General features: G+C 41.5%; 8 protein-coding genes and 2 long non-coding RNA genes across 21 annotated transcripts; 2 read left to right on the top strand and 8 right to left on the bottom strand.

Moving 5' to 3' along the window:
- Nucleotides 1-5,456: 5,456 nt before the first annotated feature.
- On the top strand, nt 5,457-8,115 carry LOC134869428 (uncharacterized). Its single transcript, XR_010166420.1, has 3 exons — nt 5,457-5,700; nt 6,749-6,977; nt 7,695-8,115. It is a non-coding gene; the product is annotated as an uncharacterized LOC134869428 (long non-coding RNA).
- Nucleotides 8,116-35,914: 27,799 nt separating this feature from the next.
- Nucleotides 35,915-43,379, bottom strand: dhx35 (DEAH-box helicase 35). Its single transcript, XM_063888957.1, has 21 exons — nt 43,311-43,379; nt 42,771-42,898; nt 42,565-42,657; nt 42,148-42,225; nt 41,923-42,027; nt 41,773-41,834; nt 41,569-41,638; nt 41,345-41,404; nt 40,789-40,901; nt 40,600-40,696; nt 40,270-40,428; nt 39,875-40,085; nt 39,552-39,676; nt 39,222-39,276; nt 38,874-39,064; nt 38,697-38,774; nt 38,433-38,562; nt 38,141-38,222; nt 37,956-38,027; nt 37,724-37,835; nt 35,915-37,579 (listed from the first exon to the last, which is right to left on the bottom strand). The coding sequence occupies exons 1-21, from the start codon at nt 43,348-43,350 to the stop codon at nt 37,541-37,543; spliced, it is 2,100 nt and encodes a 699-aa protein (XP_063745027.1). The 5' UTR covers nt 43,351-43,379; the 3' UTR covers nt 35,915-37,540.
- Nucleotides 43,380-44,327: 948 nt separating this feature from the next.
- Nucleotides 44,328-47,989, bottom strand: rab5if (RAB5 interacting factor). Its single transcript, XM_063881728.1, has 4 exons — nt 47,681-47,989; nt 46,790-46,893; nt 46,559-46,688; nt 44,328-45,779 (listed from the first exon to the last, which is right to left on the bottom strand). Exons 1-4 carry the CDS (start codon nt 47,786-47,788, stop codon nt 45,738-45,740), a joined length of 384 nt encoding a protein of 127 aa, XP_063737798.1. The 5' UTR covers nt 47,789-47,989; the 3' UTR covers nt 44,328-45,737.
- A 1,072-nt stretch (nt 47,990-49,061) lies between these two features.
- On the bottom strand, nt 49,062-54,710 carry LOC134863296 (uncharacterized). Its single transcript, XR_010165655.1, has 2 exons — nt 54,647-54,710; nt 49,062-50,479 (listed from the first exon to the last, which is right to left on the bottom strand). It is a non-coding gene; the product is annotated as an uncharacterized LOC134863296 (long non-coding RNA).
- Nucleotides 54,312-67,015, top strand: zhx3b (zinc fingers and homeoboxes 3b). 2 transcript variants are annotated; one of them, XM_063881710.1, is made up of 7 exons: nt 54,312-54,563; nt 60,541-61,423; nt 61,521-61,625; nt 61,710-63,176; nt 63,485-64,213; nt 64,880-65,156; nt 65,851-67,015. In XM_063881710.1, exons 2-7 carry the CDS (start codon nt 60,692-60,694, stop codon nt 65,859-65,861), a joined length of 3,321 nt encoding a protein of 1,106 aa, XP_063737780.1. In that variant the 5' UTR covers nt 54,312-54,563; nt 60,541-60,691; the 3' UTR covers nt 65,862-67,015. The 2 variants fall into 2 exon arrangements, with proteins under 2 accessions (XP_063737780.1, XP_063737789.1); XM_063881719.1 differs by lacking the exon at nt 54,312-54,563 and adding an exon at nt 58,400-58,710.
- A 504-nt stretch (nt 67,016-67,519) lies between these two features.
- On the bottom strand, nt 67,520-94,891 carry plcg1 (phospholipase C, gamma 1). The gene is made up of 33 exons (XM_063882295.1): nt 94,657-94,891; nt 93,086-93,369; nt 86,804-86,956; nt 86,092-86,185; nt 85,962-86,009; nt 85,318-85,402; nt 85,106-85,189; nt 84,709-84,731; nt 84,513-84,582; nt 84,330-84,431; nt 83,224-83,342; nt 82,651-82,736; nt 82,135-82,255; nt 81,728-81,896; nt 81,447-81,569; nt 80,987-81,088; nt 80,213-80,400; nt 78,998-79,198; nt 78,607-78,726; nt 77,873-78,053; nt 77,648-77,725; nt 77,445-77,548; nt 76,721-76,814; nt 76,544-76,613; nt 75,194-75,357; nt 74,766-74,862; nt 74,456-74,680; nt 73,857-74,005; nt 73,267-73,381; nt 71,640-71,801; nt 71,461-71,549; nt 70,784-71,046; nt 67,520-70,688 (listed from the first exon to the last, which is right to left on the bottom strand). Exons 2-33 carry the CDS (start codon nt 93,300-93,302, stop codon nt 70,646-70,648), a joined length of 3,939 nt encoding a protein of 1,312 aa, XP_063738365.1. The 5' UTR covers nt 93,303-93,369; nt 94,657-94,891; the 3' UTR covers nt 67,520-70,645.
- Nucleotides 94,892-96,470: 1,579 nt separating this feature from the next.
- On the bottom strand, nt 96,471-109,506 carry top1b (DNA topoisomerase Ib). Its single transcript, XM_063894777.1, has 21 exons — nt 109,368-109,506; nt 109,036-109,060; nt 107,762-107,858; nt 107,090-107,222; nt 106,801-106,856; nt 106,591-106,695; nt 106,419-106,509; nt 106,233-106,318; nt 105,986-106,101; nt 105,780-105,901; nt 105,565-105,687; nt 105,298-105,485; nt 103,254-103,398; nt 102,965-103,108; nt 102,447-102,632; nt 101,071-101,139; nt 100,802-100,916; nt 100,341-100,468; nt 100,061-100,155; nt 99,668-99,817; nt 96,471-97,555 (listed from the first exon to the last, which is right to left on the bottom strand). Exons 1-21 carry the CDS (start codon nt 109,398-109,400, stop codon nt 97,453-97,455), a joined length of 2,310 nt encoding a protein of 769 aa, XP_063750847.1. The 5' UTR covers nt 109,401-109,506; the 3' UTR covers nt 96,471-97,452.
- A 320-nt stretch (nt 109,507-109,826) lies between these two features.
- Nucleotides 109,827-122,510, bottom strand: ncoa6 (nuclear receptor coactivator 6). 6 transcript variants are annotated; one of them, XM_063885585.1, is made up of 17 exons: nt 122,417-122,510; nt 120,731-121,066; nt 120,027-120,182; nt 119,775-119,897; nt 119,329-119,457; nt 118,365-119,228; nt 118,091-118,222; nt 116,182-117,565; nt 115,971-116,089; nt 115,282-115,832; nt 114,964-115,200; nt 111,842-114,863; nt 111,347-111,403; nt 111,196-111,226; nt 110,701-110,742; nt 110,327-110,460; nt 109,827-110,203 (listed from the first exon to the last, which is right to left on the bottom strand). In XM_063885585.1, the coding sequence occupies exons 2-17, from the start codon at nt 121,023-121,025 to the stop codon at nt 110,157-110,159; spliced, it is 7,323 nt and encodes a 2,440-aa protein (XP_063741655.1). In that variant the 5' UTR covers nt 121,026-121,066; nt 122,417-122,510; the 3' UTR covers nt 109,827-110,156. The 6 variants fall into 6 exon arrangements, with proteins under 6 accessions (XP_063741655.1, XP_063741675.1, XP_063741664.1 ...); XM_063885605.1 differs by having other exon boundaries at nt 119,335-119,457; XM_063885594.1 differs by having other exon boundaries at nt 119,329-119,454.
- Nucleotides 122,511-123,067: 557 nt separating this feature from the next.
- LOC134869720 (glutathione hydrolase 7) lies at nt 123,068-131,999 on the bottom strand. Its single transcript, XM_063891597.1, has 17 exons — nt 131,779-131,999; nt 131,435-131,557; nt 130,469-131,067; nt 129,760-129,986; nt 129,403-129,554; nt 129,190-129,307; nt 128,806-128,873; nt 128,201-128,274; nt 127,903-128,096; nt 127,174-127,261; nt 126,721-126,848; nt 126,524-126,612; nt 126,282-126,434; nt 126,043-126,157; nt 125,795-125,932; nt 125,590-125,689; nt 123,068-124,837 (listed from the first exon to the last, which is right to left on the bottom strand). Exons 3-17 carry the CDS (start codon nt 130,686-130,688, stop codon nt 124,665-124,667), a joined length of 2,037 nt encoding a protein of 678 aa, XP_063747667.1. The 5' UTR covers nt 130,689-131,067; nt 131,435-131,557; nt 131,779-131,999; the 3' UTR covers nt 123,068-124,664.
- A 733-nt stretch (nt 132,000-132,732) lies between these two features.
- On the bottom strand, nt 132,733-142,004 carry LOC134871877 (tumor protein p53-inducible nuclear protein 2). Of its 6 annotated transcripts, none has more exons than XM_063894996.1 (4): nt 141,734-142,004; nt 137,798-138,177; nt 136,489-137,062; nt 132,733-136,379 (listed from the first exon to the last, which is right to left on the bottom strand). In XM_063894996.1, exons 2-4 carry the CDS (start codon nt 137,919-137,921, stop codon nt 136,112-136,114), a joined length of 966 nt encoding a protein of 321 aa, XP_063751066.1. In that variant the 5' UTR covers nt 137,922-138,177; nt 141,734-142,004; the 3' UTR covers nt 132,733-136,111. The 6 variants fall into 6 exon arrangements, with proteins under 6 accessions (XP_063751066.1, XP_063751228.1, XP_063751386.1 ...); XM_063895158.1 differs by having other exon boundaries at nt 136,489-137,059; XM_063895316.1 differs by having other exon boundaries at nt 136,489-136,645.
- Between the last annotated feature and the right edge of the window lie 1,138 nt (nt 142,005-143,142).

Genomic DNA, 143,142 nt, shown 5'->3' with positions numbered 1-143,142 from the left:
TGTAATTTTTGTATATACTTTTGTATCTTGGGTGTAATATTAAACTGTCTTTGGCTCTTTTTGCGCTAACAAATGAACATTTGCCCTCTGTGGAATGAATCAAGATATTTTTTTCTGTATCAGTACATCTCAGTCCCAGCAGCCAGAGTTTTTGCATTGTAAACTTCTGAAACAGTATTGTACTGCAATGTTTCAACAGGCCGCAAAAAAAGATTTTCTCCTCAAAAATGTGCATTTGCATGTAATTGCTAGTTTGCTTTCCCTTTTTTTACTTCATTTGTAGTCGATGTGGAACACACACCCATGTGGGGATGTTTCCTCTGTCTATGATTATGCGATTGCTATAAGGATTCCTTCTCTTACTGTAGGCGCTGCCTCTCATCCCGACTCCCAGCTCCGGCAGATGCTCCCCGGCTCCCCCTGTTGGGAGACAGATGAAGCGTGTGACTCAACAGGGCTGTGAGTGTGTGTGTGTGTGTGTGTGTGTGTGTGTGTGTGTGTGTGTGTGTGTGTGTGTGTGTGTGTGTGTGTGTGTGTGTGTGTGTGTGTGTGTGTGTGTGTCAATGCGTGGGGCTATGGTGATCTGCTGGCGGAAGCGTGGATATGGGTATATCCTGCGCTGGAAGGTGTCCTTGCCAATCTGTGCGTGTGTTTGTGTGTGTCTGTGGGTGAGTGTGTGTGGACGCGAGGCTGTGGGCATGCTGCGCTGGCAGATGGCATTACTGCATCGCCGGGCCACCCTGGCTAACAGGGGGAGGACAGGGAAAAGGTGGGAAAGAAGGGGGGAGATGGGATGCGAGTCAAAAAGAGGATGGTCGAGAGAATAAAAACTAGAAAGGGGGAATAAACAGGAAGCGCATGAGGAGTGAAATGATGATGTGATGGGTGCATGAGGAGGATGATGAAAGGAAAGTGAACACCAACTCTTTGTTGCCCAGCTCACCCTCCCACACACTCTAACACGATGCTACTAACTTTTAAAATACTACACTTGTATCGGCCCATTCTGATATTTGCTCATCCAGGCGTGATTCTGAGCTGGTCAGTGTTGCCAGCTGGGCCGCAGTTTGTGCTCTGTGCATAAAGGCGTGTGAGTGTGTGTTGGCGTGCGCTGCATGCCTGCTGGGCAGCAGGGCTGGGCCAGGTGTGGAGTGGGAGCAGTGGGAAGATTGGGAACAGTGGGCCTGTTAATTAGAGAGAGGTGATTAATGGGACAGCAGAGCAGGAGCACCGAGTTAGGGAGGAGAGATGAAGGGAGGTGGGGGGGTTGAGGGGATGAAGGCAGGTGGGGGTGCAGGGGTAAACTGTTTTGGAAAGGGGGCAATATGTGATCATCTAAAAGGAAAAAAAATTGGAACATTAAAAAAGTCATTCTTTGATCCCGTTTTATCTGTCCGTACTCCGATCTGCTGGTCATAAGTTAAAGCTTTGTGTGTGTGTGTGTGTGTGTGTGTGTGTGTGTGTGTGTGTGTGTGTGTGTGTGTGTGTGTGTATGTGTGTGTGTCTGTGTGTGTCTGTGTGTGTCTGTGTGTGTGTGTGTGTGTCTGTGTTCAGTGACGTCTGCCTTGGGATCCTGCGTGTAATTGAGATGTAAGAAGTGGCGTTGTGACAAACTCTCCTCAGGGGATGTGGCGTGTAAACACCAATCATTTGGCAGATGCGCCGTGAGCAAATTGGCAGTGTATTCCCCGTGGCCGAGCCACACACCATTATCAGGATTGAGACTAATCGTGTGCCGTCTCCCATATGAGGAGCAATTAATTCACACCGAATCAAACTGCGAGAGAACAGAGTGAGGAGTGGAAAAAGAAGAGGAGATTGAGATGAGAAGACTGGTTTGTGAGGAGGGAGAGAGGCAGCAGCGCCTGAGAGAGGAGGAGGTTTGGGGGAGTTTGATACATTCTAACTTGGATCGAAACACACTGAAAAATAAATGCTGCTCTTAGTTTTGCTTTCACAGTTATTCTCAGAACTCTATTTGGTTTGATAAACTTTCACCAAAAGCTCACAGTGAGGAGAGTAAATGACGAATGAGGGAGGCAGGACGGGGATCCGGAGTGAAAAAGACGGAGAAAATGTACTTGAGAGGGCGTCCTGAGAACATTTATACATGTATTCCCACAAAGATTTGACACCCTGATAGTTTTACACTCTCTGTATTTCTAGAAAAATGACACTTACAAGGAATCATTAACGGGAGGCTTCCCTGTCCTCACCTCCATCCAGTCCCGAGGCATTGTGGGGGAGAGTGCGCCCTGCCGGACGCAGAGCCATCCTTTCCAGTGTGATTGCTCTGCGGCCGGTGCGATTAAGGAAGAAGACTAAAAGGTAATTTCTCACTATGATGGACAGACAGAGAGAGGAAAGCAGAGCTGGTCTCAGTTTAATCTCCTGTAGATGGAGGGAGAGAGGGAGGGACACCGGCGAGAGGAGGGAAGCCATCGTTCCCAGGGATACAGTACCTAAATTAATCGTCCGGCCTGATGGCCTTTTGGATAAGATAAGTAGCATTATAATAAGCAAGGCTGTATAAAAGAGGAGAGTGCTGACAGGCCTGGGGACTATTCAAAGGGTTCTCTCTATCCACACACACGGTGGAATTATTGGCCGATTAACCTTCTTTATTATTCCAGGGGAATAACTGCCCCCCATCAGCTGGTGCATGTGGAAAGACAAAAGTGACAAAGAGACGGAGACACAGTGGAAGAGTTATAGAAGACCTGTTGGAGCCAGAGAGACGGGAGAGAGTCGGAGCAGAGGAGATGTTTCTGAAAGCTCCTGTAATTCATCACCCTGTCACAGGAGAGCCAGGTTGTGTGCGTAATTCTAAGTGGTGATCACACTTAGAGGAGGTGCAGAGGGAGATAAAGTAACACTTCACACTGCTCAATAACAGTATGTTTGTCAACTTTGTGGAAGATTTATGTCATATACCATAAACTGCCAGAGCCGATCCGCCCGAGTGAAAAGAATGACGACAGCTCGAGTCGTAAAGCAAGAGAAGGAGAATCAGAAGCTGCTGGTGTGTGAGCAGATATTTACACTATTAAAAAGGTGTTCATAGAAAACATACAGAAGTGAGAAAAATTATGTTGACACGTACATAATGCATACATGCATACTGGACTGTTGTTTTGATAATACTACTGTTGATACATGTTTCCCAATTTACACATTAACTCTGTGCTATATGCAAACAAAATGTCTTGTAGGATATAAAAATATAATTGAATTTTTAGTTGAGCTATAAATTCAAATTCACAGTTATTCCGAAAAATTCTTTATTTATTTTTTAAAATAAACTATTTTTACATATTTTTTTTTATCGGAGTTGCAATAAAATCCTCTATCCCCCTAATCAGTCGACTTTCAGATGGATTTATGATTGATTACAAGCCTAAGCATCAGTGTGTGCTCTGCCCTGCATCATCAGTACTAAATATGCTTGAAATCAACTCTGTTTTGCTCAAACATTAATATCTTTCATCTCCAGCAGATACCAACACCTTTCCTCTCAGTGCTTCCCTGGCAACTTCCCCACAGAAAGAGGTTTATCAGCTTGTTATGTCAATCTCTGCTCCCCCCTGCTTTCAAGTTTTCACCTTCTCTCTCGCTGTGTGTGTGTGTGTGTGTGTGTGTGTGTGTGTGTGTGTGTGTGTGTGTGTGTGTAGTTGTGCCTATCAGCATACTCTTGAGTGGATTTTGTCTCTCCTGCAGTCCCAGCTTCTCTCCCGTTGAGTGATTGTGTGTGTGCGTTTCCCACCGAGCAAACATGTTAGTTCGTCTGTTCTCACAGTGGGACAACAGCGAAGGGGGCTCATGAGTGGTGTTAATGGGGAGAAGAACGAGCAGGGTAAAGGGTAGATCGGGGGGGGGGGCAGCGCAGGAGGGGAGAGAAGGGGAGAGGGCTTCGAATTTAATGTGGAGCAAGATTTACATCGGTACCTAATGCAGGTGTTTAATACTGTTTATGCCAGGCATATACAAGCAAAGGTGGGTATATGTCTGTGTGTGTGTGTGTGTGTGTGTAACGGCCACAGGGCAACCTCAGAGAGAAAATCCACTAATTGCGACCACTGGGTTTTACCAGAGGGTCTTCTCTGGCTAATATCATTAGCTAATCTGCTGTGTGTTGTCCCCCTTGCCCTCTCCTTTAGAGCCCCCCCCCTCTTGAAGCACAACCAGCGGCATCAACCCCCCCCCCCCCCAAAAAAAAGCCCGACTTACACCCCATGCCTCCTTCCCAGAGCCCGACGCAGACTGCTGAGTCCGGGCTTGTGCTGCTGGAAGGGCCCTGCATCTGGGCCCCACTGACAAAGAAGATTAATACCTCAGCCACACACACACACACACACACACACACACACACACACACACACACACACACACACACACACACACACACACACACACACACACACACACACACACACACACACACACACACACACACACACACACACACACACACACACACACACACACACACACACACACACACACACACACACACACACACACACACACACACACACACACACACACACACACACACCATTCAAAACCAAAAACAGAGGGCACCCCCCCTCTCCCACCACCCATACTCCCTCCTTCATCCTGCCTCCGTCTCTCCAGGCTGTGGACCACTCCAAGTCTGCCTCCCGTATTTCCCCTCCATACCCCCATCCCAACCGACTTTAAATAGAATCTCCAGGCCACAGAAAAACAACTTTCTGCTGACGCGACGACTCCCTCATTCCTCCCATCTCTCCCCTCTCACTCCCACTCCCATCACACACCTTTGGTTACAGAGCACGGCAGAATATCAGCCCTCAGCTCTGATGCAGACATTACATCTCAAAGGGTTGAGGCGGGCTCCCTGTGGTGAAAAAGACCAAAAGGCAAGCACACTCTCACAAGTGTGTTCCATTTAAAACCAACTGCATCCGGCTCGTCCACCGGAGAAAAGTAATATCGCTGCACAAGAGTACTACATTTTGAATTAAGGGAATTATTGTCAGCAATAGAAACACACACTAAAAAGCTGATAAAAATGACAATTGAACTAATTGTTGTTAAGTTCCCAAGATAGGAGCACCTAAAATATCTTCAAGAAAGAGGAACCGTGAAGAACTACTTAAGAAAGGAGAGCGAGTTATTTCTATTTCTCACCTCTGTGTGTTCATACTGGAAACTCCCAGGAACTCCCCTGAGGAAGGCCAAATGTGTAGTTTGGCCCTTGAGGGAGAGGTGAGAGAAGCACAACCCTCACTCACCTTTGATACCCGGCATGACTCAAACCACACCTGTCACTGGAGGCCGGGGGCTGGGGGCAGGAGGAGGTGTGTGAATGAAAGAATTTGGGGTAAACAGAGATTGTGCAACAGCGTCAAAAGGAGGAGGAGAAAATAAAAGGATAGGTAGAGTGAAAGGGAAAGAACGGAAAACACATTTGACTGTAGAAAAAAAAAAAAAGGATCAGATAAAAGAATGATCACTTAGGCGGGGATACTCTGGCACATCTCCACATGCCTAAACGCTTCCCGGTGTCAGCACATTGGCTGCTCGTCAAAGAGCAGAAAGAGAGAGCGACTGAGGGAGAAAGATCAGAAAAAAAGACGCAAATGATGGGTGGCAAAGCATCAGTGAGGGTGCTACTGTTTATCCGCACGCTGCGTCTCCAACTGAAGAGGCTGAGAGGTGAGTGGCACTTTACTAAATACGCAGAAACATCCAGCAGACAGGAAGTGCACGTCTTAGAGGAAAAAAGGGACTTTTACATCAATTTAAAATAAGGAAATCCTCTAAAATATTTAAAAAGAAAGAGAGGGAGACGAGCAATTTGAAGGACGCAGTGTGTGAATGTAAAAAAAACACACACTGAAAGATTGACGATGCACTTCCTGTTCTAGCTACTCGAGAACCGGGACAGAGAATGCCAGCACAGGGTTGATACTGAGATAATACTGCTCTGAATATTTTCCTTTTTTTAAAACTGCTTTCTTACTATAATGGAAAGCAAAGAGCAACATCCTCCTCCATTCTTATCATCATCATCTTTATTTTTTATTTAATGTTTCCATCTAATCTAGATTATACATTTACTTCCATTAGAAAATGAGTCGAATCTCAAATAAGAAGAACTGATACTTATTTCCAAATCATATGAAACACATTTATAATAAAGGGATTCAAGTTGTGTTTTTTTGTATCATATTTAATCTCCATTTCCTGTATTGTATTTTTATTAAAGTGTGACTCATACAGCAGAGAGAGTTTCCACAGAAATAGAAACAGAAGTCGTTCAAGTGATTCGATATCCGGCGTTATAACACAGATGAAAATATATCAAACTGTCTTTAGACCGTGTGGTGGGGAGCAGAGAAAATGTAGGTAATATCATTTAAACGAAAATAATAAAACACTTTTACCGTGTAATTTTACCATGAGTCATATTTCAATATCAGAATATAAAGGGAAACATTTGTGAGCATTATCAAAATGAATAACTACAGGGGGAAGTGTCATGATCTAACTTGTAATGTTGTTTGGGGTTTATTGTAGGTGTATTCCTCCTCCGCGCCCTATCGGACCGGCATTCCATGTCCTTATAAATAATTCATTTTTTAATCTGATTTCCCAGAGCGATTCTCAGTGTGTTAGTCACATATTCAATAATGCTGCGCGGTGAATAATCTACCTGTGTGTTTCCGTGATTTTCCCCCCATGTTCTGCATCTGTCGGGAAGTGACTGTGGAGGAGGAGGAAGAGGAGAGTGAGGTGCATCATCACTCAGCATCCCTACAGGTTGACAATGAGCAGATGCATTTCTCCCTCACATCCATGTTCAGGATGTCGCCTTCATCTGGAGCCTGAGCGTCAGCGGCTCTGCAGCGCTCTGCCTCACGACTCGTTCAATGATCTAACACTTTCAATTGATGCTGAGAAGAAGATCTAAGTCCAAGGAAATGTGAAAAGTGTGTCTAAATATTTGTATTACTCAGTATTAAATAAATGGAAATAATTTGTAATATGTTTTCTCATTCTCAAATGTTCACTTGCAAATTATTTAAAGAAAAGCCATTTAATAAATTTTGATAAGAAATCCACACAGCATGTCTTACTCAGGTTCTGGGATTATTTTTCTTCAGAGAACTATAATGAAGAATAAAATGTATGTAGATAGAATGATAGAAATACTTTATTGAAAATAGTAAAAAATATATACCTGTCGTACGTAAAATGTACACAAAGTATAAACAAAATGTAAAGCAGGATATTATATATACATTAAGTGTGTAAGGAATGGAATTTTAATAGAATATAAATGTACAGTGTAAGGATCTTGTCTTTAAGATAAAGGGCCAGATATTCCCTGGGAGAAAAACAAGCTAACTATTTTTTTATTTTCTCAAAGTACCACAAACTGGAGAGTGAAACACAATTATCCTCAGTGTTGATGGAGTGGAAATGCCTCACCACACCATGCCATAGTGTTCTTTTCCCCCACAATGCCCTGGGCCCCGTTTCAACCAGTCACACAGTCTGGCCACAAACACACAGACAGACAAATGCAATTCACCGAGACCTCACAGATCAGTAGACGCCACTCTCAATATGTTGCCATTTTCTAGCTCTTTGTGAAAAATATGCATCCAATTTAAGCTCATCCTGTGATATTTGTTCATCCGCAGGAGGTGAACCCGAAACAACAGAGCTGGGGAGTCAATGAGAGGGTCTGTGCTGTGTCAATAGAAATTAAAGTGAAGGAATCAGATGCCGCAAAGATGGAAAATTCCACAACAAGAAGCGGACGACGTGCCAGAACAGGGAAATGTGCGTATAAACTTCCACATGACTGCTGCGCGTCTACAGCTCAATCACAGTTTCTGCTAAAGGCTGCATGAAGGACTGTAACCTAATCTTCCAAATGAAACCAACGCGGCCGTCTCAGAGGGAATACGTCTGAAACCAGGGTTTTTTTTACAGTGTGGAAACTGAGAAGACGCACCGAAATACCTCCTGATTGTGTGTATGTGTGTGTAGCAGAAAAGGGCAGAAAGTGCATCAATAAAGACAGAATTAGTGCATCCTGCTGATTCTGAAACTGCCTAAGCAAGACTAAAGTGATATCTCTCAAACATCCAATTAGTGCGCTCACTTCTGTCCAGTCAGCATGTTGGTTCATATTCGATGGCATTAAGTAACTAAATATGAAGCATTCCTGAAAAACCTTCATCTATTAACTGTATTATAACGCAATACTTTTGAACTAAGACACTTAACCTCTGCCCACATAGCCGGAGACACAGGGTTAATGATGGAGAGGTCTCGTGGCAGGATGTGGTGTGACTAACGGGAAAAAAAAGGAAGACAGACTCCTGGCTTCAGATGGGATCGCTCTCTGGACAGCAAGTGCACAACATCTGCATGCACACAAACACACCTGGAGCTAAGAGCAGCATGAGGCCTCAACAGTTGGCTGGACAAACCTAGAGCACCCCCTAGTGTTGCTTTTCCATAACACACACACACACACACACACACACACACACACACACACACACACACACACACACACACACACACACACACACACACACACACACACACACACACACACACACACACACACACACACACACACACACACACACACACACACACACACACACACACACACACACACACACACACACACACACACACACACACACACACACACACACACACACACACACACACACACACACACACACACACACACACACACACACACACACACACACACACACACACACACACACACACACACACACACACACACACACACACACACACACACACACACACACACACACACACACACACACACACACACACACACACACACACACACACACACACACACACTAAAATGTCCTTCATGGGAAAACATTCTCAAGGAACACTGATAGTTTTTTCCAACTAAGAAAATGATTATTATAAACCGCAGGTGAAGTTCGTGCTCTGAATGCAGCTTCCCCAAAGAGCATCACTCAAATGTTATTTTGGTTCCATCAGGGAAGAGATCACATTTGGAGGATTTAATATGCACTTAAACTTACATTTTGGGCAATAACATTTCAATACATCAGGAGGTAACAGCTCCCCAGGCGAGGCTGACCTGAGGTTATCCTCCGAGCAGCGGGGCAAAGATCCACTTTGGTTTCCGAGGGTTGCGTGTGATCCAAAGCTCTGCCCGGTGTCCAAAGCAAACCCTCGGCTAAAGCCTAATGTGTGTTTCCATCCAGGCTGGTGTAAATGTTTGTGATTAAAAAGGGAGATATGAGAGCCGAGGTGTTTCTGCAATCTTGCACATCCTAATTTGGTACTGGGGGAGTTAACACACCTGCCAGCGTACTGCTGACGAGGGTGATTTCTCAACTGTTGTTGTTTGTGCCGTCAGTTTAAGGAGAGGCAAAGACAGTGAGAAAGCGAGAGAAGTCCGGGCTGGGCAACACCGAGCAAACACACACACACAGATCGCAGGCTGCTGCCAATAACAGGCCATTGTAACATGTGAAAATGTTGACTGCTTAATGATTGATGGGAGTTATTTGTGGCTTTCGAACCTTCCTCTCTTGCCCCCACTCCCCACCCCCTCTTTTCCTCCTCTTTTTTTGTCCTTCTCCTCTGCTCCATCTCATCTCTGTGCTGTTGCTCCCCTGCTCCCCCCCTCTCAGACAATGTGAACATGATTAACAATGTGTAATGTTGTGTAAGCGGCCTGCTGTCCATCATTCCTGTGAGCCGGACATTTTTCAAAACCCAAACTCAGAGAACAGAGATATTTAAACCACAAATTCTGATTTCTAATGTGGAAAACTCAGGACATAAACCTGATCTAAGTTAATTATATATCACTATCAATATAAAATGTCATAATATATTAAATAAACATACTCAATTTCTCTTTTGGGGATAACCTGCAGTAAAGACAGGAAGGACATTTAGAAAGCAATAACATAAACATATATATGTGTGTATTTTGAGCATTAAAGGGCCTGTGAGTTCAGACAAAAACATTTGATTTTCCCACTTATTGTAAGAACATCTCCTTTTTTTATTAACTACATCTAAATTTAGATGCTGGTTGGGGACAAGACATAAATAAAGATGTGAATACTGAGACAGATGAATAAGTGGCAGAGTAGTTCTGGGTGTCTGCTATTACTGCCACACTGCCAGCTCCCCATCCATCACTCGCTAACACTGTGTGTGTGTGTGTGTGTGTGTGTGTGTGTGTGTGTGTGTGTGTGTGTGTGTGTGTGTGTGTGTGTGTGTGTGTGTGTGTGTGTGTGTGTGTGTGTGTCTGGGGGAGGAAGAGGAGGAGGATAAGGAGAGAGGAAGAAGAGAAGACATCGGAGGCCACAGTGCAAGTTACTCATCCATCATTCTGTAAGACCAAACTTCAGAAGCAGAGGAAAGGCTGAGGGAGATGTTTTCTCAGAAAGGTTCTGTGCTTCCTCTCCCTTTTCCTCAAGTCATCAATGGGGCAAAATGGAGCTGCGTTGTTTCTACAGCACAGCCAGGAAGTCCTCTTTCTTTGACTCACCCTCTTCAGCCAACAATCATTCCCTCTTCAGCACGACCCGGGTTACAGACAGAGGGGGCGAGGGACAGGGCGAAAGAGAGGGAGGCAGGGGAGACAAGACAGGACAGGGCCTTTAGTCTAGAGATCATTACCTTTACATTATTAATGTCTGGCCAAACCACAGAGGACGCTGAGGAAGAGAGCGACCGCTCTGCTCTCTGCAGTGAAACGTATAAGGAAGCTACTTGAATCAACCGATGTGGGGTGCACCCTCACTGACCACACAGGACCCCCTCGCAGAGCCGAGCATTCATTGCCAAATAATTACTTTACAGGAACAAAATGTGCCTGTAAAAACTGTTGTGTACTAAAGGTGACAATTCATGTTTTGACCGAGTTGAGCTGCTATTCTGAGTCTGAAAGCGTCTTACTTCAATCACAATTTTGCTAAAAAAGACAATTTAATTTAGTTACTTTTTGACAAAATGTTCCAGAATTTTTTAACAAAACTTTTAAGAAATGTTGGTCTTCCACAAAAATGTTTATACCTAGCGATCATTGTTTTGGTCTCCATTCCGGTATAGAATATTAGAGCAGATTGATTTGAAATGATAAGCTATTACATGAATTGTTAAGCTCATACTTAACAAAACGTGTTTCATATGTTTATTCATGTATTTATTGAAATATAAATATTGGCTTTAAATAAATCAAGATAAAAGTGAATAAATATAATAAACGTGTGATAAATGTGTGCGTGTGTGTGTGTGTGTGTGTGTGTGTGTGTGTGTGTGTGTGTGGCATACAGCAGGTTTGGCGGACCCCTTGGTGGGGCTGAGAGCAGAATTAAAGAGTGTGTGTTTCATTAAATGCTCAATATATCTTGTGTTTTCTGGATCATTTAAGCCCCATTACAGAACAGTGGCACTGCTTTAATTTCTAAAGTGCCTTTCAAACGGCATCACCTCAGGCGCTTATTTCTGCTCGCTCACACACAGACACACACACATATATACACATTTGCGTTCAGACGTGTGTGAATCATGTACACATTTGCACGCATATACAGTAGATGCATACATTTGTGCTTACCTGCAGGAATCCCAGATGCCCACACACCTGCATTCAGACTCCTGTATACAACACAATAAGGACAAGCAAGGAGCCGAGTCTTCCATTCCCACTCTGTGATGTCACATTTAAACTCTGTATTTCATCTCCTTCTCTAAACTGCGTCTGCTTTTGTCCCTTCATGTGTCCACCAGCGTAACAGATGACAGCAGCCTTGCAGTGGCCGGGGCCGCTGTCTTGGCTGCCGGACCCATTTGACTTGCCAGCTTGGCCGGAGGATGAACCCCGGGACTGACTGGAGCCAAGGTCAGATTCCCTGTGTGGGTGTGTGTGTGTGTGCGTGTGCCCACAATTGTCCAAGATTGCATGCTTGGTTACAGTTTATTCATGGTATTAAACGTTCCAGGAGTTGAGTCCTTGCATGTGAAGGTGTGTGAGGAGTGTGTGCTGAGCCAGCTGCAGACTGAAGGGGAGTGTTGTTCAGAGCAATTGATACGTAGCAAATAGAGTGGGCTTCCTGTCCGGGTTTTGTGGCTAAGGTGCTAAACGCTTCAGGAAACCAGATACACTTGCACATCCTCTGAAGAGATAGAGGGACAGGGCGGGTAGGTGGGGGGAACATGAGGGGCGGTAGGAGGAAGAGATAGGTGGATAAAGAGACAGACACTGTAAGGGAAGTCTGCATTGCACCCTTTAATCAGGCATTACTTAAACTGTTGGCATTTGAGCGGAAGAGATGGCTGTTTGAAATCAAAGAAGGGTTCCTTTCTCTGCGTCGGTCGCTTGTTCTCCTCCGCCTCTCTAATGGGATGGAATGTGGCTAAATTAGCAGCTGAGAGGCAAAGCTTCATTTACAAGACCATCAAATGATCCTTTACAAAACACACTCAATATGCATTAGATGTGGGCTTTGTGAATGTAGCATCCGTATGCACTCAAATGGGGAGGGGTTGTGTTTGGGTGTTGCGCGGTGGTGAAAAATGCCAAACTGAAATCATCCATCACAATGCAATAAAAAGGCCTGCAGCGCTCTGAGTGGGTGAGACGGCCGAGATGTTTGTATTGGCCCACTGGGTTTCCCTCTGAACGGGGGAGTGTGTAAATGAATGTGTAAATGTTAAAAAATGTTCTTTTTATTAGACGAATTGCATCATTAAATCACATTATAAACACAAAAAATGCACCATTAATTTCCTCCCCAAACAGCCGTAAGTACACGTCTCCCTGTCCCTGTGCCCATCTCTGTGCTCCCCCATGGGGCGGCAATTCGAAAGCTATTCTATTCCATCATACAGATCAATCAGGATGGGGGGGGGATCTACGAACGCACGTTAGCTGGGGAAAAAAATGACTTCCTAATTGTCAGTGGGCTTGTTTCTCTGCCAAACAGAGGTCCGAGCAAACAGGTAGTGTCTCCTTTCCATTTCTCTGCCCTTCTTCCTTCATCAGGACAGGAACGGTAGCATGAATAATAGATGAGGGGGGGTGATGAGATCAATCAGAGGCTATCTGTCTGGGAGATAGGAGTGGACGGAGTAGGACGTAAATCTGAGCAGGACGAGAACGGCAGACCAGCTGTCAGAGATTGCAGCAGTGCAGATAAGCACTCTACAGCCGGGGACAGCTCCACCACAGAGGCAAATATATGTACGGAGAAAAATGAGAAGGATAGGGAACTGCTAGAGGCCCAGAAACACACACCGAAACATCTCATCATAAACCTGCTCTCACACCCATCCCTGCATGCATTGACCCCCCCGCACCTCGGCATCACACGTTCTCACATCTGTGACAATGCCACCGCAGCATGACAAATGCAAACAAAAGGTTCCCCTATTCATCACTGCAGCCAAAGGGCGGGGCTAATTATACCACTGTGGAAATTATGACTTCCTGTTGTTGTGTTTGTCCTCTAAGAGATTGCAATGCCGACGGTGGAGTTGTGGAGGGGGAGAAAATAGCCTCGCAGCTCCTCTGTGAGGGGGCACGACAAGGCGCGGGCGCACACACACACAAAACAAACACACACACAGCTTGCGTCCCTGCCGCCTGTACCTGGTCCCCGCCTGCAGGCATGATTAATCCAGTGCAGAGTAGGAAGATTTTGACCCTAAACAGAAAAGTCCTGTTGAGGCTGCGAGAGGCACTGATTTATTTGGGTACCACTCCGTCCACATTAATTATCCCCGCGCAGGTGCAAGCCCAAATTCCTCTTACCCCAGCTGTGACACACACACACACACACACACACACACACACACACACACACACACACACACACACACACACACACACACACACACACACACACACACACACACACACACACACACACACACACACACACACACACACACACACACACACACACACACACACACACACACACACACACACACACACACACACACACACACACACACACACACACTCACACACACTCACACACACTCACACACACACACACACCTTTGCCAGGCCGTACTCAGAGTGCATGGGTGGCACAGAGAACAGCGTCACAGCCGTGAAGGATTGTGCGCCCAGATTTAGCTCAGCATACGCAAGTAACAAACCAAAAGCAAACACAAATGCTATCCATGCACGCAAACAGAGTTTGTCCTGGAGTGTTCCCTTGGGCAGGACTGGTGTTCCTACTTCCAATTTTTCTCTTTCACTTCCTCTCAGCCCACAAACAGAAAGCATAACACTAAAGAAAAACACTCTGCTACAAATAAAAGTCCTGCATTCAATTATAACCTTAGATTTAATGAAATTTAGGACAATAAATCTGCCTTTTAGGAAGAAAAAAAAGAACTGTTCATAAGCTAAATAATCTTAGTGACTTTATATCGTATACACATTTGAATGTTGTCTATTGTTTTAATAATTGTTTGGAAAGTAAAATATGAAGAGCCAGTATTATCTAAAGCTGTTGGAGGATTGTTGTTTGGTAAAATATAGTATTCTCTGTAACTTTGTAGAGGAAAATCCAATATACAAGTTACAGGTCTTATTTACTAGTTCTGCTCCCTTCAACTTCTTCCACAAAACCTTTCCCCCTCCTCCTCCTCTCCTCCTCCTCCTGGTTCTCGTAGTTTACCCGCTGTCCCCAGATGACTCTGGGCTTGGAGTTACACCTGTTTTTTCTGCGTGTGTGTAAGTGGAACAAGCTGCAGCTCCACTGAGCCTTCCCCACACAGAGCTGGTGGTTTGCGATGTGTCACTGAGCGCTGCACTCATTATGGCCTACATTAGCACCCTACGTCGCCCTGATTAGTCCCCCGCTGAGCTCAAATCCACAGTGCAAGTGTGCTTTTGTGTGTCAGAGCCAAGGAGAAAGTCAGAGGGAGTGGAAAAGAAAGAGAGAGAGAGACCTTTCTCTTCTTCAGGATGAACGCTGTCTCTTCATCCCAGTGACAGCTTCCTCATTTCTCTCATACAAATGGCTGCCGCTGCTGGTCGGCATGCATCAGGGGCCTGGGAGTGGGCCCTATCACTGCTCCTCTGTCGCTCTCATTTATTACCCAGTTTGTTTGCACTCTTATCCACGGCCTTGCCCTGCCAGCCCATCCATCAACCGCACACAGACACACTCTGGCTCACATATACACACACGTCTGCCCACTGACAGTCAGCAACTTGCCTTCCTGGTCATTGAGACGCATACATACTTACACACTGCTTCACGTTTGCATGAGCCCTCACACACTCATCTGTACGCCCACAGATGCTGCCCCCACAATACACACACACGTGTAGTTCAAACAGTGAATTCTCCCATGGTTCTTTTTCCTGTCACACCACTCCATCACTGTCAGCCGTTCTTTAGCTCCATTTGCTCCTGTACTCTCGTTCTACGGACACTTTCCTCAAATCCCCACGGGTATAAGTGTGTGTAAGAGTGTGGTATTGATCAAATCTCCACTCGTCAATATCAGCCAATATGCATAATTGTATAGATTCATCAATCAATACTTTCACAAATGCCTGGCTATTCCTCAGAGGGTCGGAGAACACAGCGACAGTGCAGAGGAAAGAAAACAGTGTGTGCAACCAGCGAATCAAAGAGGAAACACGCTTATTTCAAATACTATGATTAGCAGTTGCCATCTTAGTGAATACGTTTAGCATTATTCTATGAATAGATTGCATCCAAACAACTTGAAGCTTTAAAATATGAATCACTTTTGCACTCAAATATGAGAATAGAATATCCAGCACATCCCGAATGACAGGTGCTATACTGTATTTCTGTGCAGCTTTATGTTCCATAGAGTTTAAATAAGTTATCCATCAATGGGACCAAAAACAGCTTTATATAGCAACACATTTTAAAGCCATTCTAAAGCAAAAATGCTTCTTTTTTAAATGACAATCATTGGTGATTTCCTGACTCATCCTATTAAATATGTTCACCTTCCACACAAATATGATGAATCCCAAAGACTCATGGTCCCCCGGATTTAACATCCCAAGGACCACAATAGCAATATTAAAATAAATGTTACAACACAGCTGCCTATTTTCTGATATTTCACAGACAGAGTACTAAATGAAAAAAATAAACTTTAATGTGTAAGGTTCTATGTCATCGTAAAAACACTGATGTATAGTGCAACAAGATTATAAAAACCAACACTAATATCAAATTACTGCAGGCCTACTGGGGATAACCACAGAGCAATAACACAGTTCATTGCGCCTCTCGTGCCAGGCAGCACTAAGACCACAGCATAGATTTTTCACACTGTCTCAAGGTCGCATCGCTGACCAAAACCCATCACCTTCCTGTAAAATGTAACTTCTCTGAAGCCATATTTTTCTATTTCTGGGAGCGGAGATAATCAATACCGTTAATTATGTTTACAGGAGGAGTCACTTATATAGGCACGTCAAGTAAGAAATACTGGAAAGACTTATATTTCTAACCATTGAACTTAAAACAGGGCGGTGTAACTTATCATTTGTTAGTATATTATTTAATAACATGCTTTCTTATGCATATTTAAACCCACTAGAACATTTGGATCCAAAACAGTAATCTGCCGTATTACACGATAGGACACTTTTACAGACCCCCACACACCACAGTACACACACAGTACACAAACACACACACACACACACACACACACACACACACACACTTTGGGGGCCAGCTGCCAGCAAATGAAGGATCTCCCTCCCAATTCACTTGTTATTGTGCTGTCTGGCTGACAAGTATACCTATAGAGTGAGTATTTATTTCCGGAATGTTTTGTTCCGTTTTCCTGCAATGATGAATGTTTCTTTTATAAATCCATCGCCAGGCTTTTTAAACCATAAACAATATTTCTCCAGCCCAGATTCCTTGTGCAGCAGTCTTGGGGAACCTTGAGATTTCCAGGCTCTGATTTAATGGCTCGTAATTCTTGAAAGGCAATCCTTCTTCGCCCTGTGACGCTCAGATGCCCCATCCTTCCGGCAGCCCACTGCGCTCGGCCTCTGCTCCCCGTCTGGATCCCCAGGATGGTCCAAACGCCACTTAAAACTACTCAGCTGGAAACGGCATCATGCCCCCGTTCTGTCACTGGCATTGGATTATCTGCTATGGGCTGACAGGACAGGGCCTCTGGTTACAGTTTAGTTGTAGATGTGAGAGTAAAGCTACTGAGAGCCGGGTCATTCTAGGATCAGAAAAACGAGGATGTTGTTCAAATATGCACGTCTCATTCTACGGATTACTTGTATTCACTTCCGCTTGCAGTATTGACGAAAAATATCATTAAACATCCCTTATAGGTTTGGAGCCTTGTCAATCGAGTGGTGCAGGAACGAGTCCTAAAACCCAGAAGTGAGTTAGCATTTTACCATATCCGGTTCCCTCGTCTCAGAGTCAATGGAACTTCTCTGTAGGATTTTGGAAAATAGCTCGAAATAAGGTCTGTCGTTGACACAAATTTAGGAAACGGATCACGTTTTGTTCTACGACATTAAATCCATCAGCAGTGACCCCCCCGCTGGTGATTTTTGAAGAGTTTACGTGTCTAAAAAACGATGGTCGTTAACAAGTGGCTGAATATAATACAGAAGTTGTCGAGGACGTTGTACGTCATTACGCCGAAGATGTAAACACTCCCGCTAAGTTTGTTTGCTCCCGTTCTGCTTGAAAGCAAGTACCTGTGCTCTTGCAAACTCTTAAAACAAAGTGTGGCTAAAAGGAAAAGCTTTGTTAAAATATGCAAGCGCGCAAGTCAGTTGAAAGGGTCTTAATCAGAATCAGAAATACTTTATTTATCCCAAACTCTGAACATTTTTCATTGTAGCAGCAAAATACAAAAAGCAGCACGAGATAAAAATGAGAAATATACAAATGTACAAATAGTGCAAGGAAAACGTTGGCGTGATGTTGAAGTCCTGCGACCCTGCTGTACTAGCCTGTAGTTTGTTTATAGCATAACTTTACTATTTTGCTTCTTGTGATTAGATTTATGACTCGAAAATGATAAAAGTGGGGTAGACGTGGAGACTATCCGGCTGAACAAAACATGCATTTATCAAACAGGCTCGTTTTCCACTGATCTTATTATTTATCATATTCCTAAATCCTATCGAGAAATTATTTGATGATTATAGGGAGGCCCCTCATGCGGCCCCAATACAGAAGTTACGTAGAGGCAGAAGTTAGAGATTGCTGCTGCATTAATGGACGACCTATATTTAGTCCCACAAAGTTGATACGGATCAAAAGCAATAACAGATTTGTCCTGATAAAAGTTACTTAAAAAGCAAACTTTGACTTATCCACACTTCTGGATGTCTGTCTTTGTGGTGGCACACAGAAAAGGTTAAGCTCATTTTAAAATGGCCAATAAATGTACTCCAGCAAATCAACTAAGTACAAGGGAGAAACAACAGCAAGTTAAAAAAGCAATCATTCGGCCGGTATCTCTAATTGTGTTGCTTCCTCTCCTCATGTTTAATCCCTGGTTCCTCGCCGTGCCTTCATTAACAATGGATGAATTAATTAGAAACCTTCATAGGATTTCTGCACAGTGAACCCGGGAGATAAAAGACATCCTATTCCTCAGACCTGCTCCTTTCCTACTGCTCTCTTCTCCTCCGCTCTCTCCTCCCTCCGCTCTTAATTGTATTGTTTGCTTGTTGTGTCGATAGCAGGATTAATTTCACTATAGATCAGGATTATTGACCTTCTCGTCAATGTTATTTCATTTCTGTAAGGTGCTAATTATAGGGAACAGGGGAAAGCAAATTGCACTGTAACTTGTCTCACTTGCTTTCCAATAAAACCGAAAGAAAACAACATTAATTCCCTCTGTGCTGCCCTCCCTGGTGAGGTAAACTCAAACACTAGCTCACTGTCTATCTCCGGCATCTGGGAAGGACACCGTTAGTGACTGCTGGACTTGATTGGTCGACTTTTTTGTTTAAAACACCGTTGACTATTCAGACCCATTCCCCTCCACCAAATGCCATTGTTGTCACAGTCACTGCTTTCTGTTCCTCTCACTTCATTTGAGAGAGGGGGGGGGAGGGCACAGTTCATAAACAATTAACCGGCTGGATAAGTGATACACTCGAGTGCTAACAGACCTGAAAAACATTGCGTTATAAATTCTGGTAATTGAGTGGAGGGAGGTGTGGAGCGCCGGGCCGCTGGAAGGGAGACACCGTCTAAAAGCAGTTTCTGGAAGATCAGGAGGTCAGCACTTTTGCATCAATGATATCTGGGAGCTGAGAGGGCACACCTTTTAAAGTACATTGTAATAACATGCAAGTCTTTAAATGGACAACACGTCAACAAATACAAGCTTAACAAAGGCTGTCATTTGCCGCTTTTATGACCAGTGTGTGTACTTCCAAAGGTCTACCAAAGTACAGTAAGCCCTTAGACCCTCTCAACCACCCTTTCCTCCCCTTCTCCACCCCTCCCTCCTCCCACAGTCCTCTAATGAACTGAAAGGTCAGAGCACTAATAAAACTATTAGCAGAAATGAATCTCTCAGATGTGTTAATGCACTTTTAATTCCTGTTAGCAAATTTCATCCCCCAGCAGTTTGCTGCCCGCTAATGAGAAATAAAACGCCCCGCTCTAGGGAAGGGGGATGGGGGGGGAATGGGTCGATGCTCCGGCTACTCCACAGTATAGACTCCACACACACAAGTCATATACACTTACATTGCACCTTACACACACCCTGGATGTGCTGGATGTTATTCACGGACCGAGGCCTGTTTTCAGCCCTGTGATTCTGCAGGGTTAATTAAAGAGCACATCTCCATCTGTTCTCATTCAGCCTCAGCTCAGTGTCACACACACACACACACACACACACACACACACACACACACACACACACACACACACACACACACACACACACACACACACACACACACACACACACACACACACACACACACACACACACACACACACACACACACACACACACACACACACACACACACACACACACACACACACACACACACACACACACACACACACACACACACACACACACACAGTGGAAAGGTGAAAAAACTTGACAGTAAGGTTTTCAGGGGGACACTGATAAACATGCTCTGCCTTAAAGGACATGCTCTGCCCCCCACACCCCCCACCCGTCCCGTGACCAGACTAATGAGGGACGGACGGGGCTTGACCCTGATGTCTAGAAGCCACCAGAGAATATCAAGGCATTGTAGGCGAGGCGTTCCTCGTGTTTGTGCAAGTGTGTCTGTCAGCCTTCAGGGAAGTCCAGGTTTAAAAAGTAATCTGGGACGACTTTTTCCACTCACAAGGTGCACATGCCAGTGGAAGAAGGAAAGCAACTCAGTACATTAATAAATAATTAATGAATATTTGTTCTTGCATGTAGTGGGAAATGTAGGGGAGCAGTCACGAAGTCTGACATCCAGAATAATACAAAGTGGGTCAGAAAGATTGTTTGTTTAAATGGTCCATAAAATAATTACAAATGACCCTTTCATATTTCCAGAGCAGTGCCAAATGATGCCAACATAGCTTTCTTTGTCTAAAAAATATTTTTTTACAAGGGTTAGCAGAGGTTTAGTATAGGGCATCAACAAGTTTAATCATTATCTATAAAGTTAGTTATAAAAGAACAAATTATTATTTCACTTCATTTATCAAGTATATATCATTTCAGGAGTAATCAGCGGGCTAAATTCTTTGGCACTAAAAGTTACCTGTCTCATTCTCCTTTTTGTGACAAATTTGAAAAAGGAGAAACACACAACATTTTGTAAAGCAATACAAAAAATGTATTCAATGAGTAATAACTGTGCTTTAACAATAAGTAGGGATAATGACCTCCATCCAAGCTGGCCTTGTTTATCCTGCAGTGACTGCTCGACAGCAAACTGTGAAAAACCACAGTGGCGTTCCAAATGTACAAAACAGTATTCCTGGGAAGCAATACGTGAACTGTATGATTGCATGTTAATATTCCTAATTTCACATTGGTGCACACTTTAGCTGTACAGTTGACTTACTGTACTGACAGTAAAACATTACTTTTTCTATTAAAAGTAAATGCTCTAAGCCTTAAAGGGGAAAATATAAAAGAAAGAAAAAGATAGAAAAAAAAGTCCACAAGGGGGGGCGGGGGGGGCAGAGACATTCTATTACCAAACTATGGCTCTTAATCAATAAAGAGATAAAATATATTTTAATCAAAGACATCTTTCCTTGTTTGTCTAATGCTTCTGCCGCCGCCGTGCATATAATCTTTAAATGCTGAAAAGGATGCATAATGCTCTTCCAGGGAACCACTCATCCATATAAACACAAAACAGGAGCAGTCAGCAGAAACACACACCAGCCCGGCCCAGCGCACAGACACTCCATAGACGCCAAATTACATTAGGATGGGCATATTAAGGGGAAATTGCATCCTGTAAACTAGAATATTATTTTTCTACACACAAACACGCCGCTTGCGCACACACGCACGCAAACCATTCTTCAACATCATATTCCCCAGCCCGGAGCGCGCTGTTCAGTAACAGATCCATAAATGTATTGTTTTGTGCAGGTGCATGAACACACGCATACACAAACCATAAACACAAAGCATTAGTGTTTGTCGGACATGCAGGCATCCGCTGGCCGTGGCTAAAGGATTCCAATGAGATTAGGGGGGTAACCGGAGCCCTTCCAGGCCGCTGAACTGAGCTCACACCGGGCTAACAAGTCCAGAGGTGGTGGGCCGGCTGGATCAGGTTCCAGGAGCTAATGGGTCAAATACCAACTGACACTTAATTGAGTGATAAAGCGTGCACATTTAAGTGGGGGGGAATGCATCTGTTTGTGTGGGGTTGATTCTATTCTAGTATACCTAGGTTTAAAAACCTAGGTGTGTGAGTGTGAGTGTGAGTGTGTGTGTGTGTGTGTGTGTGTGTGTGTGTGTGTGTGTGTGTGTGTGTGTGTGTGTGTGTGTGTGTGTGTGTGTGTGTGTGGTCCAGGCTGGTGCACTACTTAGGGTGCATCAGAGTTTGAACATGTCTGCCGAGCACCGGGGAGCGCAGCAGTAGCTCCAGTAATAGTGATTCATGGTTTCCGTCAGGCCCCCTGACAGCGAGGTTCGATCCCCTGCTCAGCGCGCTGTAGCGGCAGGAACAGCAGCCGAGGCGGCGCAGGACCACCAACATCATCATAACTGCTGAGAGAGTGTTGGGCTGCTGACATATTGATCCTCCCTCAGTTAGGAGATGTGATAGATTGACCTCGGACTCTTGACTTTAAACCGTAAAGGGAGGAGGGTAAATCGAGAAGTCGGGGGGAAAACAATCAAGACAAAAGGCTTAAAGAGAGACACCACTGAAGTATGTTTCATTCCAGAGTGCAGCTAATGATCACTTTCATCATTGATTCATCTTCCCATTTTTTCTACAGATAATCCACTCAATTTCTAGCCTGAAAAATAGTGGGTTAACCGGCATGGCTTTTAAATGGCTAATGCCAATATTTAGAGAGCAGGGCAACTAATAGCTGACAAATATTGCTGTTTTTTAATCAAGTACAAAAGAAGCAGTTAATATACAAAACGTTGAATGATCATTTATATAACATTTTTTTCTGTTTGCACAATCCGTCTGCAGTGCACTTTATTCTTTGATAAAGTGTACCTCTTACAGAGGAAATCAGAGAAACCTCACCTTGTCTAATAAGCCTTGTGAATGGCAGAGCTTTAAACCAAAGAGTATCAGCATACAGCAACCTCTCGTTGTTTTTGAGAGACAACGAAAATGTGAGAACACAAAAAAAAGAGACCAAACCAACACCTTGTTGCCGCAAGCATTGACAAATGCCAAATATCCAAACATAACTTTAATAAAAACTATAATTGAAAACAGAGCTCAAAGAGACATCTTATAATGACTTGTTTTGTCAAACCAACAGTCAAAGACACCATGATACTCAATTCATATTTAACTAAAATATAGAAGTGCGTAAATTACCTACATACCGACTGTAAACAACAGTCAATAGACTCTTCCAACACCTTGAGTCATGTATAATACTGGCTCTTTATACAACCTGCAGCCCTGCTGCCTCAGCCTCAGCCGCATCTCATGACCACAATCTGCATCGAAAGCAAAGAGACAACATACAATATCTATGAGGAAACATTCCTTACTCCCTTCCCCATAGCGACAGTCCAAAGCCCAGCAACTCGTCGGACCATCAGGTTAAGCCTCACCCCAAACCTCCTTTGAGCCCCATGGGGCTCAGGGGCCAGGAAGGACCAGAGAGGGTATGGGCTCACACTAACGATGGAGGAAACCGTGTCCAGTCGGCTGGAGCCTGAGACGGAGCAGAGGACCCTGCACCATTGTTCTGCCAACATGCTGACAGCCGGTGATTTAGGACCGGGGCTGCCCAGGAGCGTGAGGGGAGGGACAGGAGCGAGGGAGGTCAGAGAGAGGCTCCACAGGCACCCTTCAACAATCCTACCCGAATCCCTCCATCCATGAGGAGGCAGAATGAATCATGGCTGACCCAGCGTTGGGCCTGGGCCTGGGCCTGGCCTCTCCCTACCACCCCCTCGACCCCCTCCTCTCCCTGGACAAACATGACAAATCTGGTGTTTATTTACTTAAAAAGACCTGGAGAAAGAGCAAAGGGGGGCAGATAAAAACTGTGTAAAATCAATACAGAGTAGGTAGTTCCTGCCCCAGTGTTGCTCTTTCCTTTCTGTGCGGCTGAAGAAGCCCAAGCTTCGGCCTAATAAGGAACCCAGGTGAAGAGGAACCCATGTGAAGAGGATCCCAGGTGAAAAGGATCCCAGGTAAAGAGGAACCCAGGTGAAGAGGAACCCAGGTGAAGAGGAACCCAGGTGGCGTCAGGAAGAAGCACGTAGCAGGAGCGAAATGCGGAAAAAAGGCTTCTAAGAATGAGGAGATAGTTGAAGTGCAGTACAACAACTTAAATCCATTGACTGTCTATAATCACTTTGTCTATGGATGAGCTACACAGGTTGAGCTTGAATGGGGACATAATGAAGAAAACGGCCGAAGTCTGCGCTGCGGGTGATGTATGTGCATAGTCGGAGACATGTGAGATATAATTGGTCTCCAAGTTAGAGTCCAGACAGCAAAGCATTGAATCTACAGAGCCTCTGCTCTCGCCAAATGACAGGGAGAAAACAGATAAGGCTGGCTCTCAGGGGAGAGGGAGGGTGGCCATCAAGCCGACCCCCTGAAAAGAAATAGCAGCGGCGAGCTGTCAAGGATTCTGTCATATCCTACATCACGCCGGCCGCCCATTTCATCCCATTGCTGGCCAACGATGCACGCTGTTGTGGCCAAGGATGAAAGTGCTGGAAAATGGGAGTCATTGTAAACCATTTTCTGCCCTGGAGCCCCCTCCACCACCACCACCCCCTCCATCTCCACCCCTCTTCTTCCCGACTCCTCTTGAAGACAAATGGGTCCAGGGCAATGACAGAGTGCCTGGTCCACAAATCACCAGCGGCCGGTCTGCTCGTCCACTGCTTCCTCCTCCCCCGCTGCCTCCCCCCTGCACCCAACCTCACCCCTCCCCGTCCGCAGCCCCTCCATTAGTCATGTGCACGCGGGCAGCAGCCAGCAGCCGTAATTAGACAAGGACAAATCGCCAGCCACGGACACGGACGAGTCCGGCCGCTAAATAAGGCCCCGTTTCCATACCGACCGGTGGGCGGCAAATACGGCTAAGGAAAGACCTGGGATGGGAGACAGAAACTGGAAGAGCTGGGTGCTGCCCAATACACCCTGCCTTGCTCCTCACCTGGCAACTCATTTATAACCCTACAGGCCCATGGCCTGAACCCACCTCTCACCCACACACACCCGAAACCAAACCTTACTCACCAGCACACCCCTCAACCCCATTCCCAGTACCAAGCTGGTCTTATTCATACTGGTCTTAGCGTAGCAGCCTATGATACACTTGGTAACTGAGTTTGGAGGCCATAATAAACATGGATATTCATTTCATGAATACCAAACTTCTTTGCTGCCTTCTGCCAAAGTGCTGAAAGTGTAAAATTGAAGATAGTATGGTTTTCAATATCAAATGTTAACAGAGCCAGGCATTCCTCCTTCAACACAAGGGCGAGACAGAAACCTCATACAACCCTCCATCACCGTCCTGTCAATGCAACACCACTACGTCACTTGTTTTTGTGGTGGTCAAACCGACTCTATATAAATAAATGAAGTAAGCAAAGCAAAGCTGGAGCCATAAAGAGCAATAAAGAGGTTTCAGTGTACATTAGGTGAAACGTTAGAAGATGGCATTAGAAAAAATGAGAAGCCATAGAATCAGATTACACATGGACGGAGAAACGGGCAGTCAACAAAATATAAATTACAGCCATGTGAGGCTGGAGTCTGAATCCACAGAGGAGTATCAGTAACAATTGCTTTGGCCAGGTCAGAACTGCAACACACTCCCTGGGCAGAAGGGGGTCTCACACACACAAACACACACACACGCACACACACGCGCACGCACGCACACACACGCGCTCCACCAGAGCAAACCTTATTGATCCGCCTCCTAATTTCCTAATTAGTTTTTATTGGATTTCATAATCGTCATCACGACACATCAAAAGAAACTCAAAACCCCAGCAAGATTTTCTGCCCTCCTCAACATAATTTTTTTTAAACTGTGAAAACGAAGCCATGTATTCAATTCCAAGTCCCCAGCTGTGAGAGCAACCCTTTTTTCCCCCCCTTTAAACTTCCCTACTAAAACTCCATGGACAGCAAACACTGCACAAACACACCATTCCTCCCATGTGCAGTAACTGATGTTTAGCATAGCACATTTTCTGCATGATCTGCTGCTATTTGTCACACTTCTGCTCACTCCTCAGTTGACTCTCACTTGTAGCACTTGTTAAAGATACTGCAGTATGAGCGGCAGAAAAATGTGGAGCTAAAGGAAAAAACACTTGTCCCTTACTGACACTGATTCTGGTCATAGGTCGTTTAGTATTTCAAATCGCTTTTCCTTAGTCTTTCAGAGCCAATGCAACCTTCCTGTCATGGAAAAGCGCTCTGAAACATCACGATTTTTCATCATCCCCTCACTGACACTGCCTTTGTAGCCAGTTGGCATTTTTGTTCAACACAGGAAACGTCTTTTTCAATCCTGTGAGTAGCATAAGAGCTCACACATCAACATGCTGAAAGATTGAAGGTCCAGCAGTGACCAGAACTTTCCAGGAACTACAGCAGCTGGCCAGAGGTTTGTACACGTTTGGATGTTTTCGCAGTGTTATGTATGTGATGTTGAAAGATATACCGAGTACAGAAAGCAGACAAGGCCCATCCAATGTCCTCATTCACACTTGAGGACAGTTAGCCCGCTGACATCTGTTTATGAAAAAGTAAATTAATACAAAAACAATGGAGTTTTTCAGATCACTGGAATCTGGAATGTCCCTTTGGACCACAGGCCTTAACTTCTCTATTAGTACCTCCGCTACCATATCACTTCCAGAGAACCCTTATTGCACCATCTGGTGTGCAATAAAGGAGGGGAAAAGAAGAGGGGAATTAGAGGAGAGTTGGAAAAATGTGGTCTGTATAGAGATATCCTGGCTATATACGCCACTGCTCCAATGCTAAAGCACGAGTTAGAGTCTGGAATGACTTGATGCCCTCGTTAAATGGCGACTGCCAGATGTTAATCAGCCACAACAACTCATTTCCCATTTTTTTTCTCTTTGTTATAGCCCATTTTGAGACAAAACCTCTGGCATGATGACACAAGCACAGCAGCTTTTAAATGAGGGCAGATGAAGATAAAGAGGGAAGGAAATTGAGAGATGTTGCAGGATTCTTATTGTTATTGACAGCAGAGATCCATTAATAGTTGCTGATGCAGGACCCAAAAACTTCCAAAAATCTAGACACTTAGTTCTCTGGTTGATTCTTACTTAAATTCAACTATTTTACTATCTCACAATATCCCATAACCAAACAACAGAAATATATATATGATATTTTTAAATGACATCATTTCTTGTCAGAGGTAAGGATAGATTAGAATGTTACACAGAGCACTAATGGAGGCATAACGTCTAATGAACTTAGCGGAGCTACAACATTGTGTTAAGAACTAATCTCACAACTACTGATGCAAAGGGACATCAAAGTGACACGGTCTCATGCGGTCACATCGCACAGTTCTACACAAACATCACGTGGGATGAAACAAGTTTAAGTCTAGGATACACCATGAACCCTTTCAACCAACAAAACCCTCAAACACCAGGGGAAAAGCACTTATTACTGGTTGTTCATTGAGGGGGGAAATATTAACCACACTGTTTTCTTTCAAAACATCTACAAACTTTGAACAGGGGGTAATTACAAGTCACACACGACTTGCTTTCCCATCTAACCCTTTAAAACCCTTCAACATTAGACTGTGTTAAGAAATAATCTCTTGAATAGACTACTACTGCATCCATTGATCAAATTAGATATATAAATATGCCTTAATGACAACACATGTAACATACGGAGAAATGGCTGTATACGCAGTCAAAATCTAATGCTGTTTACAATGATTTACTCATTTACTCAAGGCAGACAACGTAGTCCAGCAGGATTAGGGAGGCTCCTCTGGATTTAGGGAAAGACAAACTGAACCAAAAACAGAGAAATACCTTGGGAAGAAAACTGCTCAAGAGCACATCTAGCTTTGGAGCTATACGATATACAGCTTTGGTCAAGCAAGCAAAAACCCAGACTTGAACCCAACTGAAAATACAGAAATCCTTGCTATTTAATAACACTTCCCAGTCACTGTGGCAGATTAAGAGAATCTGCGAGGAGTAAAGTGGAGAAACTATCTAAATCCATGTGTGTAAAGCACAGAACTGGCAAATCTAATAAAGACCTGAAGGTGTAGCCTCTACAAAGTAGTGAATAAAGGACTTAAATGCCAGCGTAAACGAGGCAGTTCGTCACTGTGCCAGACACATAAACTTACTGTATAGATTGGAAAAAAGTACTTACATTTCATATAAATCAAAGCATGTGGGAAATAAAGACCACAGTTTCTCAGACACATTCCATCCCTCAAGTTCTCTCATCTAGTTCATGCTTTTAACCCTCTCTATCTTCCACAGATCTATATAGTGCAGGTAAGTCCAATCCGAGGGCCTCCCAGTGAACCCACCAGGTTCATCACACCGAACCCTGCTCATACCGGGGTGTGTGTGGGGGGCACAGGACAGCAGAACTAGCTTAAATCCCAGTGAAGATGTTTTTGGCCTTGATCACTGTGCCCATCGATCCCTGGCTGATTCCCACTCAGATACGTCTTATTTTATTAGTGACTTCGGCCTTCTGCTGCCCCATTCCGCTGTGATCAATACCAACATGTGGATGGCCCATATTTTTCTCACTTTTAGTGCCTTAACGCTGTTTAACCGTGTCACCTGATAAACGACAGGCCCTCCCCAAACACTGATTTCCTATTGATTTCTCCTTCATTCAGCCATCCCTCCCTTCGTCACTCTCCCATTGTTTTTATCTCCAGTTATCTTCTCTCCTCTCCCTCTATACCTTAACCCCCACCAAACTTAAGCAGAGGCTAGATCTGCCAGCCACCTTTTAACTATTCAACCATAGACACCCATTCTGTTAAGACTCAGCTTAGAGCAAGCAAAAAGGATCAGGACTGTAAATGAGAGCAGGACATTTTAAGAAAGACTTTAGCGTGTAAGACAGGCAGTTAGTCGAACCTGGGGAGGTTTTTACTGAAAGGGAGGTTTGTGTTTCTCATTTTCCATCATTAGCCACCAAACGGCCCCAGACAAACAGTGGTGGAGACCTATCTGTGTGCATGCAAGCATTCCCAGAGCAGGATACAGTGAGCGCCATGCAACAGATGCTGTGACAACCTGGAGGGAGACAGCTCCATCCATCACTCGCTGAAGTCCTGATGATCAGAGCAGGGTTTGGACTGCGGAGGAGGATGCACAGCAGGGCAACTCACAATCCACTTAAAGGGTTTCTATTGGCCTATAGCTGTATAAACACATTCGATATGTACCGTGGAAGGCAAATAAAAGTGAACAGCAGTGACGAGGAAATAAGATTAGGACTGAAACCAAATGGGAAAAGAATATGTTGAGGACATTAGAGATAAAAAATAAACTGCATCTCAATATTGGGGAAAACAAATTAGAAAAGGATCGAGCGGATATCTGCCTGCACTACCACCATCTCCTTTTCTCTCCTCAGACTGTACATTATTTATGCAAAATTAAAACTGCTCCTATTCCTGCTTAGTCTGGCTCATCCACTCAGTTACCTCTTAATTGATCTCTCATCTAAGGCACTTGTGTAAATCCAGTCTGCTCCTCCCAGCCATTAATGCCATTAAATATGGCTCCCTTATAACCAGATACTCCAAAGCTGTCTGGATCAGCTGTGGCTGGAGTTCGTTTTCTAATTCACAGGATAATACAATTATCTTATCGCTGTGAAACCCCTGTGTTTGTGTCTTTAAGTTATTGTAATTCCCTGTGTGTTGTTTGCAGTTAACACATTACTTCCAACCTAGCTGCCCGTAATAGATAGAAAAAATGAAATACAAAGACAAACGGTACCTTCTGGACATGTGGGGAATTTCAGGTGTATGCATGAAGTCTGAATAACCGAGATAATAAACTGACACCATGAGCATCTGTTAAGGAATCCGATAACGTGACCTGGCACCTTTTATTAGGCCTCTCACCCTTTAACAATGGGTTAAGTGATAAATTGACATTTACAGCGCAGCCTGCCAAGTAACACCGGGTATAGAGCACACTGAGAAACTGACCGTGAAGTAATAACGAGCGAGTGGGCAAGAGCACAGATTTTCTATTAACACGAGGGGAGAGGAGTCGAAGGGGCTGTGGGCTATGAAAGGACCGGTTTCTTGAACAAAACTCCCCTGCTTTAACAACAGCCCCCCCACACCACCCCTCTATCAGGGCCACAGCCGTGGGAGAGCTTGAGCACCAGCTAGTGGTAGCGGAGCTTCACTGCCAAGCCGCCCCACACCAAACACATTAATCATGACCAGGGGAGTGTAAAATTCAATCGGCTCCTTCCATCCATTTCATGTGAAGCAGACTGAAGGCCGGCCTTGTAGTGCCTGAGAAAGGAAGGATGAAAAAAAAAAGGGGGAAAAAAGAAAGAGGAGCTCCCTACACTTCATCAGAACCCCTACTTCATAACAAATGGAGTGTCTCTCTGGCGGAGGAGTGCCATCAGAAAAACGCGTTCTCTCTATCCATTTAATTCCGGCAGTGGAGGAAGGGTCAGGGAGGGAGCAGTGGGTGCGCGTTCTGCTCCTCGCTCGCCGCTTCCCCAGTCACACAGTAAACTACCTTTTAGGAATTGTTTCTCAATAAGAAATGATCAGTCCATTTATCTGCACCAGGCGGGCCTGTCTCCTCACCCAGACCTCCAATATTTTTCGTTTGACCTGATCAGGGCTATAAACTAGACCGAGACACTTTCAATTTGTCACCCGAGGAGGCCTCTGCGAGTCCCATGCTACTGATTGCATCCTCCCTCCCAAATGTAAAAATTCCTCCCATGCTTGAAATCGCTCAGATTTTTTCTTTCAATGCATACAGCTCCTTGGAAATAGAGCCTCCTGTTGCCATGCTACAATAAAAGGTTGGGAGATATAATCACATCCACACACCATGTACAGAATGCAGTGTTATGTTGTGTTAAAGAATAAAGCCAGGCAAAAAGGCAATTTGTAACATGATTTTAAAAATGTATTGAATTACTAATTATGAATGTGTAACTACACCTTTTTTAAATTGTATTAATACAGTATTCTGAATAAAAGATTGAAAATAATCGTGTTAAAGAAAGCAATGTTCTAATACATCATCATCATCACGAGAGATGAGAATTGGGTTGGTATAAAATAACATTGGAATTTTAGCTTTAGGCTCATACCGATAATTAAACACCTTACAAATCAACTTGCTTCATCGCATCAAAGCAACATAAAAAAATCTATATTTTATATATCTATATTGCCATAAATCAGCTTTTTTCAACATTGCCCAAATCGGTCAAAACAACTACCGATGCAAAGGGACATCAAAGTGACACGGTCTCATGAGTCACGTCGCACAGTTCTACACAAACATCACGTGGGATGAAACAAGTTTAAGTATAAGATACACCATGAACCCTTTTCAACCAACAAAACCCTCAAACACCAGGGGAAAAGCACTTATTACTGGTTGTTCATTGAGGGGGGAAATATTAACCACACTGTTTTCTTTCAAAACATCTACAAACTTTGAACAGGGGGTAATTACAAGTCACACACGACTTGCTTTCCCATCTAACCCTTTAAAACAGTTAAACATTCTTTGAATAGGATGGAACATGTCAATGATTTTTTGACAGCACTGAAATATGGTGAGGAACACTCAACCACGTATATGCAGCCTGTTCAGACGGCTGCCTCTTCCGAGTCACATGCACGCGATTAATCACTGATACCTCCGGCTGTCACTTCGCACGTATGTGGTTACACAACACTAATGGGCAACTGAGTGGAACTGAAAAACACGTGAAGACATCGTCCTTTCTTCTCTTACTTGTTTCCGTTCTCCTTAAAGACATCAGGTGGGGAATGGCCTCCTTCCTCTCTGATGACACAGAAACAGATGCAGCGTTGTTTCATTCCGGATACCTGAAATACAGGACATGAAAGACACATAAGAAAAATACAGATTGGAGGAAATAGCAATAATCAGACTAAGTTTTAGGCCTTTGATAGAGAACATACTTTAGAGAGTTTACATTTTTAAATGTATTTATCTTATGTTTTAAGAGCCTTATCAGTTCTTGTGACACAGTTTGGATTCTTTGCATCACTGACGTGGTCTCACAGTATGAAGTGAAACTTTGGGTTGCTAACAACTTGGTGGTCACGTTTAAAGTAATATTTGGATTTGGATTTGACAGTATTATTTACTGATTTATCAATAACACTGTCCAAATGCACCCCATATAACAATAATAAAAGAATAGTAACCAAATGTTTACAGCACAAATGTCTGTTAGTTCTCTCTCGTCACAAAGAAGACACACAAGTACAACAACTTATTGTCACAAAAGAAATGTGGCTCGGCTTTACGAGTAATGCAAAACTCAAAAATGATACAGTAAGTCTACAGAAAGCTTTCTACTGAACAACATTCAGATTTTGTTAAGATTCTCTCTCCTGTTTATTCATTTCTGAGGCACTGCATTGATTTGTTTCCTTTAACCAGAAAAGATCTTCTCTCACTGGCTTTACTGTAAATACTTGTTTTGCTGAAGTTACTCATTTATAATCGTTTAAGTTTAGCAACCCCAGAAAGACCATGTTCCTGATCTTGAAGGTTATCTGGTTAGGTTTATGGGTTTAGTATGACCTTTTTTATTTTCAAACTCACAAACCATTTAACTTAAAAGATCAACTAAAGGAGACTAAACTCTCATTTACCTTGGCAATTGATCACCATGGACAATATACACAGTTTATAATTAGGGAGGAATAAAAACACCAACAACGGACCACTGACTGTCTGCAGTAATTTAAACCTGGTTAAGTTGTCAAGACAACAGTGTATTAAATGATTTATATTTTGCACATGATGTTCAGTCATAATTGACTAATGTAGGGGCTTTCACTTTGCATTGTTTTTAATTGATGCAGCTAATGCCTAATCACTGAGTTTAATTGGGTAGTAACTAATAACCATTACTGAATAATTGACTCTAGAGGCAAACCATTATTTCCGATGTGACATGTTGAATATTAAAGATATTTGAACCTTTAAGAAGCCATCACTTTAACTGAGTGGTTACTCTTCTGTCAATGTCGGAAACACAACACACCAGTCCATAATCACCTTATGTAACCTAAAGACAACCAACATTCCCAGCACTGTGATGATATGCACTACTCTATACTATTGTCTTTTATTTCCCCAGAGAACAGTGCATCTTCTTTCTACTAACAATAAAACATATCATTGAAGTTTCTACTTAGAGACGCTGGGAATGCATTTACTTTACAAAGGAAAACAACTGGAAGACACACAGAGAACTGAACTGATTCATCAGTGCAGCCATTTCACGTGTTTAGTGTTTAAAAGTATCTGCTTGTGCCACAGGCCACACAGGAAAAAAAAAGCAACCCTGTAATGTTCTTATTACTATCAGCCATATCGTCAGGGACAGTCCTCCCTACATCTTTTTCTGTTTATGTTGACTGTTTAGGGCAGTGAGGTAAGAAGAAACTGTACCACTGAGGCAAACACAAGGGGTAAAAGTGAGTAACCGTAAACTGGGAGAGCAGAGATACACAATGTATTTATATAGAGCTTTTATCCAAAGCGCTTAACATCTCACACACACTAGCTAATAACAGTGCGCTTCCATAAGTTTACACAGCATGTAGAAAAATAAACTCATGGCCAACAACATATTGATTATTAAACTGTATTTGCATAATCCAGTTCCTGAGAATGACAGCAGTTTGGGGAAATTGTGAGGATTTGCACCTGCTCTTATCTCCTTACAACTTCATTCAACTTTATAATCTCTACATTTCTTAATATACCAAGTAATCCACTCTAGTATCTGTCAATAAGCAGCTGCATTTACTAACAATTGAAGTGAAACCCAAAATTGAAATACTCTAAGGAAAGAAGATGGATAAAAAGCCAGTTTTAAAATATAAAGATAGATACAAATTAGCCTAAAGAAATTGCCCATAAAACTCAGCTGGAGAAAAAACAGCCTTTACAGCACTACAAAAACGTTTGTGTTGTTACTGATTGCAACAGCCTCTATATTTGTTTTAAACAGACCGAAACATAACAAGTAACTTTTACTCTTTTGCACTTTCTTTAATGTGGAAGCTATAGAGTTCAGTAGTAACCTATGCTATAGAGTTCAGTAGTAACCTATGCTACAGAGTTCAGAAGTAGCCTATGCTACAGTCTACTAGATTAGCTACAAGCTGCCAACAGGAATAAGTATTGTCATTTAAACTACTCTTTTCTATCATATCTTACATGAAAAATAGTAGCATTATTTGTCTTATTTTCATAAATTAAACATTAGCTAGGTAAATGCAAACAAACAGCAGCTATTTGAATTTAGTTAACCATAACTTTTGACTAGGTATCAAACTGAAGAGCTAGTAGCTAATGGGCGGACTCGTGAACATGGTGAGACAACATGTCAGTTCAATAAATGTTTGCAAACAAACCTTTTGGACTTCCCTTAACACATTTGAGGGTTTAACTTCGGTGAAACACCCTTTCACATATCCAGTAGGTGCAAACTGACTTGACTTGACGTACTGGGAAATTATTTTCACATAAGCAATCAGTTAGTAATCCAACACACGACCCTCTGGTGACCGCAGGGCATCTTGGGTACTCAGGTAAAGTTGGCGCGTTTTCTTATTCTTCAGTTATCTGCTGTTTAGCGGTAATGAGCTCAGTGCTTCCACTCTGGGCGGAAAGGTGAATTACAGCTGCAAACGTGTAGATGAGAGCTTCACCTGCCCTCTAGTGGTTTCTTTGCTAATTTGATATACCATGTTTATTACCCTGTAACCATAATATAGTTTGGAATAATTGAAGTTCGATTGGTTTTCTCTGATGGAATTTAACTTAGAACATTAACTAAAGTAATGTACAGAAGTAAAATGTTTAGGTGGCCTGCCTTTACCTTACTTAAATGTTTTAATTGTATGCTACTTTATACTCGACTACATTTCAGAGAAAATATTTTAGGCTACATTTTATCATGCTACATTAATTTGATAACTCAAGTTATTAATTACTTTGCAGATTCAGATTATTTCCCCAAAAAATAAGTCACATAAGAAATAAGGACACATGATTTTATGTTAAACCACTAAGCATTTTATTTATTAGTTAAAATATGTGTAACCTTTACAAGCCGCAACATCCCAAATTTCAAAGTTGATAAACAAATGAGACCATTATCTGCCGACATTTTTTTTTTTTTACACTCCACCTACTTGACAATGAATGATTCTTAAATATAAGAGATTATCACATTACTAAATCAATAAGGAAAATCCAGTAATATCTAAAAATGAGCCATTCTGCATGATGAGTATTCATATATTTGGTGCTTTAAATGTGCTCATGCCAATACATGTGTAATTGTTACATAAATAAGATGTGCTTTTGGAACATAGTATTTATACACCTGTGTATTGCTACTTTACCACAGTAAAAGATCTGAGTACTTCTTTCACCAATGGTTTTAGAGGTGCATAATGTAATTATCAAAATTGCCACAAAGTAATTGCACCACTTTATCTTTTATGGTAGAATACTACATGCCCCCAGATTTGCTTAGTATAAATTGATTAAATACATTCATTTAGGTCCATATGTTAACCACATTGCACCTCTAAATTGATTAATGGCTCATCAACATAAGTCGAAACAACCATTTTAAATTTACACACTAATCAAAAGGGGAACTAATACATACAGACACTCATAAATGCTCTTTCACTCAATGATAATTTGAATCTTTTGAAGTGGTCACAGTGTGTAATACAACAGTGACATCTCCTGGCAAAATGGTACACTGACTAAAAGCACATTGTATGATTCATAAAAGTAGTTGGGTGACAAACAAAACATTAGCCAACAATGAGTGCATGACAATAAGGCTTTATTTGAGGATGTGAGGAAGAAATGGCAGGTGACAGTTTTTATCTCAGTGGTGAGCAATTACACAGGACTAAAGATTACAGCATACATACTCCGTATCAGCACAAACAAGGATAAACAAGTAAATCATTTTTATTTTCAATAAGTCCTACTAGGTGATCGTCAGTGTATAGTCTATCAGAGTACCATTTAACATGCAAAGGTACTTCATTTGTATGTCCATCTAATTTGAGTTGGCTTACCTATATACGGTACGGTGTGTTCTGTGGTTTGGTTACAGTTGCACTGAATCTACCTACAGTTATAACCTCAAGAACAAGATTCATCAAAAACCATGCAGGCAGAAGTAAACGTTCAGTGACAGTGACCTTATGGATTCATAAGCAAATGACAAACCTTTAACATACTGCTCACTGGTGGTTTCAGGGCCAAGAAATATAAAGTACAAATAAAACGTAAGCAGGAAATGTAGAACAGATGTTGTCAACATGGAATGGAATTCTCAAATAATTGGCCATTTTACTGAACAACTGGAAGATGATTTTGACAGTAACGGGACAAAATTACATTAAGATCTGTCTCGAAACTGAGACAAACTGTAAAAGGAAATGCAATTATTATGACCACAGAGATAGCTTGAATCAAATAAATGCTACCGTTTCATTGAGGCTCTGGATGGATGTCTGAATGCACTTTATGTCATCACAGGAACAAATGGCACTTCATTTTTAGTTTTGATTTCACAGCTTTGCATTAACAATGCTTGGGTATATTTACACATTCCATCTGAAAATGAAAAGTGAAGTAGTCTGAAAAATAAAAATTGGCACAGAGTGGTAACAAGGCCACTATGTATGGAAAACAAGGATCAAAAAGTAAAGCGGTCTTTTCACAGTATCATTAGTAGATGTCAAAGATAAAGAAATGCGTTTCCTTCTGCAGTAAATACCTGAAAGTATATATTACTACATTCTGTATGAAGGTGCAGAAAGTTAAGAAATCAAAAATAAATTGGAGATTAAGTGAACCAGTTAAAAACATAAAGGCACCCAGGCTTGGGGGAAGCAAATTAACCAGAAAAAAACTAAGTCATAAGTCTTTCAAAGGAAATCATCCTCACATACCATTGACTTTCCTCCTTTATCATGCAGCTGGAAAATACAGCGATTAAAAAAATAATGAAGCCAAGAACCAGGTGAGGTGAGCCTGTGTCACACGAGCCGTTTCCTGTACCTGAGCCTGCTCTGACTATGTACAAGTTGGAATTAAGTGAACTACTTGACTATATATGAAACAGTCTGGTCTCATCTTACATTCATCACCATTTACTCTATCACATATACACTACATGACTGCCAAAAAGCAAGGAAGATGCTTCCAAATGAAGTCACATTAATGTCAACTCAAAAACGTATCAACTTCATCCCATTCTAGCATGACCACATAGTGTGGAGGGGTTGTGCAGGTGGACATGGACAATCTGTTTATATTACAATCTTTATATACACAATGACATGGAGAGGGGCACAGTGGCAATTTGAAATTGTGTATCTCCTTTTATATCCATCAGTGTTTCAGTCTTTACATGACGAGAGGATGGTGAGATTCAGAGGACCCGGGACCTCTTGCTAGCCAGTGAACCATGCTAAAAGAGAGAAGGGACAGGTTATACTAACTCACAATAATAATATATCTTGGGCTCTAGACACAGTGCGATGGCTGTTTCAGAAGACGCACTAAAGTCACGTTCACAAATAAATCAAGATGGAAGGGGCTTTCTTTGACCTACCTTGGCCTGCTTGTAAAAGTGAGGGGCCAACTCAACCAACCAGGACGACTCCACAGCAGTCACGTCGCGCATGTAGTATTTTGCCGTCTGCACAACTTCATTGAAAACCACCCTGGAAAAGAAAACAAAGTAAAACACAAGTCTGAATGTGTGCACATTTTCTGCACACCATTAATGTCCAAAAATAAGGGAGCAAAGAAAGACAGTAACATTGCTGCAGAACTGTACTTACCATTTTGGAGGTTTCTCTCCATACAGCACCGAGTTGGGGTGGATGTGAAGCTCACGATCGTCTCGTAAAGTCCTGTGCAAGTGAATATGAGATTGAGTCATGTGATTTGTAAATGGATATAAAGTGAAAATATTCCTTTGCTTGGAAAAGTTGGACATTTTATAGATGGTAAAAGGAGCACTCACCGGTAGGAACCAGAATGGTGAATGCGTGCTGCATTGGAGAAAAACCCGAGAACAATGCACTTCAAGATCACATCGGGGTCACCTGTGCACAAGAAAGAAGCAAGGATTTGTTAAAATGTCCATTTTACTCATTTACGTGTGACAGTGAAGAAAAGGTGCACTTAACTAGCAAACGTTTGTATCATTTAGAAACCCCAGCTACTTTTGTAACATCATTAGAATATGACTTAGTTCTTAATATTTCACTGACACAATCCCACCTTACATAAAAAAATACATAACACAAACAAACCTTCACTTGAAGTCCGCGGCACCTTAAACTTGTTCATGAGACGCCGGAGCTGCTCTCGTACAGTCACAGCCCGCAGCAGACCTTTATAGTTGAGGAAATGTTCCTGACACCACTGGGAGCTCTTCTGGTGCTGCAGTAAAGATGAAAAAGTTTCATAGTTTGATTATAGTCAACCCTCATTCTGCTGAGTTCCCAAGTCCCAAGTGTTGTGAACACTGTCACTGATTGAGCTATACATTGTACATACACTCACACACACTATACCTTAATGAATGCTTCATACACATTCAGCATGGTGAGGTGGTCTCCCTCTGCAACTGCAAATTTTCTGTGCTCTCGAGCCTGCAGGGTGAGATAGCGGAAATTGGGTAATTGTTATGCTGACAAAGCATTTCGGCCAAATATACAACATGCTCATTTCGAAAGCCGGTTTTCACTTACGGCAGCTTTCTTCTGATTTGGCGGCACAACAAATATATTCTGAATCTGCATCATTGCTGCGATGGTAACAATCTCTTTGGAGCAGCCGAAGTTTCCTGACTCTAGGAGCATCTTGGCAAACATGGGGCTGAGAGGAAACTCTGCCATCCGCACACCCATGGGATCAGTCAAACGTCCGTAATGGTCAAGACCTGACAAAAGACACACAACTGGTTAAGATTCTGCATCATGTGCAAGGACACTTCAGCTTGTAGATGCTTGCCGACACAGAATTTTGAACACAAGTCTTGCAGTTGAAGGAAAGTTTCCCTTTATACTATACTGCCCTGCTGACCACTTGTTTCTTACCTCCGAGGGCGTAGAGCAGCTCCAGAGCCTGAACCATGGTCTGAGCTGGAGGAGGCTGCAAAATTATTGTTTGAAAAATGATAAGAATGTTAAGATTTACAATAACAATGTTTACTCTGAAAGACCAAATAAAATTAGAGAATGCCTTTACTTCTTGTCATTACATCTTGTACAGCAGGAACACACAATGACTGCATTCATTTTATGGTTCATATACATTATTCCCTGGAGGCCAGGGGCCATTCTTGCTAATTAAAATGCAAAGTACCATTCCTTTCACAGTGGGTGAACACATCACAGCCACCCTGTGGATGCAGAGAAGATACTCACAGAAAGGAAGCTGAACCGCAGCACGTTGTCAATGCCTAGCGCTTTCAGCTGCAGGATGACAGGGGCCAAATTTGTGCGCTGCATCTCTGGCACAGTAGAGGCAGGCAGTTTTTCAAAGTCCTCCTCTGAAGGAAGGAACGCAGGCAATAAGAAACACAGGGAGGGAAATGAAAAGTGACAGAAAAAAACAGGCAGAGAGGGCAGAAGGAGGGGAATGAAACTACAACACATTGCCTCAAATGCTAAATATGCATGATTCCTCGCACAGACGATATTCTACACCACTTTTTATCCTTCTTCTATTCCTGCAAACTCAAATATACCTGTGTAGAGCCTGAAGCACTTCCCGGGACGGTTTCGTCCGGCTCTCCCAGCCCTCTGGCTGGCGGAAGCCTTAGAGATTGGAGTTACCACCAAAGATTCAATGGCAGTGCTCGGGTTATACGCTCGCAGCTTGACAAAAGCACAGTCAATGACGAATACAACTCCATTTATGGTGATGGATGTCTCCGCTATGTTAGTGGCCACCACAACCTGGAAGAAACAAGAAAAGGAATAAATAAGTATTTTGCATGACACTATTACTTCAGCTATCGTCTCCTATGTCGACACCTATACTGTAAATGTAAATCAATGTGGCTGCTATTTCATAATTATAATGTAATTTTGGGGATTTTTTCTCTCTATTCAACACTTGAGAACAATTGCAAAAGTTCACCTTGCGAACAGTGGGCGGTGTCCTCTCAAAGACCTTCATCTGATCAGCGTAAGGTAAACCGGAGTACATGGGCAAAATCCTCAGGTGTTTCTTCATGCCGTATCGTGACAGAGACCTGGCCTGGTCCTGCAGAAGGGACACTACTTTCTCCACCTCTTCCTAAGGTGAAATATACAAATGGACAATAAAAAGAAGATAACTAAGACAAAGTAAAAAGACCGACAATACCAAAATATAGTAATAAAATAACAAATGGAATGCTTGTGTAATTATATGCCATCTTTACCTTTCTGTCAAATTAAGATTAAGCAGTTTTAAATTGCCACTTACCTGTCCGGTAAGAAAAGCTAGGACATCTCCGTCCTCCTCTGTCTCATGGATCTTCAGCACCGTCTCTACTGTGGCTTTCACGTAGTCTGGGACAGGACTAAGAACAGACAACAATCCCTTGAGAGTTAGAGGAATGAAATATACTAATGATAGATTTTTTCCTCTCATTGGTTTATGTGCGTTGACTACCTGACAGTGTAGAAGACGTCCACTGGAAAGGTGCGTCCCTCCACTGTCAGAATTCCACACGTGTCCTTGCTGGGATCCCCGGACTCGTTCAAATTGAAGAAGTCATGGAATTTCTTTAGAAAACAGTGATAACTACAGTTAGTAAAGGAAGCACTAATGAGGCATTTGTAGATCATGTTTGCAGTAAACATGTTTATATATTAAGTGAAAGTAAACATACTTTTAAATCAACTGATATTTTCCAAATGTTTTGCAGCAAAAATAAAATCAATGTACATCTTAGAAAAGTATGCAACTTACTACTGCAGTATAACTAAATAATGTGCATGTAGAGATCAAAGTCTTTTCAACCAGACAGTAGATGTCTGATATGGCAGTTTAGCTTTTTTTTTTTTAATGCTGAGCGCAGCCGTGGCCTGATTGTGTCAGTTCTTTCATCAGTGTATCGCAGATGTCAGTACAATGTGATCCGACCTGACATCAACTTTTCCCCGGTCTGTCTATGTTTCTGTTCTCGCTTATCATGCATATCTGCTCATCTTAATGATGCTGTCACCTTGGCATCCAGAGTGGCAGAGGCCACAATCACCCTCAGGTCTCGGCGCTTTTTCTGAATCTATAGAAGAATCAGGAGTGCACAAAACAGTGGGAACAGAAAAGTAGAATCAGGGTTAACATGTAAAACAACTTACAACCTTGTAGGATTATTTGTATGGTTACAAAGGTATACATGAAGTTCAATATTAAAGTTGGATTTTAGTAAGAATCAGCAGGAATTACCTTCTTTAGTAGACCAATGGCTATGTCTGTGTACAAAGTTCTCTCATGTGCTTCATCCAGCATCAACACACTAAAGATAACAGCACAATAAAAAAAGTTAGACACTTCAATAGAACGGTGCACCAGTGCCTTTTCTTCTATGACAAGATAAACTATGCGATTTGAAAAAAAAATTAACATAATATCTTATTTACAATCAATTACCTGTATTTCTTCAAAAGAGGATCAGTCATCATCTCTCGCACCAGCATGCCATCTGTAAGGAACTGAAAACAAACGCACAATTAAGTACTGAAATGAACCCAACAAGGGGACAGCTTGGGATGAAAGCTTCAAACATCTGGCAGGAATTACCTTAATCCTTGTGGCGTGGGGATCAGAGCAGTCATCAAAACGGATGGTGTATCCCACCTCATGTCCCACCAGGGCCCCTCGCTCCTCTGCCACACGATTAGCTACCTATCAGCAGGAAAGAGGGGGAAGTACAGTATTTGGCAAGTGTCTTTCAGTGGGAACTACATTTCTTGAAATGAAATGACATTGGCAAACAGCAACAGAGGACATCAGTAGAGGCTTTACAGAGATAGCAGCCACACGACGAGGCTGTGTCACTCCGATCACCTTCCCCTCCGTTGCCCAGCCAGCCTCCAGAAGGTACTGAAAGGGATCAGATGAAAAGAAAAGTTAGATAAAAAATGACGGAGGAAGCGAAAGAGAGAGACTGACGTTGCAAAGGAGCAGACTTTGCATACAATGGCTGATGTGGTCCAAAGCCTGCTAAAAAAAAGAGCCAACTAAGCATCAAGGTCATGTAATAACAGGGTGGGAGTAAAGCCACATGAAGTGTATCAATCCACTGCGGCAATTGTGTGCCTTTAGATATGTGACTTAAAAAGGGAATTGTGTTTTAGCTTAGGCTAATAAACAAAAGCTGGTGTAGTGGTGTCCAGCATTTCCACTGTTTAAATTAAACTCTGTTCATACTACTGCACTAACCTGGGGTAACTGCGTTGTTTTCCCACATCCTGTCTCACCAACTATGATGACAGTCTGGAAGCTCTCCACCAAGTATAAGATGTTGTTTCTGTGCTGAATAGGATACAATTAACACAGAGTTTATCACTGAAAGACACAATACACACAGTTCAACACATTTCACACACTAATGTTACATTCATGGATGTTCAGAGGAGATTTAAAACCTTGAAAACGGGGAGTTTCTGTCGTTGTTTCTCTATGGAGAGGGCTGTGTGCGGGTTGAAGATGATGGGGGAGCCTGTGGTCTCTGTGTTGAGCTCCCGCTCCTCCGAGATCCCCGGAGCCTCAGCCCCTGGGGCAGAGCAGATGGTGGAGGTAAAGATAAGATGTTTTATTTAAATGTGAGCAGAATGAGGCTTTCAGATGATGGCAGGGTTTAGTGCAAAGCCAATACTTAAACAAAATGACCTATTGGTGTTGAAAACCCCTTTTTTAATACCACGTCTGCAAGTAGCTATCGTTTATTTCTACTTTCCGCTCCATAGCCTGTGCGTTTTATTTTGGCAGGTTACATGGTTACTTTGATTCCGCAGAGCTATCGTTACCCGGGCTGAACTGAACTGACTGCAGAGATCACGCAGCTGCTGTGAAACGGCTAAAGACAAACCGAGACTCAATTAACTTTACAAGCCGCTATGCGACACTGAATACCAACCCGGGAAAATAAGAATAAATGCCAGATTAATTCTTTTTTGCGTACTTACCCGGCTTCCAAAATTTCATCGTGGAAAGGGGAGACGCCATCTTGGCTTTTACGTCACATGCTTTTTTCCCTTCTGCGTTGATGACGTCAGGACTCGGGCTTTCTGGTTAGATTTTATGAATGATGTATAAATGATGTCAATGCAGTTTAGTTCAAGTTAGACGAACAGCTTAGTTTATTCCAGCAGGTGCGAACAAAATGCAAATGCTGTTTGTACTAAGTAATAGGACATACATTTTAAACTGTTTTAATCAACTCAATTTAATCAAATGGGGAAACAAAAAAACTCAGCCTTAACAAAACATGGACAAAACTAAATCAAGCGGAAGAATCTTAATAATCTTAATTGGAATGGGCCTGCATTTTATGCATTTCTTGCCAACAGCTAGGAACAACAACTAAACTGGGCATATAGGACTAAAGAACGCAGGCCTATTATGGCTTTTATTCTCTGATGAATTGACTCATGTTTTTCTACTTCTCTTAAGCAGTGATGGAAAGTAGGCTACTATTAATTAAACATCATTATTTAGAGGTATATAGCCAACGTTTTATGCTACTTTTTTAATACTTTTTACTCCACTAAATTCATCTTGTTCACAGCTATAGTTTCTTCAAAGAACAGGGGTTTACCCACAAATCAAGTGGCCCGCTTACCAAATATGAAGCAACTGATGCAAGGTAAAAGTTGCTGCTTACCTTAATGCAACATTAAAAATGCATACACAAGTGATGAGCCAAAACTTTTGCTGTGACCAACTGTCAGCCAGTGAGTACTTTTTACTTTTGATACTTCACAATTGGTTGTTGCATTGTTTGTACTTCTGCAGTTTAGCTGTTTTAATTTGATTGTATAGTATTGCTACTAATATTCATGTAACATTTCTATTTGTTTTTTCAATTCTGCTAGAAATGGATTTCCAAAATACTGCAAAGCAGTAAACTGAAATAATCTTAAAATAAAACGTACACACTAAACCTGCTTATAGATTTCAATTTCAAAAAACACAAAACCATGTCTTTGAAAATGGAGGCCAAATAAAGCCCATGTTTAATGATTCCCAAAAGATTTGATCAGAAAATACAATCCTTTCAAACACCAGATGCGTATCTAATATAACATTATAATTTTAATAACTTTGCAAGAACTGTTTTTAAAAGTTCTTCACTATAAAATACTGAGAAATATGTTACATTAAACAAGATATAACATAAGTACAAATAAATCTGTTTAATACAAGGTGGATTTGACAAAACGGACATTGTACAGAATTTACAGACAAATTTAAATTAATTTCAAACAGGTAAGACTTTGATCTGGAAGCTACAAGTGAGAACAATAAAATGTAAATTAAGTTTACTCTCCTAACTAATGCCATTAATAAATGACATCTAGATATAAGAACAGTTAGTCATGGCAGTGCACAGACCAGTTTTTAGCTTAAATCTGTGAACATTTGCATCTGAAAACAGCATGCATGTTTCCTCTTTGCTTTGAGGAAATCATTTGGATGGACAGATTAGTTTTTAGTTCCTGACCTTAGCAACAGCATATTGATACTACTGGCAGATACAGTCATCGAGATTGAATATCAGATGTGTATCTTACCAGCCGGCATATGGTTTTGATGTTATAATTAGAACGAGTGAGATTTCAGCTGTGTGGTTGGCTAAGACCTTTCACATTTGTTGGACACCAGACCTTTTAGAGAAAATGACTATTGACAGATTTTATTCAAAAATGCTACGTTTATATCGAGTGAGCAAAAAAAAAAGACAAAACATAATTTTGGAGTGAAATTTAAGAGATGGTATTTAACAGTGAAACCACTAGAACAATTCTTTACTGGTAGTTACATCCAATATGATGTGTTTTGTCCCTAAATTTAACAAAAGTTAACAATTCACACTGTTGGATTGACTGATCCTTAATAAATATATGACAACAATTTTTGTCAGCAACTGGGATGAAACACATACTGCTTATACTGTATAGTCTAAAATATGCGTTCATGTCTTCTAAAGCAGGAGACAGGCCTATAGTAAACCTAGAAAGGAATTGCTATTCTGATTCACATCAAGGCAATCTTCCATCGCACATTGAATTGCAACCGATCTCAGCTGACCTTTTCGGTAGTGTGTTGAAAGAGATGATGACATGAAATTAAGAAGGAAATATAAACATGTGGGAAGTGTGATAAAGGCTGCCTTGAAAAGGAACCCCTGAATTAGACAGATGTACATGTTTTGTTCATCAAGCTGTTCTTTCAGGATCCTGTTAATCAAACTAGGATTCCCATGATGCACTGCACACTGAAAAAGTCATATTGTATGTAGGAGCATTGAGGACCCTCAAGCCATGGGGTTCCTCTCTCTTGGCAATTTACTTCAACAGAAATGTTCATATTTAGTGTCTTGTGGATCCGTCTCATTCAAAATGTAGTGCTGTGTAAAAGATTATCCACACCACCTGGTAAAGAAAAAGGAGGAACAAATTAGAGACAAACTGTCAAATTAAACTTAAGATTGAGACAGGTCATATCAGTTAGCACAGGGTACTCATTACAAGCTGACTAGTTATAACTGACTAAGGCAAAAACAAACTGACTGAGCAGAACTCCTAAAAAATAAATATAAGAATTTGGTGTTAAAATGAGAATTAAGATCTAATGTCAGAGATCATTTAAGGCATTGCATAAACAGCATCTGTTTTATTATGCTGTATATCCTAAATAATATTTGTTTTAATTTATACTATTTTTTATTCAACATACTTTATTGTAGATCACTTTTTTTAATAATTTATCATTATTATTACAACTGTTGTTAAGGGGCCTATTGAGATTTCGTTTATTTTAACATATTTTCTCAGTGGTGTTCTCTGCATGTTACAGAAGAAGTAAATCACAGAGCATTAAGCGTCACTAATTACACTTTGTTATTTTCAAACCATACATTAAAGAACCTAAAAATATACAAAAATGAAACCAGAATAAGTGATTTATTAAATTATAAAACAAAAATAACTAAAGCATAATATGCCAATGCACTTTGTTAACCCTCTCCGCCCAGTGCTGAAATGCTACACAACTGAATCTGACATAAAACATGAATGAACTGTTACTACATAGTATATTTGCCTTTACACCATTTACTCTGTGAACACAGAGGAACTATTGGCCCATATTTTGAACCTTTTATTCTAAAGAAAGCCATAAAGCCAACAAGTCTTTCAATATGCATACCCACCAGAAACAAAGCAAAAGATGTCATGAAACCTTCTTTGGTAAGTTCCCACGTGCCCCCATACTCTTCCTCATCAACCTGCTGAAAGCTGCTGAAGTATACATACAGGACGCCAGCGTTGATGATGCAGAATCTGACAAGACAAACACATGAACATGTTAACTTTTCTATGTTTTCTTTGGTTCAATGAGATATGGTGAAGCAACTACAATGCTCAGGTAAAGATACACTTACATGGCTATTCCCAGGAATCCTTTCAACGGTGCGACACCCCATATCACACCAAGGATTATTGCAATAATTTGACGTAGCCAGTAAATCACGTCTAAAAATTCATCCTGTAAAACAAAAATAAAGAAACTTAATTTAGAGAACAAATAAACCATACAAACTTTATAAAAAACATTGCATAATGTATTGCTTTGGCTAAAACAGCAAAATGCATCAGCAATCTTTTGCCAAAGTCTGTTTCTCCATCAATAAGTGTCACCCATTGGCTTAGGACTTCATTACGGTTAACTGAGGTTATGGTTGGATGGTTATACGATGACTGTTGGGGTTTGAGTTAAAGGTAGGTCTAGGTAACATTTAGGGAGACAAACACTGACACAAAAAACGTGTGATATTCAATATTAATAATTTAATTAATGAGCCAATAAACCAAATAGCAATTGACTAGAAGCAATTGTGTTATTGAGTTATCCAGAGCTGCAGCTGCTACAATTTAGTATAACTAATTACATGTTTTGTTAGATGCAACACTAGGCTATTTTAAAGCAAATTTATGAGTGAGAGGATATAATGAAAAATAAGTTAAAATTATTATGTTGATACCATCAAAGCAAACGTGTATGAAGTAATACATCTCAGTGGTTTTTTTCGACTTCAAGACAAGTAGTTTTATTATGAACAAAGCCCACAACCCTTAAGAAAATTAACGTCAGGCCTAGCATTATTTATTTTCCAAGTGACAGCCAAACCACATAATCCATAAAGCTAGCATGCTGGCTAGCTCCAGATAGCCGTCTTTATGAACACCTGACAAGAAATCAGGTACATTTGATAACTTTATTGCAACTAATAGCGACAACATAACAACTGAGCCACATTTTAAAGCTGTCTGACCTTCTCCTCCCAGACGGCAGTACTGTTGAAGGCTTTGCTCCATGTGGGCTGCTTTACACCCCCATTCTGCAGATGACTTTCTTCTTTCCGCTTTAAATTGCTCGTCATTCTTTGCTGTTTCCTTCGGCTGTAAACGTCAAAATGTTAGAATCCAAATCCGAGGACACTTCAGGCTAGATAAAAGTCTCCAGCCCAGACTAGGGGAAGAAAGTACTGTGAAATATTAGAAGGTATTAAGGCAATGTACGCTACGCTGATCTGACAGATTTCGGTCTGGAACTAAAAAAGGCCATCTGAGCATGCGCAAAGTAGTTTGACCTCGGCCTACAACAGCCAATGAGAGAGTGCGACGTTTCTGCACTGTTCGTGGCAAACACTGCTTACAATCTGCAGCGACACTGAGTGGTCAAGATGTGTAAATGCGTTCAATTTCCACTGATCCATTTCAGTACTGTCAACGCAGGTTGTGTAAGGTAATACTTTTATGTCCCCCCCCTTCATGACTCTTTTCGTCATTTATTTGATGTCTGTACCCATTCAAACAACTATTGGACTTACATTGGCTACTGCACTGCTACTTCTTAGTTAGACCACCTATTACTGTAACAACAATCTGTAAATACATTTTTGCAATATATAATTTAAAAACCGTTATCTAACACTACATGTTACACGTATTTTATTTTATAAATACTGCAGCTACTTACTGAATGTGTACTTGTGTAAACTAATGTTTATTTGAAATATTATGTGCATGCCTTTTGTCTAATTGTGTCTTAATTCTTTCATCTCTATCTATACTTTGCAGTAACAATGCAATGTCCCCTCTGTGGGATGACTAAAATAATTCTGATTGAGACGTTACATTATCTCATCAACTTGGGTGACTCATAAGGTTTTGGGTTATATCACAGAGATTTGTATCTATAAATGTAGTGTCTTAACAGTGAAGTTGGTCACTTATTATCACATTCACAAGGCCTCATTTTTTCTCATGTTGTTCTTCAGACATTCAAGTACTTAAAAACTTAAAAATGTAAAGACATTTCATCTTTCCTGAGAAACATTTAAGTAGTCTACTATACTGCTCACTTTATTGTTAGTAAAGTATGGCACAAATGTTCATAATATGTTCATTAATTAGTGTGTTAGGCAAAATAAAAGCATATTGTTTTCACATTACATCATCTGATTTAGGATAAAAGAAACACAAAGTGTGTATGCTGTATTTTTTTAATATTTTTTTTTACTGTAAGTCACATTTTAACACATAAATAAAAGAATATATACAAAAATAAATAATTCAAACTAATGGTGCCAAATCGAGAGATGATGCATTGATAGTCAAAGAGACAAAGAAAAAAAGACAGAAGGGACAAAATCATTTTAGCATTTATGTCTTTTTATTTAACAAATCAATCTTCTATTGAGTAATTGTTGAATTTTATAATCAATGCAGCTTATGTAAATTTCTCAAAATAATTATAATAAGGAAGGGCTTTAAAATCAATTGGCTACAACCCAAAGCAACTTTATATTCATATTTAGAGAACATTGACGTAAACATCAACCACCCGTGAACAACTATAGTGGTTTCACTGTCAGTAGTAAAAATGGCTTGCTTTTCTTTCAGTAATTCTCTCTACTGTCCAGCAGAGGGCTTCCTTCATGAAGGTGATCTTCACTGCAGTTGGTGAAAGCCATATCTAGCCACAGTACATCCTCTCCTGATCAACACTCTGATTTGAGATAACCATGATTGTTATACTACCTGATAAACTGGTATGAATGTAGAAATGTGGCCAATAATGTTCTAATAATGCTTCACTAAGTGGTTCTAACATAGCCCTGGTCCTAAAATCATTGGGACAAATACATCATAACTGAACTCAGAGTGATAAGATATGATGGTAGGAGGACATGCCACGAAGAATTGTATTTTAAACACAGATAATTAGAAACAATTATACAAGGATGGAAACAAATAGGCTTTTGCCTTTTACGATCAGTGTTCTCTTACTCCCAAATGTTCTCTGATGATATTTTAATATATATTTCTCATGGATTTATCTGTATTGATGACTGATGGAATATGCTAAAAATCTGTGTAGTTATGAATACATTTTTGAATCCTCCACATATGAGAACCATTCGGGGAATTTCAGTTTCTGTTTTAAGTCTTAAAATTGACCTACGAAGCATCTTTACTAAATGAGTCATTCAGGAAGATGTGGGGGATGTGTGAACATCTTAATTTGAGTCTCATTGCATGGCTGCATAATAAACACAGCATAATGGAAATTCAATAAAGAAAAATGATATGATAAGTGAAAAGCTCTATCTGTTGTACTAGTTCCTTTGAGAATCAGTGGAAGGTAACCACATGTGCTCTTACTAACTGAATACCTTTTTTTTTTAGATCTACTTGTAGACCCACAGTTGAAGGTCTTTAACTATCTCCAACTATATTTTATGTGAATGCAGACAGTAAATATTTTTGAACAAGTTTACATCTCCATGACCCAGTAGGAGAAGACACGTTTATTGTGAAAAGCTTATCTTACTGTAAACCCAGGTGTTAGTTTGTTAGGTTTTTTTGTGTGCATGTACTTCAACAGATTACTTGTAATATTAAGTCAAGTAACAGTGGTGAATATTTTGTTTACTGGCATGAATAGGGAGACCGGGGCTTGTTGTCACACGGGTAAGTTGTCACACTGCAATCATCTTCTTCACCAAAGGGGGAAGCTAAAAAGTGGAATACTAGTTGTCTTCCTCTACATGGTCAGGTCTCATGTCCTGTGTGAGAAGACACCAACACATTGTAAGTTGAGATGAGCACCAATTAACCATTTTCCACAACCTGAAGTAAAACATATTAACTTTGTGTATTTAAAATTAAGCTTCCTTCAGATAAAAATCCTAGCAGTGATACATGTGGACTTGTTAGAGAAGAGATTAAGGTATCCTGTCATACCTCAGTCATTGCTCTGTGTTAAGCTAACTTTGAGCTAGAGCTAGCATCAGCAAACAGGGTAGTTTGGGGCAACTTGTCTCAGTCATCTGGGGGTTAGTTGTCACATGTGACAAGTTACCCCAGACTAACAACTTTCAAAAATGATTTGAATAAACAAAGACAGTCTGCTTATCAGCAGTTGTCATCATGACATTTTGACTTTATTTTTACAGAAAAAAAAGAGTGACTTAAAGTTGAGGAGAAAGTGAGAAGACATGGTCAGGAATTACAAAAGAAAAACAACATGGCAGTGCAGCGCCTGACGTGATGCTGAGGGCAGTCAGACAGGTGACCCTAGCTAAAAAGTCAATCAGGAGTACAGCAAAGGATTTTAATGTCAACTACCGTACCTTGGCTCGGTACTGCAAGACGTTCACCGCAGCTGAAATACAGAGTCAGACAGCTGTCCCAACTACGGTGGTTGGGTACAAATCACCACGGCAGGTTTTTAGTACAGAGATGGAACTACAGCTTGACAAATATATTAAGAGATCATCTGACATCTATTTTGGTTTGTCCCCATCTGAGGTGAGAAAGCTGGCATATGAATTTGCAGTGGCATAGGGCCTGAAATTTCCTCAAGCTTGGTCTGACAAAGAAAAAGCCAGCGCTGAATGGTTTACAGGCTTCCTAAAGCGGCACCCTTCACTCTCACTCAGAAAACCAGAAGCAACTAGCCTTGCCAGAGCAAGTGCCTTTAACAAGGAGAATGTTAAGTCTTTTTTTTGACAATCTGGGGAAAGTGTTAATCAGAGATTCCCTGGGACCAGGAGATATCTGGAACATGGATGAAACTGGCGTGACAACGGTACAGAAACCAGACCGATTGGTAACCAGGCGTGGGTTCAAGCAGGTGGGGTCACTGACATCTGGGGAAAGGGGTACCCTGGTGACCCTTGCCTGCGCAGTCTCAGCCACAGGGAACACTATCCCCGCCTACTTTATATTTCCTCGGGTGCACATTCGTGATCGCTTCATCAACAATGGGCCACCTCGCAGCAAAGGTGGAGCAAATCCGACAGGGTGGATGAAAGAGCAACAGTTTGTCAATTTCTTCCATCATTTTGTGGAGCATGCCAAGTGTTCAAAGGAGAAGCCCTGCTTGCTCATCCTTGACAACCACTGCTCACACCTCTCCATTGATGGGCTGAATTTTGCCAAAGAAAATGGCATAATCATGTTGTCCTTCCCACCCCACTGCTCGCACAGGCTGCAGCCTTTGGACAGAAGTGTTTATGTGCCGCTTAAAAAGCATGTGAACTCTGTTTCAGATTCCTGGATGAGGAACAACCCAGGTAAAACACCCAGCATCTATGACATCCCTGGGATTATAGCCACTGCTTATCCTCTGGCTGCAACCCCTCTTAATATCCAGGCTGGCTTTCGGGCGACAGGGATTCAGCCTTACAACAGAGATGTGTTCTTGGAGACAGAATTAGCTCCTTCCTATGTCTGAGATCGCCATCTACCAAGCCCAAGCACTAACCCAGCCATTACACGCTCCGAAACTGAGCCATCTTTTCCAGGCCCCAGTACTAACCCATCCAGCACCAACCCAACCATTTCAGGACCCAGCACTGACCAAGCTGCTCCAGGCCCAAGCAAGCCAGCCACCTCCACCACCACATTAACTCCAGAGGATATTAGGCCTTGCCCAAAAGCTGGTCCAAGAAAACAAGTTAACCAGCAGAGAAAAAAGAGAGAAACTGCTATTCTCACCGACACACCCGTGAAGGAGGCACTTGAAGCTGAAAGGCAGGTACAAAGGAAAAAAAGACTATTCGAAAATAAAGGCAAGGCAACCAAATCCAAAATACCAAAGAAGCAAAGCACAGGGAAGAATCAGAGGGCAGGTAAAAAAAGAAAAACTCCAGATGACTCCTCATCGGAAGAAGATGAGAACCTGTGTCTGGTCTGTGTAGAGCCATTTGGAAACAGCTGCCCAGGAGAAACCTGGGTGCAGTGCATAATATGCAAAGGATGGACCCACGAAGAATGCACCCCTGGCAAATCAGTGTACGTATGTCAGAACTGCGACCCAGATGAGGAGTCTGACTAGTGAGGTCAGGTTTTGTTTGAGATTTTATGACTGGATGTTCCAGGACTGACTGAGGTCAGGTTTTGTTTTAGTTTTTTGAATAGATCTTCCAGGATTAGTTTGGGACTAGTTTAATGTTGCATAATGTTTTATGTCAAGGTTTATTCACATTCAAGTAAAAAAATAACAAGAATAATGTTGTCCTTGTTTTATTAATTGCAAAATCCAGTGTAAAAATCTTACCCCATATAGTGTGGCAACGTACCAGTTGGCGGGGCAACTTGTCACATGTTCACAATCTCTATTTGATTGCTTATAACTCTGCACTGACACAAGATATGAACATGATATGGATACAAAATATATACCTGAGACTTTGGTCTTTAAGATAAGATACTCTGCATAACTTTAGTGTAACTGAATTATACACTATAGTGTGGCCCTATTTTTGAGGGGCCCAGTGTCAACATCAGGTTGTAGCACCTTTATCAATTTAGTTGATATGGTCGTGGATTTTTCAAAACATTAAGTTTTGTTTCATCACAGAAAAGCTAACACAGAATGACTGCAGAAATAGGAGGCTGCCATAGCCTAAAGATGAAGATGGAAACTTGCAGATGTGTAAAGTTACTTAGTACATTTACTCAAGTACTGTACTTACAGTAAGTACAATTTTGAGATACTTGTACTTAACTTGAGTATTTGCATTTTTTGCTACTCTGTACTTCTACTCCACGACAATTCATAGGTAAATTGTGTACTATATACTCCACTAAATTTATTTAATCCCTTTAGTTAGTTATGATTATTGATGCAAAATGTAATCATAAATGAAAACACTTAAATAAGACTTCAGTTACACCTTGAGTAAATTCACAATCTACCTTGCAGTATACAAAGTAGTTCAAATTAGCTGCACCTTTAGCAGCTTTGATAAAGACAATAATACATCAATAATTATAATCAAAACATATATTATTCTGAAATGGACCAATGTACATAATGAGTACTTTTACTATGGTACTTTGAGTATGTTTTGAGGCTAAAACATTTGTACTTTTATTTGAGTAACATTTTGATTGCAGGACTTTTACCTGTAACAGAGTATTCCTACACTCTGGGCACTTGTACTTTTACTCAAGTACAATATCTGAATACTTCTCCCACCTTTCCTAAAGATGATAATGGCAACTTGTATACTGAACATAAGGATGGGCAGTCATTTATATTTAGATACATGTTATTATTTTGTATGTTTTTCTATATGATTTACTGCAGTTTTTTAGAATAGTTGAGGTGTGATGAATTAACTTTTGAGACACTGTAGCCATTATATCTCTTTAAGAGCGGTCACCTGGAGAGGGACAGGTGTGAGTTTTTGTAACATGACGTCTCACCGGGACAGGGGAATCTTTTGTCGCTTTGTAAAACTTGACCAGGACCCCCACGTATTGTTGGGTCAAAGTCAGGCGAGAGGTTTGACTCACTTCTGCTCACTGCACAGTGGAGCTCGAGCTCTCACGCCAACTCCACCGTCAGTGACGTCTGCGTCACGTGTGCGTCTCTTCCCTCCGTACGTCCGTCGTATTTTCCTCCCCTCCACTGCCTGCTTTAACACTGAGAGCCACTCGAAATAAACAAGCGTTGTAGGGACCGGCCTGGCTCCAGTGTCACGTTTATCACCAGCCTATGGACAGAGGGGCTTATACCTCTAAGTTGCCATCAGTGAAGCCCAAACCTCCCGTCAGTTTCTGCCTCCACTGAGCCCATATCATTGTAAACTTTTTTCTAAAACCTGCGCTGCATACACTGAGCTCCGACAAAGCGAGGTGAGTGTGGTTTTAATATACACATTTACGCAAGTGTTTCACCTTTCCCAAAACTTGTGCGGGCTATAATAGTGCAGCCTTACCTTTGCGGGCTGCGCTTTGCCTCAGCATTGCTGGCCAGCTGCATGTCGCCTGCTTAAAATGGCGACAGCGGGGGGAGAGAGAGTAGTTTTTTGGGCTGGGGGCTTGCCTTTTCCTCAACTGTGAATTGGTTACAATGTTTAAAACCTATAACGCAGACAAGCCTGTTAAGTTGTGCGCTCACTCCGCCTAACTTGAGCGAGAGATGAACACGCATCATTTTCGCTAATGTTTGACGCCGCTGCGCTCTGGGACTAGCGTTACATTACAGACACTATGCCATTTAACACAATTCCGCTATTTCCTCATGTTTTGAAAACATGTATTGTTTATATGAGAAACTGTTAGATGTTTTCGCTTTACATTAAATTCAGACATTTCATATTTTCGGGTTAAATTCCCTTTTTTTCAGTCTGTGCCATTTGTGAAGTTTGAAATCATGTCATCAGTTATGACTTGAGATGTATTTGTTCAGAGTTGCTTTATAAAAATTGTGCAAGTGATTAACTATGATTTACCCACGAGCTTATTATAAAACCTCTATGTTTCTGTTTTTATCATTTAAAAGTGTAATTTTAACAGCAAGGATACACACTTTTCATTAAGTATAATAACTTAATGCTTGTTGCCTACCAGTCTGCAAGTTGTTGCCTTGGATATGTATCATGTCCGTGTTGTCATGAGTGTGTGACTCCAGGGATTAGAGCAAAGCTTTTCCAGACAGCTCGTTTATGTCTGATGTCCACGTGAGTCCCCAGCATAGACAGGCAGCTTAATCCACCTATATATTTATCACTCAGTGGTACACCTCTCAGCGTTAGAAGGTCAGCTCTCACACTATGGCTGATTAAATAGTTAATTTGGCTTTGTAGGTGTTTTATGTCAATAAGTAGAAAAGTCAGCTATTTATGTTGTCAATATTATTGTTATTACCAAGCTCCTTCTTGCTGTGGGGATGCTTGAGCTGTACATCTAAATCCCCCCCCCCCCTTCTCTTTCTCCCATTCTGTCCCTCAGTTTGGGAAAGGGTGAGCTGCTTTCTATGAATGGATTAATCATTCCAACGTTTATGGAAATTGTATTTTGGCCTTGCACTTTTGTTCATCATGAGAATCTTTCATGTCTGTTCAAATTTGCTTTTTAAACATCTTACAACAATTTAAAAATAAATAGTTATTCTGTATGCTTGTCCTTGACTTTTAATCAGAGAATTTCTTCTCCTCTCTGTGTTAACCCACAATTTACTTCCAGATCTCTACCAACTTTGACAAGAAAAATATATTGTCAGATGCGACTCTAGAGCCTTTTCTCTTTGTGGGGGAGCAGTATGATCCACTCACACGTCCAGACACAGCAAGCAGGTTTGGGTCAGCAGCAGCAGTAGCAGCCTCTTGCTCTGCTTGGCTGGTTAACAGCTTGGGATGTCAGCCATTTTAGGTTGGACAGCACAGAGCATGTTGCTCCGCCATTTTTCTCTCCCTCCCCTCTCAGCAACCCAGTTTAAAGCCTGCACTGGCAGTGGCCACAGTATTGCAAGCGTTTGCAACCCACACAGCCATCCGCTCCCTGACCTGAGAGCAGCCCAAGTGGGACTCAGGAGCAGATGGAATGACACCATAGGACACGGTCATTGAGGTTTCCTTACCGTTGCCACTATTGTATTGAGGATGAAATGGTAGTGGTAATAAGTTCAGACCTACAAAACATGTACACGTTGAAGGTTGTGAGCGTGATCCAGCGTCAGCAGATTCACAAGTGTGTGTGAAAACCCTGTTGATTGATAAGAGGAGTAATATTGGATCCATGTCTTTTTAAGGTGGGAGTTTAATCAGTAGCTGTCAAAATATGTGTGTTTTGGGAGTGAAGAAAACATGGCGAATGATTTCTCTTCTGGTATAAGGGAGAAAAAGCAACGGTTTAGGAGCATAGACTCGTAGATGGCAAAGGGTTTTGGTGTATACTTTATAATTAGCCTGGTGGCTCACACTTGAGGATAGAGGTGGTGCCTCAGTCGTCTCTGAAAGAGATTCCAGCCCTGTTTATGTATCCATGCCTCTGTTGCCTACAGTGAATACAGAAGCCCTGCATGCCTCAGGCCGTGGAGGCCAAACACGGGAGCCACAGAGAGCAAGGGCAGTATGTCTGGACAGGGACTTAGATTTAAACAGGAAGAGACGCCATTAGCTCAGGCCAATAGCATGCCCAGGCGACGGCGACCACACCTAGCAGGGAGACATCAACACCGCCTGAGGTAGGCACTGAAATAGGAGCAGGGCAGGGACTCGCCAAATACCACTCACAGGGGTGTTTGGAACAAACACGTTGGGGACTGGATGCATAAGAAATGTGTGTGCGCCTAGGTTTGAGTAACCATGTGTGTGTGTGTGTTTACTCACACGCATGTGCTTTACAGAAATGAGCTGGTGGGAGAGAGAGGGGGGGTAGGAGGTGGTTGCCATGGGGACAGTAACACACCAGTGGCGCTGCCGACCTGTCTCCCTGGGCCAAACTTGCTAAGAGAGGGAGGAGAAGAAGAAACCGAGGGAGGGAGGGAAGGGGTGCAGAGATGGTTGGAGAGGGAGGGGGAGTTAGGGTAAAGAGACAGGGGAAGAGGGAGAAAAAAAGACAAGTGTGAGCAAACAAGGAAAAGACTGCCTGTGTTGTACACCTAGAGAGCATTGGTTACACGTGTAAACACATCAACATTACACCTGTGTTCTCAGCTAGGTGAGGGGTTAGCTTACTGCTACGCTAAGCAGCCAAGCTGTAGGATTTCTAGAGTGTGCTATCATTGGCCTGAGCCCAGGCCTAGACGAGAGTCAGTAAGTCAAGAACATCGCTTTTGTGTGTCACCGGGAGATCTCTGACTCTCAAACGCAGAAAAAATGGCAGCCTCACTACCTCGGTAAACAAGCCTCAAACACAGGCATGCATGCAGCCACCCCCGCACGCCACATACACACAAACGCGAGTACACTTGCTCCACCCGCCCACCCCCACCTCCCCTTCTCTCCACACTCAATCTCACAGGAAACCCACACATGCAAATGCTGACATGCATAACAGACACAAACCCGCCTTCACCACATGGTCAGTGTATGTGTAGCTTTCAAATGAAAGTGTCTGGCCGATGTGCTCATGCTTGTGAGTCAACAGCGTCTGTCTGAGCCCGGCATTGCTGAGACATGAGCTGCCCATGTCGACTCGCCGATAATAGCTCAGCCTGCATTGTCCATTGTTTCTGTCTTCACCTGTGAGGCCTGAGGGTCTGCGCTGGTAACTCGCCTTGTGAGACTCAAGTTTTATCTGCAAATGTGTTCACATGGTTTCATTTCATAATCGGTTGCGTTTGTAGCGCTGTCTTTCCGAGTAACCGCCTCATGATTTAATACTTTGGGATACCTTTTTATGTCTTTACTTTTAGATTGAGTAATTGTTGAGCGTGACCCACTGAAACGCATGTGTGTGCACATACACACACTCAAGCTGAACTTCAGGTTGTGTCCACTGGCTGAAGAGCTCGGGTTGGAACATTCCAGGCTTTGCAGTGCAGCGAGGAGGGAGGAAGGGAGGGAGGGAGGGAAGGACTGTGTGATTGTAGTTTGGAGCAAGAAGGGGGCGTTGAAGATCGGGGGTTAGCAGGGCGGGGTGGTGTTGGCTGGTTGGAGGGGGGTATCAGGAAGGAGAAATTCCTCGCTGAAACACCTCAGTGCTTCCTCCAGGACAGTTAACACCCCTCCTTCCCTTGCCTCCTCACCCCAAAACTGGCTGCCCATCCCCCACCGTCCTCTCCTCTCGCTTGCCCCCCCACACCCAACAGAACCACGTGATGGATGGCTGAGACTGCCCTCCCATAAGCCTTTGTGTCGGTCATGTGACCGGCCTGCCTTGGCAGAGCGGTGCCCCCTGATGCAGAACTGAATGGCAGGGCAGCAGGAGGGGTTACTCTCTCTGAGGCATGCTTGGGGAACAAGGGGCATCACGTTCCCCCCACAGTAGCACACCCTCTCTACCCCTCACTTTCAGATCCATAAAGTCAAACTGAGATAAAGATAACAAACCGCATGTAAGTCCAATTTAAGTTTTCCTCACATGCTTGATACAGCACCTCGGTATTGATTAATTATTTGTGGTATTGAGTACAAAACATTTGAAAGGTAGACTGTTAATAAACTGCACATGAAGTTGGTAAAAGTCGTCGACTTTAACTGAGGTTGGCTTTGGACTGCAGGAAAGTATACCTTCGCTCTGTAAGTGTGTGAAAGGGCATCCGTCACACCCCAGGCCTGTGACGGTTAACTGGGCTCTGAGCTAATGTACCATGTCCTTTATGTAAAGCTGTGTGTGTGTGTGTGTGTGTGTGTGTGTGTGTGTGTGTGTGTGTGTGTGTGTGTGTGTGTGTGTGTGTGTGTGTGTGTGTGTGTGTGTGTGTGTGTGTGTGTGTGTGTGTGTGTGTGTGTGTGTGTGTGTGTGTGTGTGTGTGTGTGTGTGTGTGTGTGTGTGTGTGTGTGTGTGTGTGTGTGTGTGTGTGTGTGTGTGTGTGTGTGTGTGTGTGTGTGTGTGTGTGTGTGTGTGTGTGTGTGTGTGTGTGTGTGTGTGTGTGTGTGTGTGTGTGTGTGTGTGTGTGTGTGTGTGTGTGTGTGTGTGTGTGTGTGTGTGTGTGTGTGTGTGTGTGTGTGTGTGTGTGTGTGATAAAAAGAGAACCTGAACCTTTGATTGGTTGTGTTGTTAATTGTATGATGACACTAACGTGTAGTGTGCTGCTCACCTGAACGCGACATGGTGCTGCTGCAGCCTTACTGTGCATCAACAGGTTAGTCTGAAACAAGTCCCTCTCAAGTTTAAACAATCTTTCATAGGACTACTCTATTTCGGAAGAGCAGGATTATTTTAAATTTGGGCGGCCTAACAGAAAAGCTGCATTTGGTTTGGATCTGTTGGTGAAGTGCATAGGCAAAGGGAGGGGCTGGACTTTGAAAGGTTTTAGGGTTTTCCTGTTCAACGTCTTGTAGCTGCTGAACTTTTGTGAGCTTTTGCTGCTCTGTGCGTGAGGTGTCATGTCAGAGCAGAGTGATTGAGAGAGTAATTGCCCTAGAGCTGTCCTCCAATTCTGCATCACTACCTCTCTGTCAGAGGGAGGGGAAGACTCCTCTACAGGAAGCTTCACCATTTTCTAAAGGGGGACAAAGGATCAAGGGGTGATGTGAGAATTTGAAGATTCCCATTCACACTTACGCCGGTCTATGGTTTGAATCTGTGCTAGTGTTGGACGAGAACACCATTTCCTTGAGGAACATCTGTTGATGCACCCACTGACACAATCATCAAGTAGACTCTCTATCGTAAGCAACTCATTCACATTCAAGTGACAGTGTCTGTGGAAGTCTTTATAAAAGGTGACCAGTGAAGTTACAGAGGCTTTGGATAAAAAAAAAATACAGACTGCTCTCTCTGTGGGGGTGTGTCTGAACGAGGGGAAGTGAGGCAGAGTTGTGTGGGGGAGGGGAAAGAAGGGTAGGACAGGAGCTATCCTAAAAAAGCCTTCAGTGAAGGAGCAGACTGAGGTTGTTTGAATGCCCTCATAGAAGAGATAGCCTTGAGTTTCATGGGAGTTGAGGACAGGACTAGATTTTTTTTTTATTTGAAGACCTTGAATTAACACCCTAGTTTTTAAAAGGCTTCGGCTGAATCTTAACACCAGCGCTTATTATTACCTGTTTTGCTGATGTTTTACCTGGAAAAATCCAGAGGTTCATGATTTTCTTCCTGCTGAGGAACCTGAGTGGCGTAAGATATCCCATCTAATGTCATCTCCTCTCCGTCATTTGTAATTTTATGCCACAAACCAAACCATTACTCGTTCTAAAACGTGTTATTCTCTCTCTTTTATTTCAAGGTTCCCTCATTGAAGTTGCAGTGGGAACCACAAGTGGACCTATGGACATGTCCCGCTGTCCTCTTTCCCCCATGCCTGGTCTATAGTCAGCCCGTATTCTCACTCTCATCCTGCTCGCAGCCATTTGAAGAGCCCCCCCTGTGGTCGCACAATGGCCAGCAAGAGGAAGTCTACTATCCCCTGTATGATCCCCAGCAAGATCATACGCCCGACAGATGAGGTTGACCGTGACTCTCCAGACTTTCACCGTCAATCCAGGATTTCTGGAGGTGGCAGACATAGCCCTCCCGACTCAGGAGAGTCTTTCAAACCAGAGGCGGGGGACACCATCACGGACAGTGCTGGCACTTACACCTGTAAACCTTGTAACTTTGAAACCCATGACCTTAACTTGTTCTTGGATCACGTGTACTCTGGGCACCCAGACTTCCGTGCGGACCCCAGCTTTTTTTGTGTGAGCTGCAGGGTCTCAGCTCCCAAGTTTGAGGGGCTGGCCCTGCATAATGCCAGGGTTCACCCTAGCACATTGAACACAACTCTGCAGCTGAGGAAGAAGGACAGGAGGGTTGTGGTGGAGCAGACTCTGCTAACTGGGGCAGAAACAGGGAAAGATAGCGAGATCTCCATCACCAAAACCCCGATGATTAGGATGCTGAAGGGCAAATCGGAGTCCAAACGGATAGTGGTGTCTCACCCTATCTCTGATGAGCCTTCCTCAGACTCCTCTTCTAGAGAGACTGAGAGAAAAGATCCTCCTGCAGTCACAGTCACCCATGTTCCCACCATCGTCCACAACGGGACCACCAAAGTCACTCTGCCTTCAGCAATCCAGATAGTCAACGGCTCAGGAGCTTTACCAATGCTCAAGACTCCCATCACACAGGTAGGGGGTCATTTGGCTGTTATGGAAAATTTGGATTATAATTGACTTGTATTCGATAATAAAAACATGAAATACATTTAAAATATTTTCCCTACAGGTGGTCTCAGTGGTTCAAAACAGAAGCTACCATCAATCTGCACCAATCACAGCCTTCTCAAATATTTCCTCGGCTTCGTATGCAACCTCCAAAAATCTCCCCAAGGTAACTGTTTTGATGACTTTTTTGTGTCCCAGTTGGATGAATTTAATGAAATACTGAATAACACTTTAATCTTCCTCCTCCCAGGTGATGATTCCTTTGAGCAGCATCCCTACCTACAGTGCCTCCATGGACTCCTCTTCCTTCTTAAAGACCTCCTTCAGTAAGTTTCCCTACCCCACAAAGGCAGAGCTCTGCTACCTGACTGTGGTCACAAAGTTCCCCGAAGAGCAGATCAAGATCTGGTTCACGGCCCAGAGACTCAAACAAGGTATCAGCTGGTCTCCTGAGGAGATAGAGGAGGCCAGGAGGAAGATGTTCAACACCATCATACAGACTGCACCGGCCAGCTCGCAGAACCACACCCAGAGTCACCAAACCTCAGCACAACACACATTCACAGTCCTGCCTGCCTCGCTGGGGGCCACAGGGATCCCTCACATCCTGCATGGCTCTCTTGTCAGCCAAGGAGGGGTCATCGTCACACAGCCTGTCATGGCAAATGGTATCCAGGTTAGCAGCACTCCGCTGGCCCTGGCTGTCACACCGAAGCCCCAGGCAGCAGCTCGCCCCATGATGCAGGCCCGTCCTGCTGCCGCTCTGGTGGCAGACAAGGGCGTCAGCATGGTGGTGGGGACGGTGGGCAGCAGTAACACTGGGAGCAACATCATTAGCAGCAGTAATAGCAGTAGGAGTGGCAGAGGGGGCACAAGCAGTGTGATTACTAGCAGTCAGGCGAGTGTCATCAACCTTAGTATAGGGGGCAGCAATGCTAGGGCTAGCAGTGTCAATGGTAAACAAAGCAGTGCAAACAACAATAACAAGAGCACTAGTAATGTCCCCAGCTATGTTAATGCTAAGAACACTGATTTCAGTAAAGCAAACAAGACCAACGCTGTGAAGAGTGACAACAAAGGGTCCACAGAAAGCAGCAGAACGGGCAGTGAGGGACAAAAGAGCAACGACAGCAGCTTTAAAAAGGACACGCATGAGGTCGACCCCACCACCAGCGACTCCCCAACCATCAAAATGGAGGAGGCGTCTTCCCCCGTCTCAAAGTCTCCCTCCCCCACACCTGCATCTCGGCTGTCTGTGAACCCGTTCCTGGACCCCAGCTTCTACAAGGGCAAAAAGTCTCAGGAGCAGCTCAACCATCTGAAGGACAGTTTCCAGGTCTGCCAGTTTCCCGACCAGGAGGAGGTCGACCGGCTCATCGCTCTGACCGGGCTCACAGTACGAGAAGTCCGCAAGTGGTTCAGTGACCGGCGCTACCACTTCCGCAACCTCAAAGGCTCCCGCTCCAGCACAGGGGGGCAGAGTAAGGCTGGCACTGGGGCGGCAGCGGGGAGCGCTTCAAGTACGGCAGCCCAACCTATGGATCTGTCTGAGAGTAGCAGCAACTCCGGCTCAAAGACTCCCCAGCACAGCTCGGCACCCCTGAGCCCGACTGCATCACAGACTCCAACCTCTCCCACCACACCTTCCCGTAGACTCCCCAGACCTCCTTCTCCAGATTTCACTGCTATCCGCTACAAGGAGAGAGAACCTCATCAGGTGAGGCTATTGGTGTGTAATAAACCATAGGGATTAAATGCTGGGAGGCTGACCATGGCTTTTAATGGGACCAATCAGTAATGCTGAAACTGACTTTTAATTTAAAAATGAAATGCTTTCTTTTATTATAATAAAGGGAAATTCAACTTATTTCAAAATGTCAAAGTCTGTTACAGGTTTTTTTTCAGGAGTGCTATCGCATAAAGTTTTAAAACGTATAAACGTCTCTAGACAAGTGCCTTGTGAATAATCTAAAATTATGCTGATTATCCTTCTTGCTAAACCTTTTCCATTCCTGTCTTGTTCAGTTAAAAGCTCTAGAGGCCAGTTTTTGCCAGGACTCAGACCCGACCGGCGAGGAAGTGGACAGATTGCGATCTGAGACAAAGATGACCAGGAGGGAGATCCATGGCTGGTTCTCTGACAGGAGGAAGAGGATGGCAGCCGAGAAAAAGAAAGAGGAGGCTGAGCGGGTGATGAGAGAGGAGGAGGGGGAAGTGGAAGTTGATGGGGAGGAGAGACAGAAAGAGGACAGCTCAGGAGAATTGAAAGTGAACCCTATTAAAATCAATCTGAAGATGCTAAAGGTGACCGAGGCCAATGGCAAGGCAGAGGGTGAAGGGTTGGATAGCCCGCTTCACTCCAGCAGCACACCTGCATCCTCCCCAGGACTCACTCCATCCTCCACCCCCAAACCATCCCAACCCTCCACCCCAACACACAAACCATCCAACTCCCCAAAACCCACAGCCCTACGAGGTAAGAAGACCGCCGAGCAGCTGCAACTGCTCAAACAAGTGTACGCCCGCACCCAGTGGCCCAGTGCCACGCAGTACGATGAACTGATCTCCAGCACCGGGCTGCCCCGACCAGAGGTGGTGCGCTGGTTTGGGGACTGCCGCTACGTGCAGAAAAACGGCCAGCTGAAGTGGCTGGAGGCTTACCAGACCATGGCTCTGGAAGAGGACCTCCAGAAAGGGAACATAGAGATCCTGGAGGCCCACCGCGAAACCTACGGCAGCCTGGAGGAGTCACAGGTAAGGAGACAACAAATAGTGTTAACACATTTAGAATGGAACAGCAAGAATGATACTGCTTTGATAAAAGATACGACAGAACATTTTACAGTCTTCACACATCTTACCTTTAGCTAACGGCTCTGTGGGACAACATTTACTTCTTATTAGGAAACTAGTTGCTCCGGAAGATGTCTCCTGTTGACACTGTTCTTTTGCACATTAACTGCTTCAAAACCAGTTCGGGTATTCTGCGAGAGATATTTTAGGCTTAATGCAAATGATAGTGATAATGATAATGATAATTCACAGTGAATTTAGTGAATACTCCCTAATTGTATTTCTGTGTATCTCTGTAGGCGGCGTCATCTTCCGATAATGGAAAAATCTTTTTTTTCCCATCTTTTTTTTAATGGGATTTGATTTCACATGATTATTTGCTTTCTGAAAATAAACCAAATCATAAAAAATGTAATTAAAAGATAACTTTTGATTATAGGCAACGTTTTTAGCGCCTTGTTTAATTGTCTTATTATGCTTTTGGATGCAGTTTTTTAGCATTTACTGTCAAACTGTAAAGGTCACTTGTGGTCACGGTGGTCACTACGTTAAAAATGACAAGCGTTAATGTTGTTTTTAAAAATGTATCCCCCCAGTCTTTTAACACAGACTATTATTTCTGCACAGTTGCAGGAACTAGCTCAGGCTAGTGGTTTAACAGCAGACTTGGTACGACATTGGTTTTCCACCACGACGTCTTTGCCTCTGGTGGAACAGACGGCTGCTGCTCATGAGACGGAACCAAAAGCAGTTGAAGCAGACGCTGAGCCACGAACAACAGGATCCTCCCCCCCGGAGCCGCAGCCAGGAGGAGGGACGGAGGAGAAAATGGAGCAGTCGGTGTGTGGTGTCGCAACAGAAACAGAGGAGGCCAGCACGGACGAGACTGTGAATCCCACTAAAGGTAGTCTTCGTGTCCGCAGCAATCTTTAGTGTGATACATACAGTCATAGAGTCCTTACGATTCAACAAGCAGAGTATAACACTTTTTACATTTAATAGATTCATCTGGAAAAAATAAAAGTAGTTTCACAAATGGCATTCACAAGCCAACCTTTCAAAATCTTTACATATTTAATTTGCTGTCAAATCCTACAAAGAAAGCAACAAACCAAACTGGACAATAGTTAATAACTGAAACGATTGTCAGAAAAGCTGCAGATTATTTGTTGTTTCGATGGACCATCTGTGATTAATCGACTGTTTAGCCACCATGGAGAATTAATATTGACTCGACAAGCCTCCTCTATTCATTACCGCACAGACTATCTTTTCTACATTTCCAACCTCTTTCCTTCAAGACATACTACGGGTAACTATTTAGGCTTTATTACGAGTTAATAATAAATGAGGTTGTCCAATTGTGATGTGAAAATCTGATAGAGCTAGGTAGACAAGTTATAAAAAGGTAGATGAATCATAACCATAACATGGATAATTGTCTAAGGTGAAACATGGAAACACACAATGTTCATAATTAATACCGAGGCATGTGGTTTCTGCCAGCAGTACACTGTGTATGAATACGAAACATTTATTCTCGTCCTAGAGCATGTTGTCAGGGCGATGGATTTCTAATTTCTTTTTTGTTACTACAGGAACAGATTGAAGAGGCTTTTTTTTCTGAGGATGGAGTTCACAGCGCAGGTGGTCTTTGTGTCGGTAGTCTGAGGAAAAGACGGCAGATGTGCTTGTAACGGGATCACTGGACAGAAATGGACCCTGGAGCCATCCCCACCCATCCCTCTCTCACACCCCTAGAGGTAGGCATGACCTCCCCCACTACATGAGATGGACACTAAAGCCACTAACCCCACCCCCCTCCCTTTATCCACCCACTCCCTGCCCTCCTCCTGCTGAATCCACCCCTCCGCTAGACAGACCTTCTCCAATATCCTCCCGTCCGCCATTTTCCCCTCTGAAGGAAGTTCCAGTAGAGACTGAAGTGCAGGAGTGGAAGGAGGGGCCAACGATTTTCTACCATTTTTGTTCCGCCTGCCTGCTGTGACGGGAGAAAGGAAGGGGAAAAAATGTGGTTTTAGAGGGAGAGAAGGGAGAAGTGTGGTGGGACCTCAGCAGATGTTGATAAGGAGCATGGGGCGGGTTAAGTTTTGGACAGTCATTGACCAAATGAACCCTCAGACATGGATCAAAAGAGTGTTAACAGCCTGTTCATAGTTTGTTTGGGGGTACGAAAAAAACTGCTCAGCTCTTAGCCACAGGGTGCTTGCCTTTAAAGGCCTCAAAGTAGATCAAATGACTGTTTCCATTGTGCCATCTTCATACTTCCTTTCCCCAACAACCTGCACTCATACACTTTGTCTTCAGGCTTGCAGCTTACTTTAAATGTGCTAGCTAGGCTGTTCATAGTGTAAATGTGGAACTCGGCATTGACTCTCATTTCATCTTTTTTAGACATTTTTTTTGTTTTACTTTTCATATCTAGAACATTAAATTGTCCAGTTTGGTGAAAAGAACATTTTTTGAATTCCGTTATCCTAAGAGGGCAAGCACCCTGTTATGTTTGAACAAAAATGCGACACATTAGTAGACTATATGGAAACTGGTTTGTGCTGTAGCATCGAGTGCTTCTTTACGTCACTCACGTGAACGTACATTTGTTTTTAATGGGGCTTTCCTATGAAATAAAATTGACTGTAAAATAACTGAACACTCACCAGAGTTCCACACTTAGGCTTGATGTATAATTTTTACAGATGTTATTTGCAAAATAAACAGAATGTAATAAATGCGTCTTCAAGACTCTTCCTCATAGTGTACAATAACTAATAATGCTTTCGTTATGAGGGGGCCAACAAAATGCCTTTTGTCTAAGGCTGGTACTAACAGTAATATCTGTCTTGATAACTTGTGAAACATCAGAAACTTGGCCTGAGGAATTAAAATGCATTGAGGATGATTTGTAGCAAGTGTGGCTCCTTGACCTTGAAGCTCAAGGTGACATCTATAAAGTTGCTCGATTTGTCCAACATTGAAACACATAGTAAAACCACAAGAAAATAACAAATCCTTAAAATCAAGCAGCTGCAACTAAGGATCAGTCACAAAAAAAGCAATAAATGAAATCTAAATTATAGTTTCTTCTAATCTGTTTACACGCTTCCAGTACTCTTCCTGTGGTGCAGTATCTGAGGTTGATGAGGCAAATTCTCACTGATGCAATTACAGTGACCATTTAACTGGGATAAAATGCACCAGATTTAACATTACATTTCATTTAAATGCAATGAAAATGAGACAACGGCATAAAGTAGTAAGTATTTTATTTACTTTTCAGGATTTAATATGTTTCATATGAAAGGCAAAATTAAAATGAATACTTTTCCTCTCCATAGTTTAGGCACATTACAGAAAGGCGATTGTAAATGAGACAGTTGGTAACAAAACAGACATCATTTGAGAAAACAAATTAGGCTAATGGGCCCTGCACACCCACAAAGATGCTTTTACTTAGTCTGGTTGATCTAGACTGTTTTACGGGTTGATGGGAGTTCACGATGTCCCGCTATAACCGCTACGACAAACTGAGCAGTAGTCACATGCTCACACAGTGCTGACAGGAGGCCGATCAGACCAAATAAGAGAGCGTGGGTGTACCGTGTGCACATGAGGTGAATGATGTGGCTGTTATGATGTGTACACAGACAGAGGCACACAGACACGAGAAGACGGCAATAAGAGCAATGCAGCATTGGTGGGAGAGCTCTCCACAAAGTCCACAGAAAGAAAGAAGAACTGTAATATGGAGTATTCTTGGAATCAATATTCGGATGCAAACATAAGATGCTAACAGAATGTAGTTGAGACTTTAAGTATTCACCTCTGTCCCTGTTTTTACCGTAGCATAAATCATACCATATGGCTTAGGTGTGTCTCAGTGGTCAAACACTGACTGAGAATACTGAGTTTACATCATATAGTCATCACATAAAAGCAGAAGAAATACTGTTTCTGATACGAACCAGGAAAGATAACACCATTGGTTATATACGAGCCTCGTCTGGGCTCACTAAAAGCCCAGGCACTGTTGTCCTCCGCCAGCCACAGAAACACAGCTACTACTAAATCTGAAGCTTACACTCTGCTCCTCCCAAAGAGGCTGTAACTCTACAAACGCAGGACATGAAAACCCCCCTGCACTTTTAAAACCCGCCAACACTTTGCTCAAGAGAAGTCTGAATTAGTTAGACAAACATTTATGAACACAAGCCAGAATGGGAATTTAAAGTTGGGAATGAATAGCAACACGTAGCATTTGACATTCATTTTCGAGCCGCCATCCATTAACTTACACACTGCATTTTGCACATTTCATCTGAGATAAATTCAGGGGCAGTTGCAATTTAAATGTTTAATGTGGCAGTGCGACTTAAAAATCCTCATAGCTTTGTGCGGTGACAAAACTTCCCCAGGCCCAGAACACCGAGGCAGCACAAACCCAAAAGGTCCCTTATGTTTTTGTGCTGCATCAAAATGTTCTCGTAAGGAGTATATGGCATGTTTTCTTTAGTCCTTACAACGGGAATGCAAACCCTCTCACTTGGTCAACACAACGTTCCTTTCAAACACAGGGAACTCCTAACTCACAAATGCTGGCAAATAAAAACAAATAAGCCGGTTGCAGGAAAACGCATTTGGACCTCGAAACCTCTTCTTAGAGACATCCGTTTAAACTAAAACTCAAAAATGAAACCCATCACTGTATTAGGTATGGGAATAGTAATGCTCAACAAATAAAAAACACAGAATAAAAAGAAATTCTATTAAGCCTGAAATGTCAGTAAAAATATCCACATTTCTGAAATATTCAATCATAAATCACATAAACAAAAGGCTGCAATGTTAATCGCGTCACTGTATTTACAGTATGGTACATTGATGAAAGTGACATTTCTGTCAATGAAAATGAAGTCAAATGAGAGGTTAGAACGGTGTTCCTCAAACCAGTAGTTTTAAAAGGATAAAATGATCAAACAGTTTTCAGTATTGTCAATTTAGCCGTGACCTCGCAGCCCAATAAACAATCATTTGAGAAACAACATGACTGTGCTGCAGAGAACAAGGCCCATTTACATTTTGGTAGAGGATGCAAGCTAAAAATCTTAAGGAAAACAATTTGGTCCCGCTAAAATATGGTTGTGTCTAGATTTGAACTACCAATTTGCAAAACTCTAGCAAGATGGTTTAGGTAAGGATAGGTTGTCAGGGAGCACGTCCTGTGGGAGTGTTCACTAACTTATCAAGGGTAGCCATTCAGACACTACTCTGATCATTATAAACTAAAATATCACTTGGACTTCAACCTTGTGTAGGACAACATGTATCCCCGGTCCGGCTTCATCACACAGTGTGATGATGACATGATAGATGATTGGAGTATCACAGGAGTGTGGATGTGTCAGACTGGCTTGTAAAGGCGCCTGCGAAGCAATAATATGGAATGGTGTGCAGATACTTGGAATGTAAATTAGAAATAATAATGTATGCATGTGTGTTTGTGTGTGCAGATAATATGCTCTCACTCCCTCCAACACAAACAGGCTATGACTTCTTCCTGATGCCTTGAAAAAAAAATAAAGGGTGAAATATTCCTCCAGGGTTATGTTGCGAGTTTGACTGTAGGCGGAAATCTCCTCTATGAAGCAGAGAAGAGACATTAAAATAGCCGTAGAGAGCCCTCGTGTTTTACACATATACATTTAAAAAATGAAAAGTCACATTATGAATGTTTTAAAGGCTTAAATAATTATAATAATTAAAAACGTGGATACAGAAGCTCTTTGAGAGCAGGTCAGCTGCTGCTGTTCTCCGGCCAACAGCACAACAGGAATAAATACATATATTCATATAGAGAGAAGAGCAAAGAAACTTAACTGGGGAACAGTTTCAAACTGATACCTTTTATAACTCTCTATTTCCCTCCTCTTAGCCTCCAAACTAGGCAGATGTTGTGCACTCCTAAAACACAAGAGAGGGCAGCCCGTCCTGCTCAGCACTAGCCCAGAGCCGGACACTACTCCAGCCTTGTTTTTGTTCTCCCATGAATGTCAATTTCTTCTTCCTGTCCCAACGGTCAGCTTCCTCTCAGCGGTCCTCCCTCTCCTCTTGTGTCCGAGTCCCTCCTTCTCATCAGACGAGTGGGGAGAAGGCTGGGCGGCAGGGAGGGGGGAGAGAGAGAGGAGTTGGTTTGGAGAATGGAGGGTGAGAGAGCTGCCTGAAATGTAGGCCAAAGCGGTGGTGGGCGTTTCCATGGAAACGGTGTTCACAGCAGTCAGTGACATCATCAGTACGGGGAGAGGCGACTGGGTACAGGGGGCGGAGGGGGAGACGGGTGGGGGGGTGCAACAGAAATGCGTCCTGATTGGCTTGGACTTAAACACGGTTCTCTCCGCCCACTCTGGTCCTCCGCAACATCCTGAGGTAAAAACAAAGACAGGAGGATGTCTGGAATGTTCTACTGAAACAAACTCACTGCAGAGGCGTGGAAAATCGAAAGCACCTCACATTTACCTTGTTTGTCTGTTCTGGGGATCCAAGTGGTCCAACAGTGCCTCCTGGGACACCCTGAAGTCCTCCAGAGGGGACTGGTAGCGGGACTCAAAAGAGCCCTCCCTGTAGGCCTGGGCCTGGGCCGGAGACTGGGGCACAGGGGACACGTTGGAGGAAGTCGAAGACACGGACTCCCCCAAACGTTCCCGCCCTGCTGGGGAGGATGCTGTCACTGACGCGGCCCCGACCGCGAGGAACGGGCTCAGAACCTCTCCGTTTTCGTCCTGAGAGAAGCAGGAGGGGAGAGGAAATAAAGCGTCAACTCCACAGGCCTCGACAGAGTTCAGGGGACTGTAGTTATCTGCACAACTCAGATTGTGTCCTATAGAATTAACATACAGGCTCATTTCGAAGGAATAGGTAGATATTTTGAGAAATAGGTTTATTCTTTTTTTGGATGACTTGGATGACTGGACACAGGGGGAAACCGTTTTTCACCAGAATCAAAGCCAGTTAGTGCTCTGTCAAATGAGTAATACTTTTGTCTCCTCTTATTTGTCACCACAAATAATAATAGCACTGAAGAGGACCACAAACATGTGTAATGTGTCAGCTAGCTTTGCTTAAGTTTGGGGTGCCTGTTGTTTTTTTTTGAGAAAGCATCATGGAGCAGGATTGGGCAAAGAACCGTCACTCACCCTGCCACTGATGATGTCCATATGGACTAACAGGGAAGCCAGCTCCAGGTCCTCATTGTAGCTGTTCTTCAGAGGTACTGACCGGTAACCTGGTGTAACAGAAAGACACTTATTTTACAGCACTGACTCCCAAGAGGATTTTAGGGTCATTTCTGAGAGCACATTAGATCTGTGAGTACCCGTCTTGAGGCTGTGAATGGGGAACGTTGCCTGAGCCAGGAAGTTTTGGTCATTGAACATGTCAATCTCATAAACCACGAAGCGCAGGAAGGCGAAGGCAGCGTTGCATATTGTGAACTCAAATGGCTTTCGGGGCCACGTGGGGTTCAGCCCGTTATCAGCTGGAGGGGACAAAAAGAAGATGGACAGAGAAGATTGAGAAATGTTAAATATGCATCATCACTGGTGTCTGTAATAACAATACTCCCCCCCGCCCGGCAACAGCAGTGAAAAAAAGATTCAGCAATAACGTAAAATTGAACTTTTCTAGTCAATTGCAACAAGATGTCAAAATTCAGTATAATAAAACTAAAATACACTGAAAGAAACCGAGGGCTGCAGGGATGACGTATTATTGATTCCTGATTCCTTCAAGAAAAAGCCATCACATTTCTAAATACTGCACAAAATAAGCATGAAAATTACATGTTTTTTCAGCAAGATGCTCTTCACAAATTAAACACACTTTAAATGCAGGCCCAACAACCACATCCACTCCACTGTCCCATGAGTTGATGTCCCCACCACCAAGCTAAAGCAGACTAGTTTGTTGTGTTGACGTCTAATGTCCCCGATGACGGCATCAGTCAATTTGTGCTGCGGGGAATTTACTGACATATTCCATGTCGTAAACAAAAGGTGGATATCTCTTTAGTACTGTTAACCACAGACCTTATTTTAACAAATCTGAATTTAAACCTATTTGAAAACAAACATCTACTTGAAGATAAAAGGAGCTGCAAGTGCGAACACACAAATTTAAGGATTTGTGAGTTTGCACTCTCCTTCAGGGAGTTTATTTTTCCTTGGCTCTTTGGCATCTTCTGCGGGAACCACCACAATGCAGATAGATGACCATAAATAAAAGAACAAACAGCTGAGAATAAAAGCATAACCATTATTTAGAATTTATAAATCTGACGGTATCAAAATCTGTCAGCCATAGCAGTGTGAAAGAAAGCCTTATCCCAATATAAAACATGGTGACAATGCTGCTTCCACTTGAGAGGCTGAAACTAATTTACCTGAATGTACTGCTACTTGAAACCTCAATATTCTACTGGTGTGCAAATTAAAAACAAAGATTTGGCAAAGTGACAGAAATTGTGTCAATGTCTCTGATGCAAACATTATTATTTTTTTAACAAAGGAAGGGACACGTACACATTTTAGAAAGTAGATTAAAGCATTGAGGAAAGCACCTACATTAAATATTTACATTACATATGTACATATATACATATTTACAGCAACATCGTAAATGATTTAGACTAAAAATGCAAATATAACTAGAGTACTGTAAGTGGCTAGGTACATCTATATCATAAAGCCACAAAATAATTATGTAAAATTCTAACAATGGTATCTTATCTGGCTAAGATCTGGTGAGAGCTGTTTGAACTAGGTCCGATGTTTTCTCTTTGTATCCCCACACATGGCTAAGATGTTTGTACAACTTCCTGTTTTTCTTGGGGCAGGAAATTCCACGACGGTAATGTATCCAGTAAACAGCAACTACTCCTTCCTTCAGTTTTGGGAGAGGATCGCTTTACAGGCAGACACACCCATGGGTAGAGCAGCACTCACCTTCTGAGTCAGTTTTTTGCTTGGCACTGTCGTAATCCGCCCCGCACACCTCGATCTCGATCAAAGGACAGACTATGCCACGTCCGTGTTTGGGCAAGTGCCGGGCGCCCAAAACCTTCAGAAGAGTGGAAGAGGGAAACAGGTTGCTCCTTTAGATATTTACACTTGTTTCAGCACATGAATACAAACACAACTACTATGGCACCTGACACTGTTGACACCATCACACAAAATCCAGACAACTGCTCTTGATAAGTGTCACGCTGACTCTAAAAATATGTTTGTCATATCTGTATATTCAGATTTAACCAAGTTCTTATTGTGTGACACAAAAGAGCAGGGGTTTATTCGGAGTTGTGTCACAGATGCAGCTGCAGTACTTGACCTTGTTAATTAAGGAGTCAAATCAGTGGCTAACCTACAACAACCACCTAGCGCTATTCTTAGATCACGCACATGCACCCGTCCATTTCACCTCGTGCAGTGGCTCTTCTACTCTCCCGCTGGAGAGAGGAGCCCCTCACAGTTTGAAATCCACTGCACAAGGGCATCACTCACGCATACACACAGTCCAGCTCTTTCTACTGTACCGCTATCTCTAGGGTGATTTGTTCAACGCCTCGTAGCGTGTGCCTGTCGAAGGGATCAAAGTTGTCGTCCCTCATGATGGGCGGCTCGAGGACGTAGCCACTCTTTCCGTTCAACATGAACAGAGCCTGGTTCATCTGCATGGGTTTGTCTGCACAGAGGGGAAGAGGTTAATGAAAAACAAAATAAAGATTAAGAAAACATATATATTCTTTGCTTTTTTTAATCTGAGGAGTCACCTGATATCAGATATCTTTTTCCACTTAATCACAGCGGACAACAAATCTTCCCTATAGTTGATTTAACATATTACCATGGTTACTGTTATCGTGATGGGCGATGCAGGCAAAAATACAATGCCTTTCAAAATATACACATTCCCTGGGGAAACTAAGAAAACGGCTGCCCCATACAGTAGGTTATATGTTAAACATCTTTATTGCTATGCCAAATGTCATGCTATTTTAACAGGCTTTGACGATGCAATATTGAAATTCAAATAGGATTCTTTTGGCTGATATTTCATTTTAAAGCCTTCAATTGCCGATACCGATTATCGCACATCCTAGAATTTGATCTGCTCCTATAAGAGGGTTTATACCTGCTGTCTGGAAGTTGAGTGCTACAAGCTGGGACCCGCAGAGCCACATGGGCAGAGGGTCGTAGTTGGAGGAGTCTAGTCTCTGTCCTCTGGGATAAATCCGGGACAGCTGCAGTCGATTGTACTGCAGGAACTTCTTCCCCTTGCTCTTGTTGACGTACTTCTCCGCCTTGGTCTCGGGGAAGGATGACATGTCCCGGAAGCAGGCCCGCTCTGTGCCAATCTCTACAGGAGACAGACGACAGAATTTGATACTGAATGGGTACGACGTGTATGTGTTAACACTCCAATAAGCGTGCATTATCCTTACTGTCTTCGTCAAACGGCACAGGCCTACAGTAGATGACCAGGTCGGATAATTCCAGTGCAATCTTCTTCCTCCTCTCCATCATCTTCCCCTCCTCCAGCTGTGCAAAAGGGACACACAATTCAAATACAGCTGCTCCAAGAGTAACGCATATAACTTCAAACCGCTGACGCCATCACTGGCCTAAAGCTTTCTCCACCCTCAACAAATTATGCTCAGTTAAAACAAGAAAGCTTCCAGGTGTGAAATGTGTAACGGTGTGATTTTGAAGAACGGAATTCCTGACAAACACCATGTGAGCTCACTTCTCAGTCAGGTTACTGGTATTAAAGGACAAACACAAGTCATGACCGGCATGAGCATGGTATGAGTCCTGGCCTGCATTCTCACCCAGACATGTGGTAGACGAATAAATATTTATATATATTTACCTTGGCCTCCGATGTCATTGTGACCTCACGGATCTTGAACACCCATTCCTTGAGTTCTTCCTGGGTGCTGGCAGCGACGTCCAGCACCGGGCCTGTCCGCATGGAGGTGTTTGGCACCAGGGAGAAAACATGAGGCCTGCTGCCCTTCCCATCAGGACGCACAACTAGAAATTAAAGAAAGAGGAGTTAGGAAAAAAGGTAGAAAACTCGCTATGGAGGAGGACAAACATAGGCTCAGACCAGAATGGGTCACCATCAGGAATATCAGAAGATTTAAATCTGCTTGCATCTATGAAAATGTTATAACATTTCAATAGTAATAAATAACAACTTTGTCGAAAAAAGAGAAAAGACAGTGAAAGAAGGCTTTTGTCTGCAGGTTATAATTGTTTTGACAACCGAATCAGTTTCTCTGACCCTTTTTTGTGTTTATCATCTTGGTGTTCTGCATTCTGAATTGGACTTGCTTTTAAAAAGGTTGGAGGCAAACACGGTCAAGCACAATAGGTATTTGCATTTTTCCTTTGCGGTTTGTGAACATAACATCCAAAGTGGGCCCATCCTCCCTGGCACAGCGAGGCTTAAAAAGGTACTCGCATGTGAGAAAGCCAACCCCAGATACACTATAATTTAAAAAGGAAGCTTTCTCTAACTCGCATTTTATCTGGCTAAATGTTAAATAATGTTTTTTGTCCATGCCATGTCCTCCATTTCCTACTTACTAAAGAAAAGACTATATTTCTCCATGCAGATACAGACACCGACCCACTTCTGATGGGTCAGAGGAATTAATTTTGTACGAGTATACATAGTTTTTTTAGGAACATCTATTCTCACTGTGCCTTCAAAGTTTAAATAATATTAACTTTGAGCATGTCAGCGAGTGGTGTGCAAGATAAACAGCAGCTCTGCCTCAAGGTTCACCGTCATCCCTTTCTCCACAATGGCTTCTACTGCTGTGATTGTGCCAGAGCTCATAGGAAGGAACAAAGTGTTCGAGAGGATGTTGTTCAATGTTTCCCCAGACCACCACTAGATGGAGCCAAAGAGCCAAAGGAGATAGACGGGCTCTGGTATTAAGTGTGGTTAGAAGAGGCTACAACAATGCATGACAGCATGTGCCAACCCTAATGGTATACCAGATACAGAGCTATGAGAAAAGCAAGGATAGAAATAAAACAACGAAGAATTCATAAAAACAAGAGGTTGATAATGGACATAAAAGACTATAAAGTGGTGACATTTTAAAATAAAGAGGGTAATGTTGAGCATGAATTGGAAGCCAAAAAAGGGGGGGTTGATCCTGCGCCAAGGTGACAGAGTCGGACAGGAAGCGAAGAAGCCACTCACCAATCTGACAGGAAGACACGTCCACACTTCCTCTCAGCAAATCTCCAAGGGGGCTGTTTTCTGTCATCTCCTGCATTGATGGAGAAAATGAGGATTAGGAAAGACGACGGCCCAGGCTCTCTGTGGACGCTGCAGGAGCACTGATTCAACTTTAAATACACTGGGTTTGTTCCTCACAGTCCTATCGGGCTCCACCGCTGATGGACTGATCTCTTCCACATAATTGGCAGGAAACCACAGCTGCTTCTTCCCTCCACAGTCCCCCTTCCACCTGAGAGGAAACAAAATATGGGAGAAGATGAAAGTTGAAACAAATCGTACTTAAAATGATGCCAACACACAGTGGTGTAGGGATGAAGTATTATTGTAAGCTCTGTGGCAGAAATACATGCATGATAGTTAAGTTTTGATCAGCTCCAATCCATTTACTTTGGGATTTTTTAAGTGTAAATCTGTTGCCAGAAGTAAAAAGCTGTCATTACTAAATAAAGTAAACACATCACGGTCGCATGCTGCACCACCAGCCCTAAAGTACAGGCAGACTTGTGTCGGCGTGATGACGTTTAGTCCTTTATTTAGTCACTTTTTGTAAATGTACCAGTGGGGTATTTACAGAAATAATTTATGTGGAAAACTCTGAAGCTTGCGTTAACCACAAACCTTATTTCAGAATCTACCCACAAACACTCTTGACTAGGAGCGGACATGGTCAAATGATGAATCATTTCTGGGTTTTAGCACTCATACCTGCCCCAATGCCATTGGGTTGATATTAGAATTGGGTTATTTTTTTGGATCTTATCTTTTAGTCCTACCCTGCATAATTCACCCGTCATAGTGCTTCGCTCTCTCTACCTGCACGAATATCATTTATCTTAATGGGTAATTAAGAGTCACTCACCATCCTCCTTCCTGTTTGTCTACATTAGAGATAACAGCGTTCTTAATGAAGGACAGCTCGTCGTCTCTCTGGGCTTTATACTCGTACATGGCTCTCACTGTGCACTGAAAGACAAGACATAAAATTGAGTCACACATCTTTCTCTTTGCAGGTCCAGTTGCAGATTTCCTCTACACTTAAACTCCTCCATACTGAACACTCACCTTAAATGTTGGCATTTGGTTGGCCTCCACATAAAAGCCTGGATTTCTGCCTTCGTACAGTGACCCGTAGTCTGGCTCCTATTGGACAACAGATCATGTTTCAATAAGTTTAACAACAGAGGGAAAACTACAGACTGTTGTTTTTAAGATTTGCTATTATTTTACACAGACAACATGATGTGCATTTCTAACCAGTGCGCCTTTAGATTGTGTGGTGGTACTCACAGCAGTGCCTATCTTCTCCAGTGTGTCCTCATTGATGGGATAGCGCAGTTTCATTTTGCGGTACAGAGGGTGCTTCTCATAGTAGCTGATGAGATCTACCAGGCTGTCGAATTCTGAAGTGCCCAGCACCACAGTCTGACCCTCCTGCTGCACCCGACAGTGCTTTATCTTCCCCTCGGCCCTGTGGAGGAACCACTGACATTATGTCTTTGAATTGTGACATTTTTTAGCTTGGAAACGTAACTGTGAATAAGTGATATTTTAGGATTAATCTTTCTTCTTCTCCATTACTGCAATGGTCTTTACACATGTATTACACAGGCTTCCACACAACTCCTTCAATTAGAACAAAATGCTGTTACCAGGATTATCAGAAGTTTATTACAAATTATAATTGTACTTCTTGCCTTACTGTATTATCTTCTAATTCATTTAGTGTTGAATTTATAACCTTTCCAGATTAGGTTCAATAAATTACAACTTTAAAATAAATCTAATTTTAAAATGTTCTTCTCACTTTATGTAATTTCCATGTATTATTTCTTGATAAGAAGCACTTTGAAACATTGTTAAGAAAGGGGCTATATTAATAAAAAAGTATTATTATTATTATTATTAGCAATTGCCTTTCTCTTCAGTCATAACTCTTTTATACCAGGAAGTCGAAAATAAATGCTGATTTATGTTGTAAACATGACACACCTTTCCAGGGAATAGGATATTTAAAAAGGTACCTGAAGGAAATGGCAAACGAGTTAGGCTCCGCCCTCTTCCTTACAAGGAATGCCCCGTCACGAGGTACCCTCATGAGCATGTTCTCTGCATGGCTCCTGGAGAGGTTGGCATGGTACCATCTGGGACAAACAACCAAACACAGACAGACGGTTACCGCTGTTTCACTTCACACATCTTGTACGTTGTCAGCTACTGGTCTAAAATGTAAATCAACTCCAAGAACAACATGAGAAGTGAAAAAAAAGTCAATAAAAAGAACATGATTTAAAAATATATATATATTACAGTGCAATAAAATGTGAACATACTAAATAAAACCCAGGGGAAAAAAAGGTTTTAATGCCTGAAATATCAGTCTTTTATATTTTGGAAATGCTGCTTGAGACTCACTCTTTGCTCTCGTGTGCATTGGTCTGAGGTACCGGCTCTGTCAGCTTCATCTCAAACTCGTTGCAGCGCAGCGCCACCTGCTGATAGTGGTTGATGAGGGCAAAGAGCGTGTCGAACACCAGGTTGTCTGTCAGGTAGAACTTGGGGCTGCCTGCCTCCTGGCGAGAGTGGATACGACAGTGCTGCACCCGGCCTGAACGCCTGGTGCAAAGGGGTGAGACAAAACATTATCAATCAACAATTCGGAATGCTTTAAAGTTTGTTAACAGGTCATTATGACAAACAAGTGTAAATGAAAACCGCCCCACTTTTTAACCTTGAACATACTGCCCTCTGCGTGTGAGCGTTGTTCCCATACAATGTGTGTAAATCACATACATGCAGATTGATTAGCTTTGAGGTTAACTCCGCTTTGCATAACAGCTGAGAGAAGGTGAATGATCACAACCCCATTCAATCAATGACGGAGTGGCACTGATTGATCTGCCATTGTGTCACTGCTATTCGCACTGCTTAACCCCACATAACACACCAGAGAGTTTCCCACTAACACATACGATAAGCCAAAGATAGATAGATAGATAGATAGATAGAATCGGAGGATGAAAGCCTCTTTATTAGTCACATACATGCACACAGCAGAGCAAACACAGTGAAATTAGTCCTCTGCATTTAACCCATCCTAGTACTAGGAGCAATGGGCAGCTATCGTGCAGCGCCCGGGGAGCAATGATACGGGCAACAATGGCAAATGGCAACAATCCAATTAAATAAATCATCGTGAAAAAAGAAAATCTTACTTTGATATACAAATGAAATATTAACTGTAAACGTCAAAAGTATTTCCAATAAAAGACTATTTTTCCAGTAAACCCACGACTATGGAATGTTCCACCAATAGGGGCCTTTCACTCAACGTTTGCTGAGGGAATACGACACCATTGCAGGCGACCAAATGAAACACGCTGTTGTTTTGATTCGTTTGTAAATTGCAACATGTGCAATAAAGTATGAAGCTAAATAAAATATATGACATATGTCTATAAGGTTTAGACACTTGCAGACATATCACATATACAGTTTAGTACAGTGAACAGCTCTCATGGCCATTTCCTACCAATGTGATTCAACTACATTTTCTATACAGTTTATCATTGTCCAATTAATGTTGTTTCAAGTCTGTGAAAAATGATTGTAGTATCATTGCCGACATACCAGAAAGAGAGTGTGTAGTCTCCCACAAAGGTCTCGCTCTCTCGGACCAGGAAGGAGCCGTCAGGCGCTCCGGTCTCCAGGCAGTACTCCGACAGTAACCTCTCGGCTATCTGCCGCCCGTCCCGCCCTGCGCCAAGCTTCCCATGGAACCATTTCTCTGTCACATGCTGGTCCATACCGTTGGACACCTTGAGGATTAGAGATGAAAGGAAGCTGACGGTCAACTGATGTGAACTCAGTGTTGGAGGAAGTACTCAGATCCTTTACCCAAGTAAAAGTATTAATACTAAGGTCTAAAAACACTTAACTTACTTTAATACGTTACGCAGAATGAATATTTTCACAGAATGTTATTATTATGGTTATTATATTTGATATACAAATATATACATACACTTAGATACTGTGTATATTAGTAGTACAGTACTGCATTATACCATATCAGCATATCATGTGTTTCTATACATGTCAACAAAGTACTTAAGTACAGTACTTGAGTGAATATATTTAGTTTTCTACGACTGTGTCAACTGATTTAACCTGCATGGGTTACCCTTATATAGCTACACCAGTCTAAAATTGTCCCTCATTGGCCACCTCCTTTCTGATTCTGGTAAAGATTTTTAAAATATATATATTTTTAACATAAGTAATACTACATTGCATGTGCATTTTGGCAATGTCTTTGCAAAGATCCTGTAGCAAATACCGGTTCAAAACCACACAAGTGATTCTCATCTCCATGTATATCAACAGCAGATCAGGCCTACTAACCTCTCTGTGCTCCTCCTCATCATCATTGCCCTGGTTACTGGAGGTCTCCTCTGAGTAGTAGATCTTACTGCTGGTCAGGACAAAGAAATGAGGGTACCACTCCTAGGGGGGAAAGAGACAGAGGGGATCGACAGTTAGATGAAATATTTACAAGACCCATGTGTTGCACTGAGAAGAGGCCAAAATACGCAGGAAGCTGCCCTGTAACAATCTAAAATCTAAAAAGAACAAGAAAATAAGTTTATAAAGTAAAAGCCTGGTTCATAAAACGTGTGGGACGAGCACCAAGCTGTAAGAGGATAATGTGTCAGTGCTTTATTATAGATAAATCCTAACACTTAGGGATTGGGACAAAACACAACACAGGCTTGGTAAAGAACCTTCAGTGCATCATATCTCAAGTGTTTCATTCGTGCCAATACCAAACAGAGAACCCATTTACATTCGTTAACATGCTTACATGATTAATGGGGTCTTCCAGGTAAAGGATGCCATTCTTGATTGAGTTGCTGATATCGTTCTCCGAGTATGGAGTGGAGGTAGAAACCTCCTCGTAGGCACTGCCTTCTGCAAGCTTCTTATGCTGCAGCAGGAGAAGGAGAGGAGACACAGAAGAAGAAAAACACATGCAATCAGAACAATAATACTACCAGAATAATGTTAATAAATTAAGCCTCCACTGATCCTAAAAAAATAAAATAAAGATCAAACGATTTCTAATAATCAGAGGTGTCTCCTGACCTTGATGAGGATCTTCCTCTTGAGCTGATTGGGTGATGGCAGGCCGTCTGCTGCGATGTCCACCGCCTTGGTCAGCAGCATTTCTCCAAACACTTTCTTAAAGTTGGTGGCCATATTCCTCTGCTGCACAATACTACAGTGATCCTCGATGGACAAGATGATGGGATATCTGTAGGAGGACCAAAGATCAGAATACATGAGTTCCAACTAATAGCTATCTTTGTTAAGGTGTGATTTTCTCATTGTATTTCCCGAACCAAACACACAGTGATGATGTCACCACACCCACATTGATGCTTTTGATTTTAGTGTTTGAGTGTGTGCCACTTCATTTCTCATTTTTTCATGATCTCTCGCCTGACAGCTTATAAAAAGAAACTGAACGAATTCTGCTCAAGGAGACTCACTCAGATGTGACGAAGGCGTGCTCTTTGATGGTGGTCAAGACATCAATAAACTTGATTTTTGTTGTGAGGGTGTGTCCGTGGTAGATGACCGGCATTCCATCTGGACCATCCCAGCAGTCCACTGAAAACAAACACACTAATTATATACCTTCTGTGATACACAGGGAGCGAGTATACATAAATACAGATGATTTCTATTGTGTCATGTAGTTTTGAGAGATTTACACTTAGACGCACAGGTTTACATCATATTTGTTTACTTCTCTATGGTGTAACGCGACCCTTTAACACACTATAAACCAGGCTTATTCATAGAAACCTGCTTGACAAGGGTGTTTTGTAAACGCCATATACAACAGGGTTAGGTAACAGCAAAGGTGTCTGTGGGTAAGGGTGTGGCAGCTGCATGAAAGTACAACTTTGAGGGGTAAGAAGCGGGTTAATTACGAGGTTGAAAGTCAAATGCAATAATTTACTGCACATAAATTGTAGTGTGTGTATGTTGTCTTTACGTACGTTCAATGCAGCGGCAGCCCATCCTCAGACAGCGAGCATACGCCTCCAGAGACGACTCGCTGGAAAACTGGTCTCCCGTCAGGTAGCTAAAAATAAAGTCAAAGTATGCAAACAAAAAACACACTTGCATTGAACCAGTCCTTCAAAAAAGGCTTCTCAGGCCAGAGACTGCACCACACACTTTTCTATCGTGGCTTATCAAAAAGGCTCTCTTTCTTTGTTGACTGGAGTAAACACTTCTTACTCATTCAGTCGGTCAATTCAAACTTAATCAAAGCATCATGGGAAGTTTTCTTTCCGCTGTACCAATGAGTATTGTTTCACTCCTCGTACAGAAGGTTATCATTTGAACTGCCTTTCACACACTTTTCAATTGGAGGAAAAATATATTTTCCTGCTAAATAAACACCTGGGTCTCATTGTTGGACATGATTGTTAAATAATACACTTTTGTCTGACGTATGACAACAGCTTAAAAGCCGTCTTTGGTAAGAGGATGATGCCAGACTACAGTATTTGAACTCGACAGTAGCTAAACATAATGAAATGTATGCATTAAAGCTCCTTCCTTACGTGTTGTGTGAAGAGGAGATCCAGTAGTGGGACAGGGGGTTGTTCATATTGTCAGGACAGACTTGGTCCAGGGAGCCATCCCAGATGTTGTTCTCTTTGGAGAACAGGTATGTCAGGAGCTATACAGGACAGAGTAGAGCAGTGAGAATGACGCTTATTCAAATGAATGGTCTCTAACACACAAGCAGGCTCAATTGATGAGTGTACAGGACGTCTGCGATTAACTAAGGCTGTCGAAATCCATAATTCATCAAGTCTGCAAAAGCCTGATACTTACTTTCTTCTGACTTTCACATAGTGTGCTATCTCTACATTTCACTCTGAATACTACCTCTGCATAATTTAGATATATGTGATCCAGCTTTGGACGATGCAGATAACTGAGTTTGTGTCTGCACCACACCTATTCTAAATATTTGATTTGTGACGAGTTATAAGCCTGTTCTCTCATAACTTAAGACACAAACATTTAGTACAAATTGTGTGAATCGACCTGAACTATAAGCAGATAGCACAATGCTGCTTGCACGTATAATCGTTAACATGCATTTGCTCTCCAATGGCCTCAGTCAGTCAAAAGTAATCTTAAGTTTACACCTACAGTTCAACCCATTAGGATTCAATCTTAGTGAAAGTCAAATATTACCCTGATCAACTTGACCCTGCAGCCGGCTTCCTAAAGTAAACCACAACAAATACTAGTCTGCTTTATGTGTTATTCTTAGTATGACCCTTACCTATATATCACTACCTAACTGAATATAAACCCTGGCCCAGACAGTAGCGACTCCTGCAGGCAGGCGCACACCAGCTTCCGCTTCTCTTTGGTTAATCATAGCTTTATAGTGACCACAAAAAGCATCCCCTCACTTTTAGCAGAACTCTCATGTGGCGCAACAGTCAATAACCTATTTCTGTCTGTGTGGGAAGAGGTGCTTAAGGCCGAGATCATTGCTATCCATGTGAATTTATGAGCATCCCCCACCCACGGCAACAACACAAGGGGGCTATCGGAAAAGATAACTCAAACCTTTTTTCCATTAGTAAGCAAAAGAGCGAGAGACAGAGGGAACAGAAAGGGGGAGAAGCTGTGATATTGTGCTTACCTCATCTTGGTGGAAATAAGGCTGCTCCACTTCTCTCAGGGGGTCTTTCAGATAGCTGAACATAAAATCCTGAACTTTGCTGTTGTCTGCTGCCCACATTTCCTGGATTCACGTACAAACACACATTTTAAAGCAAATAACAAAAACCTGTGGTGAAATCTCAAACGGAAGCAGAAATGTTACCCTTTGAGACTCCAGGAGGAAGCCCTGAAAGTCTTCGAGGGAGATCTTCTGTTCTGGTCTGTCAATGAACCTGGAAGAGAAAACAATGGTTTGCGTCAGTACAGACTGTGTGACACTACATAGAAATTAACTCGTGTGTGTGTGTGTGTGTGTGTGTGTGTGTGTGTGTGTGTGTGTGTGTGTGGTTTTCATCTACCTCTGCATAAACGGGATCTCCATCTGAAAGAAAGAGCAAAAAAAAAGTACATTTCAGTTTATTAATGAACGTGCCTTCCTTTCAGTGTGTGAAGTTAGTCATGTAGATTGGCATCGACATCCGGTGGGGGGCTGGGTTTTTAGTCATGGGGGGCACTGAGGTCATCCATTTAATCCGACCCCAGCCAGCCAGCCTCCTCATCCATGTGAGTGTGTCCTAATGGCCTCTACCAAAGGGGTTTGGTGGGTTTTTAACTGGTCCATATTGATCTCGCAGCCATTTGAGAGGAGACAGATGGGGGGAGGAGGGGGAGGAGAAAGCGTGCCTTGGCAGGGCATTAGATGGGGGATGAGAGTGCTGGGACAGAACTATCCATGGAAACATAAAATGCACTTACGTTTTTCTGAGCATCAAACATGAGGCTGCGGTAGAGCTGTGCGAACTGGCTGAAGGACACGTCTCCATTTCGCAACTCTGAGTCCTAAAAATGAAGGCGAAAAGACTGTTAACGACAAATCATAAATCTTTAGCTTCTGATATCATATCGAAGGGGAAGTGGGCAGGGAGATGGAGCGGGAAGGTGGATTGTGATAAGCAGAAGGAGGTTACCGGAAGTTTCTCTCGGAGGAACCTCATGTTAGGCACCCTGTAGTTGACCTGGCTCAGCATGCTCTTTAGATCCTTACAGGATATCCTAAACATATCACATAAATTAACAGGTTTTGTTGAGAAATCCAACACAAACATTAATACGCACGTACAATTACACTTCTAAAATGTGCACATGTATACCTGGTTTTGATAAAGGATGTTTTAAATCTACTACAAGGGGAAACTCTGCAAACACACACGGCTCATGCTTTGTAACATCTTGCCGGCTTCATTTTTACTACACAGCCTGGAATTTTTGGTTAGAGGACACAATAGCCCTACAGCGTAACAAAGCCTTGCTCTTTCACCAGGGATGTAACAGACAAACATTGCTGTACATGTCCTCCATCCTCTGCAGTCTGTTTCCTGCTGCAGGAAGAGGTGCTGGTGTGTGGCTGAGAGGTTAGTTCCTTCACTACACCTCACCAAAGCTCTTTCTCAAGCACCTGCCAGCCCAGCGTAGCTAGTCTGCTCGCTCAATATGTTAAATTAAGCAAAGGACAAACAACTGGTGCACCAAACCATTGAGTTAGATCTAATGACACCCATTTCCTGATCTGATTATCTCTTGAGGTTAAATCTTTAAGATGCGCATGTCTTACCTGTCTTCTCTGTTGCGATCAACGGCATAGAACTGCTTACGTAACCATCTAAACATGAAGACAATTAAGGAGTTTAATGCATTATCTCATGGTGGTCACAGCTTCAGCTTTACATGTGATTATTGGTTACCTCTCTATCTGGAGCGGTGTTGGAGATTTCAGTGTGTCAGCCACAAGCCAGTTCAACCCCTTTACCCACATGGTCATCTCCTCATCTGACGTTGCTGAGGAAGAACCAACACTTGACTTAGAAATACTTTCTTCAATTATCTTTTGGTTACCATTAAAAGATCGTAATGGGAAGGTTTAGTGGAAGACTGTGTGCTGTTGCTAGAGATCATTCTCATCATTCATGAATCAGGCGATACTTTTCCTTGTTACTAGTCCATATAAGGTTATATTACAGTGATTTACCTTTTAATTTAATGTTGTATATGAAAAATAAAATACTAATTTTGATAAGCTGAAACCCCAGATTTTGGAGCATTTTGCATAAAGAAATGACTGAAAAGATTAAGTGACTATCAAAGTTTTTGCAGATTTGTTTTTGTTGAAAATTCACTAATCCTTGGAGCTCTTACTCTGCAAATTGTGAAGCCATTTGAGGCAAGGTTGTGATTTACTGAGCAAAATAATTAGATTTGACTTGATTGTTAGTAGTTTTGAGTCATAAACACAAGTCCCGCCATTACAAAAAACAACAATTAACTACAAAACACATTAATCATACATTGTGTAAAATATGGGCAGTTTGTATTTCAGGACCACATTAGCAGAGGTGTTCATGTGAAGAATAGGAAGGTAGGGTGAACTGAAAGTATGTAAGCCTTTGCTGTGCATACCTGCCAGGCTGAGGGATTTAAGGCGAAACTCTGTGCCATACAGAATGACAAAGCAGTGAGCCTGCTCCAGCCTCGTCGCAGAGTCCTCCACATAACGCTCAAAGTCCCTTGACTTCTGTCCAGGACGGATCTCCTTGATCTCTCGAATGTCAACTGGAGACGCACAGAGAAAGAAACAGTTAGAAAAACACAGAACACACAACAGCCATTTCCACTAGGATGTATGGTTAAAATCACAATCATGATTATAGGAATATTCGGAAACAGTGACCCATGAGTTTCATGGCACAACTACACTGTGGCCGTGTTTATGACAAAAATAGAACCTTTGAAACCTTTACATTTTGCTAGGCTTCATCGCAAACTGTAAATAATCGAAAGGATGTTCAATACGATGCACGGTTATGCATTAGACCTGAGGAATCTCTTCCTATGTGTAAAACAGAAGCTTTAATAACAGGTTTGTTAGGTTTTGTCACAACTTTGTAGGAAATATTGATGTGCAATGTAACCCTTTGATCATATCTTCACAAAAACAAAAATAAAGTAAATTACTAATAATATTAAAGTGCTTCAAATCAGCACTGTTTAATCATTGTTTTTGTTGCCTCGAAACTAACCTTACAGCACAGACGCAGACACAAAGCACATTTGAGTATCTAAGGGACCACCGACCACACAAACAGCTGAGGACATGACCTTAACCACATAGCTATACAGTGAAAGAAATAAGTATTTGATCCCCTTGCAACCCGCAAGAATTCTATCTCTGACGGAGCAGTTAAATATATCCTCCCGCTTTAAGAAAGTACTCCTGATGTCAACTCATTACCTGGATAAAAGACACCTGTCCACAGTCAATACATCAGATTACAACCTCTCCACCGACGGCAAGACCATAGACAGGTCTTGTGATCATGGTGGAACTAATGGCTAAGGACATCAGGGACAAGATTGTAGACCAGCACAAGGCTGGAATAGAAGACAAGACCACCAGCAAGCAGCTTGGTGAGAAAGACACACACACACACACACACACACACACACACACACACACACACACACACACACACACACACACACACACACACACACACACACACACACACACACACACACACACACACACACACACACACACACACACACACACACACACACACACACACACACACACACACACACACACACACACACACACACACACACACACACACACACACACACACACACACACACACACACACACACACACACACACACACACACACACACACACACACACACACACACACACACACACACACACACACACACACACACACACACACACACACACACACACACACACACACACACACACACACCTTCCTGCCCCAGAACCACACATCCTGTGCTTTTGTCGCCTACACACCACATCTGGGCTTGTGTGTAGGTGAACATGTGCGTGTTCTTTTTTGCAAGCATTACAAAGGAAAAAGGGTAAGCCTTCTCACCCATCATTTAGCAAAGTTCCTTATCTTCTAATCGTTTATCATATTTCAAATGGAGTGCTGCTGATAGGAAGACTGCTCTGACAGGTTGAGCTGTCAGACAACACTTTGTCATTTGAGTCAAAATATTTGGAGGCTGCCTCAGACAGATGCAGGAAATAAAGAGATAGCCAGAGGTGTATCCTTACCAAAGGAGATGAGAGGAGATATCCTGCAACACACTTCCTCCAGCTCTCCATCCGGTCTTTCACACTTTTTATACCACTCCTCGTCAGCCCTTACATTTTCAGATAATACTGGCTATTCAATACCTGCTTTTTTGATTCCTTAATTAGATTTTAGTCTTAGAGCATTAAACTTAATTTAATAGAAAATAGACAACCAGGTTAACCAATAATGAAAATAATCACTAGTTACAGCCCTAACTACTTTACATTTTAAAACACAGAATATTTAAAAAGCGTTACTGTATATGTCTAACTTAACACTGAAGCTGATGAAGTAGTTCATATTGCAATTTTCAAATGTTTCGAGTGCTTGTGCAACCCAGCGCGTGAAAATGTTTCAGTGTGCGTGCACATGTCAGCTGATATCAGCTCCTTTGAAATCATGTCGGATAAAGTTAGACAGAAGATTTCCCCCCCCTGCCCAAAAAATAGCTGTGTTTTGTTCCCTTTCCAACTAATTGTTAATGGAGCAAGTCAGCTGTGTACATGCACATGTTTCCAGTCACAATCTGATCTTTACATCAATGTTTTTACACAGACATAAACAATGGTAAACTTACATTCTGATGCCTGCAGGCTAATATCTAACTAATTAGTTGATACATTTATCACAAAGACCTAGGCTGACAGCCAAGTGTGTGGCTTAGAAATGACAACGGACGTTTGAGACGAGAAATCATGTGCGTGTCTTTTGCGGGAGGTATGGAAAAAGCAGGTCAGAGAGATGACAACCTCAGAAATGACAGACGTATGCTGGGAATTCAACCCACATATACAATATAACAAGAAGGTACATGTATTCATTACAAGGTTAATTTCTAAAGAAATGTCCCGGGAAAAGAGGACAACTTTGAATAACTATTTTTATGAAATGTTAACAATATTAATCACCATTCACCCTCCACTGCGACGCATGAAACAATGCAGTTCAGAAAATAAATCTAGTCTATTGGCAGAACTGAAATAACCTTTTTGGTTGTACCTTAGAAAGTTGTTACCTTAGAATGAGCCGTTTTGATCCTACATAGTGAGCAGGGCGGCGGGGAAACAAAGAGGTATTGGCTAATCTGCAGTCTATCCTAATCATTAAAGCTATAGATTGTAAAATAGTGGGGTAAAAATTGTAATCCTAGTGCCACAGTCCATAGATTACGGTTACGACATGAAACAAAGATAAACAGCAAACACAACTGAGAAGTTATAATTAAGGTTTAGCCATTGATCAGCAAATCAATTGATCAACTAATAGTCTCGTAACATAAAGCCATTAATCATCACAATTATCATCTATTAGAGTTATATGAGAGTAGAGGATATGGTAGCGCGACATTAGCAGCTCTGTTTTACAGCTTTGCCATCATGACTCAAAGCTGTGGGAAAAATCTGTTGTCTGTAATTTAGCTGTCCTGGTTGTTTGTTGGATTAGTTCTGCAGGGGACACTGAGTGTGAGCTGGGGCCAAATTCTAACAGAGCTCTGAGTGTGACTTGGAAATAGACTGATTTCTTATTCACTGCTTTTCTAGAGTAGTCTTGTTGATATGTGAACACAGATCCACATTCAGACTCATCAACAATGTGTGTTTCTGTAACATTCTAAGGAGGTGCTCAATACAGTTCAGGTTTTTGTCATGCGCATATATGAAGAACTGTGAAGGTGAAACTTTTAGTTTACCTTATAAACAACATTAGAAATAGGGACAGCTACATTTTGTACAGTGCTACAGTGCTGACCGGGCCAATTAGTGCTCCTTGTCGTGTTTACGATTGTTTACATTATGTCCAATCAGGGTTTTTGTCATTTTATATTGTTGTAACATGTATGATGTGCTCAGCCTCAGAGATACTTAGATATCTTAGACGTGTTTTTTCTCCGACCAAGATACATACTAAGTGGGACATTTCACAGAAGAAAAATCACCTCAGAAGAAAAGTAAGCAAATACAAATATACGCCAAGAAGACATTTAGGATTTTGGAATGACTATTCTATTGCAAAATGTACTTAAGGCAAATTCTTCATAAATAGAAAAGCTACTGTGATCATCGACATGACAGTACAGCAGTCCTGCTCATTAGACAATAAAATAATTTCATGTTATGGTTGTCCTCGCCAAAACAGTCACAGTACATGATATAATCTCTTGAATCATCCAAGTATGCTTTGACGGTCTTCCAATGCCACAACACATACTGGAATGACTAGCTATACCTTACATTTAGCAGGGAACCAAATACAGACGGGACACAGATCTGTTTTAGTGAAAAAAAATGTTGAATAAGGTAATCCATTTCATAAAATATATTAATCACGCTATATTTCTCATTTCTCTACCATGGTCCCTCGTGTGAGGACGTTCACAAATGATCGTCAGTGCTCTTTTAATCACAGATACTATATCGTCCCATCCCTTTGCATCATGGCCAAATACAACCAGGGATAATAAAGGGATAGCTATCTTGTCCATTCATATATAATATCATGTTTTACATTATAATACTGTCAGTACTGCACATCCCTGAATTCTGCACATTGTAAATGCAATTTTAACCTAATTTCTACGGGTATACCTATATTTCAATGTAGATATTGGTATATTTGTTATGTTATTATAGTTATCTTATAATAGTTTTTGAATCAGTTTCAATTATTGTTATTTTTTGTTTAATTCTTATGTATGTATATTTTTCTATGCACCATAACACCAAGATACATTCTTCATACGTGTTAACCTACTGGGCAATAAACCTGTGTCTGATTCTGATTCATATATATGCTGTGCTAGACAGTGAAATCAGCTTTTGTACTCTTTGTTTGACACGGAAAGCAAAATTAACCTACTTTTAATCATAAGAGGATCTTACGCTGTGGTGGGCTCCACGGACCAAGACGGGAGTCATCACTACGAGAGCACCAAAGTTAATTCATAGCTTGAGAGTGTAGAAATCCACATGGAAGCTCATTCGATAAACAGAAATTGCTCGTTTGATAAAGTTTGGGTCTGTTTACTCTGTCAGGATGATAAAACCTCAAAATGATGTGTCACATTCAAACATGATGTATGATCATGTGTAGTTTGCTTTATCATCAGTAACATTCTCAGGAAAACAGAAGTTTGCTAGATGTATGATACTCTGGGAATTTTCTGAATGTACAATAGGCCTGTGTGATGTCTAAGAACACTCTTGCCAGTGTCAAATCAAACAATACGGTCATGTGCAGCACTGTGTAGAGACTGGTCATGATAACCAATCGAGACCTTTGTGGTTATAACATGCTAACACTTTTTAAAGCCCGTTATCGCCATTTATTCCGCAAGACCACATCCTGCTCTCTGTAAAGCCAGACCTACAGTTTATTGTGTCACACTAATATGAGCTGGGTAAGATAGGGCGATTTATGTGCAAAAAAACAATCAGGAAAAATGTAATCTAGGTTGAGAAAACTTGGAAAAACCACTTTGATTAAGACGTTAAGTTAAGCTGCTAAGCATTTAGTATTTGGAAACGAACTACAGAGCTGTTCCAAAGCTAATGCACATCACTCTCACACTGCCATCGATAAGGGGTAAATACAGCGGGCCAAAATATTCTCAAATGATCACACACACTTCCAGTAAAACCCTTCATCTTCTATTTCTGTACATTAATGAGCCGCCGGGGCCAATCTCACCTCTCCAGTAGTATCAAATTGCAGCTATGAGCTCATGTGTGAGCAGAGAAGATGATACTGTTGTGTGAAAAAAAATTGTAAGCCTTCAAACTTTTTTTTTGATGCTCTTTCTGCTGCATCCGGAGCAGAGTGCAGCTGTGCACAAGCATCCTGCTACCCGAGAGACAAGCAACTTAACAACTCACTCAAGGCCTGCGTGTCCTCAGTAAGACGGGCTGTTTGGTTGAAGATTAACCTGTTTTATCAGATTTCTGGTAAACTACAGCATATTAATGTTAATGCAACAAAAGAGTTCCAGGATTGGTACTTTTTTCAAGGTAGTCGAACCCAAATTTATACCAGAGATGTGATTTATCCACTGAGGGACAACAGCGGCATTTCTTTGTAGGCCAAGATTCACACCTGCACTGTCAATATATTGTATTACCCTACACTTCAAATTCAGATGGAATACTTTCAGGAACTAGTAATATTGTGATATTACCTTTTCCTGTTTTAATAATAAAACTAGTGTTGTTGTGAGACAGTTTTAAGCTTTGATATATATACAATTGGCTAGTTTACTTTTAACTTCCACATTAGCAATCCCGTTTCTTCAAATGTTACAGCATGTAAATAACTTGTGATCGCCATTATTAATGCACTAAGTCAATGACTGATATTTAGTTTCACCAAGTCCTTTTGTCCTATGTAACACCATTCCCCATCATGACATCAGCACTAACTAGGTCTTTGTGTGCCATTCAAACAAGCTCACAGCACTGTGTAGTTTCCATATTCCTGAGTGTATGTAAACCAACCAGTTATGGTATGAATACCTTCACATGTATAAACAGCAGTCAGGGGCATGACTACCTGTTTGTGTGTATATTTGTGTCTGCACGCTACTCACTCTCTCCCTCTATTTTGTCCGTGCCACGAGTCCAGATAATAGTCCTGGTCTCTAGCTTGACTTGAAATGTCCGCCTCTCTGGCCGCTGGGACTTCTTAGAATAAAACAGTGTCAGTACTGTCCCGAGTTCCAGGTCTCGGTACAGGTTGTTCATCTCTGTGTCGTTGTCCATCCACGGAACAGGTCCGTTTGAAAAGAAGCCCGAGGTCCCCGCCATGTTCACTTCCCTTGTTTGTTGTCCGTTTCCTTTTAGAACAATCTGCTCAGTCCAGGCCTAGGGATACCTACAGCAAAAGAAGAGGTGGGGGGCCGGAGCATGAAACAACAATTCACAAGGGGCTTCTCAGTAGTTCACCCACTCATTATACAGCAGTAAGGACATGGTGCTGTCAGGGGACATGTTTTAAATAATACTGGAAACTTCACTGTACCTATGCAGCACAAGATGTCAATAGTGTATGAGAGAAAACAGAGTATTGGAATTGTTTTATATTTGTAATCTTCCTGTAAAAACACATATTTTCTACAAATATTGTTCCTTTTCTAAGCATATTTTGAAAGATAAGTAAAGTTGGCCATTAGAGGCATTAAGCCTGACACATACTTATTAAAAAACATATGCAACCCAAATATGTTGCGTGTTCATACTACTTTTTGGAATAGAGGCATTACTGACAACAACAAAAAAGATGACCATTAGCATTATAACAAACATTTCTGAAAGCTACCAGGGATAAAATACTGTAAGGTAGTTCGACATAGATAAAGATTATAATATTGATTTTATAACGAAAGGTTCACATTGCTTGTTTTACATGAATATACTAATTCAGAATTGCGATCAACCATAAAACACCAGCGAAAATAGGTCCATCATTTGGTACTTATATAAGTCTATAAAAAGCATCTAATGAGGCTATGTAATATTTTAAAAAGTGCAATGAAATGGACTATGTGTAACCTAGGCCGATAACATTTCATAACATATAAGATGGTATTGATTTTAGGGTGGGTTGTGTATAAGGTTACTCAACACCGTGTACCACTCAGTATTAAATCCCAAAAGAAACATATATAAGATTTATCATTAACAGTGATGTAAATACATGACAGATGCGACATTAAAACATCGGAGAAAGGAAGGAGAAAACGTGTTGATTTAAGCTGATTTAACTTTCTCTCCAACATGATTTCACCTTTTATCCTACATTATCAGCGGGGAGGTTTAATCTAATTTACAGTGATTTCTAACACCAACAGGCCTGTAACCTGCTGCAGTCCGTCCCACAGCGAAAAGAAAGTTATCTTTTGGATTTAAGCAGCCTCACGTTACTGGGAATAAAACTGTAGGCGAATGGCAGCAGAGAGTGGGATAACAAGAAGGCTATTTTCACAGCGTGGAAATGGGGCCGGTGTGAGCTAGCATTTCCCTGGGCCAAAGGGAAGGATCACATTGGGCATTTTAAACCTGAAAAAATGGGAGCAGGTAGCAGTAGCTATTCTGACATTTTCTCCCCCTCTCTTTTCAGCGAAACTACAAAACAACACGTCGGCTGCTGTGCTGTACCTACCGCTGCAATCTCGGCCCCACCGCACATCTCCTCTCACGCTCCCGTCGGTTTGCTCCTTCTCCTTTTCCCCCCACACACCCCAGTTTTCCAAGATTAAATCATAGCTGGGCCCTGGAAAAGCGCTGCGGTCCCGACGACAACAATCCCGGTTTCCTCTTGTACCCTCCAGCCGTCCATAGAGAGAGGCAGGCAGACAGCGAGGAGGACCGTGGAGAGACTACGCAAGTTTGTCTGGTCTCAGATCCTGCTCTTCAGGCCCTTCCCCCCCCACCCCCCCACCAGCATCACTCTGTCCAGAGTAAAAAAAACATGCTTCCGCTGCAGATTTTCACAATAAAGGTCGTTTCGAGGAACTTGTTGGAAATACTTTTGACACCGAAACAACTTACAGATTCATCATGTATCATATGTTCTCTTATTTAAAATAAAATGCAGAGGTGGAAGAAGTACTCAGATCTTGTACTTGAGTAAAAGTAGCAATAGTCTTTTAAAAGCAAAAGTCCTACATTCAAAATGTTACTCAAGAAAAATTACAAAAGTATTTGCATTCAATTATATTTTAAGAACCAAATGGGAAATTTCTCATAGTGCAGATTGGCCCATTTCAGAACAATATATTTTAGGTTTTGATTATAATTATTGATGCATTCATGCGTTTATCAAAGCTGGTAAAGGTGCAGCTAATTTCAATTAATTTGTATACTGCAGGGTAGCTTTTGACTGTTACTCAAGGTGTAACTAAAGTCTTATTTGGGTGTTGTTTATTTTTCACATTAATAATCCAAATCTGCAAAGTAACTAAAGGTATAAAATAAATGTAATGGGGTAAAAGTACACTATACAGTATACTTCTCATTTTTTGTGGGTAAAGTAAAAGTCAAGTACTGTACTTGAGTAAATGTACTTAGTTTCTTTACACCACTGATAAAATATACATAGGTATGGGAAATGTGGTTTCCAGTTTATACAAAAACTCAAAAGCACATTATTCATTATAACACATTTGATAATGATTATAGAACTTTGTTAATTAAATATCAAACCATATTTGGTTTTTGTAATTTGACGAACAAAAACCCTGTTAAGGCTCTTGATATCAGTATATTTGGTATAACAGCTATTTTTGTCTTGGGTGATGTTGAAAATTCCAATTTTCTGGCACCAAATACTTCTACTCCACTACATTTCAAAGATAAAGATTGTACTTTTTATAGTACGAATGGAGTGGTTATCAACCCTCTCACTTTGGGACCCCTTGCCAAGAATTGTCAGATGTTTTCACTTTTGATGTTTTCATTATTTCTTCCTAGTATCAAATATATTATTTTAATGTGGTTCTTTTAATTTGATAGAATTACCATACTACCGGTAATCTTGCATGTCACCCGCTGGCTTGACGCATCTCATGCCATCAGTAGGAGAGCCTGTTGTCGGCCTCTTAAAGAAGCAGACCTTCTGAAACTGTACTTTATAATAAACAAACTCCTCAACCTAACATCACAATATGTCAATTTAACAGGTAGCTTTTTACCTATACCCCCTGTAACTGCAATTTAATGCAACAACTAAACTATCAATTAGTTTTGTTCTTTTAGGTGATTAAAACAAACTGAAAATAGAGTTGAGAAATACAATGTGAGACACGTCGTTGTGAATTGGACTATGACCCCTGATTTGACTAATCAGTTTTGATTGGATCTTAAATGGGATTATGTTTCTTTTGGTTTCTCTTTGTAAACTCACAAAACAGTGTGTTGTTTCAAACCATTTAAACATATTAATTAAAAGAAAGGAAAAAGCAAGGACAAAAAAGACAAGGTTGATGTTTTATTCTGAAAACTACAAAGCTCAAAACAATAAGCATCCAACCAATCGCTGTGTGATAAATGATCAAATACCAAGAAATATTAATGACAAAAGTTGTAATTCACATTTGGATATTAAGGAGGACACTCTGAACGACTAGGTGTTTTGGCAAAGTCCACATACCTCTTTTAAAAGCTTCTCTGTCTCTTCTAGCTCTGGTACAAAAATCCTGTACTACAGCTGTTTCAAGTAACCAAAAGGAAGGTCACCATTCTAAAACTGTTGAAACAGACACACACAAGTTGCATATAGGCAATGAAGAGCTTATTTTTGACAATGCATACAGCACACGTTTTTAAAAAACACAGACTCATAGTTACTGAAAAATGACAAAACATATGTACATCCCTGAAATAAACAGCAAAATTAAATTAAATGGAAAGTAAGATGACATTCGGTGTGCTAATAATTATATCATCATAGTGCTAGGGTTTTCTATTCTTCACGCTGTCATCAGTCTGTCCTTTTATTGTACCAATCTTTCACACAATTACATAAATTGAAATTCATCCTACTATCTTTCATGGTGTCCCGCACAGTCTCCCATACAAACATTTGTATTTCATTATTCTATGATAATATAGAATGTCTCAATATTCCCGATGGCTTGCAAATTTCAGTACAGTCATGTCTGACAAAGATAATACTAATGTGTTCATAGGGGTTTGATTATGGGCAGATAGCTGCAGCTACATACACACTATTGTAATTTCCTTAGAGTGATGCCATTTGGCAGCTTGGTCAAATGGTTCGGAAGTTATTTTCCTATATTCAAAAACAAATCCATATATATACAGCACAATTATTAAACAGTGGTAGCAGCTGCAATCACAGCCCTGCAGTAACCACACAGTGGAGTCTTTTGACATAAACTACAAACCATTTCTACAATCAAAGGCATGTTAAAATAGGGTAAAACATCAAGCATGTTTAAAACTCGTAGTCCTCATCAGCCATGTCCAGCGCCCAGGCAAACTTCTCTCTCTGGGTTTTGTTGTAAATCTTCTCGATGGGAACATCCCATTTCTTACACCTGGAGAGAGGGAACGATGGACCAGTTAAAGACAGAAAAAAGATTGAGCTTTCCAGTCACTGGCTGCAACACTGCTCACCACTCAGTCAAAGTCCATGAAGAAGTGACAGTGAACCAGTTGTGACTGAAAATCTTCAACTACTCGGCCCAAGTGCATTGCATTAATGTTGTTGTGACATCATTAGTGACCATTGCTTGTTTACTACTTTTGTATTGAACTGGGAAAAAGTCCCTTGCTTTTTACTATATCAGTGTGATTTCTATGTTGCAATATCGGAGGAGCTTAGGACTGAAGATTTCATTGGCATGTTTACACTGTAGCTGCTGTGCATGTGAAAATAAAGCCTTGCAATTGTAAAAAATCTTCTATAATTTAAAAGGAAACTTTGATTTCATCTTTTTTTTTTACCAGAGAACATTTCCAACGGAGTGAACATACACGTAAGTATCTAAGTTGCAGCAATAATAAGCAGAGTTTGATTTCTCTTTATGCGAAGGAACGTTGCTTTAATGCCTACTTATGTCCTTTAGCATGGGGTACACTGGAACACCATTATTAAGGGAAAGGGGAAACTGCTTCCCTGTGGCAGGTAGACGGCAAAATCTAAATCAACACATCATTTGGTCGTCATAAAATATAACCGTTTCCGTTTAAGTCAAATCTGTTCTCGACATGTAAACGTCATTTATTTGTACAGCAATGCCTTTCCGATTTGTAGATTAATAGTTGTTTTTTCTGTACATATTAGTGAGAAGCACTTGTTTACGCAATTTTTTCCGGAGCCTGGCTGGATAGACCATTATTTGTCACTCCCTCGCTACTGTCCTACTGTCTATTATGCCAAACCATTCAAAGTGCGAGCAGGGACTACAAGTGACTTCTCTGTTTTAAAACATAGCAGCATCATAGCTATACATGGGTCTTGTGCACCAAGATACACAGCAAACAAATACTGATGTTACCGTTCATAGATTTTAAACTGAGAAAAGAACTTTTTACAATCTGTAATGCAGTCATTAAAGAAAAATATCAAAGATATTTCAATTTAGCTTTTGAGTCCAGTGTTAATAGTAGGAATGAAGCAGGTACTCGTAAAAGGTGATGATATAAGAGCTGACCGCCTAATTTAAATATAAATAACTACCTCTTGTCCTTTTTCTTGACAGTTTATATTTCTGTTTTTTTTGCAAAGTTATTTTATAAAACTCCCCAAATAGAACATTGTGATGAAAATGCATAGTATAAACACATCAGAATTATATAACCATGTGATTATTTAAATGAATTTATATTTATTTTCTACTTTTTCTACTACTTTCTACTTTTTACCATTAATTAAAATGTTGTTAAGCTTGCTAAACCTAAATACACATAATTCCCTGCTTCATTCAGGCAGCACATGTACTTTACTATAGAGGTGTTATTGAGAAATATTAACCTTACTCATTTAATCACATTTCTGAAAAGATAAGTCCCGCCCTGCTAGCAGTCAACCTGATTCAACTCAATGTTTTCATCTCTGTTACACACATTCACACATACCACTACAGTGTAGATGTAAGTTCCCATGCACCACCCTACAAAGGGGGACCCCATCCCTTTCGCCTTACAATCAGGCAAAACACGGAGCATTCCTTTATCCATTGTGCATGAGGAGGTGGACTTCCATAAATAGCTGTGGGGCACGGGTTAGAAAGGGCTGACCACTGTTCCCCCTCTCTGTGGCCTGGCCCTCCATTCAGCCACAGACAGCTCCTCATTGACTTCCCACATGGAGGAAGGAGTGCTGTTTGGGGACGCTCCCTGGCTTTCAGAAACAAACCCCATTGTTCCTGAAGCTCACGCTTTTCTTCCTCTTATTTTCCTTCTGCAGCCGTTAGCTTTTTTGCTTGTGCTGCTCCTTTTCCTACAATGCAAGAGCATTTCCTGCCTTTCTGTCACCAAGGTAGATATGTACCCTGCACACTCACCCACGGAGAGAAAGATGGCTAGATAAAAAGTAAGCGCATACTATAATGTAACAGCTTGTTATTATTTACAGTAGTAACCCCTGTCAAATATTGGTTAGTGGTTAACAGAGTTAAACAGCTTCTGCTGTGCCACATAAATACCATGCGACAGAGATGCGTGGATCCAGGTAGTTGAGCTTTGACGTGCCCAGAGCGATCTGCTTGTTCTCCTCTCTGTCTGTGGCCTGAACCTGGAGCTTCATCAGCTGCTCCTCTATCCTCTGGACGGCCTTACGCTTCATCTCCAAAATCCTGAGAGAGACACAGACAGAAGGAGGAATAAAGATGGATAAAGAAAAAGGTACAGAAAGAAAAACAGAGATATATACAGGTAGGGAGAAAAAGACACAGAGATGGAGTGAAATAAGAGATGTCCTTAATGACGTCTGGCAGTCTATTCAGATGAAACTTTGGGAATTCACATACAATCACATTAACGTGAATAACAGAAAAAACTGTAAAAGTCTCACACTGTATAGCATTGATCAGACTTACTTTTTGCTCTTGTCATCATGTGAAGTCTTGTGATCAGACTTGGCAGCTTTTAGTTGCTTCCTGGCGACTGACAGTTGATTCTGTTTCTCGTCAATCTACAATCACAACAAACACATGCAGAGTGACCTAGATAATCTGCATCACGTAGCGAAGGAAAATCTATATTTTCATGATGACAAAATAATCCCAATATACTCCCAAGGCAACCAAGATGACACCAAGGCATAAGAGTTTGTGGCTGAGCAACAAAACCGAAGAAAGGTGGAACACAGGCTTTTACCTTGGTCTGAAGATTTTGCATGGACTTCTCAAATGTTTTGGGTGGAGCTCTCTGGTGGTTACAGAGGATGGCCACCGCCCGGTTGGCACGGTTATATGACAGGATTTTAGCAGGAAGGCTGTCATCAGCTGGAGACCCAACAATTACACAACGGGGTAGGAGAAGTGTTATCAAATTATTGCATTTGAAATCACTGACCTTTAAAGCACAATAAGTCTTAATATAGTACACTAAAGTACAGTTACCAGACCTGTTGTTAATGTAATTACGAACCAATCTGTCAAAATATAGCATTCATCTCATCTTTTACAACCCTTCTTCTTCTTAAAAAAGTAGCACCATTTTAAGTGCTTATTAAGCAAATCACAAAAAAAATCATTTTATTGTGGTCGTGGTTGTCTTACACTTGACACTGCAGAAATTAAAACTATCTAGTGTCGGTACAAGCTGTTGTTACTTACGGCAGGCAAGTTCCTTAAGCTGCTGCTGCAGGGTGATGGAGGCGTTGTAGGTACGAAAGACCTTGGCTGTCAGGCCATCCATCAGCTCCTGTAAGTGCTTATTCAGAATAGAAGTCTGCAGGACACACAGAAAGAAAGAAAATAGGGAAAGGGGGTATAGTTAGGAGAAGCAGAGGAAACAGAGTCTACAAGTGTTACAACAACAAATGTAAACAGATCACTTAGGCTAAACCCAGAGGGCAGATATTCTTCATGTGTGTGTTTCTTACATTCAGTCTGTCAAAGAGGTCATCCTCAGGCTGTTTGTTCTCCAGGAACAGCTGGAGGTTTTTAAAAACCTGAAAGGAGGTTGGCAAAGATTGTTTTAGCATGATATCACTTTCATTTTATACTTCAGACTTACTTCAGAAACAAACTAGTTTTTATTTTGTTGTAAAACACTATACCTTTTATAATGGTCATTGATTATGTATTTTGTAATGTGATTGACATTAAAGTGTCTGTTTATTGTCTTCACATGATGCACAGCGTGGATCAAAGGGCTCTAAGTTTCATAACAAACTGTGGATATCTTCCTCTCAATTGGGTTTATACTCGGTTTCTATTAAAATAGTTGGTAGAAAGGATTTATAACATAATAATATGGTATAAAAAGAATATTGTTATTCTCTTCTTTTAAATTGGAATTACAGAAAATACAGAGTCAAAAATGAATAAAAAAAAGAAAGCTTTTTCGTTATTCCCCAACTACTGCAAGAGATATTCTAAAGACTGTTCTTTCACTTAAACAAAACATTGTGACTTTCAGCAAGTTCAAAATGATAGTGAATTATTCTGAGTCGATTATGTCCGTGTGCAAATGTTTTATTAGATCATTTAATGTTACTCAAATATGTGCTTCAGTGTTTATTGTTGAAACTATGTTGTGTTGCTATTCTTGGCCTGGTCTCCCTTGGATAAGAGATCTTTGATCTCAATGTTACACTCCTGGCAAATAAAGGCCTAATAAAACAATAAATAAAAGGTAATTAAAATACAATTTGGGACCTTGACACAGCTTAGGCATGCAGAACAAAATGTTGTTGTTCATGAGTGTAGGAGCTCACATCATTATATTCCCATTATAGTTATTGTTATTATTGATGGAGGACAATCACATTTCTGCCACATGGGGGCGCCATAATATGTCTTGTTCATGATGAAAAATGCTAGTGGTCTATAACAGGTTAATGTGTCTTAGAATGTAATTCAATGTGGAGGTGGGTTTGCAGAGAGGAAGTGTAGCCTGTGCCCTGGCCTGTAGAAGAATGTGTGACTGAAAGATGTGTACCGTGTGTATGTGTGCACATGTGTGCGCTTGTGTGTCTGTAAACTCTGGTAATAGCAGGAAACAGACCACCCTCCGAGGCAGTGCTGACGGAAAGCCTTTGTGCCTGATCACCTGTCTGTGCAAACATCCTTCTCAGTGTAGCAACTTCTTGTCTCATTAACACAAAATTCAGATATCTGTCAAATGCACACCCAACACCACCCTCATATAAACACATAGAGACACAGTCTTGTGCTTTAATGCATTTTTCTGCTTTTAACTCTTCTCTCCATACATTCCCACATTTCTCTCCTGACTGTCCCTTCTTGTCCTTACCCTCTTCTCCACGGGCATCTTGTTGTAGTATCGGATGGAGTCCTTTCCCAAGAAATCAAACTCTACCACGTACTCCTGGTCGTCCATCTTGGGGTACAGTTTGATGTGCTCGACCCGCAGCGAGCAGCAGCCAACTGTGTCCGCTGTCTCGCCTTCCTCCTTTTCGTTACCTGCCCTCAGTGCAAGCTACAGGGGAAATATTATCACACGTTATCTTAGGATTTGTTTTTTCACCAACAGAATATGGGTATTTAAAGAACTGTGATGAAGGCAAACCTTGTTGTTAATGCAAAATGATAAAATAGGAGACTTACTTCAATGAAAACGTTAAATCTTAGCATTTGATTTCACAGCGCAAAGTAACATATTTGGGAACATAACTCTTATGTTGGATGTCATTTTCCTTTCACTGCCTCTTTATATATGCATCACTAGGTAGAATCAAGACTAAAATAGTGTTCTTAAAAAACGTGTTACTTTCTATTTTATCCATACAGTTTCAGTGTATTTCTCCTCACCTTGTCTATGAAATACAGTGCCACGGCTCTCTGCCTGATCCTCATCTCTTTTGACTTCCAGTCGTCTCTATACTGGGTACGGAGGCGATCCACACACTTCTTCAACCGTCGAGCAGTCTCATATTTCTGCCAGTCCTTTTCCCCCTACACATGCAAACAGTTTTTTGTAATACGGAAAGACAAGACAAATGTTATTTTTCATCAAGGTATAACTGTGGAGTTGTCTACATGTAGGATAAAGTTTATTAGGATTTTAGTTTTGAAGCTGAAGGTGTGAGAGGACAGTTACCTTGATCCTGGAGCTGGGATTCAGCATGATGTACTTGATAGAGCCCTGGATGTTCTCCGTCCACGAAGCCAGCCAGGTCACCTTGTTGTCATGGCGAACCTCCTTCCATTTTGTCCCTGGGGGAGGTTTAGGGTGCTTTGAGTCCCTACAGAAAAAATGGAAGATAACCTTAAAGAAGTTGTCAACTTTTTTCTTATGTGTTATAATACTTCCTTTCTCTGGATGCAGTTTCCACTGAGGTAGTGTTTCGTCCTTTGAGTTGATTAAGGGGTTTTCCTTATAGGTACAATATACAGCATTTATTAAAGACCTGAAACTAAACATAAGATATGTGTTTAATTCATATCTGATTGACACTTGGTCAATATTTGGGTTGTACATAATAGCATTGGGATAGTTGTTTCTAGGTGTCATGTATGATACATATTGAGTGAATTGTTTTTCAGAAGGGGTAGAACAATATAAAGGCATACTTCTTCCTACTCCTTTCTGGACATCTTTAAGTCGCTTATTTATAGTGTTTATGTGAATGTTTATACTGAAAGTTTTTTATATTGCACTGTTAATTGTATTATGTTTAAATACTTATTTATATAATGTGAAAAAAATCTGAAAAAACAAATGCGAATGACTCAGCTTCCATAAATTACATTGGCTTTTTTGATTTTAAAAAGCAGGTCAGAGATAACCATTATATTGTAAACCCTTCAGCATTGAGACTATACCTTACATATAATTGTTAAACCAACCCCTTTATGACCAGTATGTGGGGGTCGACATGTCCCCCCTGGGTCGTGTTATTGTTTGCACACACACAGCATACTCTGAAAGGAGGATTACCTTTGACACAGTGCCAGCATGTGTGCGAGTGTGTGTCAGTGATACTGAACATTTGGCATTCTAACTAAGTACATTGTTTTGCTTGTTCCTCTTTGATGGCAAGTTAATGCAACTAATAAGCACTCTCACACACACACACACACTGCCCCTGAGATCTGAAGTCAAAGACATAAAAAGAAAATAGTTCCACTGTCTTTAAATAAATCTAGCAATCACAACATGGCAGATAAAAGGTTGAACGGGAAATAAAGGGAAAGAAAGTAATGGCTGAATATGGATGGAGTTGTGAAGAGCACAATAAAGATTGTCGTATATTTGACTGTATGACTCCTCAGACAGACTTATAACTTCACAAATTAGCCACTTAATAACAATATTAAAGCCCATATGTTCACATATTACCTTTATAATTCACAATTCATTGTCCCACAATGTTTTCCTCACCTACATTGGTTTAATAGGGCCACCTTGTGGTTAAAGATCAGCACTTTATAAACTGTGTATCTAAAAATGTAACTAAGGCCCAAACCCAAAGTAGACCCTAAGGCCTAAGACCTGAATCCTTAGTTACATATCTGACACCACCTGGTAAAACAATGTGAGAGGCTGGAACGGCTTGAAATGAGTAAATACGAATGGGAAAACTTTGCTGGTCCATAATATCAGGTTAATGACAAAACATGTTGTGTGCAATTGTGGCTTTTTGTTTTTATGCTTCATTCAAATTTATTCCAGGCTTACATAGAGGACAATGAAGAATTCTCAAATTAATGAATTAATTGTTTAATGTCAAAACATAATTCAGCAAAATGTTAAGTAATGGTTGATAACATAGCCTATGATTTCCTGATTTCATTTATTTGTTGTCCCATTAAAATTCTTAAAAGTAATTTAGAGTTTCTGTGTGAAATGATTATGTGAACATGTGTCTTTTTTTAACCATTCCATGCTTCCCTTGGTAACCCTGCTTTTAAGCTATCAACTGTGGGTAATACCCTTTGGAAAAAAGTGCAGAAAGGCGGACTTATGGTAGTGTATATAAAGGGCTTAAAATGTTTGCGGCACTTAGCAGTGTTACCACAAACTTTAGATCAAAGTGCATCAAAGCCTGTGAGTCAATGATTCCAGGGATTGATTTGGCCCTAAAATGTAAAAGTCCATGGCAGTGAATGTTTGTTATAACAGTGGTGGTCAGATTACCCACTTGCTACAGTTAATAATGATGTCTTCAGGTCGGATGCGTCGTTTCAGCATGCCCATTTTAGGATGATCGCCTCGTCCTCTGAACAGGCCTGGCGGCTCGATACGGAAGTTTCCGATTCTCTCTTTGTGGTTGTCCATGATGCAGAAACCATACTCCTGGAGGAGTCTCTCGTTCTCCTCTTTGATTTTCTACAAAGTGTATGGTAAAATTGAAATACAATTAAAGATTGCAGTACGTTCAGGGTTTAAGGAATGAATCCAGGCATACCTGTTTCTCCTCTTTTGACATCTGTTTCCTTGCTTCAGATTGGGCCTTGAAGAACTCACTCATCTCACTGAAGTTGCACTTGTTCAGGTCAGTTATCTTGGACTTTTCCTCTGATGTCATTTCCTTAAATGTAAAGAAAAAAATATCTGAAGCATGTATCAACATAAATACTTCAACTGTATACCCTCTTAGACTAAGCTTGAGGTTTATCTCACCTTCCTCCAGTCCTTAAGAAAGTTCTTCCTGAAGATGTCCTTAGTGGTGTATTCATGATCTAACATCTTGGCAAAAAATGTAGCTACCTCCTCAGCAGGAGCATTAAGTTTCATAAGCTTTCCTACAAAAACAGAAAAATCACATTGTGGTCTAAAATGAAAAAGAAAAGAAAAACATGACGATGATTTGCTCACACTATACTCACCATCATAGTAAAACTTGACTTTGTCAGGCATGGGTTCATAGGAAGATGCAAACACTGGACCCTTGTGCTCAAGGAAGCGCCACTTAGAGCCATCAGTAGATCTTTCCTCCTCCCACCTAATCACCACAAACAACAACAGAGTACAAGCCATTAGGGAAAAGACAAATATGGTATGAACTTGCTGTTTATGACTACCCTTGTGTGATTTCCTCAGAAAAAGAACAATTTCTCCCCGACATTATCTCACCATTTCCACTTCTCCTCTTCTTCTTTTTTGGCTTTCTTTCCCTCTGTAACCTTTTTGTCTTTTGTCTTCTTTTTAGGCTTTATGTCCTAGATCAAGTGTGGAAAACAGAATAACTCTGGAGAATAACAAAGGCAGAAACAAATGAAAATATAATCATTTAAAATAATAATGAAGAATGTAATGAACCTCCTCCTCCTCTTCTTCTTCATACTCATGTTTCCTCTTCTTGGCCTTTTTGTCATACTCTGTCTTGACTTTTTTTGGCTTGTATTCAAATCTGTGAACAGATTTAGTATTGATCATTTTACTATGTCAATAAGAAAGTAACAGATTATAGTTTCATTTGTATGATACCCACTCTTCATCATCATGCTCTCGCTTTGAGGTCTTGTTGTGTTGGGGAGAAGGGTAGAAGCCATTGTCCTCTTCGGGCTCAATCTTAATGGCAGCAGGGCTTGTATCTCTAAGTGACACATTGAAATGCAATTGATTAGGAAGTAAAGTTGCATTAACCATAACCAATTAATTACATTTTATATCAGTCAGAGAAAACGTAATGCTTTTTTACCTCACAAATCCATTTTCTTTTTCCTTTTTAGGCCTGTCCACATAGGATGATTTGATCTGTAAGAAACACAGGAAATATATATTAGAATACGTAATACAAATGAACTTCCAAACCTTTAAACAATGCTCAGACCGTTTACACTTTTACTTTTTGTTAGAGTTGATGGTGTTGACTATTTTTGGTCATGAGAAAACTAAACTTGTTAACCTAATTTAACAGAATAATAACGAAAAACAACATAATATTTAGACTTAAGGTCCCTACAGCATTTTATAAGCAGCAGACAAACCTTCTCTTCTCTCCTCTTCTCTTTGTCCTTGTCTTTCTCTTTGTGTTTTTCCCTGTGCTTGTCTGAGCTGCCGTTGCTGTGCTTCAGCTTCTCCTTGTCTTTGTGTTTCTTTTCAGAGTGGTCCTTATGTTCACTAGAGAAAGAAGGCACAAAAAGTCAGAGATCAAGTGCAAGAGATCAGACGTGGTCCAAATGTGCAGACACAAAAGTTGTTACCAACCAGTATTAAAAACGTTTAGCAAACAATACGACTGTCGCAGACAACAGTGGGTGAGATTGGCCAAATACAAATATCTTAAAGCCTGAAAGTATTTCATCCACATAAAAATAAAGCACAACCACCATCCCATAAGGGTTCAACATGGCAGGGTTCTTTTACATTCCATCAAATCAACAGCTTAGTTTTCCTTAAGATTCTTCATGTTCTTGATAAAAAGATAACCTTTTTTAGGTTAAAAACTGACAGAATCTTTATCCAAATGCATACTTTGTTTGGATATGAAAGAGAAAACCAGTGATACAAATCAGTTTGTATCACAGTTTATACTGGAAGATATGTACATCTGTAGAGTTAAGGTAACACTGATAGCTAATCATTTCAGGAACTGTAAAAACCTCCATTGATCAGCTTTAAATAAAAAAAAACCTTAACTTGAGAGGAAGTTACCCTACCTGTTGCCGTGCTTGAATTTCTCTCTCTCCTTGTTTCGCTTGTGGTCTTTGTGTCTGTGTTCCTTGTCTTTGTGCTTGTCTTTATGTTTGTGGGAGTCTGCGATACAAGGAGAGATTAACTTATTTAGCAGCATTCAAAAATAAAACAAGAATAAAAAAGACGGAAAAACATTTTTGCCATGTGTTTATTCTAATATCCATTGAAATGTCCCTTGCATTTATTTGGCATCATGACTGACACACACCTGACGTAGCTGACCCACCATTCCCCTAAAGGTTCAACCTATAAGCCACACCTGTGAGGTGATGTTGGATATGCTATTTCCTTCACACAAAGGATTTCTTACCCTCTAACATCATAGATTTTTTCTCATAGAAGCAAGTCAAGTGATTCTGTTGTAACAATAATTGTTTTGCATTTATATTAAAATGTATCCTGCTGAGTGAAATCCCTCCCGAGGTAGACCTGTTTTGGCTTGATCATCACCTCGTGGCGCCCTGTTGTCATGGCAGTTTAATAAGGGTATTATTATCATCTGCTATATGAAATTGTAATACACATCCCAAGTGTAAACCCAAGCAATTCCCATAGACTGCTTTGCTTCCCTTCATAACATCAGGAAATTAAGACTCAGGGGGAAAAAGTGATCTCAACTCTGCATGAGTATCAGATACTCTTATGTGGAGGCACATTTTTTGCAAAAATGACTGCTGAAGGCATATGGTTTTAATAATGTAGTGCAACTTTTTTTTCTGTGACTTGATATGAATGCTCATGTGTGAGCATTCCCTGTTGGTTGTGCAGATAAATGTCTCTAGCAGGCAGTGCAGCTGGCGGAGAGATACGGGCAGGGAGAGGCGATGAGCACCCGCCTCTCGCCTCCATATCACGGCAGACAGTTGGCTCTGCGGTCGGCGCCCTGGCTGTTACATACAGAAAAAGAAAATGGCGCAGAGACTAAGTCCTCAGCCACAATTCTGCTACTTTCTGCTCCAAAATTTGTTATAAATGCACGTACGGTTTATCAAACTAAAGCATGCAAAAAAAACACGATGCCAGGTCCTTTGAGAATACCCCAGCAGAATAAAAAACAGAGGCTTGGAAGTGTACATTTTAGACCCTCTTTTTGAACAATAGCCGCAAGAGAGTGGAGGAGAAGGGACTTAGTCTCTGGGACGCCATTTCTGTGCTTTAAAAACTAACAGTAGACAGATCACGATACCGACTGGAAATAAGAGACAATATGAATAAAACTGCTCATCAGAGGACCTACCGCTTCCTTTGGATCCGGAATTCACCTGAAAGTTGTGAAAAAATATGATTTTAATATTTCAATTTTGAATATGCCGGTAGCACGGTTATTCAAGTTTCAATTGGTATTGACATTTACCCTAGAAATGCATGCATTGAACTACAGTAACATAGGCCCATAAATACTGATCATTTGAAAATGTTCATTCAGCGAACAAAGAAAGCGGCATAACTTACTATGCAAACTAACGTTTCTTAACCATTATTTAATATGATGATTAATACACGTCAGATATTACAAAGGAATTAACACAAACTGACATAAAAAAAAAAGGATAGATAAGCAAAAGGTACCTGAGAGTCTCCATGTCCATGATCTCCGCTCATGGTCAGGTTGTTTTTGTTTGTAGAGCAGGTGAAGTTATCTCAGTAGACAGCTGTTAAGGATGCGAGGCGCGGGGAACCCTCACTGACACTCTGGAATGGAGTCCCAATGTTTACTGACTGCGCATGCGCACACAGAAAATTCTGGTCCTTACCTGAACCTCACTCAAATGTCAAAGTACGTCAATGTGGATATATTTTCCTTTCAATTCAGTAACTATTGTATTACATTCATACTGGGAAAACATCATATCATATTTTATCAGGGTTTTAACTTCTCTATCCCTAAAGGTATTTGTGAGGGTTTAAATCACATTCTCAAAGTTAATTGCTGCTTCTTTAATGCTGTTTTGGTAGGAATGGTCAAATTGAGACTAACCACAAAATGATCGTTAATCCTTAGGATGATACATGAATCATTGTACACACTTTCACAGAACAAAAAAGCAGTAGAAAATTTAATTCAGTTTTACAACATAATTATACAATCATGACAAGCTCCGTCATCAGTCTTCACATGATTAATCCAGCATTTAATATAAAAAGCACATTCACACAAACACATACTGTATTGCACACATTCTAACTACAATCTCACATGATAGCATAGACAAAACAATAGCATTATTCTTTTTAAAACAATCTGTACATGGTTTCTTCCTCCATTCATAGACCGGGACAGAGAAACCGATATCAACTGATTCACAGCGGAAAACAAAAACATTTACAGTACAGTTCACAGGTTTCCATCACTGCAGTCTATTTAGACTTCCTTCGTTTGGCCTGGGTGGGGCTAGCTCCAGTTTCTGTAAAAAAAAAAAAAAGAATGAGTATAAAAGTATATTAGGTAAAAGGTAGTAGCTTAGGTGTGTGAAGCTTAGGCGTAATGATATATATTATTTTAAAAGCTGCATGTGTGATTAAGTTACCTTTCACAGCAGCACTGGTTCCAGGCCTGACTGATCTCTTCCTAATGCCGCTGTCTGCTACTGGTTCTTCCTCCACCTCCTTCTCTGCCCGGGAGCTGCGTCTGCTCGGTCCCTTGGGCTTCTCTACAGCAGCCCTGGGAGGACCAGATAGAAAAACAACGACAAGGAAAGGAAGAACAACACAAGGGTCTGTTACTAAAGATGCAAGGGTGTGCTTTAACTCTGCTCTACTCAGAGAAAGATATAGTACCACTCAGGACTCTGCTGTTTTTCCTCGTCTACCACAGATACTGTCCATCTTCATCCCGACAGCATCCACTACGTCGACATGATCACTGCTTGTCTTTGCAGCGCAAACATCTTAAAATACATACCTTGGGACTAAGTTGATGGGCGTCTTTCTTTTCTTTGCCCATCTGTGATAGAAGTGGAAAAACAGCGATAATCTATAAACTGTGCTGAACAAACATGGCTTCACTTTCCCCACCATCATATGAAAAACCCCAGGAAAAGAGATAGCTAAAAAGCTAAAAAGGTCATTTGAGTGGTGCCATTTGCTTTGTGATAGGCTGTTCTTAGTTTTAACTTCGGACATGCATGAGTATATTTATATTGTTGCATGCCAATCATACATACCAAGTGCCATTGTTTTCGCCATGTACCTCTTGGCCAACCAAATGAACTCCCTGAGTTTCAGTAGAATTAGAAATGTCTAAGCATTTCTCCTTCAAGAGCGCAGGTTTTTTTAAGAATAGGCCAACGTTCAGAGATCAGAGTAATGGAAAGCTTAATAGCACTCAACACTAAGCATTTTGCAGCTAAGCAACAAAAAGCAGTTCAAGTAATCCAAATGTTATAAGGAGCCTTACCCCTGCTCAGAACTTGTCGAGACCTCTTCACCTGAACAGGACAACAACAAAAAAAACCAGTTAATTCTATGTCATGTAGTCCCAAAAGAAGTAGTTATATTATAAAATAGACACATATTTTAACATCCTAAACAAAAAGGACCACACTTACCCGTCTTCTCACTGGCGACAGGTTCCTGAGACTGTGGTACTTCTTGTTGAATAGGTGCTGGGGAAAAAAGATAAAATAGTTCAATGCACAATTTAATATGTACAACAACATTTCAGCTAAAATATTCATCATGGATTACTTAAACTAGATATATGGCTATGTTAGCTTAATGTTTACTGCCACAGGTACGTACAATAATGTAAACCAATGCCATACATAACACAGCATTTATACTCTTCAAGCTCATTTGTAATGCCCATCCCTAGATGGGCCTTTGAAATACACACAACTCAACAACAATTACACAGACAGAAACTCAGAAAATGGTACAAAGCAATAATTTTATCTTTTAAGGAACATTCAACATTTTTTTTTATAAATGTCCAAATCAAGGAAAACTTTATATTTTAGTTTGTATGACATTTGCTTGACGTGAGCAAGGATCACAGCCAGAATATGGTCATTTTCCTTTTAACTTCAATGTTGTGCATTTACCTGGGGTGGTCTGAGTGGTTTCAACAAATTCAGCAGCTGGTGGCATGGGGGGCTGATCCACAGCTGTATCCGGCTGCACTTGTGGAACTTTGCTGGGGTTAGAAACTGAAGGGGATGTGGTGGGGGCAACATCCTGAGCAGGTACAGATCCAGGAACAATTGGAACAATCAATGGTACAGGACTTTGTACGGGGGCAACCGCAGAGAGCAAGGTAGGGGAAGAGGCACCCGTGTTAGCACTGACTACCGTGACAATAGCAGCTTGAGATGCAACATCCTGGGCCTTGCTTGAAACTGAAGCTGTGGCAGGCACTGGAGCCTGGCTAACAATCTGAGTAGGAACAGCCACATGTGCAGAAACTGGGATTGGAGAGGAGACAGCAGGCAGTGTTATGTTGTTAGAAGCAGCAACAGTACTTTGGGAAGCTGGTGCTTCAATTTGAGTGGCAGGACTAGCAGGAGGATGAAGGGTCTGTGGTTGCACAGCTCCGGAGGGCCCCTGTGCAGACCTTTCTACAGGACTTAGCTGCGAGTCAGCTGTACCTGAAACTGCTGCAGCAACCTGGGCAGGTTTACCTTTCCCCAGGGGAGTGGGAGACAGTGACATTGGGCTCTTTCGGATGTTGTTAGCAGCCCCAGGACTAGAGCAGAGAGGAGGAGAAGCAAGGGGTGTTTGAAAGGGAGATGATGCTGAAGGGCTTGGATGGGGAGATGGCTGCTGGACTGGGGGACTAGGTTTTTGGTCAGAACTTGCGTCACTTAGATTTTCTGGTTTTGGAGGCCCAGGGTTAATTTGATGAGCTGCTAGGGGAGTACCAACTGGGACTGATGAGGACACACTAGTGGCAACCTGTACCTGTCCTACAATACTTCTGGTAGGAGTGCTGCCCATGTTAGACCCTGAGGACTGGGTAGAGGTCGGAGCAGTTGAAAGCTGGATGTTTGTAGTTGACACTTGGATAGGCCTCACCATGGTGAGTGACTGTGGTACCATTGTTGTATTGGAAGCCACAGATCCACCTGGGACCTGGAAAATTGGGTTGATAAATACAGGGGTGGTGGCGATAAACTGTGGTCGGGGGACCGGGGCCTGCTGCCGGATGTCTTGAGGTCTAATGTTTTTGTTAGGGACAGCCACCATGGTGGAGACCATAGTTGTGGGTGCCTGGGGAGTTGGGGCAGATGTCATGGTGTTAGAGGTGACAAACACAGTGATCTGGTTTGGGGACATTGTGCTAGAAGAGGATGGGATCTGTATGACAGAGTGAACACTTGTCCCTGGTTTGGGACTAGGGCTTGGTTTTAGAGCCGCGCTGGATTTAGAACTGGTACTAACGGTCAAGGCAGGACTGCTCTGGGCCGAAGTAACTATGTTGGGGCTTAAACTCATGGTGGCATTAGTGTTAGTACTAAGGGTGGGGCAGAAGGAAGGGGTTGGGTTTACATTCGGATTGGGATTTAAACCAGGACTGGAGATAGGGTTTTGGCTAAGGCTAGGGGTAGTAGTAGAGGTCACGTTAGTGCCAGGGTGCGAGCTGGGAATTGAAGTAGGCTGCAAATTAAGACTGCTGGTAGAAATAGGAACAGCAGGTTTGGGTTTAGCATCCAATTCATTTATAGTGGCAGAAGTACTAACAGCAGCTGACATATCGGTACTCTGGGAGTTACTGTGGAGTGGTCGCCCTGAATCCAAAGCTGACTTAGGGCTGTCCTTTCCCATTAAATCCCTAACATTGTTACTCTGTATGGGCCGAAGAGGCATGTTTGGAATACCCGAGTTATCCAGTAACTGGTTGAGGGACGTTGGAGCTGCCCTGAGGGTAGGCAAGACCTGGGAGTCTAGAGCTGTGTGAGCTGGTTGCCTATCGACTGTTCCACCCTGAAGTTCCGAATCAGGTTTAGGCTGCTGAGGCATGGGGACACGAGGACTTGCCATTCTGGGAGCTGATAACTCCCTCAGAGGCTGTGGCTGGGAGTGAGGCTGAGGCACTTGCCGCTGCTCTGCTGCCACCAGTCCCTGACTTTCCCTGACTCCCTCAGCAGAGTTACCTTGCATTCCGTGGAAAGGACTCTGGGTTAGTTGTGCCTCCGTGGCCCCACTAACTTGTGAAGGCAGAGATACTGGACTTGGGGGTACTGATGATGGGCTTAGCATCATAGTTTGCCCCTGAGGGTTGACCAACTGCTGCTGGGGGGGAGGGCAGGTGATGGCCATCTTTGTCCCCTTTTGTCTCCCTGGACTTGGGGTGGCTGATTTACGACTAGAGGCTGGACTTGACCTCCGGCTATTGCTAGGACTTGCTCTCTTGCCCTGTCCTCCAGGCTGCTTGTCCTGTTTAGTGCCTGCACCTCCCACTCCAGTGCCAGTAGAGAAGGGCTGTTGACTGTTGTTAGTGTTATTTCCACCCACACTGCCATTGTTGTTGTTACCTGGTAAAGTTAAGCCAGGAGGGGCCTGCCCAATGGCTTTCAGAGTTGTTGGGTTAAGACCTTGCTGATCAAATCCCCTATTAAGGTTAGGCTGCCTGGGAGGCAGAGGAATGTTGATTTTGGGAGGGAAAAGCCCTGCAATAGAGGCATTTAGCCTCTCAGGTGAAAGGTTGATTTCGGAGGGCTCAGTACTGGGTGGTCGATTAGTTGGGGTGAGAGGATGGTGGTATGGTCTGGGACTGGCTCTGTTTGGGGTTTTTGGCCTAGAGCTCTGAGAGGTTGTGGGGACATTTGGGAAATGAAGGCCAGGCATGGGGCCTGCTTGCTGAGGCTGACTTGGTAACTGTTGCTGGGGACTGGCTCCAGTGTGCTGGGGCATTGGTGATGGACCAGGGCCTTGCTTCATCATGTGAGTGTTAGAGCCCTGATTGGCCATCATCTGTTGATTTCCATTTCCAGGCTGCACCCCAATTTCTGTGCCACCAGGCCTGTCCTGCTTAATGTGGGCCCCTGCAATAGAATCTTCAGAACCAGAGCCTTGAGGACCCTGTCCTGCCTCTGGATGGGACATTCTTCGCGCAGCACCTGCAAGCTGGAAAGGCGAACAAGACACAAACACCGTTTACTCCCAAGAAAATAAATAAATAGCACACACAAGTTAATTATCAATATTGTGTGTACATGGCTCTCACCTGTGGGTTCACCATCAGGGGCATCCCTCTGGCTTTATCAGGTGACGGGGGTACCCCTCCATGTCCTTGCAGACTGATCATTACAGGCATGTTGCCTTGCTGTGAGACAGGAAGCCTCTGCACCTCCGGTGGATTGCCCATGCCCCTAGGAGGCAGCTGCCCTCCTGGAGGGATGGACATACGATTCTTTGCCTGCTCCTGCTGCATCTTTAGCATCATCATCATCTGCTGTTGTTGCTAAAATACAAGTAGAGATAAACTGTTAACTATTGTTTTGATAGAGCAAACATTCATTACGGTATATCTAATTAAATATACCTGTTGTTGCAGGTGTGGCTGTTGAGTTTGCTGCTGCTGCTGTTGCTGTTGCTGCTGCTGCTGCTGCTGCTGTTGTTGCTGCTGCTGCTGCTGCTGTTGTTGTTGTTGTTGTTGTAGCTGATGAGGGTGCATCTGGGGCTGGCCTTGACCAGAAGTCTGTGGCCCAGTCATCACCTGCTGCCCCGTCATCCCGGGCTGCCCCGTCATCCCCGGCTGCCCCGTCATCCCTGGCTGCCCTTGAGCATTCTGATGACCCTGCATTTGCATCTGTTGCATCTGCTGCTGTTGCTGCATCTGCTGCTGCTGCTGTTGTTGTTGTTGTTGTAATTGTTGCTGCTGTTGCTGTTGCATTTGTTGTTGTAATTGTTGCTGCTGCATTTGTTGTTGCTGTATTTGCTGCTGTTGTATGTGCTGCATTTGTTGTTGATGTTGTTGTTGTTGTTGCTGCTGCTGCTGTTGTTGTTGTTGTTGTTGTTGTTGCTGCTGCTGCTGCATAAACTGCATCGGAACCTGCTGCAATACTCTCTGGTCTCCAGGTTGGCCGGGAAAACCTAGGTAAAGTGTAGAAAGGCTTACATTTACAAATCAAACACACATTTTGAAAAGTAAAGTCTGTAAAATTGCAAAGAGTAAAGAATCAGCTAATTATTCCCAACATTTAAAAAAAAATGTAATTGAATATAATTTACCTGCAGGCCTGTTGGCAAAATCAGGGAGTTTCTGGCCCGAGTTTTCTAAACCCAAATTCTGTTCACCACCCAGATTTGGCAGTTCGGGATCCTCCATGCCAGCGGCCACATCAAGGCCACTAAGAAAGTAAATAGGTGAAGTTGATTAATAAATTCATGTAACAGTGACTGTCTACTATAGAAAGAAAGAACTGCAAAAAAAAAATGTTACCCAAGTCCTTCTACTTGCTGCTGTCCTTCTCCCTCTTTGGGCTTTTTCTTTCGTGCTGGTTTCTTCTTTTTGGGTTTGGTCTGGTTGCCACCACCTGCTCCCTGTTTTCCTCCTGGCCCAAACTGGCTGGCTGAGATGTCACTCTGCAGCAGGTTGACGAGCAGTGGACTAGTCAGTGTTACATCTTTGTTGACAGGAAAGCCTCCTTGCTGTGCACAGGGTCCCCCCATTGGCATCTGACCAGGGAACTGTGAGTTAAAGTTCATGCCATGACCTGCAAAGTGGCCATTTCCCATCTGCATGTGCTGTGCGCCACCCATCATGCCTGGCTGCTGCTGTGCCTGCATATCAGGGACCATCTGCTGGACACCCAAGTCCCCTGTGCCACTGTTAGGATCCCCTAAAGGATGCTGGTGTTGTTGAGCTGCCTGTTGTTGTTGCTGTTGCTGTTGTTGTTGTTGTTGTTGTTGTTGCTGCTGCTGCTGCTGCAACATTGCCTGTTGCTGTTGTTTCTGTTGCTGTTGTAACTGCTGCTGTTGCAACTGTTGTTGGATAAGAGGATGGCCAGCGGGGAGCCTCATCTGTTGCCCATGCATGCCCATCGCTTGATTAGGATTGCCAGCAATAGGAACCTGCTGTGGCTGTTGCTGATTCATCTGCTGGTGTTGCTGCTGCTGCTGCTGCTGCTGCTGCTGCTGCTGCTGCTGCTGCTGCTGCTGCTGCTGCTGCTGCTGCTGTAGCTGTTGTAACTGGTGCTGTTGCTGCTGCTGCTGTTGCAGTTGAGCCATTTGCTGTTGCTGTTGCGGAGTCATCTGCTGAGGGCCAACCTGGCCCTGGAATTGAGCCATGTTACCTGGAACGTTTGGAGCAGTGCCACGCATCATCTGGCCGGGCATGACACCAGCTGGAATCTTGCCTCCAAATGCCTGCTTGTTGCCTTGCATCTGGTTGGCAACCATTTGTTCCATAATAGAGTTTTGTTGCTGTTGCTGTTGCTGCTGCTGCTGCTGCTGCAGGAGCAAGGCCTGGTGCGCTTGGCCTCCAACCATCTGACCTTGCCCATGCATCACCCCCTGGCCTTGCTGAGGCATCATTTGCTTGGGTGGGGTCATCCCTCCTCTCTGCCCTTGACTAAGGGGCCTTGAGAGGACAGTCTGACCACCACCCTGGCCTTGAACCTTCTGGCTGGGGGACGAAGACACAGGCTGGGCCTGATGCTGGAGGCCCATAATCTGGGTCTGGAGGCCTGGCTGTTGCTGGCCCATACTAGGCCCAGCGGTTGTACCAGGGGGAAGACCTACCATGCCACTTGGTACACCCATAACATTTGGTTGGGAATGGGGTGGACCCTGCATTGAGTTTGGTGTGGAGGCTGGCGGAGCTCCTGATTTAAACAAAGAGGGGGAAAAAAAACTGTTTAATATATATTGTGTTATACTGTGGTAATACAATATAACATTATGTTAACTGCGTGTTAAGCCATGGCATTTCAAATGAGACTGTTGACACGACAGAGCACATCACATTTAAATATGAACAAAAAGCAGAATACATAGCTGGAACTTGAATGAATGAATGTTCCAGTGACAAGTTGAGTGAAACAGCATAAGTAATAATTGTATATTTGTTAAATATATATATAAAGAAACTCTAAAATTACAACTCAATCTTAACACGTTTATTTTATTAATATATGCATTTTAGAAACAAGAATTATTGCTGTTGTAAATGTTTTATGTTTGCTGAGGCCAAAGCTATATCATAAATGCAACTCAATTCAGTAGTGTATATTTTCAGTTTTTATGGTTTTCCAGCAGTTGTTTTTATCAGTCAAAAAGCCTATGTAAATATCTGTAAAATGAGTTTTTGCCAAAAAGGCTTTTGATTGCATAAACAGCAAATATCTTACCCGAGTGAGTCATGGCTTGGCTGCTCTGAAGCTGCTGACCGACTCCTCCACCAGGGGTTCCTGGAGTGCTGGCACTCACCTGACCTTGGACAAAGTTGGGGTTTGGAAAGCCCATAGGACGCTTTGTCATGCCTGTAAAAAGTATTCATTGATTTTCTTGTTGTTGACATCAGAGTACTTTTAAAATAAAATAATAGGGCATTTACAAGGACCAAAAAACACTTTTTTGATGTGCATTTAAGTCTACCTAAACAATGTTACAAACATAGCCCACCTGGGTGAACTTGCGCCCCAGGCTGTCCATGCTGGGGCATTCCCATGAATCCTTGTTGCATGCTACCCTGTTGTCCAAGGGCTGCTCTTCCTGGCGATCCAACGCCCTGAGGGAAACCCTGTGGAGTTGTAGGTCTCTGAGCCATCATAGGAGGAGTCCCTGGTGAACCCTGCTGAAAAGGAGACGAGGAGGACCCAGGGGACTTGGCAGTGAGGTTGCCTTGCGGTCCAGATGTAGGTGGAAGGGGCGGAGGTGGTCTGGGCTGTCCTGCAACACCTCCAGGGCCAGCCTGTGGGCCTTTAGGCTGGGGGGTGGCAAACTGACCAACTCCTGGCTGTTGTTGCTGTAGTTGTCCCTGTCCCATGGCATTGAATACCTGCCCAGCTTGCTGGCTGCCAAATGGGTAAGGGGGTGGGGGATGGCTGGGAGTTTGAACTGCAGCAAGGGAGGGTGGACGTTGAAGCATTTGGGCTTGTGGTGGAGGCTTTCTCCAGGCAGGGCCTCCTTGAGCGGCTGGTGACTGCAGCACCCCAGAGGGCAGCTGGTTCCAGCCAGGAGGCACAGCCATCTGGCCCGATGGGTTGAATTGAGGTCGAGGTCCAAGCTGGGCCAGTTGAGCTTGCTGCTGGGCCTGTTGCTGTTGGTGGTGATGTTGTTGTTGTTGTTGTTGTTGTTGTTGTTGTTGTTGTAGCTGTTGCAGTGCAGCAGGGTTAAGCAGTCTACCACCCTGCAGAGCCTGCATGTGATGGGCAGCCTGAGGAAGCATAGGGCCTGAGACATGTGGGCCAGCCTGTTGGTGCTGATGCTGCTGCTGTTGCTGCTGCTGCTGAACAGAAATACCTGGCATCATTGGATCCATGACATCTGTGGGACAGGAAGATTGAAATTTCCATTTCTGTATTGTCCAAGCTATAAGATATTCAAACCTACAACACGTATCATTTGACGTACAAGAAATAAAGACCTGAACCTGTCTGTGAAGATGGTCTGGGAACACGAGGATGCATCTGTCCACTGCTGCCTGGCATCATAGCCTGAGCTGCCATGCCAGGCCCGGGAGGAACCATCGCCGGATTCGCCATCCTCACTCCTCCTTATGGAAATATGTGAAAATTAAATCAAATTGTACAAACAGGCAAATAACTGGCATATATCAAGTCAGTAAACATGGATTAAAAAATAACAGAATTATAGTTACTGTTATTAATGAGTTGCTGTGACAGACTAAAGAAAACAAAAACATCCAAGCAACACGTTCAGTTGGCTTTGTCTTTACAGCTTTTGTTTATTTCCCAGATGCATGTTTGTTTGGAAAAAAAGACAGAAAAACCATAACAGAATTTCTGTCCAGTATTTCACATTTTGATTGGTATAAAGACAACATGTAAAATACATTTAGTAAACTAGTACCTGGACCAGGCTGACCGGGAAATCCAACATCCATTCTCATCTGGCCAGGTCCTCCAATTGGTCCGTTCACTCTCACTTCTTGTCCTCTATTTGGTCCCACAGCCACATTGATGGCCCCTTCCCCTGAACAATAATTGAGGGAAGACGTTTGCTAGGGTTCTAATTTGTATGCTTTATTTAGAAGTGTCACATAGGGAATAAACATTGTCTCTTGCATTCTGTGTGTGTGGAGTGTGTAGGCTATGTTGTCACCTTCTATCTGCACAGAGAGGATCCCCAGGTCTCTGAGCTGCTGCTGGTTGTTCTGGGCCAACAGTCGGAGTCGCTCAGCAGCATCCCGAGGAATGTTAAAGGTAACACGCACACTGTTCCACGGCTCCACATGCTGTGGCTGTAGCCTATCAGAGCCTAAAAGAAGGACAAAGAATACAAGTTGAAATTAACGTGCAAGCTGGAACCACAAATCTAAAACTATTGGTTAAAAAAGAATATGGAAAGGATCGAAAAACAAAACTCTTGCTGCTATATTCCACAAAAAAATGTGGGCATGTTTTAAATATAGAAATTCTGCAGGTGTATCTAAACTAGGTACATATACAGCCAATTAAAATACCACCCAATTATCTCTGACATGGATCACATATTCACACTAACATTAAAGTGTTATCAGTCATTAATCAGTGTCCAAATTACATCCAAGAATATAAATCTTTTTTAGCAATGTATTCAACCGAGCAGAGAAGAGTCGTACATGTTTTATTAAGAGTGTATTATGAATGTAGGCCTTATGTCTATTTTGTATGCTGTTTTTCAAACTACCTTTCTTTGCATTTTTTATAAACTTTTTCCAATGTTCCTGTACTATTCAGAATTTGCACAAATTTATCTAAATCTTATCTATATAAATGTTAGGTTTACTGCTTTTCCCCAATAACAATGACAGCTACAGAACTTACCCATATCAAGCATGTTGGGTATCCCACTGAGGATAGTGTCAAGTTTTCGAGTGAAGTCCTCATCCTCCATATTCCCTTGAAAGGCGACAAAAACTGTGAAATCTCTTCCCTCCTCTCCGTTTTCTTCTGATCCATCTTGCTTGTTAACGTTCTCCTCCGTAAATGTGGCTTCCTGGCTACTGTCAGCATCCTCCCCTGCATCCTCCCCAACGCCAGAGTCCCTGTCGGAGTCATTATCAGGTTCCAGGTACTCTGTCCTCTGGGATAGCGGCGGTGGGGTACGTCGATGCGCCATCCTCCCCTTTTTAATAGGAGCGGCGTTTGAAACGTTTTAGGCTGAAATTGTACATGTCACAGAAATGGGTCACTAGTCCATCCCACTCGACAGTAGTGTCACAGACAAGACACAACAGAGCTGGCTATGTAAACTAGGTACAATCAGTACTGAAGTAGTGGAAAATCTCAAATACAGTAGAAACAGAGGTGGAAGAGGTATTTAGATCTTGTGTTTAAGTAAAAGTTGAAGTACTAGAGTGTAGGAATACTCTGTTACAAGAAACCGTACAAAAAAATGTAAAAAACTATTAGCATAGAAATATACTTTAAGTACCAAACGTATAATTATCTATTATGCAGAAATAGACCTTTTTAAGAATAAAATTAATTATATGTTTTGATAGTAATATTGATGCATTAAAGTGTTATCAAAGCTGGTAAACGTGCAGCTAATTTAATAACTTCGGATGCTGCATGATTGTGAATTTTACCCCAGGTGTAAATAAAGTCTTACTTAAGTGTTGATTATATTTCTCATCATTAATCGAAATATGCAAAGTAACTAAAGGTGCTTAATAAATGCAGCGGAGTAAAAGTACACAAGTTGAACTGTAGTGGGGTTGAAATACAAAGTAGCAAAAAACACAATTCCATCAAAATTGTACTTAAGTACAGTAGGCCCTACTTGAGTTAAGTAGTTACTTTGCACCACTGAGTAGAAAATATGCTGGATAAAGAGGCAGTAGGATTTCAGTTATACGTTGTACATTGCAGCCTTCAAAATCAATCAAACAAATATTGTTTTCAAATACTAGTGAAGTAAATAGATGACGTTATCGCAGTAACAACACACGTTAGTAGTGACATCATTGTGACCGGCGATGCTAAACTTATTCAGGCATGTCAAGATCTTACAGAAGTGACTGTAGGTGGTCGATGTGTTTTAACTGCTGTTTGATTTGCATTAATGTCGAATAATGTTACATTGTATAAATCTACTGCCATAACCGGTGAGCAGCTTCATGATCGGCCCAGCAGCAGTAGCACGGGCCTTGACGCAAACTTAAGCTAACGTAACGAAATATAAATCAGCAGGGATAACACAAATACCCTGCATCCTATGCGAGTGTGCACACCCGTGCCAATTGGAACACCGATTACAATTCAAATGAATAAGTTTCTTGCAGTCACTGCATTACGAATGAGGATACACATTAAATGTCAAGGCGGTTCCTGCTGGCTTCTCCGACGCTCCAGTTAGCAAACGTTAGCAAAGTTAGCCTTGTAGCACTGCAGTTAATTCATCATGAATGCACTGAAACATAACAGATTGGCTTTCAAATTCGTTAACTTTAACTTGACATATATCGTCAGCAGTAAAGTCCACATGAGAAAAAGCAAAAGCCTTACCACATATATTCGTCTGACACTAAATTCGACCATTCGACATCTGCTAGCCAGATTAGCTAACAAAACATGAACCACAAGCAAGAAACAATGTCAAGCTAGGGGGTAGAAAAATACTATTTCCGGTATTACTTTCCAAAATAAAATCCCAATTAAGGAAGAAGCAACGTCCCTTTCAAGAAAAAAAGGTATTAATATTAAGAATTGATATAAATCCAACCTCCCCCTTTGTAAAACTATTTCATTGTTTATATTTCCATTTAGATGTTTCTTCCTGTCAAATAACTTTTTTTCCTTCATAATTTCATTGTCTTGTGTCAACCTAAATATTTGTTTACAGGTTTCTAGTGTATGGAGCCATTCAACTGAAAGAACACTTACGTGATATTGTTTCAATGCCTCTATATAAATGGGTGTACATTTATTTGTAATAAATGGTTTTAAACAAGCTTTGGGAAATTTGTGAAATACATCTGCTTAATTTTAAAATTCTAATCATTCTTTAAAAAAAATATAGTGTATTCAAAGAGCAAGCTCACTTAAGTATTCTACAGTAGGTTAGATGATCAAAATAAATAAATAAACAAACATATATATATATATATACACACACACACACATGTATGGAGAAAAAAGGGCAACTATTCTTCAACATTAAGAGGTGTGCAAACATTTTATTTCTTGGGTTGAACGTTCTGATTTTTATTAAAGTCAAATAAAAAAGTATATGGAATCAAACATCAGGTGTTGTGCAAATGCATGCCTTAGGGCATGGTAATCTACAGTACAGGAAAAGAAGCATCAACATTCATATTGCAACAACAACAGACAAAAAAGGTTAAAGGCTCATTTGATCAGTCAGCATCTGCCATTCTGGAATTAAATAAAATGGAACCATTTTTAAAATGCAATGCTTTACAAAAGCTGTGGGTTCTTACCCTAAGTATTCTACCAAAAATAATTACACAAATACATAAAAGATTAAATGTACAGCCTTCTCTAAAATGTGCTGAAGTAATGCATTGTTTTACAACAGTAGAAATAATGTTTACAGCCCAAAAAATATTCATATAAAAATAGACAGTTTACATTCAATCCATGTGTAAAGAATCACATCATTCCCTTCTAAAAATAAGTTTCCCTGGTCTAAATTTAAAATGCAAAATGTAAACCATCAGCTTAAAAGATAATAAAATCATGCAACAACTAAAATGTCTTAAATAATATTTTTGAATACAATTGTTCTACAATAAGTAATAATTAACACCTGTGGAACTGAAGCAAATTCTGTTGATTGAGGACATTAATGGATAATCCTGAATGCCATATAGTTTGTTAATAATGTGTTAGTCTGTACACATTCCCAAGAAGCCATTGATTGCTTGCAACAGTTAAAACTCCAGCAGCTATACCAAACAACATCTAAACACAGTTATACACCATATAAAGAAAAGAAAGTGAATGGTTTAGCCTCTTTGTTCTGTTTAGGATGTTTAGTTTTAGGTGTCACAATACAAGGCTTCAGTAGTGGTTTTAATATTATGACCTTTACCTTTCCATGTGAACTTATGTGTTATTTTAAACTATAGTCTATGGTGCAACGTAGAAGCTCAAAAGCAGAAAGAGATAGAGCCATGCACATAATATAATTAGTGGCATAATGATGTAGCATCATTAGATTCATCTTTGTGCATTGTTGATAAGAATCAATTTGTTCATTATTAATTTCCTTCACAATTCCTGAGGCGATATTCAGAGGGAAAAACTTCCATTTTCTTTTTTCTCATGCCCACTTAGGAAATCCACTCTAAACCTCTAGAATGTATTGCTTTCTTTATTGCATCTGATTTTAATTTGTGGACACAACCTACTCTGCACAATACAGGCTGCAGACTTGACTGATGCCTTTAAGTGATGTCCTACATACATTTGGAACACTATCTACACTGCAACTGAACATAACTTGAGGCTGTGAAAGAAGTAATACAAACACCAGTATGTGAGACGGTGATCCTTTGTCGTTTTCTGTGTGTAAGCTGATAAAAACACTAGGCTCCATATAATCTCAGACAAAGATGTACATCTTCTTACCAACCGTTTTTTTTTTTCTTCTGTCAAACAACCTTCCTTCAACATTAACCTACGTTTAGGGTATTAGGTGATGAGCAGCCTCCTTACTCCCTCACTAACCATCATACAGTGTTGCTCTACCCTTTCTAAATTATGTGCGAGTATTGGGTAAGGGGGTGAACTAGGGCACGTTGGACATAGTGAGGGCAGAGGCATCAGCACTACGTGGGTCTTTCACCCCTATGATGAGGTCATTGGTTCTCCGGGTTCCCTCCACCAATGAGAGAACATCTCTCCTTTCCACCTTGTGACCTTTGGCCTGCAACAGCTCCACGTCTTCATCTAAAAACTCAGCTGTAGGACACAAAGGTAACGGATGATCTGAGGTTAGCCAGTTAGCCAAATAATGTCAAACTAAATAAACTCTTATTTACACCTGGTACTTACATGTACATTTAATCTGGAGATAACACTCGGAGTAAGTTTACACAGGACATTTTTTCGTGATTTTCAACCATGCGGGTCATAAGATATCATATTTGAATGCACACACAAATTGTTCACAAGGGGGCAGACCAAGTAACATCCTGAGATTATATTTAGATCTCAGCCAAAACAGCCTTTTCTGCACAATGTAATGAAATTATAATGAACTACAAATTCACATATCTCGTTCTTGAAGCCATTAAGAAATGTGATGTTTGCAGTAAGAGGTTCCTAGTATTTCATAACACATTACCATGATGTTTGCAACAATTAAGAATACGATTATTCTTTCCACAGCACAGAAACTCAAGCAGGCATTTTCTGTGTCATGGAAACCCTGCACCTGCCACTTTTGTTTATGACAACAATAAAGGTACTTGATTCCCTCCCAGCTACTCGCCTCTTTGCATACTGTACACATACCGGTGACCTCAGTGCAATGTAAATACTGGTACAAGGGCACTATTGGGTTGTTTTTTTTATCTGGAGAGCACATTGCATGTTATTGCAGGAAATGACTGCTGCCATAAAAAAAGAAATGGGTCAAAAAGCCAATCATAATGTTTGAAGAGAGTCAGTTATATTCGAACCTAATAGATGTATAAGAATGATTAACTCACAGTCTACCAGCAGGGTGTTGGGCTGCAGATGTGGGTGGAGCCTTCCATATGCTAAGCTGTCACTCATATTTTTACGGGACGACAGAACATTCATCAGCACCTGTGAAGGATCAGTAAAGAGAATAACATACAAATAAATTAAATATAAATATTTACCGAATATTAATGAAAGTAAATGAATGAATCATATCAGTAATTTAATAACCTGCGTTATGCCACTGAGAGCTTTCTCCCCATTGGAAGATCCAACGGCTACATATGTGCCACATAACCCCACGGCAGGCCTCACTGCTGTGGGCATCAGGAAAGACATGGGCCTCTTTCCAGGCTGGAGGATGTTATGCTACAGCAAAGGAACAAAAATCGTGAGGACCTAGAGCAGCTACAAAAAATCTTTGAATAAAAAATGTACTTATACGGCAATCAACGTGAGAAAAGCAAATGCACAATTACTGGGTTAAGTGATGAGCCCTGTGTTTTATTAGGCCAAGAGAAGTCCAATATCTGGCTATTGAGGAGGATTCCTGAAGGAGTCACTATACCGCTGCCAAATGGTTTGTTTAGAGAGCTGAAACAGTCAAATAAATTTAAAAAACCGTCTTAGGTTTTTGAGTAAAATCAATCCACTCCTAACTGTCACTGCAATTTACTTTAAAAATGTGCAATATCAGTTAAGTTATAGCATTACATACCTCATGACTGACACAATGAGGTCGTCTGGACCCATGACCATGACCTGGGCAGCTGCGGCACTGTTCTCCAGGGTAAAGGAAGGAGTGTAATGGCCGACAGGGAAGGCCTGAGAGTCGTTGATCATCTGGCGGAGTAGGGAGGCCTGTGATTTACTTTGAGATTGGAACCACAAATGAATAAATGAACATGCCTTATTGTGTTGTATACATTATATGTTTAAAGATGGTATAGGGATCTCTACCTCAGCATCTTGGTGACAATCTCTGAGACAGAAGTGTCATACATTGGGTCTCCCAGCCCACTAGCCAGGGCAAGAGCTATCTTTACAGCCTGGGAGAGTAATGCATTAAAAACGTAAGTAAAACGACACACTGCACTCAAACTGAAGAGCAACTGTTTATGCTGAACATTTTTGAAGCAGTTACTGTAGTACATTACCTCTGCAATCCAGTGGTAGGTGTTATTCCTGGGCACCTGGCTGGTTATGTTGTAGCCTTCCAGGATGTTTAGAGCAGTGATCAGGGCAACACCTGCATGTGGGGCCGGGGCCGCCATCACATGGTGTCCTGCAGAAAACACCAACAAAGTATAAGATTGAAACCAGAAACAGAAATTCATTTTTTTTAAAAAGGAAACTGACAGTATAGTCAATATGTGTGATAATTGCTTGCAAAAGGAAAAAAAAGTTCAATGTGAAGAATAAGGAAATGTATTTGTTGAAAAAGTTTGTAGTGTCAACAATAATAACATGAGACAGTTTTTTTCTGCATCAACCTTGATATTCTGGTCTCAATAATATGTTAATGTTAATGAGGCAGTTCGCTTGTTGCACTCTCACTTTGAGGCTCATATCTTAAAACGTTTGGTTAAAATAGTACAATTCTTATTTACCTTGATAGATGACCTCTGCTGGTTGCTCTAAGACTGTGCTGTAATTTCCAAAGTCATCCTCAGTAAGCACTCCGCCTCTTGCTTGCACCTATTAAAAATGCACATGTTAGTTTGAGGGCTTTAAAGGTCTGCTACGATCCAGCAGGTTTCACAAGGGTAAAAGGTGAATTTATACAAGAATATTTTATATTGAAGGTTATTGAAATGTTTCATCCTTTCTATTTAAGTATTAACTTACATGAAGGGGTCAAAATATTAGAAAAGGCTCTCAATATAATGCAGTTTAGCATAATACCACAACTTACTGCAATGTGTTGGAATTATATTTGGAAACATATAACTATAAAAACTAAATTAGTAAGAAAATATTAATATTTTAACAAGACAATATCTGTTAAGAGCAATGCAAACCATGTATGATTAAATATACTGCATTGGTGTTCAACTGCTTTTTAACTTATCTTTAAAAAAAAATGTGTTCATTTTGTGTAACTAAGGAATATTGTCTCTAAATCTTCTTTTTGTAAATACACGTCATAGTTAACTAACATCATTATTATTTTGCTCACATTATGTCAGTTCCCAGTTATTACCTCACCCGAGTCACAAAGGTAAAAAGCTGTGATGAAAGTGCATCAGGGCCTAAAAGTAAAATCACTTGGATTCATGAAGAGTTCATGACCTTATGTAATCAAAGATGGAGACAGGGGGGAAAATGTTCTTCCTTACTGCTGCTGCCATCTCTTGCGTCAGGTTGCCACTGTAGAACTCCGACATCCCGTTAGCTGCAACTGCATCCAAGATGGCTGCTAAATCAAGACGTCTGGTGAACAGCCCGGAGAGTGGAGCCTGGCCATTGGGAAGGAACAAATCCTGAAATGCATCCGAAATGTTTTGGTCCTTAACTTTTTCCAGTGCTTCAGCTATGGAGGAGGGGAAAGGCAGATGAGATCACGGCAACTACTGTATGTGTCATTAGTTGAAGTGACTTCACTCAGTGATTGTTTCAACATTACATTATACTTACCTAGGTCATGAGTTACATTGAATCCATTTCTGGCCACATCTGCTGCCATGGTAACCACCTCCTTCCATGGCATTCTGGGTAAAAATGTACAGAAAGATGGTTGTGAATGTTTAAATATCATAACGACTCTGAACTTTTACATTTTTTAAAGAGATTTTAGGGCTCAAAATAACATTTCAGAATACTTTAAAACATGGTTGAGCAAGCGTAACGTCAGCCTCTTACCAGTTGAAGCATCAGGATCATGATAATTATAGAGCATCAGAGTAATTGCAGCCCAACACTCGTGTTAAAAAAACAAAACAATGTATTTTTATTCAACACAGCTGGGGACTATTGAGAAATCACTCCTTTTGATTTGAGAGCTGACGTCCTCTAAGATTTTAAAATTCCTATCTTTATTAAATGAGTAGAAAAAAATTGGAATATAATAAATAATATAGATGTAACATTTAGCACAGGAGTGCCCACATGTGAAACACACATTATCAAAGAGTTAAGGAAAGTAGAAAAACCAGAAAGAAGCATGAGGACTATAATTACATAGCATGGCATGGGGAGAGATTTAAAAATCACAACATTTGATTGCACTGCAGTATCCGTACCTGCCATAGAGCTGGTGTGCTTGATGCATCCCGCTGAGCATGCCTGGTACACCCACGAGCAGGCCCGGCTGAAATGCACAGGGAGCGCACATTTACCTCAGTACTAAACAATAACAATGAGACTTTCCGTAAGACTTTAATTGGATAGTGAGCTTCCAAAATAGTCTATTGAGTAAATGAAAAAAAAAAACAGTTTGCTTTGTCTGTAGATTCTTAACAGATCATCTATATAGTTTATGTGACAATATATGTACAATATATGTGACTCTGTAAATTATGATTAGGGGGGCCATCAAAAAAGCTTATACTTAAAAAAAAGTCTTCTGTTTTAATACTCTACATCTTACTGTTAGAAAAATGATGCACAGGCAAAAAATGCCTTACATTTTGATCAAGGTCCATCTGCAGCATCTGCTCCTTAATGGCAGATGGTGCCGTCTCTCTAAAGTCGATTATCCTCGTCTCGTTCTTTCGGATGTCATGAACCAACATAACTCCACCACTAAACATCAACAGAAAAAAACGTGTTTAAAGGCCTTGTATCATCAACCAAGTCTATATGATCCTGTTCAGAAGAGATACGTTTTAATGACTCACCCTCCAATACCAGAAGTGTGAGGGTGGACAATTCCCAAACAGAGGGCAGCGGTGATGGCTGCGTCAACACTGGACCCCTGTTTCCCCAGAACTTCAAAGCCAAGAGATGTACACTGGGCCACATCTGTCACCACTGCACCTTGGTTATAGATCTTGCATGAGAAAAGAGAACCAAGGATAAAGGTAGAGAATGTCAACACGCCTTTAAACAGACTTTTGGCTCATGTGGGAGGGAAATGGGAGGAGCATGTAGAATTACTCATAATCCTATAATCACATGTAGTTGTTTGAGAAAAGCAACCCTAAGTCAACATTGTAACAACATTACAACAGCAGATAACAAACATGCACCAATACCTGTGGGTCTCCAAAGTAGATCTGCATGATAAGAGCTACAGTAACTCCTGTGGCGAAAGTGAGGCAGGCTGTGATGATGACTGTGAGTCCATCTCGCTGACAGGCACAGTCTTCTGTAAAAGGGTCTTTATTGGTCTCCCGCAGGGATGCGATATCATGGCTAGCCAGGTCAGAAGCTGAGGAGGGTAGACGCTGGAGGCGAGCCGACTTCAGAAACAAATCTGGGTCTGGGACATTCAACATAAACCAAAAGGCTTAGATTAAACAGTAAAGAGTAATATGTGCTATTCTGTCAAACCAAACTCCATTAAAAAAAAAGTGTCTGTTTAATGTTACTTTCCCAAAGAACAAAAATCGCCAGCAATGAAAATGCAAGGATTTGCTACTTTTCTTTGTCATTATGAAATTGAATCGAATATATTTGGATTTTGTACTGTAGGTCTAACCACACTAGACATTTGAGATCAGCTTGGGCTCTTGCAAACTAATCTTTCTTGATATTATTAATATCAAGAAAGATAAGAAAAATAAAATATTGTTGCAGTCCTAGTTCACACGATGATTTGTGACTTACAATACTCAAACAACTCCTTGAGCTTTTTTAATTCATGGATAATAATTCAACATCCAGAAACATAAACACCCTTAACAATATTGTCTATGGGCTGTGGATTTTGTCATAATCGAGTATATGACCTGGCTTACTCACCTGTATCTTGCTCACTCAAGACGTTGTCCTCATCTTTTCGAGATTTTAAAGTATTTTCCCCAGACAGAGCATCGTCCTCAGGCAGCCTAGGGAAGCTGGTGATGCTCATGTAGTCCACAGGAGAGTAGGCACTGCCCAGGGTCGTCTCTGGATTGGCATCTTTATCGGCCATACATCCACTTGGGTACCCAGCCACACTGTCAGGAGCAGGACTGTGCATGACTACTGTTGATCTTGCAAGTAATTTATCTTGATTTTAAGGGTGTGATGGAGAGACTTAGAGCAGGATATCCATGTTTCAAGTCACATCTGTTTCAATTGCAGGAGGATCAGTCAAACGCCTGCTACTGTCATCCAATTGAAGAGCCACTGTCGTGTGCACTGTGGTGCTGAATAATTAAGTTAATCTACTTGATGGGATCTTTAATGTCCCAGTATATCACAATCCCCGGGCAGGAATATGTAGCTTTGAGTATGGCCTAAGCACCCTTACAGAGAGATCAGTGCAGTTTCTTCTATTCATGAAATATGTTGGATAGGCCAAGACAAGGGAGTGTTGCTCCGATGATGATGCATTTTCCAGTTATGTAGGATGGCACCTGCAAAAGATATTTAAAAAAAAACCGGTGGGTCAACTGCATGGGATTTCCTTACAGAAGGGATGGTCTGCGATGAGTTCTCGGATTTATTTCTAACCAGCCTGGTCACTAGGTAAACATAACCTACCGCAAATATTGACATGGCAGTGACAATACGTCTGCCACGGCCTGTCTATGGCGCAGAAAAATGGTTAATTGAATATACAGTAGAGTATTTTTTAAATAACATCACCAGTATTAAACACAAGCATAGCGCCAGCAGAAGGGCCCATGTTATCCTACGTACGCTATGTGTTCACGCTTGTCTCTGCTAATGCGTAAAACCGTGCGGCTTAAAGCGGATCAAAGCGACGTTAATGTGACTTACCGTTGTCGCAAAATACTTGCAGTCAAATAAAAAAACAATCCTGACGATGTTATTTTAGGTGTCTTGCAGGGTGAGGTCAGGTGAGTGTAGCTCTGCCCGTCATCAGCTTCTGAATCACGACACCTGCAAACCGCAGGGAAGTTGGTTTCGTGTTACAGTTTAGAGAAACCGGTAAGACTTGTCACTGGAGTCGATAGCTAGTTACAATTTTGGCACATATTTTAGCTGTCACCTTAATACCCAAATAAACCGATACAAAATGACTTAAATGGAAATATCAATGAATTACAAGTAGAAACAGAGAAATAAGGCCGATGGCCGTGTTGTACCAATATCAGACTTACTTCACAATAGATGGCGTTAGGTCCATACATCTCTTCCACAGCCGATGACCAAATCCTCTCCCCAGAACCAGTTATTCATGCCTTTTCACTCACAGTATTATGACAGATACTGATAAGACATTTCCCCCGGCAGCCTTCTTAAGAGGTAAGACGTGGCCAAGCAGGTATGCAGACCTGCTCCAATTACAAACCTCTGTCCCTCCCATAAATAATTTCTTTCAAATGTTCCTTCTTTTTCAGTGGCAAAACATCCCTAACAGTCCCAATAGACAGCGCCGAAATACTCTGACTCAAAACTCTACAATACACGTCTGCATAATATTATTACTGTAGGCCTAAGTACACGTTTTACTGCATCTGTCCTAGCCTCACATCACAAAAGTTGGACCACTTTGTTGCAAAAATATATATCATTTTTATCATTATATTTGCTTCACCCTTATACAGCATCTTTATTTGGCTAAATGTTATGTTAGGTTATCTTTGTTTTGCAATATAACACCCCGCCCATATTAAATACACATAAGTAGCCTATTTACACTCCCTTGCCACAACCGTCTGTCGACTGCTTCCCTTTTTTGGGCAGGCTATAACTTCTGCCTACTTTTAAGGCGTCAATCTGCAAGGTGAAAGGTAGAATGTAACAAATTCCATTCACTCAATGACAAATTTGAAGTTATTTTGTGGTAAATATTTTAGTTAATCCAAATATTCCATTGACATGGGCCATTTAGAGAAATGGATACTTTTGCTTTGATTTAATAATCTTTTCCCATTAATACTAACCTACTTTGAAAAACCTGGAAAGCATAATGTTTGTGTTACATTGTGGCATTTCTATTATTACATTCCCAACACTGATAACACACTCGCTACTTTATTACATAGCCTTCATGCTTTATTCCAATTCCCTTCTGCCCTCCCAGTGGAAAATAATGACACAAGATTCAGGTGTTAACCTGAGTATTTATTGTTGATGTTTTTTTTTTGTTTTTTTTGGCGGGTACCTGTGTTTTTGAATGGATGCTGGAAACCCATCCGTTAATTTTTGCATAGGTCTTGCCTGTCAGTGGACATACATCCACTTTGGGGATGGAAAAATCAGTACATCACAAAAACCATGCAGAAATAGTGAAAGGCACAATCACCATACTGTAGATATCAGATACACCAAATTTTATGTCTTTATATTTCTTTTTATGAGGGGATGGGTGTACTAATTGAGATGTAACATGGGCAAAAACCCCAAGTGTTTTTAAGCTGCCATTTGAGGGCATAACATAAACATATGAAACTCCCCAGACATTCAACGCCTCTTATTTAAAACATCCTATTGGTGAACAACTGTTATAACAATATGGGAAAATACAAGCATATTCTATAATAATTTTGAGGGTACATTACATTTTTTTGTTAAATATATAAATCTCCTGCCTCATTCTTTCCCTGTCCACATCATATGACCAGTCTCGCTCCCCGTTGTTGACTGTCACCCTTAAACCTTGCCTTTCAATAATCACACACAACATACTGAAAACACATTTCCTGTTTGCACAATAAGGGAGAGAAATAAATAAATAAAATGATGGCAGAAATGTATATAGCGGAAAAGGCTGTGATGGTCTCTACATTTTGTATTCACGCCCACACATTCACCTGTGATCTCTCATAATATCCAGTTTGTTACTGTGTATGTACTTTATTACAGGGGCAAACATAATTCATTCTAAACAGAGATCAACTTGTGTTTCTTTCTGTCTGTGTGCATGTTGGACTCATCACCTAAGATCCATCTCCTGCACCATTCAGAGTTAATTAACATGATAGAAAATAATCATCTTTAAACATAATAAAAGATACAATTCATAATTATATCATAAATGAACAAATATTAACATACTTTGGATAAAACAGACTTATATTGGCAGAAATAAATTTGTGGTAAGTTATTTGGTATTTTAAAGTGGGACAGGACTTTTTAATTTCCAAACAATATGACAATGAATCCCCAGACAATCTTTCCTTTACACACTGGTACATATTGTATTAAAACCAGGTCATTGTACTGTATCCTCACCAGCTTCCATACAGCTGGAGCTGTGCTAAGTGGACCCTCTGGAGGTCAGTGTTTGCCTATGACACATCAACCCTGAGTCTAGAGCTGTTTTCATGGTGCACCTCAAAGAGATTAGACTGAAGTTGAGGCAAAGACATCACACTTTTGGCCACTGAAATGCCCTCTTGATTTGATAATGAGAACAGAGGTGAGGCAGGGAGGGGATTTCTCATTAGACCCATTAGACACAACTTTGTGGACTCAAGTCTTGAGAGGCTCTGACATGTAATAATGCGTTATAAATTGTTTCTAAATATTTACAAGAAAAATAAATGACAATTATTCATGTTTTTTTAAGAGTTTCTAGCATTTAACGTGTCAGTACACCTTCTCACACACAATTTAAATTTCAAAACAAAAAGAAAAAGATATCACATAAAAACAAGCACACAGCACACTGCTAAAACTTTGACTCACAAAATGTATGACAGTGCAAACTTACATCCATGTCTCAAATAATTTACAAACATTAGTATACACTTCAGCACCATTGTTTACTATTGTTGTTGAATACATATCAGTAAGTGGAAACTATTAGAGCTGGATGTGCTAACGAGAAAGGGCTGGGTAGTAATGGACAGATGATGTTAGGGAGCAATGGGTTGCACGACCAGATTCAAGAAGGATGGTTCTGGGTGTGTGGGTTTTCTTCAGCTGAGAGATGTTTTTCCCCTTTCTCTTGCCTCGTGGGCAGTCAGCAACCTTTATATGAAAGGGACTGATGTGTTAATAGGTCGTACTTTCTTTTTGGTGTTCACATGGATAACATAGGATCACAGCACACACTGAGGATGAAAATGTCTGATGTGTGCCGGGCACATAACTTTAGTTTTCAGACCACACATTTAATGAACATCATGCTGTTGATCAAAAAAGAGATGTTTTCATTTGTTTAATTTAAAAGCAACAAGTGTACTTTGTCTGACAGAACCAGTCATTATTTCTTTATTTGGTGAAACCATGCTGAGAGAAAGACTGTTAATCATTTGAGAAGTAAAAAGGAAAAAATTGCAGAAAACAATATCACAAAACAAAATAAAGAGTTGCCATGATTACCGCTCTGCACTTACTATAACTTGCCACACCCTGTAACCCAAAGGCAAGCCCTGTATCCTTTCATCCCAAATCCATTTATACTCTTTATAAATATTTCTCTTCATATATTCATAACGGGTGCCCGTAAGACCAATCTTTCATTTCATAGAGAGAAAGTGCCTTATTCATTTTCCAGAGAAACACCGATGAATTATTGAAATCAAAAACCATTTTTCTGACGGGCTGCTCAGAGGGTTACATAACACTTTCCTATGACTGTTTCATGTCACCCATATTCCTTTTAATAATGTCAAGTTCTACAAGACATTATTTTTACTCTTTAATCTGTTTTGCTCATACTCTCACCATCTTCTACTTGCTCTTATCCTTCACAGAGTGAAACGAGAAATATCATAATATGTGTTTCCTGTGATGAAACGGGTTGCCTCATGTCTCCATGCCTTTGTCTTTTGCCAGACCAAACTGGAGAGGAACCAATTTCAAGTGATTTCCCTGTTTCACTTGTCACACGGTATAACCTTCTACCTTTTCTAAAAAATATAATCACCATAATGTAAAGCTTTGAAGACATGATGAGTTGTTTTCTTTGATACAATAAAGTCTCTTTCTCACATGGTTTCTGCCAGGAAGGTCTTAAAGTACACTTGGTCATTTAAATTTTAAAATATCTCTAAATGTATAAACGATTTAAGGGATTTAATGATTAAATTAATAAAAATAACATGCCTTGAGGACAAGTGAAATAAAATATAATAGTTTACTTAGATAGGAGAAAAAAAAAATCAAAAGAGCTAAGGTTTTTTGTATTTTTTTTGTTGTAATTATTGTTACTAAGTATAACCTGTATAAATATTTTTTATACTTTTTTTTGTTGTTGTTTGGATACTGCAATGGATAACAACTGTAATAAAGGTCTAAACACATCTTCTCAGAGGGCTTGACATCTTAAAGGGGCATTAAACTACCAGGTGGAGCCAGTTTGTAACTTGACCAAAACAAAATAGCTACTGGTCTACTGGCATCTAATTGTAATATGATATAATGTGCAGAAAAGAAAAGCAAATTTGTGTTGGGTGAATACATTTAATCCTGTGTGTCTTGGAATTGACTATGCACTACTAATGCCCTCAGACTAAGTGCTGCCCCCTGGTGTAGTGGAGTTTAGTGGCAGATGTTACGCTTGCTGGGCTGGTGAAGGAAGGTGTTTCTGGCATGGGCTGCATGGCGAGGAACCTGCTCCCGGGTGCGGTTTTGGCGTTGGATGCGGTTGCGGCCCAGATGGCGTCGCTCAAGGCGGGCTTTGCTACGCTGGACCCTGGCCACTTGGGTGACCTTGGCCAGAGCTCCAGCCTGGGCAGATGCTCCACGGCTCACCCTGGTCGGCATGGTGCTGCGGGTAGCCGGGGCAGCAGCTGGTTCTGCCACTCTGCTGCAAGGAGAGAGAAAATCACAAGGTGTCATTGTAATGATAGTTGTGCTGATGCTGGAAAAGCAGGTAAAGGTCAAATGTAGCCAGCATAAAGAGTGCTGTTTCTAACCTCATGCTGCTCGCCAGGCTGACAATGCTTTCCTCTCCCACCACAGACAGGTTGCTGTTGGAGACCATGGAGAAGTTGCTCGGCAAGACGTACACAGACATGCTGGGGTGCTCGATGAGCAGGTCCTCCATCGGGCTGGCCTCCGCTGTGGCTCCCTCTGCAGTGAAACAGGGGGGAGGGGTGACAAACCAGCTCTCATCCATGCAGCCTCTCTCTTGGCCTGACCTACTGCTACCCCCACTGCGCCCACACTCACTTCCAGAGCCAGGGGACATTGACGGGGTTGAGGAGGGCGTGGACAGCCTGGCCCGTCTCGGCAGGGTCACAGGTGTAGCGGCACCCAAGTCTGATGGGCTAGTGCTTGGACAAGACAGTGGGTCTGATGGTGCTACTGCACCTCGTGACCGAGCTTTATGTGTTCTACGTCGCTTGATAGACGGTTGGGAAATGGGGGCCAGGCTTTCAGTCCTTGAATGTATGACTTTTTGATTTAATTGGTTACTATCTGGGAATGATTGTGCAATCGATGGGGCTCCTGTCTCATCGCCTGCCTGCATCATGCAGTCAGATTCTTCTGAGCACATGGCAGCGATGAGATTGGGGATGAGAAGGCCAATAAAGACAGATGTTTGAGGTGGGATGGGGATGTTGCAAAAATTATGCAAATATGGTAGATTTTCAAAAAGCCATGCGGGGTGGAAAGGGGACATTTTTAAGGGATCACATACGCACGCGCACACATACCAGTGTGGGGAATGTAGGGGTGTTTAAAAAAAATTGGAGGAGGGGAAAAAGAGGGGGTAAGGAAACACAAAACATAAAAGAGTCACATCATTAGTTGTGTTGACCCTCTAAGGTTGTGATTATGTCAGTGACATAATGTTTGTATTGACTTTCCTGAGAGCTACTTTTATGTTGCTTTTAATGTTTGATTGGCTTCTGGACAGGACCCAAAGCAAGTTTTTATTCTCAACAATTGCCTTTGTCATGATTGAGATCATGAACAAAGAAGAAGGAGATGTATGCTCAGAGAGAATTATGTGTTTCCTTCAACTGACAGACAACACTTTTGGTATGGCAGCCATATGGGTAAGCACCGGTTTACTTGCGTCATGCCCCCACTGATTCTTCACCTCACCCATCATCCCCATCAATATTCCTACACTTCGAACATTAGTCCCTATTATTGACAAGCAAGAGGGAAAATATATATTTCGCTCAAACTTTCAACTCAAAACACTATTTGACTATTTCCCAGTTTGGTAAGGCTTTAAAATCAGACCACCACACTTTCACTGATGATGCTCACCAGGCAGGTTGACGAGCATCCATCCCTCCTCGTCAGCCTCTGTCACACAGGGGTTGGGTCCCTTCAGCTCAGCCGCCACTTCTTCTACCTCCCCAAACAACAGGTTGCTCAAACGTTGAAACATGACTGCTTGTTTTGTCAAGTGTTGATGACTCAGGTGCTTTTTCTTTGTCCACAAAGAAAAAGCTGTAGCTGCCTTATTGAATTTCTTATTTGTGTTTAAGTATCACTTGTTGCCGTTCTAAGCAATACTTTGTTAGATATTTTGAGTCTCTTTTATTTTCGACCTAAAGCCCTTTGCTGGATCTCAATTTTGACCAGCAGGTCTGAACAGGCTTCTCAAGTGCAAATGTAAGGTTTACTTGGTTTGGAGCGAAGGCCTAGAGAGAGAAAACAAGAGAGAGAAAGAAGAGGGTGGGGTGGTTAGTGGTAATCAGACGATAATGTACTTTACTGTCAACACATTTTTATAAAAAGACATCTAAAACAAGAGAAGTCACCTATTGGGTTAATTTCCTATTGCTGCCAGGGCAGATTAGTACAATGAGCAATGCATGTGGTTAGTAACTATTTCAAAATACTGATCAAAGCAGTGAACCAAAATGGAAAAGTTTGGGTTGAAATAACAACACAATGACCTAAAAGACACTCTGTAGAGCTGCGAGGAGTCTGGTCTGCATATAAATGATAGGTTTGGTTGGTCAATATGAGTGCACCATTTCACATAGTCATTTGACACATTGCGTATAGAAAAATAATATTTAGTATAGTAGCCTAACGCTTGCTGAGAGTTCTTTCCAAACAGACATGAGTTTATACTGTAGACCCTTAATCCAAGAGAGAAAAAATAAACATCACAATGTTGTCTTTAGCTTTGAATTGCAGAAGACCTAGGTAGGATAATGTGTTTTATAATGAACTAAATTAAATCTGTATGCAGAAGGCTGGTGGAAAATGGCTGCACTCCCATCCCCCGATAGAGGGTTTACATATCCAATCAGCAAAATCTCAGGACAAATGGACAGGCCAGAGAAGAAGAGTAGGAGAAGGAGATGAAATAAGGTGATACAAAAACCCTGGTTCTCAAAAAGTCAAACAGTGAGTGTGCACAATGTTAAAATGCAAAGATACATCAGGATAGAAGGTACTAAGGCAAAGGACAGGTGCCTGAACTAAATGTGAACAAGATAACATAATGTTGAACAGCATGTTTACTTAAACTGTGTGAGTACAGAAATAATGACTGAAGAGACCACATAGATCAATCCTCCGTTAATAATTGCTGACACACTGGATATATCTTTGTTCTCTTCTGTTTCTTTTTGATATGCTTACATTTCATATTACATATATATAATTTATTTCAAAAGTAATAGCGGTTTAAATTCTAGATCATAACCTATTTCAATCCATGATGTCTGACCTATGGCTTGAGCTTTTTTTTAATTTCTCATGGAAATCTGATGTGTGCTGCTGACATTCAACTATTTCATCAACAACACAAGGTATGACAGAGGTTGGTATTAATGAATGAGCTCAGATTAAAAGGTGAAACTAAGAGCATGAGATTCTTGTACAGAGCAGTGATTCATTGAAGGAGTTATGCAGGAGTGGCTGTTGCAAGTAGACACTTGTTTCCTTATTTGGAGAATCAACATGGACACCACATAAATACGGAAGGGAAGAAATCTCAGGAGTACGCTCCTGAGATTTTTTATGTCAGAGCAAATTGAATATTTTCAACAGTCAGTTTTAAAGAGACAGTTTGCATGGGTTTATGCTTGATATAACAAGAGAAAATGAGAAAACAATTGGGCTATAAGGTGGCGAAAAGCTGCAAATGTAGCCTATTTCCAGAAAAATCATGATGAACATTCAGAATAGAAATATCTCAGCTGTATTGTTTTAATTCTCTGGTTTGTTCATACTTTCTAGGTCATTCGTTAAAATCCTATCCAGTCAATTAAATAAGAAGGCCCATGGTTGTTCTTTATTTGGGGAATAATTCAAGGGTAAACCAAAAACATGCAAAAAACCCTGTCTGAACTTGAGAACTAAAGAAAACCTAAGTCATAGGACTATGTCAAATCCAGATACACAAAATGTTGGTGGAAAGACCTGAAGACTGCTTTGCATAAGGTGCAGCAGAAAACAAAACATACACACAACATCAAACTTGACTAAATTCAGCACTTCCCTGACATTTTATCAGTTTGTTGGCTGCTAATTTAGGGCTATCTGACCAGTGTAAATATAGCCCTTGATACTGCCGTTAGAGTACAAATAACCACCACTGATATGGTTTATATCCTGGAGAAGGCAGTTCCTTAATATAGGAACATAGGCATAGGTTGTAAAGAAGCATTATCTAACAACTACCACACATTAACACTGCTGATCACATGTAAAAAAGCAGATACATTTATAGAATTTCTTTTAAAGGTTACAATCTTAACAATGTTAGCATGATAATATGCAAGTCTGAATATATTGCCTTGTCTTTGCTTTCTAATTTTTCTTTAAAAAAAATCCTTCCCATCATTTTCCTTAGTAGTGCAACTACAGTATAGTAAGGACACTGTGGTAATAATAACTTGTAGATGTAGTCTACATGAGTATCCTGTGCATATTAATTAGCTGTTGCTATTAATGAGACAGGTGATTTTATTCTATTTTTAGGATTTAGAACAACTGGCATACACACTACAGCAGAGAGATGTTGCCTATATGGTCATCAGGAACAGTGAGTCATATTTTGTGTTGTGAATCACAATAAATATTATTTGACAGGCAGGACTGCACATGCTTAAATATTAAAAAAAGGACCTTAAAATAAAGATATTTCTTTTGACATTGGCCTTTTAAAAAAAAGTAGGAGGAGTAGAGCAGGGTGGGAGGAGATTCATGAAATAAAAACAAGACGCCCGTGACGTGGTACAAACGTCACTGACGCCAACAGAGAAGCTTTTTCAGAAACCGGAGACATGAAGACATTTGAATAGCAAACATAGCGAAAATATATTATGGCTTTTTTTTATTCGACCTAAATATGTTGTTATGTCTCCTCTGCAATTTGCATCACCTTGCTGTAAACTGTCAATTTGTGAAAAGCTGCTTTAATCGACGGTCATCGTCTGTAGTTGAAACCCATTGACGTTATTAAAAAAAAAATCCGCTGCCCACAGCAACAATGTTTACATTCGAAATACACAAAATACCTTAACATTGATGTTACACGATAAAAAATCGACTTCGGCCTAAGATTTTCGACAGGTGATCAGTCGAGAGAAGACAGGACTTTCTTTAGAGTATCCAGGTTAAACATGAATTATCCGTATAAGCTCTACAGCTAAAGGGTCAAAGCAATGACATTTGTGGCTCAGCGACAGTGCACGAAATACATAGACTGGAAAAGCTTCTCACAATACAACAAAACTGTTTCGTTTTTTACAAGATATCAAATTAGTGACTATAATTTGCAGAAAACCTGAGCCTACAAGGTCCGCCTCCCATAAAAACATCAACATCCGCCATCGACTTGACTCCACATCAGCATTTGGTGCATTTTACACACAAAAAAAACCAGTCACTGGTGTCCTGTAATAAGTGTTATAGCTCATATATGCAGGTTGGTGTATTTTTTGGGTCATAAAACCTCGAATCGACTTAATTTAGCTTATTTTTTCTGGGCTGCTGCTTCCTTTAATGTATTCGTGACCTAATAATAGGTCATTCTATCACAACAGTCAAAGATAGAATCTTAACGAGTGAATGTCAGACAATGTAATTCTACCTGTTTTATGATTTCTGGGGACTTTAGATTAACATATGCAGCGACTAAACTGGCAGAGACAAATGTAGTCTGATACCTCTTAAGATCACACAGCCTAAAACAAACACATCAAACAACATTTAAGAAAGAAAAGACTAGCTTACCTGCCTTTGCAATGTTATTCAAGTTGTAAACGAGATCTCGAACACAGTAGAAACGATAACAATTCTTAAAGCACAGCTTAAGATAGTCTTTACGTGAGGTAGTTAAAACACTATTATACAAAAATAAAAGGCTTTCTTCTTAGAAGAAGGGCTTCGTGTAAAAATGTTACACTGATGTTTTCAGATTACAACATCTGCAGCTTTTTCTTCCTCTCCTCAGTTTTTTTCCGCTGCAGAATTTCCTTCTGTTTATTGCTGCCTCCAGCTGATCCTCGGATCAGAATGTAAAACGTACAAAACAGCTGATTGTGAGATCACAATACGTTTGACCACGCCCATTTCTCCGCCCACCTCTAGAAAAACAGCCAATCAGAATATTACACAAGCCACAAGCCGGTCCTCTAGGTAACAGGGTGGGGGCTGGGCAGAATTGCTGTCAACCTGCACCCAGATGGAAACGGTGACTTTCCACAGAGACTGATCCATGATCAGCTTCTGCTTTCACCATCCCTGCTGTTTAAAATCCCGGCTGGGGGATGGTAAACTGATCCTGAGTCTGTGCTCACATAGCTGCCAATACAAGCCATCTATAACAGGGAAATATGAAGATCTGTTGATAGAAAAGTGATTAAATTGTCAAACTGGTGCTGAGTTCAGCTACAGAAAAAGAGAGCACAGAGCTGATCTGGTGTATCCATAGTCTGTAAATAATTAGGTTGCAACCAACCTGTTATATCACCTCCTAAATAGAGTTTGGCCCACATACATAATACATGTATCTTTGTGTTGTACATGTTTCCTCAAGGGTGTTTATTTTCATATGTTAAATTGTATCTTTTAATGTTTTTATTTTAAAAAAATTATCAGGGTAATGACATGGACAAAACAGGGTTACCTCATCAACTAATTTTCTCCTCTTGTTGCAGAGTTAGAAAAAAACATCCTGTCGCCCATCAAATCATGTATTGATATTTAAAATTAAATAGATGGATTACACAAACCATATTTTTCGATGACCAGTGATCCTGGAGATGTACTGGAAATCTTACAATTTTCGTTTGTAAACAGAGCTCTTTCCCCTCCCCCTCAACATCCATTTTTTCACTCTGCCTCGGTGGGTGGGACCTCGATGTGCCAGTCAATCTTGTAAGCCAATCAGACGTGATTTATCTGAATGCAGCATTTGAGTAACCAATAAAATGCAGAGATGCTTTGAAAAACCCTGGTGGTCACTTTCATAATCTGCTGTCAGCTTTGAGAATACCCACTGCATTTTATTATTGCAGACAATAAAAGGCCGGGGACAGTACATAAATAGTCTTAAATAATGACTGCTGACACAATAGTGTATATGTGTGAAGTGTGCAATGTGTGAAGTGTGTTTTATTGGGTTTTTGGGCCAATACTCT

This window comes from Eleginops maclovinus, chromosome 1 (assembly GCF_036324505.1).
Source record: "Eleginops maclovinus isolate JMC-PN-2008 ecotype Puerto Natales chromosome 1, JC_Emac_rtc_rv5, whole genome shotgun sequence".
Classification (NCBI taxonomy): domain Eukaryota; kingdom Metazoa; phylum Chordata; class Actinopteri; order Perciformes; family Eleginopidae; genus Eleginops; species Eleginops maclovinus.
The sequence above is the reverse complement of the archived record's forward strand: the minus strand, read 5'-3'. Positions and strand labels throughout refer to the sequence as shown.

Bases quoted from the DNA above. Each gene is read 5' to 3' on its own strand.
- dhx35 (XM_063888957.1), bottom strand. From the start codon at position 43,350: ATGGCGTCTCCCCTTTCCACGATGAAATTTTGGAAGCCGG. The intron at 42,028-42,147 runs GTAAAGCCTCTA...TCCTGCTGATAG, and splicing joins GTCGTGTGGCTGCTATCTCT to GTAGCTAATCGTGTGGCAGA. The intron at 40,086-40,269 runs GTGAACTTTTGC...TGTTTCTTCCAG, and splicing joins CACCGCCCACTGTTCGCAAG to GTTGTGGTGGCCACTAACAT.
- rab5if (XM_063881728.1), bottom strand. From the start codon at position 47,788: ATGACGAGCAATTTAAAGCGGAAAGAAGAAAGTCATCTGCAGAATGGG. The intron at 46,894-47,680 runs GTCAGACAGCTT...TTTGTTTTACAG, and splicing joins CTGCCGTCTGGGAGGAGAAG to GATGAATTTTTAGACGTGAT. The intron at 45,780-46,558 runs GTGGGTATGCAT...TTTCTTTACCAG, and splicing joins CATCTTTTGCTTTGTTTCTG to GTGGTGTGGATAATCTTTTA.
- zhx3b (XM_063881710.1), top strand. From the start codon at position 60,692: ATGGCCAGCAAGAGGAAGTCTACTATCCCCTGTATGATCCCCAGCAAG. The intron at 61,424-61,520 runs GTAGGGGGTCAT...TTTTCCCTACAG, and splicing joins TCAAGACTCCCATCACACAG to GTGGTCTCAGTGGTTCAAAA. The intron at 64,214-64,879 runs GTAAGGAGACAA...ATTTCTGCACAG, and splicing joins GCAGCCTGGAGGAGTCACAG to TTGCAGGAACTAGCTCAGGC.
- plcg1 (XM_063882295.1), bottom strand. From the start codon at position 93,302: ATGGCGGGGACCTCGGGCTTCTTTTCAAACGGACCTGTTCCGTGGATG. The intron at 80,401-80,986 runs GTTAGTAGGCCT...CTAATCCTCAAG, and splicing joins ATGAGGAGGAGCACAGAGAG to GTGTCCAACGGTATGGACCA. The intron at 71,550-71,639 runs GTACTCACAGAT...CTGTTACACCAG, and splicing joins CATTCACAGCCTCAAGACGG to GTTACCGGTCAGTACCTCTG.
- top1b (XM_063894777.1), bottom strand. From the start codon at position 109,400: ATGAGCGGAGATCATGGACATGGAGACTCTCAG. The intron at 107,223-107,761 runs GTAGGGTAACTT...TTCTTTCTCTAG, and splicing joins AAATTCAAGCACGGCAACAG to TGAACATAAGGACCACTCTG. The intron at 105,688-105,779 runs GTGAGATAAACC...TTTACATTTAAG, and splicing joins TTCTTAAGGACTGGAGGAAG to GAAATGACATCAGAGGAAAA.
- ncoa6 (XM_063885585.1), bottom strand. From the start codon at position 121,025: ATGGCGCATCGACGTACCCCACCGCCGCTATCCCAGAGGACAGAGTAC. The intron at 117,566-118,090 runs GTAAGATATTTG...TGTTTAAATCAG, and splicing joins CCAAGCCATGACTCACTCGG to GAGCTCCGCCAGCCTCCACA. The intron at 111,404-111,841 runs GTAAATGCACAA...TTTTTTCCCCAG, and splicing joins AACCACTCAGACCACCCCAG to CACCTATTCAACAAGAAGTA.
- LOC134869720 (XM_063891597.1), bottom strand. From the start codon at position 130,688: ATGCACAGTCCTGCTCCTGACAGTGTGGCTGGGTACCCAAGTGGATGT. The intron at 128,097-128,200 runs GTAAGTATAATG...CCTCCTCCATAG, and splicing joins CAATGTAACTCATGACCTAG to CTGAAGCACTGGAAAAAGTT. The intron at 126,435-126,523 runs GTAGAGATCCCT...CCAATCTCAAAG, and splicing joins ATTGTCACCAAGATGCTGAG to TAAATCACAGGCCTCCCTAC.
- LOC134871877 (XM_063894910.1), bottom strand. From the start codon at position 137,198: ATGTCCCCTTTCCACCCCGCATGGCTTTTTGAAAATCTACCATATTTG. The intron at 136,380-136,488 runs GTTAGAAACAGC...CTCTCCTTGCAG, and splicing joins AGCCTGGCGAGCAGCATGAG to CAGAGTGGCAGAACCAGCTG.